Source organism: Capricornis sumatraensis, chromosome 3 (assembly GCF_032405125.1).
Source record: "Capricornis sumatraensis isolate serow.1 chromosome 3, serow.2, whole genome shotgun sequence".
NCBI lineage: Eukaryota > Metazoa > Chordata > Mammalia > Artiodactyla > Bovidae > Capricornis > Capricornis sumatraensis.
The window spans coordinates 34,557,656-34,700,315 of record NC_091071.1 but is presented as its reverse complement, the minus strand read 5'-3'; the positions used below and the strand labels follow the sequence as shown (position 1 = coordinate 34,700,315).

At 49.2% G+C, this 142,660-nt stretch overlaps 2 protein-coding genes and 1 non-coding gene across 3 annotated transcripts; 2 read left to right on the top strand and 1 right to left on the bottom strand.

Annotated features, from left to right (window-relative positions):
• The first annotated feature begins 14,508 nt into the window (after positions 1–14,508).
• On the top strand, positions 14,509–33,491 carry METTL22 (methyltransferase 22, Kin17 lysine). Its single transcript, XM_068968945.1, has 10 exons — positions 14,509–14,572; positions 18,873–19,039; positions 20,581–20,837; positions 24,588–24,732; positions 28,460–28,531; positions 29,933–29,986; positions 30,602–30,682; positions 30,867–30,969; positions 32,087–32,255; positions 33,414–33,491. The coding sequence occupies exons 2-10, from the start codon at positions 18,934–18,936 to the stop codon at positions 33,489–33,491; spliced, it is 1,065 nt and encodes a 354-aa protein (XP_068825046.1). The 5' UTR covers positions 14,509–14,572; positions 18,873–18,933.
• TRNAC-ACA (transfer RNA cysteine (anticodon ACA)) lies at positions 22,377–22,448 on the bottom strand. Its single transcript has one exon. It is a non-coding gene; the product is annotated as a tRNA-Cys (tRNA).
• Positions 33,492–50,329: 16,838 nt separating the features above from the next.
• On the top strand, positions 50,330–137,455 carry ABAT (4-aminobutyrate aminotransferase). The gene is made up of 16 exons (XM_068968918.1): positions 50,330–50,406; positions 96,278–96,392; positions 103,322–103,419; positions 105,640–105,669; positions 109,178–109,295; positions 112,262–112,311; positions 119,483–119,563; positions 120,167–120,259; positions 120,757–120,819; positions 121,804–121,867; positions 122,885–123,033; positions 125,566–125,703; positions 127,188–127,355; positions 128,811–128,957; positions 132,427–132,538; positions 134,351–137,455. Exons 2-16 carry the CDS (start codon positions 96,323–96,325, stop codon positions 134,470–134,472), a joined length of 1,503 nt encoding a protein of 500 aa, XP_068825019.1. The 5' UTR covers positions 50,330–50,406; positions 96,278–96,322; the 3' UTR covers positions 134,473–137,455.
• The last annotated feature ends 5,205 nt before the right edge of the window (positions 137,456–142,660 follow it).

Below are 142,660 nucleotides of genomic sequence, written 5' to 3'. Positions count from 1 at the left end.
ATGGGAACAAATGGACTCTGGAACTGAAGATTAACTGCACCTAAAACAACCAAGATGATGCCGGTCAGATCACCAATGACCAATCTGAAGATGACTGTCAGATTCCGCATGTAGTCCCCCAGCCCCGACCTCTGTCTATAAAGCTCATGCCCCGCTGGTTGCCAGGGGAGGGAAAGTCAGCCTCTGGACAGATGTCCACCACCCTCGGCACCCCCAACCAGTGGCCGGCATCTGAAATAAAGCCTTTCCAACAACCTGGCCTGTTTATTGGCTTTTGAATGGTAAGCAGCCAGACTCCACACACTTTTCGGTAATAAGACCCATCTGGGCCAGCCCCCTAGGAATTCAGTGACTGTGCATCTCTGAGCCTCAGTTTGCTGGTCTGCAAAATGGGGCCAGTCTTGGTGTCTCCCTCTTAAGGCAGCTTGGAGAATAGGAGATGACCCGTGTAAGCATGCAGTAAGCCTCCGAGCCAGGGTGCTGTGTTCTGCACTGCTTCGTGGGTCCAGGGTGGGTGCGGCCAGCCGAGTGTGAGTTCCCAGGTGAGGGTACCCCCATCAGAGGCAGGGCTTTTGAAGGAGGCCCTGGAAGACGTGGACCTTCCACGAGCCCTCTGCCACTCTGTATTGATTAGATCTGGTTCGCCAAATGTTTCTGAGATAAAAGGATCTGATGATGGTGAGCCATATGATCAAAGCAGCTCTGTGAGATCTAAAGGCTCACGGACTGTCATCAGCTGAAAAAGAAATTTCGAGTTGGAGAAAGGTGGAGTGGGGGGGAGATGACAAAGGCTGGGAACAGAATCAAAGGGGCCCATCTGCAACCTGACTCTCCAACAACTCTCCAATCCTGTTCTGGGGGCAGGGGTGCCTATGTGAGGGTGGCAGGGGGGAGCACTGCAGGGGAGAAGGCATTAAATCAGCCTGTTCTGGTCCACCCAGAAGGAAGCCAACGCTCCGGGTGGTCACCCGAAGTCTCACAGGTGGGGGCCAAAGTCTCATAGGTCTACTGGAGTCCAGAGCCCAGAATCTCAACCCCTGCCTCCCTTAAGCTGCCTGAGACCCCTCCTGACCCCAATTCTGTGTTTTTCCCCCTCCCCCAGCCTTTTCCCTATCTGCCAAGTCCAGCATTTCAAACCACAACATATTCTAGGAGGTCGTTACTCAATACAGCCACAACCCCCAGAGGACTCTCGGACAAGAGAGATTTCCCTGGTGGTCCAGTGAGTAAGACTTCGCCTTCCAATGCAGGAGGTGCTTGTTCAATACCAGGTTAGGAGTCTAAGAACTCACATGCCTCCAGGCCAAAAAACCAAAACGTAACACAAAAGTAATATTGCTACAAATTCAATAAAGACTTTTAAATGGTCCACATTTTTTAAAAAATCTTTAAAAAACAAACAAACAAAGAAGAGAGCCTCTCTATGAGAGGAGTCATGGGCATCCATCAAAGTCACCTGAATGTCGAGACCATGACTACCCACCTGTGCGTCAGATTTCAAGGCACTGGGAGAAAAAGGAGCTACAGCTCAGATGGAGAGGCCCCTGGGGCTACGGACTGGGGGTAGAGGGAGCAGTTTGCAGGGGACACATTGAAGCTAAATCTCCGTAACTTTCCATTCAATTTTGCTGTGAACTGCTCCCCAAAAAAATAACATTTATTAATATTCTTCATGTTTTAAGAAAAGAAGGATGGAAAGGAGGGGAAAATAAGGAAAGGAATGGATGCTAAGCCCATGACTTAACCCCTCTGACCTCCTTGTAATATGGGAACAATACTTCTCTCATAGAGTTGTGAGAATTAAAAGCGATTTAAAAAAAAAAAAAGTGAGATGCCTGGCACAGCCTCTGTTGGTTCAGGAATTACTAACCAGAACACGGCTTCGAGTTCCAGATTCGCTGCCCCTAACACAGCTAGCAAAGATCAATTCCTGCCCAAACTTGAAGGAAATAGATATATGTAAAATAAGATGAAATAGGTACCAGAGAGGAGACCCACCAAAAGAGGCTGTTGGGGCAGAGACAGTTGAAAAGCAGCTCTAGGGTCTCCCTGGTGGTCCAGTGGTTAATAATCCACCTGCCAATGCAGGGGACACACGTTTGATCCCTAGCCCGGCAAGATCCCACAAGCCGCACAGCAACTAAGCCTGTGTGCCATAACTGCTGAGCCTGAGCTTCAAGAGCCTGCTCTCTAAAACAAGAGAAGCTACTGCGAGGAGAAGCCCAATTACCAGAACAAGAAAGTAGCCCCCCGTGCGCTGCAGCTCGAGAAAGCCCACGTGCAGCAATGAAGACCCAGTGCAGATGAAAATAAGTAAATTAAATATTAAAATTATAAGAAAAAGAAACGCAGCTACAAGATAATTTTTTAAAGGGAGGAAGGAAAAAAGGAAAGAAAGAAGTTAATCCTTCCCTGGGTGGGGGGGATGGTACATTAGTTTCCCCCCGTCCCCCAATACTGCCCCCGCTTTTCAGAGGATGTACCCCACTAACTAGACCCCACTGATTCCACTGCTTTGCTACCTACAATAAGGGCCAAGATACAGCGAACAGATACCTTGTGAGGAGATGGCCATAATCAGAAGAGGGAGGGAGCCTTGCAGGGAAGAGAAGGTGCCATTCAGTGTCTTCCCCCAACATCCTGGGTCCTGGGGTAATCTGGGGAAAAAAGGAAACAGAGCAGGCGCGTGACACTTGGAAGTATTTATTACTCTTAAAAATATTCATTACTCTCCCGAAGCCAGACACGGGAAGAGAACAGGGTGACTTCTTAAGCTGATCTCAAAAAGAGAACATTTTGATCCACTCCGACCGGGATTTTCCTCTCCCTGCCACGCACAGAGTCACTGGGGTGTCAGAGAGCAGCTTCTCTGAAGCTATATCCTCCCCACGACACGTGGGTGCAACAGAGCCTCCAGAGGAGCTCCGAAGGTCTCCAGCCTCTCCTTCATCCTGCAAAGAGCCCCTTATTGCACCCCAGGTGCTCAGGATAAGAATGAGGCAGGCAGGCCTGGCCCTGCTGTCTCGCATCTTACATTCTAGTGCAAGAGACAGATGATAAACAAGAAGAAATTAAACAGCAGGTCATTCTGGAGTGCCACAGGCTTAGGAAGAAAATAAAACAGGTGTGCAACAGAGATACTTGAGTGGATGGTTGGTGGTGTTTAGCTGCTCAGTCGTGTCCAACTCTTTGCAACCCCACGGACTGTAGCCCGCCAGGGCTGTCAGAGGACCCCATGGCTGTCTTCTGTCCATGGGATTTCCCAGGCAAGAATACTGGAGTGGGTTGCCATTTCCTCCTCCAGAGGATCTTCCTGACCCAGCGATTGAGCCCACATCTCCTGAGTCTCCTGCATCGGCAGGTGGATTCCTTTCTACCGAGCCACCTGGGAATACAGAACTAAAGGTTAATTATACTTAAAACGATCAAGATGATGCTGGTCAGACCACCACAGAACCAATTTCAAGATGACTGTCAGAGCTCACTGTGCTGTTTCTACAAGTACCCCCTCCTCTGTCTATAAAAGCTCTTGTCCGCTGGTTGTTGGGGGTGTTGTGGCGGGGGCGGGGGGGGGAGTCAGCCTTTGGACAGGTGTCTGCCCTCCTCCCGGTTGCTGCTGCTGCTGCTAAGTCACTTCAGTCGTGTCCGACTCTGGGGGACCCCATAGACGGCAGCCCACCAGGCTCCCCCGTCCCTGGGATTCTCCAGGCAAGGGTACTGGAGTGGGGTGCCATTGCCTTCTCCCGGTTGCTAGTATCCAAAATAAAGCAAATTTTCCTTTCCACCAGCCTGGCCTCTTTATTAGCTGTTGAGTGGCGAGCCGCCAGCCCCCCACTTTTGGTTACAGGAGGGCACTGTTGGGCTCAGGGTTTGTTTGAGGGTGATGATCCTATTCTGGAATTAGACAGTGGTGCTGGTTGTGCAATGTGAACGTGAATACACAAAGTCCACCCATTTTTACACTTTAAAATAGTGACTTTGATGGTATATAAGTTATCTCTTGGGCTTCCCAGGTGACTCAGCGGTAAAGAATCTGCCTGCCAACCAAGCAGGAGACATGGGTTCAATCCCCAGGTCGGGAAGATTCCCTGGAGAAGGAGGTGGCGACCCACTCCAATACTCTTGCCTGGAGAATCAAAGGACAGAGGAGCCTGGTGGGCTACGGTCCATGGGGTCACAGAGCTGGACACGACTGAGCAACTGAGCAGCAGAAGCAGCAGGCTGTTATATCCTGGTTCATTCCAGCTGCGATCACAGCACACTTCAGCCTGGGCAGCTTATAAACAACAGGAATGTCCTCCTCACTGCTCTGGAGGCTGCAAGTCTGAGATCAACGTGCCAGTCTGGTCAGGTCAGTGTGGACTGTGTGTCTATCTTATCTCTCAACTGTCTTTTCCCCAAGAGAACATCCATTGATGGTTCTCCTCTGAATCAGTCATTATTAACGTGACTTTTAAGAGTGATTTTCTATTACTATTCATCCTTCCGTCCAGTTTCTCACTGAAGCTTTCCATCCATGCCTTCCCTCTTAAAAAGTCTTTGAGACAATCATATGGCTTTTATTTTTCAACTTGTTAATGTGGTGAATTACACTGATTGATTTGCGGATATTGAAGAATCCTTGCATCCCTAGGATAAAGCCCACTTGGTCATGGTGTATGATCTTTTTAATGTGTTGTTGGATTCTGATTGCTAGAATTTTGTTAAGGATTTTTGCATCTATGTTCATCAGTGATATTGGCCTGTAGTTTTCTTTTTTTGTGGCATCTTTGTCATGTTTTGGTATTAGGGTGATGGTGGCCTCATAGAATGAGTTTGGAAGTTTACCTTCCTCTGCAATTTTTTGGAAGAGTTTGAGTAGGATAGGTGTTAGCTCATCTCTTTAACAAGTGGTGCTGGGAAAACTGGTCAACCAGAATAAAACTAGAACACTTTCTAACACCGCACACAAAAATAAACTCAAAATGGATTAAAGATCTAAATGTAAGACCAGAAACTATAAAACTCCTAGAGGAGAACATAGGCAAAACACTCTCTGACATAAATCACAGCAGGATCCTCTATGACCCACCTCCCAGAATACTGGAAATAAAAGCAAAAATAAACAAATGGGATATAATTAAAATTAAAAGCTTCTGCACAACAAAGGAAACTATAAGCAAGGTGAAAAGACGGCATTCGGAATGGGAGAAAACAATAGCAAATGAAGCAACTGACAAACAACTAATCTCAAAAATATACAAGCAACTCATGCAGCTCAATTCCAGAAAAATAAACGACCCAATCAAAAAAATGGGCCAAAGAACTAAATAGACATTTCTCCAAAGAAGACACACAGATGGCTAACAAACACATGAAAAGATGCTCAACATCACTCATTATCAGAGAAATGCAAATCAAGACCACAATGAGGTACCACTTCACACCAGTCAGAATGGCTGCGATCCAAAAGTCTACAAGCTATAAATGCTGGAGACGGTGTGGAGAAAAGGGAACCCTCTTACACTGTTGGTGGGAATGCAAACTAGTACAGCCACTATGGAGAACAGTGTGGAGATTCCTTAAAAAACTGGAAACAGAACTGCCATATGACCCAGCAATCCCACTGCTGGGCATACACACCGAGGAAACCAGAATGTAAAGAGACATGTGTACCCCAATGTTCATCGCAGCACTGTTTATAATAGCCAGGACATGGAAGCAACCTAGATGTCCATCGGCAGACGAATGGATAAGTAAGCTGTGGTACATACACACAATGGAGTATTACTCAGCCATTAAAAAGAATACATTTGAATCAGTTCTAACGAGGTGGATGAAACTGGAGCCGATTATACAGAGTGAAGTAAGCCAGAAAGAAAAACACCAATACAGTATACTAATACATATGTATGGAATTTAGAAAGATGGTAACGATAACCTTGTATGCGAGACAGCAAAAGAGACATAGATGTATAGAACAGATTTTGGACCCTGTGGGAGAGGGAGAGGGTGGGATGATTTGGGAGAATGGCATTGAAACATGTATAATATCATGTAAGAAACAAATCGCCAGTCTAGGTTTGATGCAGGATACAGGATGCTTGGGGCTAGTGCACTGGGATGACCCAGAGAGATGGTATGGGGAGGGAGGTGGGAGGGGGGCTCAGGATTGGGAACACGTGTACACCCGTGGTGGATTCATGTTGATGTATGGCAAAACCAATGCAGTATTGTAAAGTAAAATAAAGTAAAATTTTTTAAAAAAAGAGAGAGAGAGAGAAAGGGAAAAAAAAGTCTTTGAGGACTTCCCTGGTGGCTCAGAGGGTAAAGCGACGGCTTCAATGTGGGAGACCTGGGTTCGATCCCTGGGTGAGGAAGATCTCCTGGAGAAGGAAATGGCAACCCACTCCAGTACTCTTGCCTGGAAAACCCCATGGATGGAGAAGCCTGGTGAGCTATGGTCCATGGAGTCATAAAGACTCGGACACGACTGAGCAACTTCACTTTAGCTATTTATTGTATAGTATCCAGGTTTTAAAAATAATAATAATAAATTTTTTAAATAAAATATCTTTTAGTTCCATTATGAATTCGTGGATTTTTAAAAATATTTATTTATTTTGGTTGTGCTTGGTCCTAATTGTGGCATGCAGGATCTTTAGTTGCAGCACAAGGGATCTTTTTTCTTTTTTTTTTCAGTTTCAGCATACAAACTCTTAGTTGTGACATATGAAAACTAGTTTCCTGATCAGGGATAAAACCTGGGCCCCCTGCATTGGGATCAAGGAGTCTTAGCCACTGGACCACTAGGGAAGTTCATTCATGGATTTTTTTTTTTTAACTAAAGTAAAACTCATATAAAATACATCATTCTAAAGTGTACAGTTTAGGGACTTATCTGAACCCTGGCCCAGTGATTTAAGAATCTGCTTTGCAATGCAGGGGACGAAAGCTCGATCCCTGGTCCGGGAACTGACATCCCACGTGCCTCGGAGCTACTACGCCGGAGAGCCACCACTACTGAGACCGCACGCTACAACTAGCGAGTCTGTGCCCCACAACAAAAGATCCCACATGCCGCAACTAAGACCTGAGGAGCCAAATAAATTTTAAAAAAATAAAGTGTACAGTTCAGTGTCATTTAGCACACCTACAATGTTGTACAGTCACTCTACCTGGTTTCAAGCCATTTTCATCACTCCCAAAGGAGTGACCCATCAAGCAGTCTCTCTCCACTTTTTCCCTCTCCCCTGTCCCTGGTGGCCACTAGTCTGCCTATTGTCTCTGTGGATTTGCCTTTTCTGGATGTTTCATTACACTGGAATCGTACAGTGTGTGTGCGGTCTTTTGTGTCTGCCACAGTTCACTGAGGGTCACTGTCCATCCACATCATAACACGTATCAACACTTCCATTTTAAGGCTGGATAATTCCCCACTATAAGGAGAGACCACATTTTATTTTTCCATTTTTCAGTCGATGGACACGTAGGTTGTTTCTTTTTGCTACTATGAATAGCGACTTACCAACACTTGTGTCCAAGCATTGGCCAGAATGTATCACGCCAGGAGGGCCTTCACCACAACCATGCTGGCACCCTGATCTCAGACTGCCAGCCTCCAGAGTGGCCATTGTTTATACACCACCCAGTGTATGGTATGCTGTTATGCTGTTTCAACAGACTGAGACACATTTGTTTGAGTACCTATTTACATGAATTGCTTTTATTCAGTGCGTCATATTTTTTTCTCACCAATATATATTCACAGAGGCTCCCGTGCTCGGTCGCTTAGTCGTGTCTGTTTCCACGTTCTATTTCACTCCTTCTCACAGCAGTGCTTCAAGGTAGGTGGTGTTATCATCAGTACTTAAGAACTTAGAAACTTAAGTTTCAAAGAAGTAACTTGCCCGAGTGCCTAGCATGTGAAAAGCTCTCCACCATCAGGCATCAGATGAGTGTCTATGATTACTCAGTGGCCCAGCTGGAATTTGAATCCAGCTCATTGCACACCAAGGTCAGCTAGGTGCCTCTCTACACAGAGCCAGGAACCAGAGAGGCATTCACTGTGCCTGTAATAGCAACTGCTGCCAGAAGCTGGTGGGAGGTGGTGGAGTGGGGTTGGGGACAGAATTATAATCACCTGTTCTCAGCAGATCCAGGGGAAGAGCTGTCTCTCCAGGAGGACAAAATCTAGGGCCAATGGGGAAAATGCATCAAGCGTTTGGTAAATGCATGACCTCTGCAAACGTGGTGACTCTGAATACCGAGGCTAATAATGATCACCTAATAGCGATTTCCTGCAAGCTGGTTTTTCCACATATCTGGCAGTCCGTCCGCTTTCCTCCATTGCATACATGATCTGTCATTAGCCAAGGCAGCGCGGGTGATGTGCACTCCAGGATATAGGAGTTAGCACAGTAACCCTTGCATCGCCAAGCCTAGGGGAGCCTCTCAAAGGAAAAGATGTGCCTGGGATGCCAGAAAGGGCTTTTCACTCTAAGGCTCCATCCAACAGACTCACAAGGGTTGTTTCGCAGACCTGAGTCTGCACCCCAGCTCTGCCATTCAGTGACCGGCACTTTGAGCAAGGCACCTCACCTGTCCGAGCTTCAGAGGTGTTTATTTGTGTAACTGAGACTCAGGTGCCTGGGGGGCCACCACTCCCTAAACTGCAAAGCTCTGCAAAGAAGGGCAGTGTTTCCTTCCCCTCTATTCTGAGCATCTATGGCTGTGTTACAAGTGAAAGGAAAAGTGTTAGTCATTCAGTGATGTCTGACTCTTTGCTATCGTATGAACTGTAGCCCACCAGGCTCCTCTGTCCATGGGATTTTCCAGGCAAGAATACTGGAGTGGGTTGTCGGTCTCTTCTCCAGTGGATCTTTCTGACCCAGGGACTGAACCCCAGTCTCCTGCATTACTGGCAGATTCTTTACTGTCTGAGCCAAGGGAAGTGTTATGTTGCAAACTACCCCCAAACATAGTGGCATGATGCCACCAGGGGTCCCCAACCTCTGGGATCTAATCCCTGACACTCTGAGATGGAGTTGATGTAATAATAATAGACATAAATTCATAATAAATATCATGTGCTTGAATCATCCCAAAACCATCCTCCCAGTCCATGGGAAAATTGTCTTCCATGAAACCAGTCCCTGGTGCCAAAAACGTTAAGGACCACACAGACCATAAGAACATTTCTGCTATGTTTACGGATTCTGTGGGTCAGGATTTGGACAGAGCAACATGGGGCTGGCTTTTCCCTGCCCCGTGATGTCTAGCAAGAGGATCCTGGTAGCTGAGGTGACTCACAGCTGGGAGCTGAAAAACAAGGTCTTCAAGCATCCTTTCTAAGACATTTCCCACTGGGAGTCAAATTATGTCCCCCCTGCTCAAAGATATGTTCAAGTCCTAGCCCCAAACCTGTGAATGTGATCATATTTGTTAATAGGGTCTTTGAAAGGTGAGCAAGTAATTATGAGGTCATACTGAATTTCGTTGTTGTTGTTTAGTTGCTCAGGCCTGTCGGACTCTTTGTGACCCCATGGGTGGTAGCCCGCCCGGCTCCTCTATCCAGGAGGAATACTGGAGTGGGTTGCCACTTCCTTCTCCAGGGGATCGTCCCAACCCAGAGACTGAACCCATGTCTCCTGCATTGATAGGCAGGTTCTTTGCCACTGAGCCACCAGGGAAGCCCCGTAATGAATTAGGAGGCCCTGATCCAACAACTGGTGTCCTCAGAGAAGAGATGTGGAACAGACACATGGGGAATATGGCCATGTGAAGATGAAAGAAACTGTGCCATCGAATCTACAAGTCAGGGGTCACCAGAGTCACCAGAAGCTGGGAGAGAGGCAAGAAAGGCATTAGGGACTGAATGGGTCCCCACAGATTCATATGTGAAGCCCTAACCCCCAGTGTGGCTGTATTTGGAGATGGGGCCTCTAAGGAGGTAATTAAGGTTAAATGAGGTCATAAGGATGGGGCCCTGATTTCATAGGATTAGTGTTCTTATAAGAAGAGACAGCAGGACTTCCCTGATGGTCCAGTGGTGAAGACGTCACCTTCCAAAGCAGGGGGTTGTGGGTTCAATCCTCAGTTGGGGAGCCTTGCAGCCAAAAACCCCAAACAAAACACAGATAAAAATGGCCCACATCAAAAAAACAAAACCTTAAGGAAAAAAACAGAATAAGAGAGACACCAGGGAGCATTCTTCCTTTCTCTCTCCTCACACACTCAAGAGAAGAAGTCACAAGAGGACACAGTGAACAGGTGGCCGTCTGCAGCCCGAGGGGAGATTCCGCACCAGAACCCAGCCATGCTGGCACCTTCATCCTGGACTTCCAGCCTCCAGAGCTGTTAGGAAACAGATTTCTGTCGTTTAAGCCACTCAGTCTACGGTATTTTGTTACGGCAGTTCAAGCTGATACAGGAGGATTCTTCCCGAAAGCCTTCAGGGAGAACTCAGCCCTACTGACACCTTGATTTTGGACTTCTGGCCCCCAGGACTGTGAGAAAATAAATGCATTTTGTTTTAAGCCATGAAATTGGTGAAAATTTGTTACAGCAGCCATAAATATTAATACATTTCCATTTGCAGGGCCTGGCCGGATGGTGAACAATCAATCAAGCTGAACCTATTCACCAACGGTCTCACCCGCCCCTCTAACAGGTCTGGTGTTAGGCAGAATGAACTACGTACATATAAGAACTAATATAGTAGACCTTCGAACAATGCAGGGGTTGGGGGGCACCGATTCTCTGCACAATCAAAAATTCAAATATAACTTTACAGTCTGCAGATTCAAACAACCATAGATTGTGTCATACCACAGTACTTATTTAGTGAAAAAAAAATGCTTCTATAAGTTGACATATGATGCACAGTTCAAACCCATGTTCCAGGATCAACTGTAATAGTCTAAAAGTACTGTGGCTATATCTTGAGTGCTCATAGCGTGCAAAGGACGATGTTAACTGTTTTACAAGCATCATCCAATTTTTCCCTTGCAGATATGGACAAATTTGGTATGAGTTGCTGATGAAAACTAGCAGCTGCTCCTGCCTCCAAGGCACTCACAACCTGGTAGAGGAGTCACAAGCACTCTGATGGGGAGAGTGGAGAGGACTGGGCAGGCCCACAGACCCACCAACATGAACTGGCAGAGGAGGAATCAGGGAAGGCTGCCAGAAAGAGGCGACCCACAAGCAGGGTTGCCACTCTGCCAAAACTTAGTGTAGGGAGGGCCCTCAGGGCAGATCTGTTTTGGGCTTCATGAATGAGGACGGGACAAAGTATCAGGGATCAAGGACTCCCCAGCTTCCTCCTTAAGAAAGGGTCCCAGAAACTGCTCTATAACACTCCCCTTACATTCCACTGCCTTAATCCCATTGGTTTAACCCCATGACTTCACTCTACTGCAAGGGAGGCTGGGAAATAGTTTTTAATTTAGAGGACTTTCCTGGTGGTGCTAGTGGTTAAGACTCCATGTTTCCACTGCAAGGGGCACAGGTTCAATCCCTGGTTGGGGGACTAAGGTCCCACATGCGGCCTGGTGTGGTCAAAAAAAAAAAGGATGAGAAGAAAAAAATATCACAAAACAAAACTGAGGGAGAGGCATGTGCCCAGCAAAATATTATACAACTATGGGAAAAGATGAGAATGGATACTGTCCATGCCTCAGGGCGCAAAGGTTAACGGGGTCCAGATAGGAAAGTTTGAACTTGACCCTGAGGATTGTTAGGAATCCTGCAATGACAGGAATTCCCTCAACGTCACAGTGAGGGACCCAGACCCCCACTGGGTCTCCAGCTCCCTAACACATCCCATCCCTCTCTCTTTCCCTCTTTCATTCGACAAATTGAACTTTCTGAGCAGTTCCAATGTACCAAGAGTGCCTGGGTGGGGAGAGATGATTATTTTAAATAGGATGGTCAGGGAAGATCTCGCTGAGAAGAGGATGCCTGATTACAAGCCCAAAGGAGGTGAGGGAATGGGGCAGGGCAGATGGGTGTCCTGGGGAGATGTACCCTCAGTTAGCAGAACAGTCAGTGCAAAACACATGAAGGGGAACACAACTGATCAGGGTGGCTGGAAGGGAGCAGAGTTGGGTGTGAGATGGGAATCGGATGCCTTCGAGAACCCTGGCTTTCCTTTCTGCCCAAGGTAGGGATTTGAACAGAGGACAGATGTGATCTGACTTTTGTTTTTAGAAGATGACTCTGCCTGCTTAAGGGGCTTCCTGGTGACAGGTGGTAAAGAATCTACCTGCAATGCAGGAGACCCGGGTTCAATCCCTCAGTCAGGAAGATCCCCTGAAGAAGGCAATAGCAACCCACTCCAGTTTTCTTGCCTGGAGAATCCCCATGGACAGAGGAGTCTGGTAGGCTACACAGTCCATGGGGTCACACAGAGTGGAACACGACTGAGTGGCTAACACTTCCACTTTCTGCCTGCTCTATTCTCACAAGTTTTTAAATAAAACAACTCCAGAGGTGTCTATGCCATCTTCCCCAGTGACCTTCCCTCTTTCATTCAGCAAACTGAACTTTTTGAGCAGCTCCGATGCGCCAGGAGTGCCTGAGTGCCTCCCACTCAGACATTGCCTGAGAACAACCCAACTAAGACTAGAATGAGGTCTCAAGATACACAGACAACTCTCCGTGTACTGTTCTGGGCAGTTCAGGAAACAATGTTTCCTTTGAGAATATTTATGTTGTTTGGTCACCTTATTAACGCCGTGCCAGTTTTATCCATAAAACTTACATTAATGCTCCGTAAGTGAAGTAAAACTGTTAGTCGCTCAGTTGTGTCTGACTCTTTGCAACTCCGTGGACGGTAGCCCACCAGACTCCTCTCTCCATGGGATTTCCCAAGCAAGAATGCTGGGGTGAGTTACCATGCCCTGTTTCAGGAGATCTTCCCCACCCAGGGATGGAACCCAGGTCTCCTGCATTGCAGGCAGATTCTTTACCGTCTGAGACATGGGGGAAGCCCAAGAATTACACATGCATGCACTCTTTATATCTGTGGTCCTATGTGCTTGGAAATTTACTCAATGTGCAACAGCTGTATCGGATTTCATTTCCTACTAGATGCCAATTAACACGGAGGTTCTTCATTCACCTGATGTTGGAGACTTGATGAGTGGATGAATGAATGAAGCAAGTACCAGCTATTATATTAATGAGTACTAAGAGCAAGATGACACCACACTTAGTGCACACAGCAAAGAAGAACTCAAGAGCCTCTTGATGAAAGTGAAAAAGGAGAGTGAAAAAGTTGGCTGAAAACTCAACATTCAGAAAACTAAGATCACGGCATCCAGTCCCATCACTTCATGGCAAATAGATGGGGAAACAGTGACAAGCAATTTTGGGGGGCTCCAAAATCACTGCAGATGGTGACTGCAGCCATGCAAGTAAAAGACACTAGCTCCTTGGAAGAAAAGTTATGACCAACCTAGACAGCATATTAAAAAGCAGAGACATTACTCTGCCAACAAAGGGCCGTCTAGTCAAAGCTATGGTTTTTCCAGTAGTCATGTATGGATGTGAAAGTTGGACTATAAAGAAAGCTGAGCGCCAAAGAATTGATGCTTTTGAACTGCGGTGTTGGAGAAGACTCTTGAGAGTCCCTTGGACTGCAAGGAGATCTAACTAGTCCATCCTAAAGGAGATCAGTCCTAAATATTCATTGGAAGGACTGATGCTGAAGCTGAAGGTCCAATACTTTGGCCACCTGATGCAAAGAACTGACTCATTGGAAAAGACCCTGATGCTGGCAAAGATCGAAGGCGGGAGGAGAAGGGGGTATGACAGAGGATGAGATGGTTGGATGGCATCACCGACTCAACAGACATGAGTTTGAGTAAACTCTGGGAGTTGGTGATGGATAGGGAGACCTGGGGTGCTGCAGTCCATGGGGTCGCAAAGAGTCGGGCACGACTGAGCGACTTCACTTTCACTTTTCACTTTAATGCATTGGAGAAGGAAATGGCAACCCACTCCAGTGTTCTTGCCTGGAGAATCCCAGGGACGGCGGAGCCTGGTGGGCTGCCGTCTATGGGGTCGCACAGAGTCGGACACGACTGACGTGACTTAGCAGCAGCAGCAGGGAGACCTGGGGTGCTGCAGTCCGTGGGGTCGCAAAGAGTCGGACACGACTGAGCGACTGAACTGAACTGAACAGCAAGGATAACAATAATTAACAAATACCTAGCACAGCGCAAGCTCTAGAGCCGTTTTAGCCGGTTCGAATCCCAGCCTCGCCACTTAGCTGGGTGACCTAGAGCGAGTTATGTAACGGCTCCCGCACTCGCAGGTCCATCCCACCCAGGAAAGCCACTCCCGCCAAACCTGGGCAGGTGACAGCAAACCTGCGCAGGTGAGAAACGAGCTTCTTCCGGGCTGCCCCTGACGGCAACGCTGGCGTGCACGCGCGATTCGGCAGGTGGGCGTGGCCACGAAGCGACGCAAGGAAGACGGGTGCGCGGGGGTGGGGCCGCGCCTGCGCAGGCCGGCCCACCGTGGCGGCCGCCTGAGCGCCGTGGTGAGAGGCTCGGGTGTGACTTCGGGCTGCGGCCGGCGGCGGGTAAGCCGTTTGGAGGAGCGGCGGCACGGGGAAGGATGCAGGGGACCTCTTGGCACCGAACCTGGCCTTGAAGCGCGGGCTTCCCCACGGACTTGAAGCCTGGGTCCCGGGTCAGCCTCAGTTTCCATAAGCGCGCATGTCGGGGGGCGGGGGGTGGAGCCCATGCCTGCCTGTGGGTTTCCGTCTGGGGTCCAAGCAGCCCCTGGGTTTTGGATTAGGAAGGGACGACGATGCTGGAGCTGTGACTCCTGATTGAGAGGGCATGCGTAGCCCGCCGGCTGGAGTCCTCGGAAGCGGCATGACAGAGGGAACGAAGAGTCTTAAGGACCGAGGACCCTGGAGCCCCCGACTCTGACCCGCGCCGTGGCCGGGGCCAAGTCTCAGGCCCCCAGCCCTGGGTCTCGGCTCCGGAATTGCGCCCAGTTCTCGGCGATTTCACTTTGACTTTTCACTTTCATGCATTGGAGAAGGAAATGGCAACCCACTCCAGTGTTCTTGCCTGGAGAATCCCAGGGACGGGGGAGCCTGGTGGGCTGCTGTCTCTGGGGTCGCACAGAGTCGGACACGACTGAAGCGACGCAGCAGCAGCCTGGTCATTGATAACCCTGTGACACCTGGCAGAGAGAGAGCCTGGGAGGCAGGCAGGTGGTTCAACCCCCTAGATCCCGGCAAACTGCTTTTAACGGGCAGCCCTGGCAGGGTTAGGATGACAGCGTCGGCGTCAGGCCCCCATAGCCTAGCAGAACAAAGACACTTGTCAGCAACTCCTGTGAGATGAATCTGCAGCACGAAGGAGGGGGCGGAGGTCCCATCTGCATTTGGGGTGTCCTTTCCCTCCTCCCCAGTCAGGAGAGGGGACTGAAGCCCATCCAGCCTCAGAATTCCCAGACCGACCGTGAGTCAGCTGTTCCTAAGTAGAGAAACTGATTATTGCCTTTTCCCATCTTCCAGCACATCCTTTAATAATTACTCTTATCAATGCTATAATGATGAAAGTGAAAGTGTGAGTCACTCAGTCGTGTCTGACTCTTTGCAACCCCGTGGACTGTAGCCCCACCAGGTTCCTCTGTCCATAGATTTCTCCAGGCAAGAATACTGGAGTGGGTAGCCATTCCCTTCTCCAGGGGATCTTCCCGACCCAGGGATCAAACCCTCTTCTCTTCTCTCTCCTGCACTGGCAGGCAAGTTCTTTACCAGCTGAGGCACAGGGGAAGTTGAGCACTATGTATTAAACCCTGAAAGTGATCATTGTCTCATTTAATGCTCACGTAGACCCTGAGACGGAATTCCCAGAAATCTGGTTCTAGGAAAAGCCCCTTAAAGGGAATCCCCTTTACCTAGTACTCCATTGTAGAGTGTTTCCTAGAAGGCTGGGGCACGTTGGATTTCAAAATAGAAATTTCATAGAGTCTAGATCATACCACCTGAACGCACCCGATCTCATCTGATCTCAGAAGCTAAGCAGAGTCGGGCCTGTTTGGCACTTGGACGGGAGAAATTTCAACTGCAGATTAAGAAGGGAGCCTATTTTTTTGTCTATATTTAAAAGTATTGGTGTATAACTGCAGTGTATACACCAATACATCTTTCAGTCCTCAGGGAGCCAAATATGCCTTTAAAACGCATGGTTGGCCTACACTGTGTTTAGACTGGATCCTCTTTGTGGAATCATCCTAATTTTTCAGGTCCTCATTGTTTGAGGTCTTTTGCCTGTGAGGCAGCAACCCTCCCCACCCACCCACCCCCCAGCATTTCTCCTCCATCACTTTCATTGACACCATGAAATCTTGCATCCGTTTATCAGATTCACCTCACAACCCACTTACTTTGTGCTGGCTTATCGCGTCAGATAGAAAGGCCAGCGTGAAGTGACTCTTATAGAAAACGTTTGTGTTGGTGCTTTTGCTTGCCCGTGGCAAGTGCTTAAATGTAGGAACTCCAGTTATGTGGACTCAGATTATAGACTGTGGCTTATGACGATCCCATTTTCCAATTGAAGGAATGGAGGCTCAAGAGGTTTCATGACATTTGTGGGGCACACCGCTAGTGCACACATCTACCCAGATACGTCGGGGAGGGTGGTCAGACGGGGGTCAGGGGTTGTGGCAAGTTTGTGTCACAAACACCTGAAACCAACCCCATGACAAGAAAATTGTGGGGTTTATTAACAGTTGCTGTGCACCAAGGACTCTGCTCAGTGCTTGACCCGCAGCCTCCACGTCCTGCTGCCCCCCAACCCTGCACGCTGAGAATATAGCTGAAGAAACTGATCCAGAGAGGTGAAATAATTTTCTCAGGGTCACCCATGAGGTTGGAGACCAGATTTAACACCCGCTCCGCCCAGCATCACAGCCCTAGGCTCTGTCCACATGCTGCTGCTGTTTGATGGTTTTTGATGAGGTGGAACATTTGGATGGAGGAAGAGCCTTCCTGTTTCTGTTTCTTTTTTTTCTTTTTTTTTTTTTTGGCCATGCCTAATGGAATGTGGGATCTTAGTTCCCTGACCAGGGATCAAACTCACCCCCTGCATTAGAAGTGCAGAGTCTTAACCCCTGGACTGCCAGGGAAGTCTCAAACCTTTCTGTTTTGTTTTGTTTTTCCCACGTTTTAGAAAAGTTTACTTTTGTGTGTGTATGTTGGTTTCTGCCAAACATCAGCATGAATAAGCCACAGGTATATTTATGTCCCCTCCCTCTTGAGGCTCCCTCCCCATCACACCCCTTTAGGTTGTTACAGAGCCCCAGTTTGAGTTCCCTGAGTCATACAGCAAATTCCACTGGCTATCTATTTTGCATATGGTAATATCACCCTTTCCTTCCTCCCCTACCCGCCCCACGCCCACCCCCTCCCTGCCACCGTGTCCATAAGTCTGTTCTCTATGTCTCCATTGCTGCCCTGCAAATAATTTCATCAGTACCATCTTTCAGTCGTGCCCAGACTCTCTGCGACCCCATGGACTGTAGCCTACCAGGCTCTTCCATCCATGGGATTTTCCAGGCAAGAATACTGGAGCGGGTTGCCATTTCCTTCTCCACCATATATATGCATTAGTCTATAATATTTTTTTTCTGACTTACTTTGTATAATAGGCTCTAGGTTCATCCACCTCATTAGAACTGACTCAAATGTGTTTACTTTTATGGCTGAGTAGTATTCCATTGGCTCTGTGTACCACAGCTTCTCTGTCCGTTTATCTGTCGCTAGCCATCTAGGTTGCTTCCCTGCTCTAGCTACTGTAAATAGTGCTGCAGTGAACGTTGGGGTGCATGTGTCCTTTTCAGTTTTGGTCTCCTCAGGGTGTATGCCTCGGGGTGGGATTGCTAGGTCATGTGGTGGTTTTATTCCTAGTTTTTTAAGGAATCTCCAAACTGTCTTCCATAGTCCAAGCCTTCCTGTTTTTAACCACTTTGCCTCCAGCATGAGTTTCCAAATTTTAGTTATTGCTGGGTCACCTTCATAATTTTTCAAAACCTATGAATCACCTGTACAGTGATTCCTTTAGTTGATTTTGCTTTAAATCCACTAACTATTTTTAAAGTTTAAAAAGAAAATTTTAAAACAAATGATATGTTGGCAGCTGGCATCAATTTCTAGGAAGAAAAAAGATTATAGGGAAAAACTACTAAATGTGATGTGTAAATTGTGATTAAATACTGCTTTAGGAAAAACTAGCTGCCAGAGACAGTTGACTAATGGAGAAAACTGACCGTGAACTGGGTTTTAAATGACATAAAGGAATTCTTAGTTATCTCAGGTCTGCTAATGGTCTTTTGGTTATGTAGGAGCATGTTCTTATGAGACAGACATGCTGAAGAATTATTTAGAATTAAAATGTCATGATGTCTGGAAGGTGCTCAGTTCAGGGGAGAAAAAAAAACCTAGGTAGATTGATTGATCACATATGACAGTGTGAATGGTCATTGAATCTAAGCAGTGGATATATGGCTGTTTATTACACTGTGCCCTCAACTTGGTAGTATTTGAAATTCTTCATAATGAAAAGATTGGAAAAAATAGAAAGGGTAGGAAAACTGTTTTCAGTAAAAATGGAAATGTGGATCCCTTGCCATAAATAAAAGATTACTATGAAAGTCAGCTCAGTGCAAAACAGAGTGACAGTTCTGTGTATTATCTTGCCAGGGCTCTGAGACTTTCTCCTGCAGGATTATGAGAGGACTCGAAAGGGAAGCCTTTCTTCCAGGGTGACCGGGAGCGCTCTGCCTCCGGGGTGGGTCGTTCACACCGCTCCCCGCCGCCGACCCCGGGAGCTGCTGTTTAAGGACTTGCTCTCGCCCCTCAGGTGCTGCTCTCCATGGTCACTGTGGAGCCCGGGCCCATGGTCACTGGCTCCCGCACCGGCCATGGACGAGATCACCTTCAGAAGCGACACCGTGCTGTCAGACGTCCACCTGTACACCCCGAACCAGAGGCACCTCATGGTGCGGCTGAACGGCATGGGGCAGCCTGGTAAGGAGCCCACTGTGTTTCCTGCGTCCTCACAGAAAGGACGGGGGGGACTGGCTTGTCTGACTTACCCTCGCACCACTTCTTAGGAGCCCCTGTCTCATGGAGCAAGCCCCTGAGCTTTCCCGAGCACCTGCCGTGTGCCAGGCCTGATGTGATGCTGGGAAAGTGGAAGGAATGGGCAGAACTCTGCCCTCCGGAGCCCACAGACCAGTCGGGGAGAGCTGGCCTCTACCAGGCTGGCGCTGCCCACCAGGGCTCTCTGGTTTTCTTCCCACACACCCTCCCCCACTCCTCTAGCCCAGGGGATCTTTTCTTCCTTTCTTTTTAATATTTACTTTTATTTAATTATTTGGCTGCGCCAGGTCTAAGTTGCAGCACACAGGTTCTTTGCTCTTCTTTGCCACATGTGGGATCTAGTTCCCTGACCAGGGATCGAACTGGGACCCTCTGCACTCAGAGTGCAGAGTCTTAGCCACTGGATCACCAAGGAAGTGCCCCAGGGGATCTTTTGAAAAATGCAGATCACACCACCGCCCAGATTTAGACCCTCCGGTGGCTTCCCGTGCGCTCAGAATGAAACCAGAGTCCTTACCTTGGCCTTTGAGGCCCGGCCCGGCCCCTGCCCGAGTGCCCACACCTCTCTCTCCCGCCATCAATGCCCAGCAGCCACTTCCAGGTCCTTCTGTCCCTCACAGCAGGCACACACCTTCCTCTCTGAGCACCTTTGCGCCTGCTCTTCCCTCTACCCAGAACATTCCCCCTCCCAGGACCTCCCTGGCCACCCTCCCCAGCTCCTGTCACCCTGTGTTTGCTTATTGCTCTGTCACAATTAGTCACTCTCCCTTTCCCTCGTGTCCCAGTTTGGATTCCAGGATTCAGGGAACTGGCTCGGGACAGATGAGCTACTTCCCCCAGGGGGTCAGACAGCAGAGGCGGGGAGGACTCTGGCCCAGGACTGCCCACTCAAGTCCTGACACCTCCTCCCACCAGCCTGGCACCGTACTCTTACCAAAACCTGTCCCAGTGACTCTGTGGGCCCCAGGTGGTGAGGGCGTGGCATCCATGTCCCAGCCTGCAGACCTCAAGGCAGGATGGTACAGCAAGGAGGGCAGTAGCCCAGGGGTCGGGGAGACTGGATTTGGATCCTGCCTCAGCCATACCCACAGCTGTGTGACCGTGGTCGGCTCACGTAACCACTGAGCCTCAGTTTCCTCGTCTGTAAGATGGAGCACCACTGTTGTGTTCACGGCCGCTGTGCGGCGTCAGTGAGAGCACGTGAGCTGAGTGCCTGCAGCGTAGGCAGAGCGCGGCTGCTCTGAAGGCCACAGCTTCACGGCTGAGTCACACGGGCCTTCTCTGCTGCCGTCACGACGTCCCCACCTGGCGTGAACAGAGTTCCCTCTGCTGTGCAGTAGGACCTTATTTGTCTCCTCCCCTCTCCCCCCGCTCAGCCTTTAAAACTCTTTCCAGATGGAAATTGAGGAAAGGAAATACAAAAGGAGACAGTGTAGAAATACTCTACTTGTGTGTTTCGCTTTCAGTCTTCCTGTCCCAGTTCAAGCTTCTGTGGGACCGAGACTCTCAGACTGACTCAGGGGCCAAGGGTGGTGACCACACAGAGGGGACCCCTCCCGCTGGCGCCGTCTGCAGCCGCATGGGGGCCTCCCTCCAGGCGGGGGCTGGCACCATCACCCCAGAGGGGTTGGAGGCTCAGCTGGACGAGGATGGGGACTTGGATGTCGTGAGAAGACCCCAGGCTGCCTCCGCCTCCGAGCCACGCGGGCCTCCGAGAGACAAGGTACATCCCACAGTTCTAACACAGGAGGAAGACGACGTCCTGGGAGACGAAGCCCCGGAGAGCAGCCCCTACAATGTCATCAAAATAGGTAAATAAAGGGCCGCTCACCTGCCGCCAGGGCAGCGCCACAGTGGGTCAGGGCACACAGCCCCCTGAGCGCAGGCCAGTCCAGCCATCGCAGGGCGGGCCAGGTCAGCGGAACCCGAGCGCGGACACTGGAGCCCGCCGGGGAGCGCGCCAGAAGGTGGTCTGATCCCCCTCCTCCTCCAGCCTCCTCAGTGGCTCCCATTGCCCTCAGGACACAGTCCGTGTGCTCAGCTTAGCTTTGCCCACCTCCCCAGCCTCAGTTCCCACCACCGCCCACCCTCTCACTTTCCTTGCGCTTCCTCACCTGCACGCCTCTGCTCAAGCGAACCGCCATCCCGGAGGGCCTGCCCCTGCCCTGCTTCCCTGGCTGACATGTTCCTGGTTGTCATAGTCCAAGTCCCAGCTAGGCAGTCAGTTGTTCCAGAAGCCTGCTGCCGCTGCTGCCACCTGCATCAACATTCTGAGCCCATGCAGCTGCCCGGCTGTGGGTCGGGGTTATCGGTGGATGACTGGGCCAGCAGGGGCGGGCAGCAGGGAGACCTGGCAGATTGCAGAGCCGGATCAAGGCAGAGGAAGACGAAGAGGGAAGTAGGTCCATAGTCAACCTGGAGGAGCGGGTGGGCTGATCAGATGGCCATGGGAGTGGGAGCTAGAAGCTGGGGGGACGGTGCAGACACAGCGGCAGGAGAGGTGGGGTGGAAGGGGGTCTCAGCAGGCCCTCAGGCAGGGCCCAGAGCGTCCATACCTGCCCGAGGTCAGGGCAGAGGGCGTTGGTGGAGCAGGGATTCTGATCTCTGGAAATGTCAAGAGTGGAAAGCGGCCAGGACAGGAAGTAAGCCGGTAGTGATGAGGCACCTGTTGTGTTTTGATGAATCACCTCACATGGTCTTCACAGCCCCTCTAGGGCGTGGTTCAGATGAGGAGGTAACAGGCTCGAGGCCCTGCAGTATGGGGCCAGTAAGGGAGGTTCTGAACCCATATGGACCGTCTCCACAGGCAGGGCTCCAGCCACCCCAGCCCTGCTCGTCTGCGAAGAGGAGCTCTGATTTGAATCTGTTCACCGAGATCCAGAGTCCAGGTGGTGCCTGGGGTCCCAGGTAAAGGCCTCCCTCGATACTGGCCCAGGTCGGGGGCTTGGGGTCCACTGAACTCTCTCAAAAACCCTAATAGAACAGCCACTCTGATGGCAGCCTGGTCAGCAGCCCAGCGGACAGTGACCGAGCGCTTGCAGGTCTCCGGCCAGCTGGGTCTGGATCCCTCGGTGGGGACCCTTCTTTGTCTTCTGTGGATTGTCTCTAGTCCCTGTGGCCTTCCCAGGGATGAAAGTGAAGTCGCTCAGTCGTGTCCGACTCTTTGCAACCCCATGGACTGCAGCCTACAACGCTCCTCCATCCATGAGATTTTCCAGGCAAGACTACAGGAGTGGGTTGCCATTTCCTTCTCCAGAGGATCTTCCCAACCCAGGGATCGAACCTGGGTCTCCCGCATTGTAGGCAGATGCTTTACCATCTGAGCCACCAGGGAAGTCCAAGGGATGAGTATTCCCATTTCACAGAGGAGGGAACTTGCCCAGGTCAAACAGCTAGTCAGCAGCAGAGCCTTCACTCACACCGGGTGTGTCCGACACCACCACCCATGTTCCCTACCCACGTCGTGTGATCAGAACATTGGAAAGTTCTGTTGTCAAAAATCTAACATTACTCGTGGACCAGCTAGGAATTCACAGACACAAGGTTCCAAGTAAATTATGAGCATTTCCCCCACTTTATAGATAAAGAACTGGAACCCAAAGAGAAAGCAGAAGAGGCAGGGCTGGAACTTGGGCTGTTGGATCTCAAGTCACTTGCCTTTTCCATTGGCCTGTGACTCAGGCAAGTACTTTAACATCAGAGTTCAGTTTCCTCTTCTGTGAAATGGGTATAATCTCCCCTGGTTGTAAGAAACAGAGGGAGCTGGCCCACATAGAGCTCTTAGCACAGTGCCTGGCGCATAGTAGGTGCTCAATAAACATGAGCTGCCATCAGGTTTCATTCCTGAGGATCAATCTGAGTGCGGAGGAGAGAGATAGCTGAGGAGGAGAGTCTGGGTTCCCACAGGTCTGGAGACTGTCCTGCCGGCCGGGCACCCCTCAGACACTGAGACTATTTGCCTTGCCCCCTTTGCTAACCCTGGGGTTTCTCATGGAGCTTCCCAGGTGGCTCAGTGGTAAAGAATCTGCCTGCCAATGCAGGAGACTCGGGTTTGATCCCTGGGTCAGGAAGATGCCCTGGAGGAGGAAATGGCAACCCATTTCACTATTCTTACCTGAAAAATCCTCTGGACAGAGGAGCTTGGCGGGCAGCAGTCCATGGGGTCACAAAGATTTGGACACAAATGAGCGACTGAGTACGCATGAAAAGTTCCTTGGGCTGGGCTTTTATGCTCTCATGAGGCCACTGGGATTGTTTAAGTATAAACTGGCTTTGCCATGAATCAGGAGCTCCCCACCCTTGACCCTGGTTAGGGAGGCCTTTGAGCCCACGAATTAGGTGATATTATTTCTGCATCTTGTGAAGGAGCAAACCATGGCTCTGGTCCTGAGAAGGTCAGTGACTCATGCCGCCAGCCAGGTCCCTGACTGAGCCTGGGTCACCCTCAGGTCTGTGAGCTCAGTCCACGTTCTCGCTCAAGGGAAGCCAAGCACCCCCTTCAATGCAGCCGGAGGCAAAACTTAAGTCCACGGGACCTCTGGGAGAAAAGACCAGGCTCAGACTACTGAGATCCCCATGGAAGGGTGCCCCTGGCTTGGCCAGGCAGACTGGAAGGAGGCAAAGAAAGATGGGATGAGGCCCCTCTGGGGGGACCCAAGTCACAGCAGGGACAGTGGGCCAGGGGCCGTGCAGGGGCCACAGAGACTGGGAGGAGGTGGGGTGGGGTCTTGGGACTGAAGGTCCAAGGCAACTGGAGAAGAGAGTCCCCCAGGAAGGCCCTTTCTCACACACACACTCACTCAGACACGCGCGCACCCCTTCAGCCTCGCTGTCTCTTCTCCCACGCTTGCTCCCTGCTCCTGGTTTGGTGGGGGTCGAGCTGCCCTGCTGTGCGTGTGTCCTGGCATTTGATTTGCTGGCCGTCACCATCTCGCTTCAAGACGCAAGGGCCGGCTCTCCTCTAACAGGAAGAATGTTCGCCGTCACTGTTTCTCCTTGATCTCGTAGTTCTGCGCTCCATCCCGACCCCAGCAACCAACACTAGGTTGTGTTCTGTGTTTGAGCATACTTCGAGTGGAGTGTGGGGTATGTGTTCGTGGTTAAGTCGGGCCAACTCCTCTTGTGACTGGTGTGTGCAGGCTTCAGTGATCTGAAGGAGAGGAATGCTCATCCCGCCCTGGAGGCTGGCAGAGGGCCGCGTGGCCTGTGTTTCTGCTGCTGTTTAGAACGCCCGCCTCCAGCCCCCGTCCCACCGTGTCGGCCACCTCCCCCACACCCCATCTGGGTTCTGTCTAACCCTGTTTTCATGGTGGCCCTTTCTCTCTTGGTTTCCGCCCCCTCCAGAGCACACCATGGCCACCCCCCTGGAGGATGTTGGCAAGCAGGTGGGTAGGTCCCGTCCACTCGCCGTGGCCCTGCAGGGTCTCTTGATTGCCTCCGGTCACCCGCCGTTCCTGCCCCTTCTCCCCTCCAGGTATGGCGGGGTGCCCTGCTCCTGGCAGACTACATCCTGTTCCAGCGAGACCTCTTCCAGGGTCGCACCGTGTTGGAGCTTGGGGCGGGCACCGGGCTGGCCAGCATCATCGCAGCCACCGTGGCGCAGACCGTGTACTGTACAGGTAATGCCCCGCCATCCCAGGCTGGGGAGAGCATTCTCTTCACAAAGGGTGTGCTGACTGGATAAAAAACGGAGGGAGGGAGACTGGGAATCTGACCTTGGCAGCTCTTGATTCAGCCCTCCTCCTTGGCTGGTTTTCTCCACCCTCCGCTGTTTTCCCAGCAATCCTAGGGTGCAGGACCAGCAGCTTGACTGGTACCTGTGCTCACACCCCCTCAAGAGAGTAAACATCTCAGGAAATCAGGAAGAATGTGCCTCTAATAAGGCTTAAAGATGGGTTTCCCAGATAGCACTAGTGGTAAAGAACCCACCTGCCAGCACAAGAGACATGAGAGACACAGGTTCAGTCCCTGGGTCGGGAAGATCCCCTGGAGGAGAGACTGGCAACCCACTCCAGTATTCTTGCCTAGAGAATCCCCATGGACAGAGGAACCTGGTGGGCTACAGTTGCAGAGTTGGACATGACTGAAGTGACTTAATATAAGGCTTCAGTTCAGTCGCTCAGTCGTGTCTGACTCTTTGAGACCCCATGAACCATAGCACACCAGGCCTCCCTGTCCATCACCAACTCCCGGAGTTCACTCAAACTCATGTCTATCGAGTCGGTGATGCCATCCAGCCATCTCATCCTCTGTCGTCCCCTTCTCCTCCTGCCCTCAATCTTTCCCAGCGTCAGGGTCTTTTCAAATGAGTCAGCTCTTTGCACCAGGTGGCCAAAGTATTGGAGTTTCAGCTTTAGCATCAGTCCTTCCAATGAACACTCAGGACTGATCTCCTTTAGGATGGACTGGTTGGATCTCCTTGCAGTCGAAGGGACTCTCAAGTCTCCTGCAACACCACAGGCTTAAAGACAGTTTATTATTTAATTTTTCCTGATTATGGAAATCTTGCCTACTCTCTGTGGAAAATTTGTAGAACAGCAAATAAATTTCATCATAATTTCACAGTCCCCAGATAGTGTCAACAGTGTGCAGGTCACTGCATGCCAGACATGGGAAACCTGGGGTGAATGAAGCAGATGAAGTCGCTGTACGCGGGAGGCTTCGGAGTCTATTTTTTAACTGTGTAAATTATTTGTTACAGTCTTTTCCTTTGTGTGTACATGTTCCCAAATAACTTAGATCAAACTATATATATTCAGTGCCTTATCCTGTCAAAAATGTCAGAAAATAGAAAGCACATTTTCCGTTGTCATTAAAAGTTACTTATAAATAACTTTTAATGGCTGATTCATGTCAGTATATGGCCAAAACCACTACAATATTGAAAAGAAATTAGCCTCCAATTAAAATAAATTAATTCTTAAGAATTAACTTTTAATAATCAAGCTGTATTTCATCCCTTTTCTTTTTTTTTTTTAACCATTCTCCTATTGCTAGACATTTGGTTGTTTTCATTTGGTATGGTTGTTGTTGGTTTTTTTTTTTTTGCTTTTCCTTTGTACTGCAACCAATACCTTTTTGCATCTTCGGTTGATAATCCTTAAAGCAGATTCCTGGGAGTGAGTGGGACCTTTCTTAAGCTTTGATGTAAGTGTGTTAGTCACTCAGTCATGTCTGACTCTGCCACCCCATGGACTGTAGCCTACCCGGTTTCTCTGTCCATGGAATTCTCTAGACAAGAATACTGGAGTGGGTTGCCGTGCCCTCTTCCAGGGGATCTTCCCAACCCAGGATCAAACCTAGGTCTCTTGCATTGCGAGCAGATTCTTTACCGTCTGAGCCACCAGGGAAGCCTGTACTTAATGTACTTAATGATTGCTTTTTAAAAGTTCTATTTTGAAATAATGTTAGATTCACACAGAAGTTGCTAGAACAGTACAGAAAGTGCCATGTACCCTCCGCCCAACTCCCACCATGATAACATCAGGGATCACACCCACAAACTGACCCAGGGCAGTACTACCAGCTACGCTCCAGACTTGGCCAGCATGCTTTCTCAGGGACAGTCTACCAGTTTATAAGAAAGTAGGATCTCAGCAGGCTATTATTATTAATGTTACTATTTTTTAAATCTTTAGTAGCCGCTAGACAGAAAGTAATGTCTGCTGACGTGCTTTGCATTTCATCAGATTTTTAGTTTATGTTTCTGTGGCGCCCATCTTTTGCATCTGAGCTGAGAAAGGGGAAGCCTGGGAGGCAGGCGGCCTGCTCAGATACCCTGCATCAGCCACTGGTCAGGAGTCTGCAGTGAGGCCCCTCTGTGGCTTCTTGGCAATTGGGTATAAATGGCCGGTGAACTTCACAGAGTCAAGCCACCAAGCAGCGCCCAAGGGCTGTGCTCACACCTGGAGCCTGACAGCGGCATCTCATCTCTTAGTGATTATCTTCCCCTTGAGAGGGTATGCATGCAGGCAGCATATTACAGTTAGTAAGGCCTTTTCGTGAGCACCAGCACCTGCAAGCTCACAGCGACCCCAGGCAGCCTGTCACCATCCCCTCTTTACAAGCGGGAGGTGCTGAGGTCAGGTGGCTGGCCCACAGTCACCCAGGGAGCCCCCTCGGGGCCGACCGAGGGGTGGAGGGGGGAGGGTGGAGGCAGCCCCAGGGCTCTGGGTCTCCCTCCCCCACTCAGCCAGCACTGCTCCTCTCGAATCTGCTTGGCGCGTTAGAATCCCACACGAGATGTTCTGACAGAAGTACCATAAAGGCGTAAAAAGTGCTGACCCAGTCCCGTGCTGCCAGGCACATCCCTCAGTGTTCTCTGCTCCTAGAGCCCCGGAAGCAGGGACAGGGCTTCCCACACCCCCAGGCCCCGCACGGTCCCTGGGGTGAGACAGTGGTCCAGGCCCAGGGAGGTCTGGGACGGGGGACAGCGAGGGGTGCTCTATGGCTGCAGGAAGCCCAGGAGAAACAGTCACAAGGCTTCCGGTGCCCTCCACATGCTCACTCTCCTGATTGAAGGTTAATTTCGGCAAAGCACTGCCCTGGCCCCCTTCCAGGGCTCACTGAGCTACAGCTCAGTTCTGCTCAAGTGGCGGGAAGCCCTGCCTGCTCAGAGCAGCAGGCGGGTGGGGAGATGCAATGGTGGCGACAGTGAGTTGGGCCCTGGGGCGTGGCCGTCAGCCCAGTGACTCTGCTGTGTCCCCACCAGTCACATCCAGACGCCCTCCTGGCTCATCCGTCTTCCGGGGCATGAAAGAGCGAGCCTTGATTTGGAGTCAGAGACGCTTGGGTTCCGGCTTTCCTGATGGTCTAAGGATCCGCTAAGGATCCTGCCAATGCAGGAGACACAGGTTCAATCCCTGGTCCGGGAAGATCCCACATGCCGCAGAGCAGGTTAAGCCCCGGGCACCACAGCTACTGAGCCCATCCTCTAGAGATACTTGGGTTCTACTCCCAGCCATGGCTCCACCCAACCACGACTCTGCCCCAGCCACTTCGTCTGTGATGAGGGATTGTGACACCAGCTCAGGGTCGTTAGATCAAGGGTAGACTTGGGGAGCGTGTGTGTGTTTCATGAGCTCTGAAGATGCTGGAAGCTCTCATTTCTCCTCTCTGGAGTACAGAGTCTGCCCCACAAGGACAATCTTCTCTAAGGAAGAGATCATAGGAAGGAGCCTTAAGGTGAACATACTTCATTCTGGCATAAAACACACAGGAGGAACGTTGGTTTCCGTTTTGCATGTCTCTGCCGCCGGGCTGTGGACAGGAGCTCTCTGCCGGCCAGAGCACGGAGGTGAAGGGCCGTCGCGGCCGGCGCTTCATGGCTGCCCCCTGTCTCCCCAGATGTCGGTGCAGACCTCTTGGCCATGTGCCAGCGAAACATCGCCCTCAACAGCCACCTGCTCGCCTCTGGAGGTGAGGCCTGGTGGGTCCCCGCCCGGGAGAGGGGCTCCTCTGTCTGGCAGGTGGGGCAGACACCCAGAACTGGGGCACCGGGAGGTGGGGTTCTGCCCACACCCGTGGACGCTCCAGACAGTGGAGGGAGTGGAGGTCCTGGCCTCGTGTCCCTGCAGGTGCGCCGTGGCTCTGTCCTTCCTCCTCTCTGCCCACGCCTCTGCTGCGGCCCGCCTCCGCCCTCTCCTCCCCGCAGGCCACGAGGCCCCCGCCGGGGCTCCCCAGCTCCTTGTCTGACCGCTTCCCTCCCCGCTGAGCATCTTCCAGGGGCAAAGTCTGAGCTCCTCCTCTGGCTCCAGACTCCCTGCTCTGGCCCAGCCGACTCCTGCCCCCTCTCCTGACAGCCGCACCATCCAGCCCTCCGCCCAGTGAGCCACAGACTCACCTCACATGCCCTTCCTTCTGCCTGGGGTACCCCCCTGCCCCATCGGCCTGACCACCCGAAAGAAGAAGCTGCTGATGGAGGCACACCTCTCCCTCACGTAGCCAGGGGGATTTCCCAGACTCGGACAGGGTCAGCCGGTCCTACAGGCTTCAGACCCTTCGGAGATTGCCCGTCGTTCTTGGAGCAGAGACGTGGCTCCTTTACTCGTCTGTGGGGTCTGGTCCCTGCCCACTGGCAGTCCCTACCCTACCTCCACTCCAGACATCCTGGCTGGAGACTTGGTGCCCTCGGGGCCTTTGTTTGGCTCTTTCCTCCTGTCTGTTTCCCTTCCCTCTGCCTCCTGTCAGTTCCTAATCGGGCTCAGGCCTCCAGCAAGGTCACAGTCCCCTCACAGACCCCTTTTCACCCTGAGCCATTGTGTTTGGACATCTGTCCGTGTGACTAGTTGATAGGGATCTGCCATTCCACTAGAGCTCCCGCCTCTGAGGGCAGGGCCCCATCTGTGGTGGACCCTGTGTGTCGTGTTTGCTGAGCACCCAGGACAGAGCAGGCCTGGAAGGGAGGAGCATGCATAAAACACCTCCTTCTGGAAGACCTCCCTGACACCCCATCCACACAAGAGCCCCTCTCCTCCCTTGCACCTGGTACGTCCTTTTCATATCAGCGTCTGCTGCCTGCCGGTCTCCTGGGACAGGGACGTGCCCCATGAGACTGCTCCCTGGGCCAGCACCAGGCCTGACGCTTAACGTGAAAAGGGTGGGGTGGGGGACTTCCCTGATGGTCCAGTGGTTACTACTCCACGCTTCCACTGTTGGGGCCCCAAGTTCAGTCCTCAGTCAGGAAACCAAAATCCCGCAAGCCACACAGCATAACCAAAGGAAAATAGTGGGACGGGTGGACCGTGAGGTGAGGTGTGAGGCTCATCTTCCCTAACTGTGCTCAGAGTTTGGGGGATTCCACTTGCGCTTGTTTTGCAGGCGGTGTGGTTAAGGTCAAGGAGCTGGACTGGCTGAGAGACGACCTCTGCACAGGTGCGTGGCCTCCTCGCTCGGGCCCCCGTTTGTGGCTCCTCGCGCCGCCTCGAGGCCATCTGCCATGTGGCCTTGACTGGCCAGCAGGGTCCTGTGTCCACTGGCTGATGAGCAGCAGCTGCCCACCTGGCTGCCGCATGCCAGGCACCCCACGCTCGTTCTGTCGTTCGGACTCACAGCATCACCGTCCCGTCTGTCCTGTAGTCCCTGGGTCACGGGTCAATACGGGTGCTCAGTGAGGTACAGTGCCTGCCCAGCATCACAGGCACCGGCCAGGCAGGGTGCAAACCCAAGTCTGTGACCTTGGGGTCTGAGACCATTTGCCTCCGGGAGTCGGGGTCACACAGCGAGTCCACGGGGCCAGGAGTGCCATGGATGGAGGGGCAGCCCCTGTTCTGTTCAGGCTGCCGGCCAAGGCAGCAGGTCAGGCCCCTCGTGGCTGAGGCAGGCCCGGCAGAACCTGCTGCTGGGATTCAGGGCTGCCCGGCAGTGCCCACTGCACCCAGCCTCACCCACTCCAGTTTCTTCTCCTAAAGCTTACTTCAGTCCATCTTGGTGAGAACTGGTGGCCCACAGAGCAAGAGCTGAGCCCACAGTGTCCTTCCATTTTCACAGACCCCGAGGTCCCCTTCAGCTGGTCCAAGGAGGATGTCTCCCACCTGTACGGCCACACCACCATCCTGCTGGCGGCCGAAGGTGAGGGCGCCTCTGCTTCACCGCACGTGGTCCTCAGGGGGTGGTCCTTGGGTGGTCCCACCACGCTCCTGCTGCTTCCCTTCTGAGCTGCGACTGTTCACATCCATACAGATTCCGTCCAGGGGTCCTTGGGATGCGCTTAGGGATCCTCCTCCCTGACGTTTGCCTGTTTTCTTCCCCTCAGTGTTTTACGATGACGACCTAACTGATGCTGTGTTTAAAACCCTTTCCCGACTGGCCCACAAGCTCAAGAATGCCTGCACCGCCATCCTCTCGGTGGAGAAGAGGTAAGCTCCGTGCGGGCCAGGCCACCCTCGCCTCCCAGATCCATCCATCCGTGTTGTCCTCATCCCTTTCTCATCCAGCGCCTGCTGTCCCTGACGTGCACAGCCTCGTGTGACCCCCCACTCAGCAGCATGTAGGGGCTCTGCCACCCCCATCACACAGCTACAGTGGGGGTGCCGAGATCTCAGGCTGGAGCTCGTGACCAGGCACTGGGCATCCGGGAGCCTGGATCCGTGGCCGCTGCGCTCGCCGAGAAGCTGCCCGTCTGTGCCCTGGGCCCCTGTCCACGCTGGCTGCACTCACAGCCCCTCCAAGGCGTTTCCCCCGGGACGTCCTGACACGCTAGGGCTCCCGTTGCGGGAGTGACCCTCATGGTGGATGCAGCATGGGGCCCGCTACACACATTTTCCTCTAATTCATAAGCTGCTGCTGCTGCTGCTGCTGCTAAGTCGCTTCAGTTGTGTCCGACTCTGTGCGACCCCGTAGACAGCAGCCCACCAGGCTCCCCCATCCCTGGGATTCTCCAGGCAAGAACACTGGAGTGGGTTGCCATTTCCTTCTCCAGTGCGAGAAAGTGAAGTTGCTCAGTTGTGTCCAACTCTTAGCGACCCCATGGACTGCAGCCCACCAAGCTCCTCTGTCCATGGGATTTTCCAGGCAAGAGTACTGGAGTGGGGTGCCATTGCCTTCTCCTAATTCATAAGCTAGCCCCCAGCTATCCTGAAGGCAGTTTAGAATCGATAGCAGAAGTCAAAACCAAGCAGACTGACTGACCCAGTAGTTCAGCTTCTAGAACTGGCCCTGTGGCAGCAGTCGCAGCCAGGTGCAGAGCCATCCAGTTGGGCACGGCTGCTCCAGCAGCTTTTACACAATGAGGCCCAGGACTCCCTCCTGCTTGGTCCCCATGACCTGTGGCACCTCGTGGTCCCGATCACTTGGTTTGAACGTGGACACCTGCCCCTCCCCTCTGAGCCCCGTCCTTCGTGGGTGAGTGGAGGTGGTCACTAACCCTTCTCCCTGGCTTCCTGCTCAGCACGCAGCCGCGCTCGCTTAAAGTCCAGTGGGACGGGAGGGACCAAAAGCACCGGGGGTAACGGCTCGCTCTCCGGTTGTGCACAGGCTGAACTTCACACTGAGGCACCTGGACGTCACGTGCGAGGCCTACGACCACTTCCGCGCGTGGCTGCAGCGTCTGGAGGGGCTGGCCGGCGGGCGCCTGCGCTTCGCGGTGGAGCCGGTGGACGCCACATTCCCGCAGCTCCTGGTGTACGAGCGCATCCAGCAGCTGGTAGGTGCGCATGCCAGTGCCGGGCCGCCGGCTCTGGGTGAGGCTGCGGGTTGTGGGCACGGGAGGCGATGAGCCAGCATCCGGATCAGGCCCGGCCCGAGCTCTCCTGGCTGATCGCTGCCATGGGCCCTCCTGGTCTGGCGAGGACCCACTGGGTGAATGGTCACCCGGCTTTAGGGCACATCCTTTCCCTGTGAGCTGTGCGGACTCCAGGGGAAGCCGGCAGGCAGGGTAGGGGGTGCTTGGCTGGGCTGAAGACGAGAGTTGACGGCCACTCTTCACTGTGAAAGTGTGTGGCCTTCTAACTGTGGCAGGCGGGGTCCTCTCAGGGGGCCTCTGAGCTGTCACCCTGATGACAGGGCCAGGTGCTGGCTGGCTCCCCGCCCGGGCAAGGTGAGTTCCCGTGGGAAATGGCAGCTGGGTGTCCTTGGTCCCTCAGTCGTGTCCGACTCTGTGTGACCCCATGGACTATAACCCACCAGGCTCCTCTGTCCTTGGGATTCTCCAGGCGAGAATATTGGAGTGGGCAGCCTCTCCCTTCTCCAGCAGATCTCCCTGACCCAGCGATTAAACCCAGGTCTCCCGCATGGCAGGCAGATTCTTTCCCAGGGAAGCCTGGATTAACCCTACAGACACGTTGCTTCCTATGACAGTTTTAAAATCAGCACTGGGGAAACATTTGGAAAGTGTAAAATCCCCGTAAAAATCCCTTTAAATGCCCAGGAGCTGAATTCGTAGAAGTCCCAAGGGCTTTCATTCCCTTGGCCCCTCGTCTGCAGCCGCCCTTTCTCTGGGCCTGTGAAGACCAGGCCTGGCTCCCAGGAGGAGGGGTCCTGCTCGGCTCCCCCTCGGCCTGTCCCCCCAGCAAGCAGAGCACTGGGCGCACTGCCCCCAGAAGCAGAAGCTGTGTGACTTGCTGCCGTCCTGGCCCCTTAGACCACGGGCAGCCTCAGCCTCTCAGATCCGTGTCAGGACTCAGCATGCAGCTCCTCCACGGAAGAGCCCAGAGCCGTCAGAGGGGGTGCCTGCTCTTCCAGTAGCTTCCACGCTGCCCAGTGTTCGCATCTTGTTGGGGCTTCTCTTTTGCCAATTTACAGCCCTTTGTGAAACTAAAGTCTCGTTTGCTCACCTGGGAATCCGTCCCTCCATTTGCTGCAGGAACTCTGGAAGATCTTTGTGGAACCAGTAACGGACCCCACCATGTCTGTAGACACAGCTTCTCAACCATTCTCATGACATTTCTAATAAAATTGAAAGCTCACAAAGTCATGTGCTTGAGAATTTTATCATTGATTTTTTATCATTTAAAAAATACGGTAAATGGATCTTCTATGACGCAATACAGTTTAAACTCTTCATAACCAAAATTGGAGCAGATGTAAAAGCCGCGCCTGGCTGCCCAGGGTCCGGGCCCCCACAGCCATATGCCTCGTGGGCATCTCCCTTCCTCAGCCTGGGCTGCCCCCCACCTTCTCTCCACTGTGTGTCACCTGCGCGGGTGCCTGTCTCTGTGGTCTCCCCTTCTCTCACTCTGTGTCACCTGCGCGGGTGCCTGTCTCTGTGGTCTCCCCTTCTCTCACTCTGTGTCACCTGCGCGGGTGCCTGTCTCTGTGGTCTCCCCTTCTCTCACTCTGTGTCACCTGCGCGGGTGCCTGTCTCTGTGGTCTCCCCTTCTCTCACTGTGTGTCACCTGTGCGGGTGCCTGTCTCTGTGGTCTCCCCTTCTCTCACTCTGTGTCACCTGCGCGGGTGCCTGTCTCTGTGGTCTCCCCTTCTCTCACTCTGTGTCACCTGCGCGGGTGCCTGTCTCTGTGGTCTCCCCTTCTCTCACTGTGTGTCACCTGCGCGGGTGCCTGTCTCTGTGGTCTCCCCTTCTCTCACTCTGTGTCACCTGCGCGGGTGCCTGTCTCTGTGGTCTCCCCTTCTCTCACTGTGTGTCACCTGCGCGGGTGCCTGTCTCTGTGGTCTCCCCTTCTCTCACTGTGTGTCACCTGCGCGGGTGCCTGTCTCTGTGGTCTCTTCTCTCCACTCTGTGTCACCTGCGTGGGTGCCTGTCTCTGTGGTCTCCCCTTCTCTCACTGTGTGTCACCTGCGCGGGTGCCTGTCTCTGTGGTCTCCCCTTCTCTCACTCTGTGTCACCTGCGCGGGTGCCTGTCTCTGTGGTCTCCCCTTCTCTCACTGTGTGTCACCTGCGCGGGTGCCTGTCTCTGTGGTCTCCCCTTCTCTCACTCTGTGTCACCTGCGCGGGTGCCTGTCTCTGTGGTCTCCCCTTCTCTCACTGTGTGTCACCTGCGCGGGTGCCTGTCTGTGGTCTCCCCTTCTCTCACTGTGTGTCACCTGCGCGGGTGCCTGTCTCTGTGGTCTCCCCTTCTCTCACTCTGTGTCACCTGCGCGGGTGCCTGTCTCTGTGGTCTTTAACCCGCTTCCCTGGGCCTCTGCTGCATCTCACCCCTCACCCTGTCATCCCCGCTCCTCCCACCCCCGCTCTCCCTCCTCTCTCCTGCTTTCCGGTTTGAGTCCCACCTTCCCTCCCCGCGGTCCTCTCCCCCATCCCCTCGACGCTCCTGCACACTGTCCACACCCCGCCCCGGGTGAGCACGGCCCCATCCCGATGCCCTTCCAGCTCCAGCCCAGCCGCCCCCGCCCATGTCACTGCCCCTCAAGCACAGGTCCCATTTCTGTCCTGACACAGTGGGCCAGGCTTCTCAGGTCTTGATTCCTTTCATTTTCCCAACCACTCTACTCTAGTAAGTCAGCAGCCTGGTTAGACCGACCCATTTAATGGTTAAGAAGACTAAGGCTGTTGAAGGGGAAAAGTCTCCGTGAAATCAGAGACCTGTTTGTCTTACACACCAATACATTGCTACTGTCTGACCCTGGCCCAAAGCAGGGGCTCAGTGCATTTTATGGAATTCATTGTTCAGAGAAATTGTTCCTTAGGATGGTGTTTTTCACTTGTGGGTGCTCTTGCTTCCAGGGGCACTTGGCTAAGTTTGGAAACATTTTGGGTTGTCACACCGTGGGGAGATGGGTGCCCCCGGCCAAGGAGGCTGCTAAACATCCCATACCACAGGACAGTCCCCGCAGCAAAGAACAGTCTAGCCCCAAAATGGTAGTGGTGCCAAGGCGGAGAAACCGTGGCCTGGAAGAAGAGCATCAGCTACTTTAGGAAAGAAAAATGGGCCTCGGTTGAAGCTGCCATGAAGGCGACGCAGAAGAATGCATCTCAGCCTTTCCCACAGGGAGTGGAAGGAAATGTACACGCACCGTCTTTAAGTCTTACCAAGAACTTGAGAGACAGAAGGATCCCTATTTTAAATGTGAGAAATCTGAAGTTCAGAGAGGTTAAGCAACTTGCCCACCACCACACTGCTACCATGTGGCAGAGTCAGGCTCCCAGCAGGCCCGTGCTCGCCCCTCATCCCTGGCAGTGCCATCTCCTGGGAGCCTGTTAGACATGTAGCAGCAAGCCCAGCCCAGACCCGAGTCAGACCTGCATTGACAAGACCCCGGGCGATTTGTGAACACAGAGGTTTGAGAAGCCTAGCCTTTGAGATTTTACCCTTTTCCAAGGTTCCTATACACAAAAAAACTTCCCTGATTGTTAATTGGCTATACCCCAATACAAAATGTTTTCAATATTAAAAAAATTAAATTTTTAAAAATAAATTTAAAATTGTGAAAAAAGAAAAAACTTCCCTGATTGACTTGCCATAATCAAGCAGAGTAGCAGATCAAGATAGGATTCATTTATATTTTGATATGGATTTCTGATATAATTCCACAGTGATAAGAGAACAGACTCTGTATAATTTCAGTACCTTTAGACCATGAAGTTTTTGTACCTTGTTTTATGTCCCTGGATATGTTCCAGTGTCTCCTGGTTTATAGTCTATGGGAACTTGAATTTGTGTCTTACTGTTGTGTGAAAATTGTATAAATCTTAATTCTGTGGAATTGGTTCATGGTGCTTTTCAGGTCTACTATATCCTTCTACTTTTCTGTCTATTCTAATACTTTTTGAGAGTTTGATATTGAAACTCCAACTGAAAATTTATCTACTTAAATAATTGTAATATATGATGGAACTATATGTAACTTGAAGAGGAAATAACCTCTTGATGAAAGTGAAAGAGGAGAATGAAAAGGCCAGCTTAAAACTCAATCTTTAAAAAACTAAGATCATGGCATCCAGTCCCATCAACTCATGGTGAATAGAAGGGGAAAAGGTGGAAGCAGTGACAGATTCTCTCTTCTTGGGCTCTAAAATCACTGCAGATGGTGACTGCAGCCATGAAATCAGAAGACAATTGCTTCTTGAAAGGAAAGCTATGGCAAACCTAAAAAGCAAAGACATCACTTTTCTGACAAAGGTCCATGGTCCTTTCCAGTTAGTCATGCATGGATGTGAGAGTTGGACCACAAAGAAGGCAGACCACTGAAGAATTGATGCTTTGAAATTGTCGTGCTGGAGAAGACTCCTGAGAGTCCCTTGGACTGCAAGGAGATCCAACCAGTCCATCCTAAAGGAAATCAACAATGACTATTCATTGGAAGGACTGATACTGAAGCTGAAACTCCAATCCGTCAGCCACCTGATGCGAAGAACTGACTTATTGGAAGACTTTGATGCTGGGAAAGATTGAGGGCAAAAGAGAGTGACAGAGGATGAGATGGTTGGATGGCATCACCAATTCAATGGATATAAACTTGGGCAAACTCTGGGAGATGGTGAGGGATAGGGAGGCCTGACATGCTGCCGTCCATGGGGTCACAAAGAGTTGGACACAAATTGGTGACGGAACAATGACTTTCATCATTTAAAAAAGAGAAAAGGGGAGAAAAAAAGACAGGATTTATTAGTAATAAGTGTTCAAAACAGAGCACCACCGGTGACTTTCCCAGCACTCCTGGGGACAAGCCTATCAAGGTAACTGACACCAAGTGATAGAGTTTTCATGCCTTTCACCTGGTGCATCCAGGGACATGCTTTTATATGCAAACCACTCGGCCTGAAAGCTTCCTCTAAGTGGAGCCTGGAATTAATCTTGATTCACTATAATTCAAAGCATCATCAGATTTTCACTCCTTGGAGTCTAAATGCACCCTTATCACCGTGTTTTACAGCTTTGCTTGAGCTTCTGGAAGTGCCTGTTTGGCAGTGATAGTTCAGAATCATCAGACCTTCAAGATGGTATATTAGGGTAGGGAATTAATCCAGGCCATTGGACTCAATTTTTTTTTTGGACATATTCTAACATTTTCAGAAGATATACAGCCCAGGGAGGGGACTTGATGGTTCAGGCCTGCCTGGGAAATATTTGGTAAAATCAACAAACAGGAATGATATGGGCCCAACACTTCTCATTCTATGCATGGAAATCACCCAGGGTTTTGACAGACAGTTTCTCAGTCCCAGGTGGGGCTCCATGCTGCAATTTAACAGGCTCCCAGGTAACACTGGTGCTTCTGGTCAAGGGACCACAGGTCATCCCTTCTTGAGAGCACAGACTCAGGGGTTGGGCAGATCTGGGTTCAGTCCTAGCTCTGCCATGGACCAGCCAGGTGACCTTGGACAAACGACCTAGTCTGTCTGAGCCTCAGCTTCCTCATCTGTTAAATGGTAAGACTCCCCGTCCTCGTGGAGCTACTGCAAAGATGATAGTAGATAAGCCGAGGAAGACGCACCAGAAGACTTCCCGGTGGTCCAGTGGCTGAGAATTCACCTTGCAGTGCAGGGGACACACGTTCCATCTCTGGTCAGGGAACTAAGATCCCACGTGTCCTGGAGTAGCTAAGCCCAGATGCCACAACTGCTGAGCCTGAGCACCACAACTAGAGTTGTTCCCATATGATTCAATTCCACATGCCACAGCTGAAACCTGACACAGTTGAATAATTAGTTAAATATATATATTTTTAATTTTTAAAAAAAGATAAACCGGGGAAGTTTAGATGACAGGTATTGGCCCAATGCAGGCTTGTTGGGGTGGGAGCATTTTCAGTTTGTACACTGTGGCCTGCATGGTTTGGTCTGATTATCCTCTTCTGCTGGATGGAATCACCGAGAGCCATCTCTTCCTATCTGTGTCAGTAAAAGGGGTCCTGGGAATTCCCAGGTAGCCCAGTGGTTAGGACTCCGTGCTTTCACTGCCATGACCCGGGTTCAGTCCCTGGTAGGAGAATGAAGATCCTGAAAACCGAGCTGTGCGACCAGAAAAAAATCCAGACACAATAGCTGGACAGAGAGCAAATCTGAAAAGTCACATTATACAGACCTGCCTAAAATCCCAGGCTCCACGTTACACACAAAAGTCACTTTGGAGGACTTGGGTGGCCTTTAGAGGAGGAACAGGCAAGTCACCCTCGACGCTGCTGGTAGGGGAACCTGCTTCCTGGGGAAATGATCTTGGGGTCCAGGTATCTCATACAGTAGCAGTGGCCCCCGAACTTTTGGCACCAGGGTCGGGTTTCATGGAACAAAGTTTTTCCACAGACTGAGGTAGTGGGCACGGGGTGGGGGCTTAGATGGTTTGGGGATGAATCAAGTACATGACATTTGTTGTGCACTTCATATTTCTATTAGGATTACATCAGCTCCCCCTGAGATCATCAGGCGTTAGTGCCCGGAGGTCGGGGACCCCCGTCACACAGGGTGGAGCTGAAGTGGGATGTCGTGTCTGCCCATCCGTGTTGAGACCCTCGTGTGTGGGGCTGACCGTGCACCGGCAGGCCGATCCTGGCCCTCTGTGACTGGCATAAAGCTCCTTACAGGAGCCCCAGCTCGCTGGTCTCTGTCAAGGTGACCCTTAGGCATCTGGGCGCTCAAATGCAGCAGCCGTCCAGGGCGCCCCGGCACTGATCTCCTGAGGAGATGACGGTGCTGTGCATGCTGGGTTCCCTGCCCCGCAGCCTTCTAGAAAGCCACACAAGAGTGGTATTAGATCTCAGGAGCGTGACTACAGGGTCAAACCCAACTCAGCCACTAGACCAGCACACGGGCTCAGGTGCTGAGCAGGCGGTCACCCCACAGATGAGGGAAGAAGGCAGCAGTTCACCCCTGGTCCCAGCAAGAACCTGGGAGAGGCCCCACATTCGGGGCCGTTTCCCATCTGGCATGGTGGTACAGTGCCCCAAAGCCGATATCTGTCAGGACTTGCAGATCTGACCCTGATGAGTGATTCTGCCCCAAAACACTGGATGGTTTTGAAGTCTGCGAACTTTCAAATGATGTTATGGTCTCCTTCTCTGTCTCTGTCTCTCTCTCTCTCTATGGCTTCCCCGGTGGCTCAGCAATAAAGAATCCACCTGCAATGCAGGAGACACAGCTTCAATTCCTGGCATGGGAAGATCACCTGGAGGAGGGCATAGCAACCTGTCGGGGTCTAGCCCCAGTAGGATCTAGGGAAACCTGAAGGAAAAACAGTGTTGGTGGATGATTTAGAGAGAGAAGGAAAGAGTATTGTAGATAAGAAAATAGAAGAGAGAAAGAGGCTGATATTCCTTGGTTAACACAGAAAGCTAATAAAGTCTTAGAAGCTCAGGCAGATAAGTGAATGCAGGGAGCCTCTATGCTCCAAGGGATCAGCCTGAAAAAGAGAGGGAAAGGAGAGAGAGAGAGGGAGAGAGAGAGAGAATGATTGACGCGGGGAGACCAAGCTGCTTCGGTGAGCGAGGCCCATTTGTTTTTTAATTTTTAAAAGGGTCTTTTATACCTTTACTTGTACATAGAGGGAAATGAAAGATGCAAAGTCATACAGAGTCAGCCCAAACATTACATCTGTTTGGTCTTTATCGAAACCAGGATTTTTTCTGCAAAACTTTCCCATAGACAATGTTGTGTACATTATCTTCTGGCCTTGGAGGCCTGTGGACATTTTATGACCCTCTTTTGATAAAGGCTGTTCAACCAGAAAACTTATTTTTCCTTGAAATGTTTTTTCTTTATATTTCTAATCTATGTCAGCCTCAGAAAGTATTAAACAAGTTACATTTCTCACGGAGCAAAGGTGCAGTGAATTACAAGAAAGAACCAATTAGCTCAAAAGTCTGATGTGGTTAATTTCAAGGCTGCATTTGTTTTTCTTACTTTCCAACTATGTTAACTAATGCACTCCCAGGTGCACAGTGGATAAGAGATATGGGAACTTAGCAACAAGCATTGGCCCAATAATGAAATCCTACACCAGCACTACTCGAATAACTTTTAACTCTTTAAAAGGCTCTATGTTTTAAGCTTTCCGTGCCTCTCACAGTTATGAGGCTGTAAATAATCATATGCGTAGCTGCAAGAGTCTGGATATACTTGCCAAGCAAGCTAGAATGCTAACAGAGGGGGTTTGATTTGAAATATTTTTCTCATGTCCAAGAGACTTAGTAGCTATAGCCCTAAGTTGAGTTTCTCCAGAGAAAGGTGGTCAGGGATAGCCCCCTGTTAATGTCAGAGGAGTTGGTGAAAGTCATTAAATGGTGAAACAGACAGATTCTGGTTTTGGGGTAGATGCTCCAGAAGGCCTAGGGAGCCCATTGGGTCCTGAAGTCTTGCTTAACAGTTCTCTTCCACTTGACCTTGCCATGGGTGGGATCTCCCGTGATGGCTCCCGACAGCAACCCACTCCAGACTTCTTGCCTGGAGAATCCCATGGACAGAGCAGCCTGGTGGGCTACATACAGTCCAGAGGGTTGCAAAGAGTCGGACACAACTGAACAACTAGGCATGCACACACGCAAGGTCTCTCTACCAGCAGACTGAGAAATCAGCCTGCTGGCTTTGTGCATTTTAACCCTGTGTTAAAACCACAGATTTCCCTGGTGGTCCAGTGGCTAAGACTTGGAACTCCCAATGCTGGGGTGGGGCGGGGTGGGGGGGGGGCAGGTTTGATCCCTGGTCAGCGAGCTAGATCCCACATGCCACAACTAAGGGCCTGCATGCCATAACTAAAGATTTAGCATGCTGCAACAAAGACCCAGCACAGCCAAATAAAATATTTCTAAAAAACATAAAACCGCAAAGGGCGAGGGCAGCCCTTCAGACCAAAAACAGACCTGTGGGCTTGGGTGATAGAAGCAGCCCTAAATGCTCAGTCCTCTGTCCCCTCACAGGCACTCTTCTCATCAAAACAATCTGGTACCCGGGGACTGTGATTTCTGTGCTGATCAGAAAATATTGATGGATGATTGGAAAGAGCATAGGAATCAGAGAAACAATCCCACCATTGATGATCTCACCCATAGGAATAAACCAGTGAAGTGCAGTGGACAAATGAATTAATGGAATAAATCAGTCTCTGTTGATTGATAGATGCCTGATCCAAATGGGTCTTGAGTTTGTTTCCCATAGGGAAAGCTTGCTGGTTTTAAGCAGCAGAGTTACAATGATTAAAATCTAACTTTATTCTTAAGCTGCCCTCTGTATTATGTGTGCGCATGTGTGTTAGTCACTCAGTCATGTCTGACTCTTCGAGACCCCCATGAACTGTAGCTCACCAGGCTCCTCCGTCCATGAAATTCTCCAGGCAAGAATACTGGAGTGGGTTGCCATTCCCTTCTCCAGGGTATCTTCCCAACCCAGAGATGGAACCCAGGTCTCCCACATGGCAGACAGATTCTTTACGATCTGAGCTACCAGGGAAGCCTGTCCCATGTTGTAAAACCTTAATTAATTAGAACTCAACCCACTAAACGTGCTTCCCCATCACTTCCAAGGCTCAAGCCACTGGGAGTTAAGCATAATATGGGGACTTGAAAAAAGTTCATAGCACAGAAGTCCCTAAACACCTGGGCAGTGAGGAACCACCTAAAAAGATGGTGACCTCAGAGCCTGAGAAAGCCTGAGACAGGACTTCCCTGGTGGACCAGTGGTGAAGACTCTCCCTTCCAGTGCAGGGGGCACAGGTTCAAGCCCTGGTAGGGGAATTAAGATCCCACATGCTGCAAGGTGCAGCCAAAATAAATAAAGAGAACTCTTTAAGTTAAAAAAAAAAAAAAAAAAGTAAAGGTTGTCTTTAAAAAAAACATGCTCTAGATAGATCGGGAGTTTAGGATTGACATGTACACGCTGCTATATTTATAATAGATGACAAGGACCTACTATATATAGCACAGAGAAAGCTGCTCAATATTCTGTAACAACCTAAATGGGAAAAAGAATTTGAAAAATAATAGATATACGTATATGTATAACTAAATCACTTTGCTCTACACCTGAAACTAACGCAACATTGTTTTTCTTAATAAATTTTGAAAAGTAATTAACACATACTGTTAAGAGGGTGAGATGCGACAGAGAATGGGATGGTTGGATGGCATCATCGATTCAACAGACTTGAGTTTGAGCAAACTCCATGAGACGGTGAAGGGGAAGCCTGGTGTGCTGCAGTTCACACGGTTGCAGAGAGTCAGATGCGACAGAGCAAGTGACCAACAACAACACATATTGTTAATAAGCTGTGCTCCAATATTAAAAAGAAAAAAGACCTGAGTAGACTGCTCCTCTGGGAGATTCAGATGAGTGAATGAACTGCCTGGGAACCAGGGCTCCCGGGCCTCCCTGCTTGGCCCCAACCCGAGGTGACAAAGGAGTTCTGAAAGCTCCTTTTCTCCTCCCGCCTCGCCTCTGAGCAGGCCCCTGAAGGCCTTTCGCCGCGGGGTGGCGCCCCAGCCTCATGAATCGACTGCGGTGAGGCCTCCAGGACACAGTTGTCTCTCCTCTTGGCCACTGGCAGCCTCTCCCAAGCGGACCCCAAGAGTCACGGGGGGACTCTCCACCCAACCCATGCTACATAATTCGATGGCACAGGAGTTCTGAGAGCAGCCAGAACCCAGCTAACCCCATACCCTAATTTAGATCAAGCCTGGCTTGCTGGTGGCTCAGATGGTAAAGAATCTGCTGACAATGTAGGAGACCCAGGTTTGATCCCTGGGTCAGGAAGATCCTCTCTGGAGAAAGAAATGGCTACCCCTCGTCTTCTTGCCTGCACAGAGGAGCCTGACAAGCTACAGTCTTTGGGGCCGCAAAGACTCAGACATGACTGAGCAACTAACACACCATGACTCTCATTTATCAGCCCACCAACCCTGAACCCATTCTAGAGGTCGGTAAGCTGAGGCTCAAGGAGCACACACAGGCTGAGGTCACACTACTCTGAAGTAATAGGAGTGGAATCTAAGGCCAGGTCTGCCTGGCTCTGTAGCCAGCATTCTTCCAATTACCCTCTTGCCCAAGGTGAGGACTGTTTTTCTGAAGGCAAGCAGGAATCCTGTGGATCGGAGACTATGTTATGATGTGTGCTGGGATAGAGCCAAGGGTCTGAAGGCCTGGACTGAGACGTGATTCTGCTTCAGGCCTTAAGAAACAGTGGACATGAGAGCCACACAGGACCATTCCTCTGGGGCCAAAGTGTCTGGACCAAGTAGTCAAGCTCAGAAATGGGTCCTGTGGGCAGATCAAGGCATTTCCAGCTTCCAACTTAACACAAAGAAAGCCTGAAGCTGATGGTTTGGGTGCAGGGGTCAGGGACAAAAGGAACTGAGCCTTCTTCCCCCTACCCTCCTCTGCTGGCGGCTCCTGAAAGGCAATAAAGATTGGTGGCTAGAGCATGGTGCCTGGCATCTGTACTAGGCTCAAGGCCTAACACTCGTTTCTCTGAGCCTTGATATTTGTGTCTCTTAAAGATGGTGCTTGATGCATGTAAAGCATGTGGCCCACCACCTGCTTCAAGAGAGGCACAAGAGCGGCGGCCATCATTTTCAGCTTCATCACCACTGCCACCACCAACACCAGCATCACTCTTATTAAGTGTCCACTGTCGCATCTCGATTAACCGCCTGTCTCAGTGGGGGTTGGAAACTCCCCAAGCAGCTAATGATGTAAAACCATTTTGCCTAAGTGTTGTTTGACTGACAGGATGGGTTATTTTGGGTAGGAAAAAAAAATCACTCGAGCTCTTGAGTGCACCATCCCTGAAAGGTTTCCACGACAACGCACCCCTGGATGTTCCAGGGGGAAGGCAGTCACGTGGGGGAAGAGCGAGAATGAAAATCAAGAGATGGGGAGGGGTCCCCCCTACTCCGCCTATTTTTCTGGCTGCATTTGTACAGCAGGATGCTTTACACAGGTTCTCTCTTTTACACCTCATCAGGACCTTCAGGGCTAAGCACTATTACATTTTCCAGATGAAGAAACTGCGATTCAAAGAGATTAAAACTTGCCCAGGGGGTGCTTTCCTGGCCATCTGGCGGTTAGGACTCTGAGATTCCACTGCAAGGGACACAGTTCGATCCCTGGTCTGGGAACTAAGATCCCACATGCTGCGCGGTGTGGCAAAAAATATATATATATATAGTGTTTCCCTGGTAGCTCAATGGGGAAGAATCCGCCTGCCAATGCGGGAGACTTAAGTTTATCCCTGATTCAGGAAGATCACATGCCACGGAAGAACTAAACCCATGCACCACAACCACTGAGCCTGTGCTCTAGAGCCCAGAAGCTGCAACGCCTGAAGCCCAAGTACCCAGAGCCTGTGTTCCTCCAGAGATGCCACTGCAGTGAGCAGCCCAGCCCTGTAACTAGAGAGCAGCCCCTGCTCACCACAACTAGAGAAATGCCCTTGCAGCAACGAAGACCCAGCAAAGTCAAAAAAAAAAAAAAACGCACACACAAGAGACTTGCCGTTTGGGGCCAGATAGCTCTTTGTTGCGGCCTGTCCGGTGCACTATGGATACTGAGCAGCATCTCAGGCCTCCTTGCACTAGCTTCCAGCAGCACCTCCCTCCTCCCCTGCTCATGACAACCCAAACCCGCTCCAGACAGAGCCAGGCATCCCAGTTGCTGACCCTGGGCTAGGTTAATAGTCTTTCCGTACACATGTAGGACACACTCCATCGGTAAAGCTCTGTCAGAGGACCTGCCTCCTGGGATCCCATGCAATCGTGTGACTTTGCAGTCTTTTAACGGCGAGGATCCTGGGAACTGGGGGTGAGCCCAGTGCCTGAGCCAGCAGACAGACACGGGAAATCAAGGGGAAACTCAACCATCTAACCTCCTTGCTGGGCAGACACATCTTGCTGGGCAGTACCACCTCTTCTTATGGGCAAGGAAACAGAAATCAGGGTTTCCCAGGTGTCTCTGCAGGAAGGAATCCACCTGCCAATGCCGGAGACGTGGGTTCGATCCCTGGGTTGGGAAGATCCACTGGAGAAGGAAATGGCAACCCACTCCAGTATTCTTGCCTGGAGAATTCCATGGACAGAGGAGCCTGGCAGGCTATACAGTCCATGGGGTCACAAAGAGTCAGACATGACTGAGCAGCTGAACAAAAAAACAACAGCAAAACTGAGAGTCAAGGAGGAGGAGCGGCCCCCAGGGGTCCCTGGGCCTGTGAGCAGCAGGGCTGGGTGGGCACCCAGTGAGTGGGCTCCACTGTAGCCTCTAAGGGCTCCAGACCTCAAAGATCACGTTGGTTCACATGGACCCACCCAGCTCCACTTGCTGTGTGGTATCACAGACTGGAGGGTGGGCCGAGGCAGGCGAGGGTCACAGGCATTCCGCTCAGAACCCAGCGTGATAGATGTCGGGCCCTTGGTGACACATAGGACCATGGCGTAGGGGGGAGGGCTGTCACCTGCCTGGCTACAGAGGAGAGTGGAGGATATTTCAACGTTACATGCTGCAACAAAGATGGAAGGTCCCTCCTGCCACAACCCAGAGACCTGGTGCAGCCGAATAAATATCTTGAAGAAAAAAAAAGATATTAAGGAGTTCCCATCCTGGGTCTCAAAAGACACTTGCTCCTTGGAAGAATAGCTATGACAACGTAGACAGTGTATTAAAAAGCAGTGTCATTACTTTGTTGACAAAGGTCTATATGGTCAGAGCCATGGTTTTTCCATTAGCCATGTACAGATGTGAGAGTTGGACTATAAAGTCTGAGCGCTGAAGAATTGATACTTTGAAACTGTGGTGTTGGAGAAGACTCTTGAGAGTCCCTTGGACTGCAAGGAGATCAAACTAGTCAATCCTAAAGGAAATCAACCCTGAATATTCACTGGAAGGACTGACGCCAAAGCTCCAATACTTTGGCCACCTGAAGGGAAGAGCTGACTCATTGGAAAAGATGCTGGGAAAGATTGAAGGCAGGCGAAGGGGGCGACAGAGGATGAGATGGTTGGATGGCATCACCGATTCAGTGGTGATGGAAGTTGGTGATGGACAGGGAAGCCTGGTGTGCTACAGTCCATAGGGTCGCAAAGAGTCAGACACGACTTGGAGACTGAACAACAAATCCTGGGTCTCAATCAGTCTCTGGAAGACACCTGGAGCCCCAGGCGGCCCCACAGGAAAATGGTGGGGTTGTGGGAAATGCAAACAAAGCTGAGGTGAGCAGGGCTTTCTCCACCTGCCAACAGTTTTCTTCACAAGAGTCACAATGAAGCTATTGGAGAACCAGCTTGCGAAGCACTTGGCTCTAAAAATCCTTCTCACAGGCTCCTCCAAGCAGAAACAAGGCAGTGCCTCCTGAATGTCCTATGCCAGGCCCTAACCCACAGTGACGCTCCATACGTAGACGAATGAATGAATGAACAGATGAATGGAGACGCCGCCACCCACTTTGTCTCCCCTGATTGCCTTAGACCAGGGCTTGGCAAACTTTTCCTGAAAACGCCAGATGGTAGATATTTTTGGCTTTGCAGGCTGTATGGTCTCTGTCGCAACTGCTCCTCGGCTCTGCCGGGGTAGCACAAAGACAGCCACAGACATCCAGAAGTGGGTGGTGCGGCTATGTTCCAGTAGAACCTCGTGCACAATGAAATGTGAATTTTATGCGATTTTCTTGCGATACAAAATATTCTTCTTTTCATTTTTTTCCCTACCATTTACAGTGTAAACCCCATTTTATAGCCCAGATTGCAGGTCATGTAAACGGATGGTGGGTTGCATTTGACTACACTTTTGCTTTTTGTTTTTCATGTTAACTATTTGTTCTTAGTACAAAAGCAATGTGTGTGTGTATATATATGTGTATATATATATATGACACAAGAAACATGCAGATAAGATAAAATTGTAGTCATCCACAACTTGAACATGCAGAGAGAACTACTTCTGCTCTACTAGTGGGCTTTTTTTTTTTTTTTCAGTTATCGATCTATGCATCATCTATATTGGTGATGTCCAGTGTGATAGACGGGAGCTTCCCTGGTGGCTCAGCGGTAAAAGAATCCACCTGCAACGAGGGAGACATGAACTCGATCCCTGGGTAGGGAAGATCCCCTGGAGGAGGAAATGGCAACCCACTCCAGTATTCTTGCCTGGGAAATTCCATGGACAGAGGAGCCGTATGGGCTGCGTCCATGGGGTCATGAGAGTTGGACACAATTTAAGGACTAAATCACCACCACCACCAATGTGTGACTATTTAACTTAAAACAAAAGTTAGATAATATTTTAAAATTCCATTTCACAATCAACTAATGACATGTTAAGTGTTCCATACCTACCTTGGCTGGTGGCTACCAGATTGAACAGCACATTTCCACCATCATGGAAGGTTCTATTAGACAGTATTGATTTATTGATATCCATTTATTTAGATTTACCAAAAATAGAACACCAAATAAGCTTTTTTTGGCAAATATCTCTTACCCACTTAATATTTTGAGTAAACCATTCAATATTCAATACCTATGTTTTATTTAATTCCATACCATTCAATATTCAACATCTATGCTGTATTGGAGGCATCTAATTTCATTCAACAGATGTCCTTTCTGAGTCCCTGTTGTACTCAACTTATAAGTACTTATAAGTTATTTCTAGATTTTTGCTACAAGAAATAAAATGACAGTAAACCACTTTATCACTAAACTTTAGCACCTTTCATTGTTTTAGGATAAATTCATAGAGGTTTAACTGCTAGATCAAAGGGTAAGCTTATTTTTCAGATTTTTTGAATAGGAATATTCAGTTTCTTCCCAGAAAGGCTTTGCACATTGATATTCCCTACAGCAATTTATGAAGTTGTCCACTTCCTTGAAACTTCCACAAATAATCCTAATTATAATAATAAAAACAAGGCCATTTTGGTAAATGAAATTTTCCATCTCTTTAACTTGCCTTTCTTTGGCAAACCTTCCTTCCTTCCATATTTACTGACCATTTTATTTCTTTGGACAGTAAAAGGGATTATCTGCATGGCTTGGGTTTTAGGGAAAAATTTATAACCCAGGCCTCATAAAGTTCTGCAAGGTGACAGCATTAACATACCACAGGGACTGGCAAAGCTCTTGGTTCTAGCAGAACGGTGGTTCGGTGGTGCGTTCTATCTATTCCTTTGCAGTATTCTTCGTTTGGGGCTGCACTGGGTCTTCGTTGCTGCACTCAGGTTTTCTCGAGCTGCAGTGAGCTGGGGCCACTCTCTAGTAGTGGTGCAGCAGCTTCTCACTGCAGTGTCTTCTGTAATTCTGGAGCACAGGCCCTAGAGCTCGCAGCCTTCAGTAGTTGTAGCCCACGGAGTTAGTCGCCTCTCGGCATGTGGGATCTTCCCAGAGCAGGGATTAAACCCCTGTCCCCTGCTTTGGCAGGCAGCTTCTTAACCACTGGACCACCAGGGAAGCCCTCCTTTGTACTATTCTCATTTATTGTTTCTTTTGGTCCCTGTAGTCACAGACCACACTAGACGGCAGGTGGTTTGTTCGGCAGTTTTTAAATGTATTCATTCGCTTTGGCGCGCTCAGTTGCTTTAGTCATGTCCGACTCTGTCACCCCAGGGACTGTAGCCCGCCAGGCTCTTTTGTCCATGGGATTATCCAGGCAAGAATACTGGAGTGGGTTGCCATGCCCTCTTCCAGAGGATCTCCCCAACCCAAGGATCGAACCTGAGTCTCCTGTGTCTCCTACATTACAGGTGAATTCTTTACCCACTGAGCCACCTGGGAAGCACCCTCTCCCAACTTTTTTTTTTTTCTTAATATTTATCTTAATTCCCAGGACTATAGTCCTGCTCGCCTAATCGGATATAGGGCAGCCTGGATTCATGGAAGGCAGGAAGGAAGGACCTCAGGGTTTTGCAAGATGCAAACAAAGGAAATAGTTACCTGATCAGGCTGAGTGGGGAAACCCAAGCTGTATTCTTTCTTGGCATTTTTAATTCTGTAACAGCTATTCATCATGAGCACTTGGTGAGCTCTTGTTGTTTTCTGATGGGTAGTTTCCTGTGTCTTTGATTTTACCATTGAACCAATGCATCCTCTTTCCAAATACCTTTAGAAAGCTACTGGGCTGGCAGTTATTCACACTTTAGTATTAGCTAGTCTTCATACAGCACTTTAATTTTTGTAAAGGCAGCTTCATCACATCTACCCTCTCACTTGTGCTCATGAAGGAGGTGTTAGTGCCCGAGGAACCATGGGCTCCTAGTCCAGTGATTTTTGCACTGCCCCAAGGATGCACTAGCTGGGAGGTGTTAAATGAATGGCAGCTCAGAGAGCTGAGAGCGAGAAGACCCTGAGCACTTGCCCGGAGGGAGGGTATGCGTGGGCAGGGTGGTGGTGGTGGGTGGAAGGGGACTCTATGCTCTTTCGCCCTCCCTTTCTTACGGAACCTTGTCTAACTCTGAATCTAGGCTTCCCGGAGCCCGAGATCTAAGGCTCATGGTGCAGAGGGGGCAGCTACACACGTCTGCAGCCCCCAGTATCCAGAAAAGGGGCAGGGGCAATTAAGGTCTAGGTTAAACCAGCCTATAGAGCCTCTCCCCCCCGCCCCCCATTTCAGAGACTGGCTCCCCACACCCCAGCTCGGCTGGGGCTCCTCGCCGCCGCGGTCACAATCCGGCTCCTCCATCCCTGCCCTCGCGGCCCCTCCTCCGGGCCCCCGGCTCCTCCGCCCCCGGGAGGCCGGACTCTGCCCCTGGCCCGCCTTTCCCCGCCCCCCCCGGGGGCGGTGGCCCGTGGAGGGCGCGCTCATTGGCGGTGTCGCGCGCGAGGGCCGGGACCCGCAGCGCTGATTGGCCAGCGCGGCTCGGCGGAGCCCAGGAGCCCGGCGAGTCGCTGGGGGAAGCGAGGCAGAGACCGGCCGCCGCCGGAGCGCAGGACGCCGATCGCTCAAGTCGCAGCCGGGCGGATCGGAGTCCGCACATTGGAGCAGAGGCCTGGAGGTAAGGACCTGGCGCCGGGTCGCTTGAGGCGAGCCCTTGCGCGCTAGCTGAGATGGAATCCTTCGGCCCTGCCCCCCAGGGAGCAAAAACGGGGCATCTTCTCTTAAGAGACCGAGCCCTCATCTTTCCGAGACCCGGGTCCCTCTGTCCCGAAAAGAGAGAGCCGTCCACCGTCCAGAGAGCAAAATAGTTTCCTTTTCCCTTCGGATATGGGCCCTTCCTTCCTGGCCCCCAGGCTCTAGAAATAAGATTGCTCTCCCCACATTCCCCCTTGGAATGGAACGTGCTTCCCTCCGCCCCCAAAGTGGGTTCCAGCCTCCCCGGGTTTCTAGGGCCCACCATTTCTTGGGAGACGCATGCCTCTACCCCGTCCCTAAAAAACTAAGTTTGGATTCTTCTCCCCACCCTCCCTTCTCAGCTCGGAGATAACGGGGTGCTTCCCCCAGGAGGGAAAATAAGCCCCTCCCTAAAAGAAGGATATCGCTGGCCAGAGACGCTGCATGTAACCCTCAAATGCAATCAGACCTCCGTGTAACCCCACCCCCCCAACTCAGAAACTGGACTCAATTCCCTATCTCCCCCCGCCCCAACCCCTCTTCATCCATCAGAGAGAGAAGATGGATTGCCTTGAGCACCTTTACATTTAAGGCATTTGGGAGATTACTCCTCTTTCTCAAGATGTAAGAGGAGGGGTTTTCACATTCAGAAACAGGGCAAGGGTCCGGTCACTCGTCTGGACCAAGCCACACACCTCACCCCACCCCTTTAACCCTTTTGCACAAATCGCATCCCATTAACCACCCCCCTAACCTGTCCCATCCCTCCCACCTCTCTACTCCACCTAATCCCATCTCTCCTTTCCTCTCCCAGAGATAAGAGCAGAGGTTGAGGTTTAGTAAGAAGGTTTAGAAGACTGAAACCCTTAGAACTGGGCTCCTCAGCCTAGAGATCATACTGGAGCCTCCAAACTGCCAGCAGAGATGGCCTCTGAGGCAGCAGGACCAGTGAGGACCCCCCCACCCCCACCCAACACACACACACACATACACAAAGGACTGTGTTCCAAACATCCTCCCCTGAGACGGACCAACGCCTCTCCTGGGGAAGAGGGTGTCCATGCAGAGAGGAGGGCCCCCATTTGCCTCCTGGGGCTCCCCCTTCCTAGCTCCTGTGGACATTGCCCTGTGGAATTCCCTAGGCCCTTAGCCAAGAGAGATGCTTGCAGGAGCCATCCATCGGACTGGCTTCAATGAAGCTGGACTGAGGGACAGGTTGATGGTGACATGATGGGGGCAGGGAACTGCTTTGATCCGGCGGGTCAGAGTAAGGGGTGGCAGCAGAGGAGAAAAAGCAAGGAGCTTTGCTTTGGAGCTGCAGCTGAGAGGTGGAGAAAGGAGAAGTGTGTGTCCCAGATGCCCAAAGAGGTCAGCCCCGAAAAGAGAGAAATGGCACTACCTGGAGACCTTAGACCTCCCAGGGACTTGAGACCAAAGATCTTGCTCCTTCATTTGGCAGTTGAACAAGCAAAGGCACCAAGACGGAAAGAGACTTGCTCAAGGTCACCCAGCCAGTGGGTGGCGAAGCTGGTCACAGCCTCTCTGGGACTTGTGGACCAGCAGGGTCTGGAATACTACCTCCCGTCCTCACATTTAGAACCAAGGTGGTTGGGCACCAGGCTCCCCACTTGTCAGAGGTGGTGCAGAGGCTCCGCCAATGTCACGCAGCTAGGAGGGGACACAGCTGGAACTTGGTGCCACCCCCCAGCAGGCCGCTGTGTAGAATCCATTCCCAGGCCCCTGCACTTCCCGGCTCAGCCCGTGGCATCTTTTTATTGAGCCAACTGCCAAATCTAGGGTTGCCAGAATCCGAATGGACTCAGGATGGCAAGTGAGATCAGTTCTATTAGTCTGGAGCTGCTGCTGCTGCTGGAGTATCTGTTGCAGGCGAGGCTTGCTCCAGGCTCTTTGGACAGCACCCCACCCCCACCCCCGCAATGGAAGTCACAGCCCCTCCCTCCAGGGCCCCCTCCCTATCCATCCCTGCCTTTTCCCTGTGACCCCAAGTTCTCTGCTGCCATGTCCCACCCTAGCTCAGAGCCTGCTTCTTTTCCTGAGGCATTGAACCCCCACAGAGCAGCAGTAACCAGGTCCCTACAGATGGGAGCGTCTTGAGGTGGGGACTCCCCCCTGCCTCCAGCTGAGGGCTTGGCAGTGCTCCAAGTTGGAGCAGGGATCCAAGTTCAAGGTGCCAAGGTGAAAGTTCACAGTATGAGGGAGAAGCTTAGTGCAGTGGGGGTCGAGGGATCCATCTCTGGCCCCTCTATTCAGGGTCAGAGCCCAGATTTGCTACTTAGTATGTATCTTGGTGGAATGATTAACCTCTCTGCAGCTAATTCCCTTAGTGTCCTTATTAGGGTTAAATGAGTTTGTCCTGGTAAAGTACATAGCATATGGCAAGTGAGGGGAAGCAGTGATTATGACAAGTCATAAAACCTCTAAACCTGGGTAGGGAGCTTATGCTTTTAGGTAAGACTTATGACTCCCAATGTAGATCATCTGTCAGGCAGCAAACAGTCAGCTCTTGCTTGGAGACTAGGATGGTGTCTTCCCAGAGGGATGGTACGGGATGTGGAATGCACCCCAGGCCCTAAAGTCAGATGGAGCTGGGGATCTACTGGTACTGCTGGCTGGGCAATGTTGGGCAGGTCATCACCTCTCTGAGCCTCAGTTTCCCCATCTTCAAATTGGGCTTGTTGGTGGGGGGAGAGGCTAGGCATCAGATAAAAGATAGGTCTGGAGCAGGGTTTTCTTTTTTTAAAATCATCAACAGTGTTGCCATTTGGGGCCGGATCATTCTGTGTTGCAAGGGGTGGGGAAGGGGGGCTGTCCCATGCATTGTAGGGTGTGGAGCCGCATCCTTACCCTCTACCCAATTAAAGCCAACTAGTTGCTACCATTTCTAGTGACGGCAACTAAAATCATCTCCAAGCATGTCCTCTGGGGGGCAAAATCCCCCTCCCCACATTGAGAACTGCTGGTCTAATGTAGATTCTCCACTCATAGTGGATGATTGACGTTAGGAGAGCATCCTTCTTACTCAGGCTCCTCGTTCCACTTTGTGCATCATAGAGGTCATGTGTCAACTGCTGAGCCTCCTAATGTTGAGGGCAAAATTAACCCCTCACATTTCAACAGGAAAATCCAGAGCACCTCCATGTGCGTTACTGTAAGCTTCCCATTTTACAGGTGAGGAAACTGAGGCCCATGGAGGTTAAAGGACTTTGCTAACAGCATTACCCCCATCCCTGCTAGAAGTCAAAGCAACTGTCCCTGCTGGAAGTCAAAGACAGTTTTAGAAATAACCTAGTTCTGGAGCCATCTCAGTTCCTTTAGCAGTCTCAGAATTTTAACTGCATGCTCTGGGGCCCAGCCATCCCATGGCTAAGAAAAAAATCTCCTGTAGAAATGCTAGGCCAAGAAAGAATCTCCTATAGAAATGCTGGCCAATGCCAGAATGTTCACCCAAGGGCTTGGCAATCCAAGATGGGAAGGGGTTACATTATGTGGAAAAATGAGCCGTCTTTTTAGGAGAATGGGGTGGAACTATGCTGCTGACCTGGAGAGATCTCTAAGACATCATTTAGTGAAAATGATAGTCACAGGATCGATATATAGGTATTTTAGTAAGTATATGTACATACATATAGGGAAGCGAGAAACATGAAAGAGGCCTCTGTGTGTGTGTGTGTGTGTGTGTGTGAATGTCTGTCCATGGGGGAGGAAGAGGAAACAGATTCCTTTAGCCAGCTTACCGTGCATTAAAGGTGAGCCAGACACAGCCCCCAGAGGTTGAGACTTGCTCGAAGTCCTTTAGCCACGAAGAAGGCAGGGGATGACTGCGTCCCAAGTTCTGCACACCAGGCTGGAGCTCTTTCAGCTGCCTGGCCCCCAGGAAAGAGAGGCAGGCAGGGTCTGAGGACTGGACATTGCTGCACACCCACTCCCTCTTTCCTGGAAAGTGGTCATGCCAGAAGCTGCCAGTGACCGGAACTCAGGCCTTTGAGCTTCCTAAGAGTTCTGGAGCCAGGAGACAGAGATCTGAGGCCTCATGTCCACAGGCTGAGCCTCCGCCCTGCCCACAGGGGGTTCTTGTCACCAGCATCCTGGTGGGGCCTGAGGTCACACTGACCAGAGCTGAACTGGGCTTCCACCAGCATGAGGGGGGCTTCCCTGGTGGCTCAGATGGTAAAGAATCCACCTGCAATGCGAGAGACCTGGGTTCAATCCCTGGGTGGGCAAGATCCCCGGAGAAGGGAATGGTTACCCACTCCAGTGTTCTTGCCTGGAGAATCCCATGGACAGAGGAGGCTGGCAGTGCTGCAGTCTGTGGGGTCATAGAGTCAGACCCGACTGAGCCACTAACACTTCCACTTCCCTGTTTTCCTCGCATCATGACAGCCTAGGCTGTGGCCATTCTGTCTGTTAGTGTTTTCCCACATTTAGAAGGTGAAAGAAAGGAAAGAAGGAAGGCATAAAGAAAGAAAAGAAAGAAAGGGAGAAAGGGGGGAAGGTAGACGGAGGTGCAATGGGAGAACGCAGCTCTGGGTTACTGTGAGGACTGGCTGAAACCCTTGTTCAAGCACCTGGTACCTACCCCCTCTTCAGTAGTGTGAGCCCTGCTCTCCCCATCTCTCTCTCTCCTTGTCTGCCCTCCTTGCCAGGAAGCCCGGGCCAAAGCATCGTGGGTGACAGCTGGGGGGCCTGAGGGCTTCCAGAACGCCCGGCTGGCTGAATCACCACCCGCTCCCCACTGCATCCCTGCAGAAGGCCCAGGAGGTGGTTCTGAGCTGTGTGTCCTCCTTTGTCTCCACCACGTCTGACTAGCCTCGCTTTCCTAGAGGCACCAGGCATTTTAAACTGTCTTACCCATCCCAGGAATGGCATCGCCTGATACAGCCTCTAATCACACACTCTCTCTGTCTTGAGGTCGACTTCCCAAGGGCAAATTGCACTCCTCCTTCAAAAGCTGCCTCCGTGACCCTTCCCGCCCCCAGCCTCCCCCCAGCGAGGATCCTTTTATCCTCAGAACTGAGCGCTTAAACATCCGAGGCTTCCTTGGGTCTGTGACTGTTGGCTGGGTTTCCTCCCCATCTGTATCCCTAGGGAGTAGACATACATTCGAGTCTCTTTCACTTCCATCCTGAATGCAGAGCACCGTTCCTGGCACACAGTAGACACTGGATGAGCGTTTACTGCGCAGTGTGTGCAAGAGAGTGCTTGTGTGCTCATTCGTGTCCGACTCTTTGCAACCCCATGCACTGTAGCCCACCAGGCTCCTCTGTCCATGGGATTCTCCAGGCAAGAATACTGGAGTGGGTTGCCATTTCCTTCTCCAGGGGGCCTTCCCGACCCAGGGTTTAAGCCAGCGCCTTGCATCTCCCCCATTGACAGGCGAATTCTTTATCACTGCACCACCTGGGAAGCCCCAGGTGATTCAAAAAATGTGTATGGAATCTTAGTTCCCTAACCAGGGATCAAACGCATCTCCCCTGCATTAGGGGTGGAGAATCTTAACCACTGAACTGCCGGGTAAATCCCTTAATAATTTATAAGGTACAATTCAGTGACATTAAGTACTTTCACAATGTCGTGCAACTATCACCTCTCTCTGGTTCCAGAACTCTTTCATCATACCAAAAGGAAACCTGGTCCCCATGAAGCAGTCACCCTCCCTTCCCCCAGCCCCTGCCAACCATTTGTCTGCTTTCTGATTCGATAGATTTGCCTGGTCTGACTACTTCATATAAATGGCATCATCCAACATGTGGCATATTGGTCTGACTTCTCTGTGGTAGCATATATCAATACTTTGCTCCTTTTCATGGCTAAATAATATTCTATTGCGTGGATTATAGGCCAGTTGGTTTATCCGTCTGTCAGTTGAGGGACATTTGGGCTTCCGACTTTTGACGGCTATGAATGATGCAGCTGTGGACATGTGTGGACAAATTTCAGCTTGAAGATCTGCTTTCCATTCTTTGGGGAGTGGAACTGCTGGGTCCCATGGTAGCTCTTTGCTTAACCTTTTGAGGAACCGCCATGCCAGACGCCACCATTTTACAAGCCCACCAGCAATGTGCAAGGGTTCCAATGTTTTCCACATTTTTGTCAACATTTGTTATTTTCCGATTACTAGTATTACAATGTATTACCTTATTCTAGTGCATATGAAGCAGATGTGATTGTTGGGGGGGGGTTTAATCTTTTTTTCTCACTTTTTCTCACTGTGGTTTTGATTTACGTTTCCCTAATGATTAGTGATGTTGAACATCTTTTCATGTGCTAATTGGCCTTTTATGTATCTTCTTTGGGGAAAGGTCCATGTAAGTCCTTGGCCCCTTTTTGAATTGGGATGTTTGTCTTTTTGTTGTTGTTGTTGTAAGAATTCTTTATATACGTAAGTACATCTTTGTCTTGCTATTTCCTCTAGCATTTAAATATTCACTTAGCTCCTGGGGGTCAGGCCCTGTCTCCTGACTTTGGGATGTCAAAGTGACTACAGTACAGTTCCTGCCCTCAAGGGGTTCCTAGTTTAGAGCGAAGTTTCTTTCTTTTCTCTTTTTTTTTTTTTTGCCTCACTTTGCAACTTTCAGAATCTTCATTCCCCAACCAGGAATTGAACCCAGACTCCAGCACTGAAAACACCAAGTCCTAACCACTCAACCACCAGGGAATTCCCAGAACAAAGTTCTTTTTACAACACTATTGCCACGGCTGGGGTGGGGTGGGCATGGAGGTGGGTGGGGTGTCCTGTGTACTAGGGGATGTTCAGCGGCATTTCTGGGTTTTATCCCACTCAATGCCAGTAGCACACTTACCTCCCAGTTGTGACAAGCAATAATGTCCCCAGACATGGCTAGATATCCCCTGGCTGAGCATCAGTGGTTTAGAAGCTTAGACAGGCATGTCTAGCTACAACTTCTTGTGCCTAACAAGATGCCTAGTGGGCATTCACAACTTATCTGTTGGATGTTGGACAGGTGGGTAGATGGATAGATAGGTGAAATAATGAATGCAATTTACAGGGTCTGGACATGTGCCTGAAAGTCGACTATGTGAAACAAAACATTGTTCTTCCAACTGGAATATTGTACCCCTTTCTGCCTAGCACAATAATTCTCAGACTTGCACATCAGAATTCCCTGAAGGATGTATTAAAACAGAGATCAACAGGTCCCACCACCAGAATTATCACTCTGTTGAGTCACTGGCCTGGCAGAATTCTCCCACCCTGGTTTCCATGCCTCTTGGGAACCCTGCACCCAACTACCCCATCTCACCAACCTGTCCATCCTTGGAGTCTCATAGTCTTAACTGTCAGCCTCTCCCACTTGGGCACTAACATTTATTACTTTGAACGATCAGCAACCAGGGCTTCCCCAGTGGCTCAGCAGTAAAGAATCTGCCTGCAATGCAGGAGATACAGGAGACGCGGGTTCAATCTCTGGGACAGGAAGATTCCCTGCAGGAGAGAATGGCAGCCCATGCCAGTAATCTTGCAGGGAAAATCCCATGGATAAAGGAGCCTGGCAGGGTACAGTCCGTGGAGTCACAAAGAGTCGGACACGACTGAAGCAACTGAACACACATCAGCCACCTATTGGTTATCTGTCTTTCAGCCACTGTTCGGAGAGTTCCTGCAAAGCTGGGACTCACTGTGTCCTGGCATCTTGCTGCTCAAAGTGTGGTCCAGCGCCCAGTGGCATGACATCGCTGGGGAGCTGGGGGGAAAATACGGGCGCTTGGGCCCCACCCAGCATCCTACAAAATGCAGTCTGCTGTTTAACACTATCCTGGTGGGACAAGGGGCTTCGTGTGCACCTTCAGGTCGTTTGGGAAGCTTGTCCTTGGCCATCTCTGTGACCTCACAACTCAGAGCTAACCCCTGTAGCTTCGCTGATGTGTTACCTTGACAGCAGCTGTTATACTGTAAATGGTGCCTGAGCCGGAACATCATTAGGGTGTTACTGGCCATCCGTATCTCCGCTTGATGTATTTTATCTCTTGGAATGCCTGAACTGACCTTGCTTCACCCATTGGAAAGCCAGAGGGGCGGTGTCTTGCTCAAGGTCAGGTGATGACCATAAAGCAGAACGGAGAGATGGCCATCCGTTCCCTAGAGGGGAGCAGTTGAAACGCCACAGTTACAACACATGAAAATACAGGGCGGAAGGGTAGCGTTCGGAGGCTGCTGGGGTGCTTTTCACACGTGGAGAGCTGGGAGATGATTTAAAAGTGGGCCAAAAACAGGAACTGAAATGGTATTTTTTAATTAATTAATCTGTTTTGGCTGTGCTGGGTCTTCGTTGCTGTACGGGTTCTCTCTAGTTGCGGTGTGCGGGCGTCACATTGCGGTGGCTTCTCTTGTTGCAGAGCAAAGGCTCCAGGGCGCATGTGGGCTCAGGACTTACGGCTCTGAGACTGGGCTCACAGGCTCAGGAGTTGTGGCTCACGGGCTTAGTTGCCCGGTGGCATGCAGAGTCTTCCTGGACCAGGGATCGAACTCGTGTCCCCTGCATTGGCAGACGGATTCTTAGCCACTGGACCACCAGGGAAGTCCTGAAATGGTTTTTTTTTTGTTTTTTTTTTTTGTTTTTTTCATTTATTCAGCCAGTGTTTGTTGAGTACTCTGTAGATGTCAGACATTGGCATCCCATGCATGGTACTAACAAGGGAAACAAGGTCTCCCCCTTAGTGGCTTCTGTCTAGGTGGGCAGTCGAGCAACCTGCATTCATTCATTCCTGAGTTAACATGCCCGCTTGTTGCACAACTCCCACTTGTCTTATACACTAATGGTAGGGTGTGTGTGCGCATGGTAACAAAAGACAAACACCCAGCTTCCACGCCAGAGGATCTTCTAGGCTAGCTGTCAGGATGTGCTGTGTGCGCTAAGTCACTTCAGTCATGTCCGACTCTTTGTGACGCTATGGACCATAGGCCACCAGGGCCCTCTGTCCATGGGATTCTCCAGGCAAGAATACTGGAGTGGGGTGCCATGCCCTTCTTCAGGGGAGCTTCCCAACCCAGGAATCGAACCAGAGTCTCTTATGTCTCCTGCATTGGCAGGCGGATTCTTTCCCACAAGTGCCACCTGGGAAGCCCAGCTATCAGGGAACAGGCCCATAAACAACCAGTCAGAGAGAAGAACACCAGGAAGGTGGGAGTAGCTAGAGAAGGAAGAGGTTCTCTGTCTCTGTACCTGGGCATGCTGGGAAAGAAATTTCTGGAGGAAAAGGCAGAAAAGACAGGAAAGATATTCTCAACAGATAGTACGCAAACAGGGGCTCACAGACTTCATCGAAAACTCTTAAAATCTTCAGGAAAAAGTAAAAAGGGGGGTAGTGATAAAACATTGACTTCCTTAGAGATACAAAGATAAATACTTAATGATTCTGTAAAGCTCATTCAATGAAAGAACCAAGCAGATGTTGGAAGAGGTTCAAAGGAAAAGTCAAATAAAGCACAGTTGTCTATGGAGTAAAGGAATGGTGAAATGCATTGCAAATAGAGGCAAAAAAAATGACTGGACAAGACAGAATTGGCTCCTCTGTGAGATTCCTGGGCTTCCCAGGTGACTCACTGGTAAAGAATCCGCCTGCCAATGCAAGAGACATGGGTTCGATCCCTGGGTTGGGAAGATTCCCCTGGAGGAGGAAATGGCAACCCATTCCAATATTCTTGCCTGGAAAATCCCGTGGACAGAGGAGGCTGGCAGGCTACAGTCCATAGGGTTGCAATGAGTTGGACCGACTAAGCAGCTGAGCATGCTCACACACATCAGATTCCTACAACTTAGAAAGAGTTGGGGAAAAAAAAAAAAAAAAGCTTGAAAATAATGTAATGAACAAGGCTAGAATCAGATATCTTAAAAGTTTGTGTGGTATGTAAACAATGCATGGTTTTCCGTTGAGATGGCTTTTTTTAATAAAAAAACAGTGTTCAGAGGATGGGGGAGGTGTTTGGCAGAGGCTCCCCAGGGTGGATGGCTAAGAAGAGGGGAGCTGTGAGAAGGCCAGATCATAAACAGCCTGGTGACCCTTGATGCTGAGTTTAGACTTGACCCAGAGACCCCTGGGGAACCTGGAAGGGTTTTAAGTAAGGAGGTGACCTGATTTGATTAGCACTTGAGAAATATTCTTCAGGAAGCTTCATGGAGAGTGGACTGACTGTAGAAGGAGCCTGTTTGTTAGAAGATGAGAAGGTGGGGGCTTCACATAGAGTCGGGCTCAGCAGATTTTGGTTTTTTAAGGGGCAGATAGTAAATATTTGAGGCTTTGTGGGCCATGCAGCTATAGTCACAACCACTCGACTGTACCGTGAAATGTAAATGATTGGATGTGTTTGTGTGCTAATAAAACTTTATTTACACAAACAGGCTGGGGGGGCCGGAGGTCTCCCACCTCCCAACCAGTTTGTCAATCCCTGACCTAGAGCAGCTAGAGCTGTCCATGGTTTTGACAGGCCTCCTGTATCCCTTTCTCTAGATGTTTAGAGTCTACCGGCAGCTATTGGTCAGGCTTCCCTGATGGCTCAGCCCCTGTTAGTGGGAGCAGGGACACCGGTCCCCTAACTTTGCGTGTGGGTTCCCTGAGGGAATCAGACAATCGTGGGGGCGGATCCCTGGCCTTTCAGCAAAAGCTTTCAGGACCTCAAAGCTCCTTCAGGGAGAGACTGGCTGAACAGCCTCTTAAAGCAGCCAAAAGAGCAAGCCACCACCACCACCTCAGCAGGGCCATTCCCATGTGAGATCAGAGCCTGCCTCCCTTCTCCTTGCCCAGAGCTGTAAATAGCTCTCTGCTGGCTTTGCAAGCCGAGCGCCGTTCTGGGGACAGGCTGGAAATGAGCACACCGAGGAGCATTTGTGCAAATTACTGCCTGCATGCAGATTTGCACGGCTGGCGTTCTGCCCCAGCCGTAAGTGCACAGTCCTCCCAGGGGCTGAAAACGGGACTCAAAGAAGAGCCACCACAGAAGAGCATGGATGCCACGACCTAGAGGCAGGGTCCCAGAGGCATCCAGGGCTGGGCTGCCAGGGTGATGATCAGCTTCAGGGACAAGAGGAAACATTCAGATGACCCTGGACAGACTTTCAACTTAGGCTCTGTCCATCCTATTGCAACAGCCCATAAACACTGGCAGCTCATATTTGCCGAGCATTCAGCGGGTGCTAGGGCTGTTCTGAGGGTGTATTTGCTTATCTCATTGCTCGTAACAACCTAAAGAGGAAAGACTGATCAGGTTTCAGAGGTGGGAAATGCAGGCTCAGAATAGATGATTGACTTCAGGCGCTCATAATAAAAACATCAAGTCTAGAGAGAAACCCAGGCATACAGACCATCTGCTAATACTAAGCCCCATGGATGCCGCTGTTCTCTCTGGCCTCAGTTTACTCATCCGTCCATGGGAATAATCTTGACTTATCCTTTGATGTTCACAACAGAGTTTGCGAAGACGAGCTGCGATGGCAAATGAGAAAGCAGTGTTCGAAAGTCCAAAATCCTGAATAAAGCTAGGGGTGAGTGGGTTCAAAGTTCAAAGCGCTTCCAGAGGCAGCCAACAACTTGGATCATTTGCAGTAATTGATCAGGTTCAAACCTGTGCAGCCCCTTGACATCCTGCTATGGGCTTAGGTTGGAGTCTGTTGCTTAGATGTTCCTTTGGTGTCAAGGAAGAAGTCCTATGTTTGGAAAGCAGCTGTGTAGCTGGCCTCCTGAGCTCCCTGGAGGTTGTGACTTCTGGGTCTCAGTTTCCTCATCTGTAAAATGGCAACAATACTGCCTTTTGAAATAGCATATTGGTGGTTATTAGGGCTTCCCTGGTGGCTCAGTGGTAAAGAATTTGCCTGCCAATGTAGGAAACTCGGGTTCAGTTCCTGGTCTGGGAAGATCCCTTGGAGAAGGAAATGGCAACCCACTCCAATATTCTTGCCTGGAAAATCCCATGGACAGAGGAGCCTGGCAGGCTACAGTTCATGGGATCGCAAAAGAGTCAGACACAACTGAGCTCACACACACACATACACACACACACAGATTAGATGGTAAGAGTGAGTGGTCGGATGCTTTCTACCTGCCAGGCACTGGGTTCTGTTTGGATTATCTCATTTAAAGCTTTCAATAATCCAGGTGGGAATGACCTTCTTTGTGGATGTGGAAACAGAATCAGAGAATTTTAAGTTTCTTGGCCAAGATCACAGACGAAAGAAGGGCCAGAAACTGGACACGTGAAACATAAGCCAGTCCATAGCAAGACTATTATGGCAACAAACTGGTTGCCCCATTTAGACTCCGCCAACTGTGTGTATGAGGAGTCCCCTTCCTCCATACCCTCTCCAGCTCCAGCACCTCAACTTGCTATTATATTTCAGCCATTCCAGGAGTTGTGTATTTTTTTCTAACATTTCTCTACTAACTGAATTCATCACCTTTTCTAGGCTATGTATGTTGACTACCTGGAATTCCTGTTGAAGAAGTGCCTATTAAGATCACGTGTCCATTTTTCTTTGCATTTGTCTATTTTTCTTTTTCTTCTAGATTTTTAAGAGTTTTCTTAATCTTTCTGGATAAAGAGCCCTCTGCCAGTTATGTGTTATGGATCTTCCTCTACTCTGTGGCATGCATTTACTTTTCAATGGTGACTTTGGGTTATTGGGACTTTAATTTTTAGATGAGCTCATACTCATCTTTTTTGTGTGGTTTTGTGTGCTAGTTCAGGAATTTAAAGTCATTCATGTTGCCCCTCTATTTTCTAGAAGCTTTCACATTTAGTTTTTCATATTTATCTCTAACATCTGCCTGGGGTTGATTATTAGGTATTGAATGAGGTAAGATCATGCTAAATTTTTCTTTCTGTATGAATAATCCCACTGAGCCAACATCACAGACTCTTTAATTAATTTATTTATTTTTGGCTGTGCTGGGTCTTTGCTGCTGTTCGCAGGTTTTCTCTAGTTGTGGCGAGCGGGGGCTACTCTTCATTTCGGTGGCTTCTCTTGTTGCAGAGCAGGAGCTCTAGAGTGCAGGCTCAGTAGTTGCAGTGCACGGGCTTAGTTGCTCCGAGGCACGTGGGATCTTCCTGGCCCAGGGACTGAACCCATGTCCCCTGCACTGGCAGGCGGATTCTTATCCCCTGGGCCACCAGGGAAGTCCTCGGATTGCTTCTGTGCTGGGGAATCTGCTACCTCTGTAGTAACACATGGGTCCTGTGGCCTCATCCCACAGTTCCTGGCTCTGAGCATCTTGGTTCTGCCGGCAGTGGAAGCAGCAATTTTTCCTCGCAGGCAGCCCAGGTTTCGCTGGCGATAGCATCTGCCAGGCTCGACATCAGGTCTGGAACCCTTCCGTCCCCGCCAGCGAGCATGTCCTGCCTGCTGGGCATTTGCAGGACGTGCCTGATGCAGGCCCTGCGCCATGGACTTGAGCCAGCGCTCTTCATTCATTGTCATCTCTGCTCATCACCCCACGGCTGAGCAAACAGCAGCCCAGAGCACTCAAGCCACTGGCCTAAGACCACACAGCTTCCAAGGGGCAAACGTGACGGTTTTCTTTCTTATTTAAAATGTTGTTTATTTCTTATTTTAGTTTTGGCTGTGCTGGGTCTTTGCTGCTTTGCACAGGATTTCTCTGGCTGTGGTGTGTAGGGGCTACTCTCTAGCTACGTCGTGCGGGCTTCTCACTGAGGTGGCTTCTCTTGCTGTGGAGCACAGTCTCTAGGCTTGCCGGCTTCAGTAGCTGCGGCTGTAGATACAGACTCCATAGCCGTGGTGCACGAGCTTAGCCGCTCTGTAGCGTGTGGGATCCTCCCGGACCAGGGATCAAACCCGAGTCCCCTGCATTGGAACGCGGATTCCTATCCACTATGCCTCCAGGGAAGTCCATGACAGGTTTCAGCTTGCTACGAATTTTATTTTCGAAACTTGAATAGTACTTTTTTTCCCCCTCATCCAAATGGTGGATCCTATTCTTCAGTAATTTCACCTGAAGAATTCCAATTTTGTTTAGAGTCTGGATTCTAAAATATTCCCAAATCTCTGCCTAAGACCCCTCATTCTGCCCTTGGCACTGCTTTTTCAATTTTGTGCCCAGCATGAGGTTTCATTTCTTTCTGCACCACGTAGAATAATTAAGATTTTAATGTGTCAAGATACATGTCTGCTGGTTTTTTACAGAACTGGAGGCGGAGGGAGAGAGCTCTGTCTATGCCAGCACTCAAAATCTCATTAAAAGGATCCATCTCTGTTTGGGGAGGGCTTCCCTGGTGGCGCTAGCAGTAAAGAGCAATGTAGGAGATGTAAGAGACTTGAGTTCAGTCCCTGGGTCGGGAAGATCCCCTGGAGGAGGAAATGGCAATCCACTCCAGTACTCCTGCTTGGAGAATCCCATAGACAGAGGAGCCTGGTGGGCTACAGTCCACCGGGTTGCAGAGAGTCAGACATGACTGAAGTGACTTAATACACACTGTTTGGGGATGGGAAATCCAGACAGAGCTGACAAGATTGATGATGTTTTCATGAAACTGGGCATCTGTTGTGTTCCTTGTGGGTTCTTATTGCAGGAATTTTCTGGCAAGAGGACAAAGAAGCAGAAACTTTAGAGTCTGGAGAGATGGTATAGTTTTGGAATAGGATCCGCTTCCCCTCCACAGTGGGATGCGTCGGGGGTGGAGATGACTACACTTCCGACTACAGATTTCCCTTAGTCCCTCCGTTTGCAAACTGCGCTTCCCATACTGGCTCCCACTTCTGTTTTCTGAGCACCTACTCTGCACGGCAGTGTGCTGGGTGCTCCAGTTACCCTCGCCTTATAGTCGTCGTTTAGTCGCTAAGTCATGTCCAACTCTTTGCGACCCCATGGACTGCAGCCCACCAGGCTCCTCTGTCCATGGGATTCTCCGGGCAAGGACACTGGAGTTCCCTTCTCCAGGGGATCTTCCTGACCCAGGGATCAAACCCACATCTCCCTCATTGCAGGCGGATTCTTTACCACTGAGCCACAAGGGAAGGTCACCTCAAAGAGAAATAAAGCAACTATACTCTAATAAAATTAATTAAGAAAGCAAGCTGGCCTTGGGCCACATCTGGGCTAGTGCTCACGGACAGAGAAGGAGAAAGAAACTCTGGAGGCCACCGCATCCTGACACCAGAGTTCCAACTGGGGACCCTCAGGGGGTGAGTTCACACAGCTCTGTGCCCCATTCTCCACCCATACAGCGCACATCCCCGACCTCCTCCCCATCCCCCACCTAAGACCATGCTCTCGGAGCCGCTGAGCTGGTACTGGGAATGCTGGCATCCACCTGTGTCTACCCCGAGTTCATATCCAGGAGAACTTTTTCCCCACCTCTCTTCAACTCTGTGGAATGAAAAGTCCCAGGTTTGCTTGGGGACATCCTTTGGAAAGAAGTGGCATGTCAGTGCCACATGGTGATCGGGGAAAGCTGCTGAGTCTACAGGGCTGGCGATGGGAGCGAGAACTCCTCGGAGACGTCTGTGTAAAGACAGGAATGAGAAGCAGATGGTTCCTAGTGGCTGTGATAAGAGGCCAGTGACTTGGTGTACTTCTCATTTTCTGCAGGAGCCAAATGATGGTAGAGATTATGTTTCTCCACGAGCATAGTATCACCCCATAGCACCGTGCTCGTGATTCTGCAGAAAAGCAGGCCCCATTGTCACTTATTCAGTAGAGCAGGGGCGGTGGGGGGGGGGTGGTGAGACTTGCTTGACCTTCTGTGGGTCTCAGTGTCCCCATCTGCAGAAAGCTCTGCCTTTGCCTCACAGGATGTTTACAAACATCATTGATCAGAGAGCAGAGAACACCAAGGGGCACTTCAGCTTTCTTGGCCTTGGCTTTCTCATCCACTGAATGGGAAGAAGTCTTCCTTGTGGAGCAATCCTGTTTCCTGTGCTGGGTCCTCTTTGCTGTGCACTCCTTTCTCTAGTTGTGGTGAGCGGGGGCTACTCTCGTTGCGGTGCACATGCCCCTCACTGCGGTGGCTTCTCTTGTCACAGAGCACAGGCTCTAGGGCTCAGCAGTTTCAACACTCGGGCTTAGTTGCCCTGAAACATGTGGGGTCTTCCCAGAACAGGGATGGACCCCGTGCACCCTGCATTGGCAGGCAGGTTCTTAACCACTGAGCCTGATGCCCCGGCCCCAGAGGTGTCCACATCCCAAGGACTGAGCAACGCTCAACACATAAATTATATTTTGCATCAACAATAAGAGAGAGGTAAAGGGGAACCTGCATCCTGGGCAGGGAGACAGATGTATCCATGAACAAATGGAGAACGGCGAAGGACCTCAATGAAAATCAAATTCTGTTACTTGAATTAATGGGAGTCAGCAAAGCCATGTAAGAGTCAGACCATAAAGAAGGCTGAGCTCCAAAGAATTGATTCTTTCAAACTGCTCTGCTAGAGAAGACACTTTAGAGTCCCTTGGACAATAGGAACTCAAACCAGTCAATCCTAAAGGAAATCAACCCTGAATACTCATTGGAAGGATTGATACTTCAATACTTTGGCCACCTGATGCGAAGAGCCAACTCATTGGAAAAGACCCTGATGCTGGGAAAGACTGAGCGCAAGAGAAGGGGGTAACAGAGGATGAGATGGCTGGATCACATCCCTGGCTCAATGGCCATGAGTTTGAGCAAACTCCAGTAGATACTGAAGGACAGGGAAGCCTGGCATCCTGCAGTCCATGGGTGGCAAAGAGTCAGACACGACTGAGCAACTGAAGAAAGAGAGGCCTCTCTGACTGGGTGGTTTCTGAGCTGTGAAAGATGCCAGTCGTTCAGAGACAGGGAAGCATGTTCCCAGGTTGGGGGCTAGGCTCTGCACAGCAGGTGCACGTGGGACCCAGTCCAAGGACTTTGAGGTTATAGTGAGAAGGTAGGGTTTTATCCTCTTTGCAGTCAGACACCATTGGTAGGTTATTAACCATGGAGTGACACGATCTGCTTCACTTTAAAGCAATCGCTCTGGGTTCAGCCCTTGCTACAAAAGGGTCCCTGATGCCAGAGAGGTTGGGGACCACTGCTCTACAGTGACCTACAGCATTTACAGCCAATAATACTGCTTTCCAGACACTAGAGTGATGTACAGGTTTTCACTTAAAATTTTTTTCTGGTCAAAAAGCAAGATGGGGGGCTTCCCTACAGTGACCTACAGCATTTACAGCCAATAATACCGCTTTCCAGACACTAGAGTGATGTACAGGTTTTCACTTAAAATTTTTTTCTGGTCAAAAAGCAAGATGGGGGGCTTCCCTGGTGGCTCAGTAGTAAGGAATCCACCTGCCAATGCAGGAGACATGGGTTCGATCGCTGGTCCAGGAAGATCCCACAAGCCACGGAGCAGCTAAGCCGGTGCGCCACAACTACTGAGCCTGTGCTCCAGAGCCCGTGAGCGACAGCTATGGAAGCCCGAGTGCCCTAGATCCCGGGCTCAGTAACAAGAGAAGCCACCGCAACAAGAGGCCCACTCACCACAGCTAGAGAGCAGCCCCACCTTGCCGCAACTAGAGAAAAAGCCTGCACAGCAACGAAGACCCAGCACAGCCAGAAATAAATAAACAACTTTTTTTAAAAAAGCAAGATAGGATGTCCCTGGCAGTCCATTGGTTAAGATGCCACACTTCCATTGCAGGGGACTCCGGTTAGATCCCTGATCAGGGAACCAAGATCCCACAGGCCACACGGAGCAGCCAAAAACTAGAGAAAGAAAAAAAGCAAGATCACGTCAAGGTGGGTGTGGGGGAGTCTTGTAAATGTTGGTAAAGACAGAAAAATGGGGCAGACAGCAAATGCTGGCTCCGGAGGAACACACACCTCCAGCGCTGCTGATGTGTTAGCAGGAAAAAGAGCCCGTGCGTGCTGCAGCGGGTGGCATAGCCAAACCTGCGCAGCGCGCTTTCTCTACAAACTGAACTCTGAACCTGGAGACGCGTGCGTCACCACTGAGTCCTAAGGAAGATAGGATCGATCTGTGGTTTCAAAGCTTGGAAAGCTTGCACCAGTATCGGCTAACTTTTTCTGGAAGGGCCAGATGGCCACTGTTTTCTGCAGTGTGGCTACGTGCTTTCTGTCGCAGGCACAGAAACGAATGAGCAGGGATGAGTCTTCATTTGCAAAAATCACGCAGCTGGCCACAGTGTGCAGACTCATAGCCTAGAATTTGAATCCCCAGGCTGCCAGGCTTCAGCACATGCTCTTGCCTGGCCTTCCAGGAACCCCAGGTTTCCTTTCCCAAGCTCCCCTTTCCTTCTGTGTCTTGGGATGAGTCTAGAAGTTTCGAGTTGTGGTGACAAGATGTGCCCTGCGCTCCCTAACCCTGCTGACCTACTTTCAACTTTCAAGTATTTTACACCTGGGATCAGAATCCAGTTTGACCTGGTTCAGTGCCAGAGAACAAATGTCCTCTTTGGAGTCTATCTGAGAGTTCATCTCTTCCCACACCTTCGGAAACCAAACTGAACACAGATCAATGTCCCAGTGCCTGTGAGGCTCTCTGTGAATGCCAATAATGTCAAGTTATCCAGTACTTATTTTCCTGCGATTAGCTGTCTAGACACATTGTGCTACCATCAACACAAGGCTGCCCGTGTTATAGTTTCTTTCTGTGTATTATTAGAGAAAGAGAGAGGCTGCTTTCAGGTCATTAGAGAGGATTCAGAAAATACCAAGAGGTGGAAAACAGTAGACTTCTCCATAGTTCCATATCCAAGGCAAAACAGTGTTGAACAGAAATTTCATTTCTTTCCAGCCTTCTTTTTTCATGTATTGGTTTATGGGCTTGTTTTTGCATCTGTATGAAATTCTAGCCAGACTGCATATAAAATTTTATGGTCTTTTCGCTCTCATTTATATCACTTCAAAAATCGTTCCCCTGCCATTTTACATGGTATTCAGTAAATAATTGTCATATCACAACTTATTTGAGCAGTCCTTTGCTGTTGCTTGTTTACATCGTCTTTAGTGGTCCACTCTTCTAAAATACACTGCTCTGAACAACAGAGCCTGGAACTATTACTTTATTTAAGATTGATTGCATTAGCTACGTTTCTGGGGGTGGAATTATTTGGGATTCAAATATTTAATATCTCTTGACTCTTTGGGGCTCCATTGTTTTCAAAAAGTGTTGAACCCAGATACCGTACATCACAATCTGTTTGGAGAGAGAGCGGGCGTGATGTTCTGACTCTCAGATCGGAAATGCAGATAACATAACTCCCAGGTGCTTGCTTGCTTGCTTGGTCCTACCTTCTGGGTCTCATTTCAAAGAGAGGGAGTGGCTCCATAGTTAACACACACCCTTAATTTCACAGGCGCTATTTCCTGAGTCTAACTCTTTGCTAGCAAATTGGCCACATTTCTAGAACTTCTATACTTGTTGGATTAGGACTTTGCCCACAAGAGGATGTCATTCATTTTTTTTCTTTTGCCTTTTAGTTAACTATAAGATGTTGAATATAGTTCCCTGTGCTATACATTAAGACCTTGTTGTTGTTTTTATATAAAGTAGTTTGTATCTGCTAATCGCAAACTCCTTGTTTATCCCTCCCTGCCTCCCTTTCCACTTTCGTAACCATACATTTGTCTCCTATGTCTGTGGGCCTCTTTCTGTTTTGTAAAGTTCATTAGTATCATTTTTTTTAGATCCATATGTAAGTGATATCATATGATGGATATCAATAATTTTGTAATATAGTTGTGTCATTTTGGAGAAGTTTATTTTCTTCCAAGTCCTGAGCTCTCTCATCTATAAAACGGGAATAGTAAGAATCCACTCAGGTCAGGAAGCAACAGTTAGAACTGGACATGGAACAACAGACTGGTTCCAAATAGGAAAAGGAGTACGTTAAGGCTGTATGTTGTCACCCTGCTTATTTAACTTACATACAGAGTACCTCATGAGAAACGCTGGGCTGGAAGAAGCATAAGCTGGAATCAAGATTGCCGGGAGAAATATCAATAACCTCAGATATGCAGATAACACCACGCTTATGGCAGAAAGTGAAGAGGAACTAAAAAGCCTCTTGATGAAAGTGAAAGAGGAGAGTAAAAAAGTTGGCTTAAAGCTCAACATTCAGAAAACGAAGATCATGGCATCTGGTCCCATCACTTCATGGGAAATAGATGGGGAAACAGTGGAAACAGTGGCAGACTTTATTTTGGGGGGCTCCAAAATCACTGCAGATGGTGATTGCAGCCATGAAATTAAAAGACGCTTACTCCTTGGAAGGAAAGTTATTACCAACCTAGATAGTATATTCAAAAGCAGAGACATTACTTTGCCAACAAAGGTCCATCTAGTCAAGGCTATGGTTTTTCCTGTGGTTATGTATGGATGTGAAAGTTGGACTGTGAAGAAAGCTGAGTGCCAAAGAATTGATGCTTTTGAATTGTGGTGTTGGAGAAGACTCCTGAGAGTCCCTTGGACTGCAAGGAGATCTAACCAGTCCATTCTAAAGGAGATCAGTCCTGGGTGTTCTTTGGGAGGACTGATGCTAAAGCTGAAACTCCAGTACTTTGGCCACCTCATGCGAAGAGTTGACTCATTGGAAAAGACTGATGCTGGGAGGGATTAGGGGCAGGAGGAGAAGGGGACGACAGAGGATGAGATGGCTGGATGGCATCACTGACTCAATGGACATGAGTTTGGGTGAACTCCTGGAGTTGGTGATGGACAGGGAGGCCTGGCGTGCTGCGATTCATGGGGTCACAAAGAGTCGGACACGACTGAGCAACTGAACCGAACTGAACTGAACTGAACTGACTCAATACATAGTGCTCGCATGCCGGGCACTGTGCTGGGGACCCACCCCTTCTCTGGGGAATGGGGAATGGCCGGGAAGACACAGATTAGGGAAATATGCAGGGCTTCCCCAGTGGTCCAGCAGTTAAGATTTCAGCTGCCAGTGCAGGGAACACTGGTTCAGTCCCTGGTCTGGGACGATTCCAAATGCCACAGGGCACTAAACCCATTCAGCACAATTGCTGAAGCCCACGCTCTCCAGAGCCCATGTTCCACAACAAGAGAGGCCACCACAGTGGGAAGCCCGTGCACAGCAGCAAAGATCCAGCACAGCCCCAAATAAATAAACAATAAAAATTGTTAAAAAGGAAGATATACAAATAAATGTAGATGTGCAATCTGTGATAAATGTGAAGGAATAATAACACAGGGAGCGGTGGGAAATTCCAGCAGGATAAGCATATTTCCATGAGGTTATAAAAAAAACAAGCTTCTCTAAGGAGATATCATGTGATATTGGAGACCTGTGTGTGTGTGTGTGTGTGTGTGAGCTCAGTTGTATCCAACTATTTTCAACCCCTTGGACTACAGCCCACCAGGCTCCTCTGTCCATAGGGTTATCCCAGGCAAGAATACTGGAGTGGGTTGCCATTTCCTTCTCCACAACTCCAGTATTCTGGCCTGGGATAACCCTATGGACCGAGGAGCCTGGTGGGCTGTAATCCACAGGGTTGCAAAAGAGTCAGACTCGACTTAGCAACTAAACAAAAACAACATTATATATAACCTTAAAAAAAATTGGAATTATTGTATCAGCTCTCTAAAGAAGATGATGCTGTCATCACACCACTTTTCATATATATCCTTCCATACTGAAATCCCCCCAAAACAACGAGATTTACCTCATTGTCATTAAAGAATAAGAAACAGAATACCAAAAAACAAGAAAACTGGAGTGGGTTGCCATTTCCTTCTCCAGAGGATCTTCCTGACCCAGGGATGGAAACTGTGTCCCCTGAATTGCAGGCAGATTGTTTACAGTCTCAGCCACCAGGGAAGCCCCAAATAGGACACACAACTAACTTTAAAATTTCATCTCTTTCCCTTTTTTGGTAACATATTCAGTGGGGGGGGGGGGCAGTTTTAACAGGGATGTTCAGTCATTTGAGAATGGCTCAGGTCTTTTTTTTTTTTAATTTATATTGGAGTACAGTTGATTTACAATAGCTAAGTGAATCAGTTATACATATATCAGCTCTGGTCTTTATCATGTCCTATTTTAGATGTTAGGTGATCTATGAATTTCCCAGTGATTTATATCTTTTTATTTAATTTTAAAATTTTATTAAATTATAGTTGATTTAATAGAAGATTTTAAATTACATACCTGACTCACATTTAGAATTGACCCTTGACCAACAGATTGAACTGCACAGATTGTTTTCAATAAATATAGAACCTAGAGACTTCCCTGGCAGTCCAGTGCTTAAAGACTTTGCCTTCCAGCGCAGGGGATGTGATTCAATCCCTTGTGGGGGAGTTAAGATCCCACATGCCTTACGGCCAAAAAATCAAAATATAAAACAGAAGCGATATTGTAACAAATTCAACAATGACTTTAAAATAATGATCCACATCAAAAATATCTTTTGAAAAGTACAGTACCTAAATTTTCACCTTACAGGTCTTTGAACTAACTAAGCGTGGTGGAGAGTTTGTGCAGGATTAGAGCTCACAGTATGTGGAATACAAAAAACTAGGATTTGCATCCTGATTCTGTCCTCATATGTCAGCTTCCCGCCCCTGGGTGAGTCGTTTATCAGTTCTTTTGTTTTTGAGGCAGAGAGAGCGCTACTCAGATTTTGGACTGTGGGGGTCGGTGCCCATGATCCCCATGTTGTTCGAGGGTCAGGTGTCTATTTTTAACTGCACTGATCTAAATGGGGCTCCCCAGGTGGCACAGTGGTAGAGAATCCACCTTCAATGCAGACGACACAAGAGATGCAGGTTTGATCCCTGGGTCGGAAAGATCCCCTGGAGAAGGAAATGACAACCTGCTCCAGTATTCTTGCCTGGAGAATCCCATGGACAGAAGAGCTTGGTGGGCTACAGTCCCTGGGGTAGCAAAGAGTCGGACACGACCAAGTGACTGAGCATGCACACACACAAAGTTCTGATTTAAGAAGTAGGAATGGTTAAGGAATGAGAAAATCGTGGACTCGGCAGCCAGAAAGATTTGGGGGTACCCGCGTAGCACCCTTCTGTATGTTATCGGGGAAGCTTATTAACCTCTCTGTGTCTCTTTCACATCTGCAAAATAGGAGGAAAAATCCCTAACAGAAAGGAGTTGTTTTGAGGCTTAAAAGAGATTATATAGGAAAAGTGCTTACCTCAGTCCTAGACACAAAATAGGTGCTCAGACAGAAGCGACAGGTACAGCTTTTGTTCCGGGTGCTTAGGGGTGTTTGGCATTCAAAAGTGCCTGAGCACGCTATAGAGAACAGTATGAAGGTTCCTTAAAAAACTCAGCATTCAGAAAACTAAGTTCATGGCATCCGGTCCCATCACTTCATGGCAAAAAGATGGGGAAACAATGGAAACAGTGAGAGACTTTGTTTGGGGGGGCTCCAAAATTACTGCAGATGGTGACTGCAGCCATGAAATTAAAAGATGCTTGCTTCTTGGAAGAAAAGCTGTGACCAACCTAGACAACATGTTACAAACCAGAGATATTACTTTGCCAACAAAGGTTCATCTAGTCAAAGCTATGGTTTTTCCAGTAGTCATGTATGGATGTGAGACTTGGACTATAAAGAAAGCTGAGCACCAAAGAACTGATGCTTTTGAACTGTGGTGTTGGAGAAGACTCTTGAGAGTCCCTTGGACTGCAAGGAGATCCAACCAGTCCATCCTAAAGGAAATCAGTCCTGAATATTCATTGAAAGGACTGAGGCTGAAGCTGAAGCTCCAATACTTTGGCCACCTGATGCGAAGAACTGTCTCATTGGGAAAGACCCTGATGCTGGGAAAGATTGAAGGCAGGAGGAGAAGGGGACAACAGAGGATGAGATGGTTGGATGGCATCACTGACTCAATGGACATGAGTCTGAGCAAGCTCTGGGAGTTGGTGAAGGATAGGGAAGCCTGGCGTGCTGCAGTCCATGGGGTCGCAAAGAGTCGGACACGACTGAGCAACTGAACAAAAAAAAACCCTAAAACTAGAGTTACCACGTGATCCAGCAATCCCACTCCTATGCATCCCAGTGTTCACAGCAGCACTGTTCACAATAGCCAAGACGGGGAAACAACCTAAAGGCCCATCAGCAGGTGAACGGATCAAGAAGATGTGGTCCATGGACACAATGGAACACTACTCAGCCACGAGGAAGAATGAAATCATGCCGTTTGTAACAACATGCATGGAGCTAGAGATTATCATGCTGAGCAAAGTCAGAAAGAGAAAGACAAATATTGTATAATACCCCTTATATGTAGAATCTAAAATGCAACACAAAGGAACATATTTGTGGTACAGAAACAGACTCAGACACATAGAGAAGAGACGTGCTTGCCAAAGAAGAGGGGCATGGGGAGGGGGGGAAGGATTGGGAGTTTAGGGTCAGCAGATGTAAACTATTATTTATAGGATGGATAAACAACAAGCTCCTACTGTATAGCATAGGGGACTATATTCAGTATCCTATGATAAACTATAATGGAAAAGAATATTTTAAAAGAATATACATATACACACGCATATAGGTGTGATTGAATCACTTTAGTGTTTGACAGAAATTAACACAATATTGTAAATCAACTATAATTTAAAAAGAAGTGGGCTGGGGCTTCCCTGGTGGCTCAGTGGTAAAGAACCCGCCTGTCAATGCAGGAGACGGGAATCCGATCCCTGGTCTGGGAAGATCCCACATGCTGTGAGGCAACTAAGACCCGGCAGCACAGTTACTGAGCCTGTGCTCTCGAGCCCAGAGCCACGACTACTGAAGCGCCCACACCCTAGAGCCCATACGCTCCGCAGAAGAGAAGGTACTGCAGTGAGAAGCCCACACACTGCAACTAGAGAGCAGCCCACACAGCAACAAAGACCCAACACAACCATAAATAAATAATTTTAGCAACTAAAAATAATACAAAGTGGGCTGAGCAGATCTGAAGGTAACTCCCTGGGCGTAGCAAGATGCCTTCGGGATACGCTTTTCACCTCTATCACCACCTTTGATCTTGAGAACCACCCTGCAAGGTTTAGTCAGCCCCTTGCAGAGCTGGGGAACTGAGGCACAGAGGCCCTGCAAGGTCCGAATGTGACCTCAGACCAGGTGTCCTGTCAACCCCGTCGTGCTCCCTTGAAATTTGCCACACCTCCGAAGTGTGTTCCAGTTTTTGCTTCACCCTCTGGTTATGTATGGCACTAGAGGGGGCAACCTGGTGGGCTGCCTTCTATGGGGTCACACAGAGTCGGACACGACTGAAGTGACTTAGCAGTAGCAGCAGTGGTGAAAGAACCCGCCTGTCAATGCAGGAGACTCGAGATAAGGAAATGGCAACTCACTCTAGTATTCTGGCCTGGAGAATCCCATGGACAGAGGAGCCTGGTGGGCTACAGGCCATGGGGTTGCAAAGGTTTGGGCACAACTGAGCAACTAACACACACTCTGCCGTCCTCCTGAAACAGGGAAGAAGAGCATCGTCTAGTACCGACCAGCCCCTGCAGGGCTGACCTTCCCTGAGGGTGCAGTGGGGGTGCTATGTGTTTTCTGGGGAGGCTCACAAAGCAAGGAGCCATTTCTCATGAAGAGCTAGTGTTGACACTTGTAACTGCTCATGAAGCCATGTTCCCCAGACCCACTGGTCCACTTAAGTCTCAAACCAATGTGATATCCAAGTCTAAGAGCTGCTGGGGACTCAGGGGACATTGTCCCATTCTGCTCCTTTGCAACTTCTTTGGCTTAGATTTTGATCAGTTGCTCTCCCAGGTATTTGTAGAAATGTGTGCCCCCACCGGCACGATCAGATAGTTCATGATGATCAATCAGTGTGGAGAAAGCAGAGGGAGAGTGAGATGGCAGTCAGGAGGCTGGGGCAGCCATCCACCTAAGCCACGATGGGGACCACAACTGGGACAGAAGAAAGAGGAGAGCGTGGAGGCTGGAGCTGGTGTGGAGGGGAAATGCCAGGGCACAGTACTGAGCGAAGCGGGGGAGGGAGGGATCAAGGCTGTGTCTCGGGTTTCGGGCTTGAATAACTGGGTAGACAGTGGTTCTACTTGCTGCTATGCTGAACACAGGGAATGGAATAGAAGCGGTGAAGGGGAAAAAATGATGGTGTTTAGCTGGAAATCTATCGAGCTTAATGTGCAGGACTCCGGTTGGAACAAGGAGGAAGATTCAGGGATGGGGAATCATGTGTGGAAACCATGAGCGCACATGAGCACTCCCAGGGATGCATGGATGGATGGATGGATGGGTGGGTGGGTGGACGAGGGGGAGACTGGGTGGGTGGATGGATGGAAGAAAAGATAGGTGGACGGATGGATGTTTAGGTAGATTAGTGGGAGACTGAGTGGGTGAATGAATGTAAGAAAAGACAGGTGGACAGATGGATGGGTGTATAGGTGGATTAGTGGGAGACTGGGTGGGTGGATGGATGGAAGAAAAGATAGATGGGTGAAGGCAACTGGAAGTATGTAGAAAATCTGATTTATGTAATGATCTTATATAATTTGAATATTTTTTTCAAAATCAATACTGTGATACTGGTTTTGAGTTGAGGCTCATATATATACTAAATATAAACATTTAGATATACTAAATCTGAACATTGTCTTTCTATTTCCTTTTCCTGTGAAACTTGTTGATTATGTATTATACAAATAGTTTTCTCCTAGATGGACCTCGAAGGTATGTTGCTAAGTGAATAAGTCAAACAGAGAAACGCAAATACTGTATGATCTCACTTATATGTGGAATCTAAAACAAAAATACCCACAAAACTCATAGGAAAAAAGGCCAGACTTGTGGTTGCCAGAGGTATGGGCTACAGGAAGGGAAAATTGAAAGAAGGCAGCTGAAAGTTATGAACTTCCAGTTATAAGAGAAATAAATACTAGGGATGAAATGTATAAGGATGACGATAGTTTACACTGCTGTATAATATACAGGAAAGTTGTTCAGATAGCAGACCCCAAGAGTTCTCATCCTAAGGAAAATTTTTATTGTATCTATGTGAGATGATAGATGATAACTACACTTACTATGGTGATTATTTTACAGTATATGTAAATCAAACCATCATGCTGTATACCTTAAACTTAGTGATGTATGTCAGTTATTTCTCAATAAAACTTTGAAACCTTTTAAAAAAAAAGATAGATGGGTGACTAGATGGATGGTTGAATGAGTGGGAGACTGGGTGGGTGGATGGATGGAAGAATAGATAGATGGGTGAATAGGTGTTTAGACAGATGGGTGAATAGATGGATGGATGGATGAGTGGATGAATGGATGGATGGATGGATAGAAGGATGAGTGGGAGACTGAGTGGGTGGATGGATGAATGGATGAGTGAGAGACTGGATGGATGGATGGATGGATGGATGGATGGATGGATGAATAGATAGATGGGTGAATAGATGGATGATGGGTGGGAGGATGGATGGATAAATGGATGGATGGATGAATAGAAGGATGAGTGGGAGACTGGGTGGATGGATGGAAGAAAAGACAGATAGGTGGATGGATGGATGGACAGCTAGATGACAGAAATCTAGATTTTATTCTATTTAGATTGAATCAGGTGGAATTGCTGTTTTGGTTGTTAAAAATGATCAAATATTTAATTTTTTGCAGGCTGAAGCGCTTGAGGGGGAAGGGTACTGATGTCTGCAATTTACTTTGAAATGCATCAACAAATCAGGAGGGTTACTGGATGGAGAGAGGGGTAGATGCTGTGATGAAGTGATTATGGTAAAAACGTTAACAGCACAAGCCAGGCTGTGGGTGGACAGGTATTCAGTGTCAAATTCATCTTTGCTGTATGTTGGGAATTTCCATAATAAATTCAGGGAAAATGTTTTCCAGTGGTCAAATGTTGACATTTTCGTGTCGTTTCACCGAGTGTTTATTCCTCATTTCGCCAAAAGATCCTTCCAGGTTTCCTTTCTGTGTCATCAACAGATCTGCCTTGCTGAGACTCCTCTGGCCTTATTCTTCCCAGAATTGGGGGCTGGGGGCGGGGGTTATTGTCCCCCACGCCACCCCCAAAGTTCAGGTTGAATTGCCCCAACGTGCTGATTACCGCCCCAAGTTCGCCGGTATCTGGCTTGTAATAATTATAGATTTCCTCTGCGATTTGATCGCATTGGTTGCCACGGCAACGGCGTAATAGCTCAACTGAAGCGCTGTCACGGTGATTTAGAACCAACCCGTCTCTCTTGCATCCTCCGGTCTGGGCGACCCCACCTCCTTGCCGTCGTCATGGCAACTGATGAGCAGCATGTGATGGAAAGCTCTGGGCTCTGCCCACTCAACCTCCCCATCTTGTGACCATTGCCACGCCCTCTTCTGGGCCCCGCTGTGGACAGGCACTGACCCCAGCTTGGGCTGTAATGGGGAGGCTAGAGTAATCCCTCAGACCCCCTCCCACAGAGGGGGGTCAGATGGACTGTAAGGACCAGGGCAGCCGCCCCTCCCCCTGGCCCTGGAGGTCTTGGAGATGACCTGGCACCCCTCAGAGCCCCTCAGGGCTGTGACACAGGCTGGTTCTGCCACCACCGTCCAGGGGAAGCCATTCAGTCTTTCGCAGCCTTGGGTCTATGCTTTGTAGGCTCAGGAATTCCTGAGCTGGCTAGAGAAAAATCAAGAGAGAGGCTCCTGGAAGGGGTCAAGGGGACAAAAACAGCCTATTTCAGAAAGTCCCAGAGCGGGTGGTTCCTGTGGATCTTTTCCTTTCTGCTTCTGTCCAGAAATCTTTCTCTCTGTCTCTCTGAATCCATCTTTCCACCTCACGCTCTCTCCCCCTTCCCTCCTCCTCACCTTCTCCCCATCTCTCCTCTAAGCACTTGCTAGGAGCCGGCTGAGTGCATCCTTTTCCAAAGCTGCTTTGCTTCGGAGGAGCCCTGTTCCCCCTCCAGTATCTGAGCCAATGTTCTGGGGACAGCCTGGGAGTCTAGAGCATCCTCCCAAGGGGGGAACTGGTACCCGGCGGCGCCTCTTAGGATGAACCAGCTGGCTGCGTCCCTGAAACTCTGCAGGATGGCATAGAGGAGACATTGTAAGCAGGCAAGAGCTGGGCTTGCTGCAGGACCCTGACGACCGGGCACTGTGAGTGCAGACGTGTGTGTGTGTGTGTGTGTGTGTGTGTGCATGTATTTGCACGTATTGCATGTATCTGCTGACATATGGAGGTGTGTCACTGTTATTTGTGGTAGCGGGTGTGTAAGTGTGTACCCCGTGGCACATGTGCAAGTGTCCCTGTGGGTGACTTTCTATCTGAAGGACACACAAACCTGCATGACAGATTTTTTAAGGATATTTTGCCAAGAGAACAGGGCAGGATGAGCCCTCCTATTTTAATTTTTTATTGAAGTTTAGTTGATTTTTTTTTTTTTGATGTATGAGCTCCTTTCAAATGATAACAAGATAAACAAAGATGGATGTTAAAATGCTAAGTAAGGAATTGAATTTGCATCAGTAGGTTGGCAGAACCTCTTCTGAATGCATCTGCCTTCTGGCCCTAGAAAATGAAGTGAGGGTCACCTTGAAAGGGCATTTTTGCTCAAGCCCCCAAAGAGATCCTTGCCTTTTGTCATAAGGGCTAAAACAGCACATAGGCACACATACACATACATACACGTACACACACGCACAACTTCCTCTTTGAAACTCGAAGGCTAAGGGGGTCCCTTCAGGGTACATTTCGCTTTCTTCCTCCACAAGACGAGGGATTTGCTTGACATATGGGGGGCTTATGACAAGGAGATGTAGGAAACTTTGGCTGGAACATGCTCACAGTGTTTATTTCTGTGGTCGATTAGAAGTTCCTTTTGTATTTTTTGACTGAAGCAGCCCAGGCCTCAAGAGGCAAGCAGGTTGAGAAAGGGAGATTTGATTTCCAGGGCAAGATGTGGGAACCCTGGCAACTTGCCATTTAAGATCGAGCAGTTGGTGCTTGAGGGCAGGAGGCCACGTCACTCCCTGGAAGGGAATTCTTTGTGCTTCTCCATTCCTAAATGTTTGGGAGGCTTGGCGGCTAGTATCTGCGGGTGAACGCTGCTGGTGGGCTGGGCAGTGCCCTTGGCATGTTGAAGGAAAGAACAGATCCAAAGACAAGGACCAGCCTCAGGAAGGTTCCAGTTCACGTAGGCGTGGACCCTGCTTATTCAGCACCTCGCCCTCGAGACCTTGCTGCTATTTGTGATTCTAAGTCGCTGCCCTCATTCCCCTACGCCACAGCCTCTGTCTGCAGAGGCCCTGCCACCCTGGCCCACCTGCCAAAGTTCTAATCACCTTTAAACATCCTCCGTCACTGCTTCCGGGAACCTCTTAGACCCAGGTAGACCGGATGCCCTACGTCTTCCTCTGCAGGCCCCCAAGTCCCCTGCATCTCTGGCATCAGGTACCCTGTAGACTGCTTTCTGCATTTACCCATGAGCTACAGTTAACTTTACAAGGAGTCAGAAAAATATGAACACACTCAAAGTGACCAGCCTGGACTCTTAAAATATCAGTGGCATGAAAGGCAAAATGGCTGAGAAATGGTCCCAGGTTAAAAAGAGATGAAAAGAAAGGAAAAAATGAGAGAGAGAGAGATGAAAGAGCCTTGCACATGAGTGTAGTGATGAGTGGTTCCCAGGGGGAGTCTGAAAAACAGAAAGAGCCACCAGACATGTTTTGGGGACAAATGGGGAAATTTGAATACAGAAAATATTTGATACTATTATGTGAAGAATCCGCCTGCCAGTTCAGGAGACACAGGTTCTATCCCTGGATTGGGAAGGTCCCCTGGAGAAGAAAATGACAACCTGCTCCAGTATTCTTGTCTGGGAAGTCCCATGGACAGAGGAGCCTGGCGGGCTGCAGTCCATGGGGTTGTGAAAGAGTTGGACACGACTTAGCGACTAAACAGCAACAAATTTAAGTCAATGGTGAATTTCCTGAAGGTGGCATATGTCATGTCTCAGATCATTTGTACTGAAGTTCTAGGAGACAAGGTCTCGTTTTCAGAATGCACAGGCTGGAGGATTCAGGGATGAAATATCACAGAGTCTGCAAGTACCTCTCAAAGAATTCAGAAGAGAGAGAGTCAGTACATTGATTGATAGGTGGGATAGGTGCATACGTGGCTCAGCACTAACGGCTGGTGATTCTGCGATTACAGTTGGTTGGTGAGCAACTTGCAACTTTTCTGTAAGTTTGAGGCGGTTTGAAGCCCCACCACGTGCTGGACATTCTGCCTAGCTCAGTCCGTGGACGGCCTTACGTAATGCTCAGAGAAGCCCCAGGTTGGGGGAGTTCAGTCATACCCATTTTCCAGTTGAGAAAACAGAGACAAAGCCAGATTCCGGCCCCAGCCCCAATCCGCACAGTGCCACTGCTCTACCGCCTCCCTTCTGGGGAAATTACGAAGGGAAGTCTTGCCCGCTTCCAGTCTGAATCTGAGTGAGTTCACATCTTCACTCTGGTGTAGAGGTTAAGAGCACTGGATCAAGAGCCAGCCTGGGCTTGTAGCCTGGCTCATCTACTTAGTGGTTCTGTGTTTTGGGGCAAGTCACTTAACCTCTCTGTGCTCCCATTTCTTTTTTGGTAAGAGAGGATGATCATTGTAACTGCTACAGAGAGCCATTCTAAAAATTAAAAGCCCTAGTATATGTAACGGAGAAGGCGATGGCACCCCACTCCAGTACTCTTGCCTGGAAAACCCCATGGATGGAGGAGCCTGGAAGCCTGCAGTCCATGGGGTCGCTGAGGGTCGGACACGACTGAGCAACTTCACTTTCACTTTTCACTTTCATGCATTGGAGAAGGAAGTGGCAACCTACTCCAGTGTTCTTGCCTGGAGAATCCCAGGGACGGGGGAGCCTGGTGGGCTGCCGTCTATGGGGTTGCACAGAGTCAGACACAACTGAAGTGACTTAGCAGTAGCAGTATATGTAAAAGCTTGAAACAGGGTTTGACCCAAAGCAAGTGATCCCTGTTGGCTCAGATGGTAAAGAATCTGCCTGCAGTGCAGGAGACCTGGTTTTGATCCCTGGGTCGAGAAGATCCCCTGGAGATCAGAATAGCAACCCACTCCAGTATTCTTGCCTGGAGAGTCCCATGGACAGAGGAGCCTGACCGGTTACTGTCCATGGGGTCACAAAGAGTCAGACAGGACTGAGCAACTAACACATACACACACACACACACACACACACACACACACACACAAGTGATCTCTAAATATTGTTCTTGCTATTCCTATTACTCTTGTAAACCTGGCATCCTTGCCTCAGCCAGTAATGGATAATCCTAGAGGGGTCTTTCTCTTCCACACCCAGGCCTGGCTTGCTTTCTAGACCCTGACAGTCTCTACAGAGATATCAGGCTGGGGTTAGGGGGTGTGGTAAGAGGCCATCTTATCCCACCTCTTCCAAACAGAGCTGCCCTCCACAACTCACCTGCGAACCAGTTTCTCAGGTATGCTGTAAAGACCTCCAGGGAAATACACACCAGTTTAGTCAGAGCTCGTAAGCCCATGAGCTCCCCGGAGCCTTAAAAGTCCGTCCCCAAGGCTGGAAGCAGGCGCCTGTGTTTCGTCTGTTGGGTGTCGCTCTCACCGCTTGACGTTTTAGGGGCAGCTCCGCAGGGTGATCAAGAAAGAATCTCGACGGGGAGTGTTCATCCATTCCCTCGTGGCCTTTCAGTTTTGTGAACTGGATGCTCGAACACCTGAAAAGTCATCCCAGGAGTGTACTGTGGGGGCCGGGGGTGGGTCGGGGGTCGTGTCACAGTCCTGAGCAGCTTGGGGTGGTCCTCGGTCACCCTGGTCCCCCTCCACCTCCCCCTTTCGAGGGGTGGGAGAGGAAAGGACTGTCACCATGGTGATCACAGAACCCAGGCTGCCTCAGTGGGACCCTGTGCTCGGAGCATCCAGCGTGTGAGGTGCTGCTCGGTGCTGGAGGTGATGGGTTGAATGAACAGGCCACTCTCTGTCAAGGGATGCCAATGACTCTCATCACAATGGGAAATTATCTTCTTTGTTTATTTATTTATTGTCTGTCTCTTCGGCCGGAACAGAGGGCAAGGACTCTGCTGTCTGGTCCCACCACCCCCGCCTAGGTTGTCGGGATTTACTGTTGTGTCTTTAGGTGACAGGCGGTCAGGAAATAGCAGAGCCTGATGGCAGACCTGTGAATGAATGAATGAGTGAATACATGCATTTCACAGGCTAAAGGCAGAGACAGGGATTGTGAACAGATTGTCACAGTACAGGTGAACATGTGTAAGAATATGTGTATAAATCTGTGGCTAATCTAATCATGACAAATATCGACAGTTGGAACAAGGTGATAGGTAGAGCTAAGTTCATCTTGTGTGTTTGCTTTTTTTTTTTTTTTTCTTTTTTGCACGGGGTTGGAGGCCACACCATTTAGCTTGCAGAATCTTTGTTCCCCAACCAGGGATCGAACTTAGGTCCCCTCCAGTGGAAGCTCAGAGTCCTAACCACTAGACCTCCAGGGAATTCCCCTGAACTTTTTTATTAAAAAAAAACAAAAGAATGATTGCTGAGATTTCCCTGGTGCTCCAGTGGGAAGCAGGGGGCGTGCGTTCCATCACCAGCTGGGGAACAAAATTCCACATGCTGCAAGGTGTAGCCAAAAAAAAAAAAGGAATGATTACTGGAGAAATACAGATGAGTGGTGTATAACACTGAACTGAGTGCCAGGAAGGCTTCTTGGAGTTGGTGGCCAGAAGTGGCCACTCTGAAAAAGCACCCAAGATTCAGGGAATACCCACAGGAGGAGGGGGCAGAGAGGACAATCCAGCAGACAGGATCTCGTGAGAGATGACCTGGAGGCAGCAAAGAGCAGAGTGTATGTGAGTCAGCACCCAGGGGACAGGGGGAGAGGCAGGACATACAGGTTTCAGGCGGGGGTGGGGGTGGGGGGTACCCAGATAGGCAGCTGGGCTTTATCCTGAGGGTAGCAGGGAGCCAGGGAATGTTGGGGCACCCGTGTAAACTAAGATGATTTCAATATAAAGCTTTTAATTCCTTCCTACAACCCTTACCTTTTTGCCTGGAGGATGGCTGGGGGTTTTGTACCTGTCTCAAGGAGTATCCTTCCCTGGTGGTTCAGTGGTAAAGAACCTGCCTGCCAATTCAGAAGATGCAAGAGACTTGGGTTCGATCCCTGGGTTGAGAAGATCCCCTGGAGGAAGAGGAAATGGCACCCACTCCAATATTCTTGCTTAAAAGAGAATCCCATGGACAGAGGAGCCTGGCAGGCTATCCATGGGATGGCAAAAGAGTGGGACACGACCGAGTGACTGAACAGAAGCAAGGAGTATCATTTTAGAGATGTGCTTTTTTTTACTTAGCAAGTCTGTTTTCCTAAAATTGTCTAAACGCATAAAATGGAGGCATTTTTCTCAACGGGAGGTGAGGTAGAAGTAAGGTAGAGAATGACTGCTGATGACAGAAACCAAGGGAGGTTTGGACACCCTGGGTGGGTTTCTCCTCCAGGGAGCATGCCAACCAGGATAAATTCCATCCCAGGTTTTGTTGTTGTTGTTGTTGTTGGCGGCGGGGGGAGGTGGGGGAGCTGTGCCACAAGGTATACAAGGCTCCCTCAGTGGCTCAGCAGTAAAGAATCCACCTGCAATGCAGGAGTTGTAGGAGACTCAGGTTCAATCCCTGCGTCAGGAAGGTCCCCTAGAGGAGGGCATGGCAACCCACTCCAGTATTTTTGCTTAGAGAATCGCATGGACAGAGGAGCCTGGTGGGCTACAGTCCATGGGGTCGCAGAGTCAGACACGACTGAGCGACTGAGCACGGACGCATGCAGCATCCGGAATCTTGCTTCCCCAGCCAGGATAGAGCCCAGGCCCCCTGCAGTGGACGCCCACAGTCTTAACCACCGGACCAGCAAGCAAGTCCCCACCCCAGTTTTATTTACTCTGAATATCTGGCTCTATGTGGACAAAAGACAGGAGAGGCGATTGATGTTTTGCACTTCCTTGACACTCTACTTTGCACACTGATAATCACCAGCAGCTGGGACCAGCCTTCCTCCTCAGGTTCAGGTCCCAGCCCTTTCTTTGGCGCTCTATTGTGTCCTCGGGGCCCCACTCCTTTCAATAAAAAAGCTAAACAAGGCATTGCAAGCGGTAGGGTCAAGAGCTTCAGCCACCTGCCCTCTGGTACCTTGGGAAGCCTCCCTAAATAGACAGGCTACATTTGATGTCTCAGATGCTGCCAGACTGCAGGGGGGATGGGGGGAGGTGGATAAGACTGGCATGAGGATCTTGGAAATCAACACACATGTGTCATCCAGAAGGCCCCAGGTTTTGGCCAGGGTCACGTGATTGACGGCCATTGTGCCAGTCAACAGCTTGATTGGTTCAGAAGACGATGCATCAGGGGCTTTTTCATGACCCTGTCCTTGGATCTCCCCTCCTCTTCACTGTCTCTCCTGCACCAAAATTTTAAAAGCATAGGCTAGAAGAATTAGGAAGCAAGAAAAGGTAGGCAAACTTGGTCATATATTGATTTTTTTTTTTAATTTTATCTTTTGGCCATTCCACATGGCATGCAGGATCTTAAGTCTCCAGACCAAGGATTGAACCCATGCCCCCTGCATTGGCAGCGTGAAGTCTTAACCACTGGAGCACCAGGGAAATCCCTCATACACTGATGTTTGAAATGTGCAGGCAGCACTCTCTGTTACCTGGAGCGGTCCTGAGTGCTGTAGAGTTACAGAGATGTTGCTTCTTGCACACCAAGGACCTTACGTGCCTTAGGGTAGGATAGAGTGCCTCGTGGAATTCAGACCTCTGCATCCTGAAAGGGAAGGTGGGATAAGAACTGGGATGTAGGGAAAGTGCCAAGTGTGGGCTGAGGCTGGAAATGAGTGCGAGGCCAAAAGATGAAGACTTTCTTGGGACTTCCCTGGCAGTCCAGTGGTTAAGACTCCATGCTTCCAATGCCAGGGGTGTGGGTTCGATCCCTGGTCAGGGAACTAAGTGTCCTCATGCTGCAACCAAAAAAAAAAAAAAAGCACAAACAAAAAAAGATGAAGATCTTTAGGAAGACTGCAAACAGTGACAGCTGTTAAGTATTTTTGTCCCAGTAAAGGAACTGTTTGTTGGTCTCCGTTGATTGATGAGGTTTCTGGGTAAGGACCACAACCACCAATCTGGTAATATTCCCCGATCTTGGTCTTCAAGCCCAGAGGGCCCTGGTTCCAACCCAGCTCCACGATCTCTGGCTGTGTGTCCTTGTGCAACTGTCTGAACCTCTCTGAGCCTGTCCCCTCACCTGAAAAATGGGAAGAGTAGAATTTGCATTTGGGGAGTAGATGAGATGGTGTGGGTCACGTTTGGCACAGCAGGCATTTGTTCGCTGAATCATAGCAGACCCTCCATCAGATCCTTTGAATTTCTGAAGCTAAGGCATTTCCAGAGAATTGTAGGAATACTGTCAGGCATAGGTGGTAACTCGTATCACCAAAAGAGTGTTTCCAAGTTGCCCTCGGTGCAGACTGGGGAGAAAATAAATGGCTCGTTTGTAACACGCTGTGGTATTTGCACCCTCAGCAGTTCCTGGAGTCCTTAAAACGATCTGGTTTCTCTGAACAGGAAACGTGTCTCTTCTCATCACGCGGGCCTTATCTGCTGGTTTTTCCTGTTCCCCCCCAACCCCCCCACCTCTCGCAGGAACGCTGGGTCCCCAGGGCAGAGCAGAGCCTGTGTTCACTGGATCGACACCTGGTAAACATTCATGAAACTGAGCAAACAGACTCCAGTCCGCTGGCCCAGGTCAGCTTGTTTGGCGTTGGCACAGCATCTTTCCCAACCCAGATTCTGTTCTCTCACTCCCGCTCCCTTGTGGGGTCAGAAATCCGGAACTCACCCAGCACTTCCAGGACGTGTCTTTCCGCTTATGTCCTGCCTCCAGAACGAAGCCTCTGCCTCTCCCATTCAGGGCTTGGATTTGAAGCCTTGTCTGTTCTTTTCTCCTGTATTCTAGAGACGCCATGTCCATGCTGCCTGCATGAGAGATTTAAGTTCACCTTATTCTTCCTGACGGGGCTTCCCAGGAGGCTCCATGGTGAAGAATCCACCTGCCAGTGCAGGAGACACAGGTTCGATCCCTGGATCGGGAAGATCCCCTGGAGGAGGGCATGGCAACCCACTCCAGTATGCTTACCCGGAAAATTCCATGGACAGAGGAGCCTAGCAGGCTATAGTCCATGTGGTCGCAAAGAGCTGGACAGGACTTTGTGACTGAGCACGCACACACACATTCTTCCTGATAGAGCCTAGGGGGCTGGGGCAGTGTGCGCAGGTGAACTGGGAGACAGAAACCTAAGGATGGAGAGTTTGAGGTAGACAAGCTTCTGTCTCTTGGAAGCTAGATCTTCAGGCTCGAGCAGAGCCACAGATTTGCACGTGCAAATGGTCCCTCCCAGGACGTTAGACTGTAGAAGAAATGCCTTCCCTACAAGGTGGAGGTTTCTTTGGAAACTGAGAACGTGGCCTGCGAGGAGCAGTCTCTTCTACATCCTGTGTGCAGGCTTCAGTTGGCCAAATTCTGTGCCTCGTGACCGTGTGGGTAGGTTTAATTCTTACCATTTCATAGATGAGGAAACTGAGGCCCTGGTGAGCTGAGCAACCTTTTTTTTTTTTTTTTTTGGCCATGCTATACAGCTTGTGGAATCTTAGTTCCCCAACAAGGGACTGAATCTGGGCCCTTACCTGGGCCCTTGGCAGGGAGAGTGCGGACCTCTAAGGAATTACTGAACTGAGCAACTTGCCCGGTCATCGAGCTACTAGGTGACACATTTGAGCCCAGTTTCTGGCTGATGTTACTTTCTCAACTGCACCCTCGGTCTGTCTTAGGAGTCAATACTTGCCCGTTTCTAAGAACAGTATTCCTCTCCCCTTATACAAGTCAGTGATGATTGTATGGTGTTCCACCAGCAGGTTATAGGAAATCATGAATTCATGAAAGCAGGGAGGAAGGGCCAGGGTCTGTTTTGCAGAGAAAGCTGGGGTGGGGAGGGGGGCTGGAGGAGGGAAGCCAGGTCCGAGATAAAACCTTCTCTCCCAAGGCCATCATCATAGGCCCTTGAATGGGGCCCTGTTAGCCATCTGCAAAGGCCAGGCCTCTGGCTTTATTGGTTGCCATGGCGACCCCTGGCCTTGACAATGGAGGCCCACTTAGCTTGAGCCCGTCATTGTGTCCCACTGAGTCTGCAGAAAAGCCGACAGTTGGGGCTGCAGACAGGGAAAAGAATGTCCCCAGCCTCTGCCAGCGTTTCTGTCTCCGTTCCAAGAGCAGATAGAAGAATGAGAGAGAGTATCTGGGGGGGCCTCAGAGAAGTCCAGAGGTTCCATCTCCAGCCAGTGACACATGCAAATGGTAGAGAGATGAGTCTGTCTTCATCGGATGGTTTTGGAGCGTTTAGTATGTATTCAATGATTGTTTGCAGCGCGGCACTGGGGCTGGGGATAGCTGTTCACTCGCAGCTAGGCCATGAGTCAGGTGCAATTGGGGTTGTCCCCATTTTACAGAGGAGGAAGCTGAAACCCAGAGAGGTTACTTAAGATGCTCAAGGTCACACAGCAGGCGAAAGAGGCTGGTTTCACATCAGGTACTCCAGCTCCCCAAAGGGCCACCTTGGTCTTCATTTTTTTCTCTTCTTTTTCATCTTTGGAATGTTTAACTTTCAAAGCCATTTCCAAGGACCTGGGGACAGTGCAGACCGGGGTCAAGTGCAGGGCCCACCGTCTACCCCTTAGGAAGGTGGTTGTAACCCTGCCTCGGGAGCATCACCAATCCCAGGTCACACTCATGGGTGTCCCCGGAGGGAGGGGGTGTCATAGATGGAGGGCTCCCCTGATTCTCACCAGCAGCAAGGGTAAGAATCACTGGCTTTTGAGCCCCAAGACCGTGGAGGGTCATTCACCTCTGAGCCTATCACCCGAGGCAGACACAAGATGTCACACAGAAGGTACAAGGCACACAATAGGTGAGCCATAAGCGGCAAGAAACACTGTGATTGATTGTTGTCGTTCAGTCGCTAAGTCGAACTCTTTGCAGCCCCATGCAGCATGCCTGTCTTCCCTGTCCTTCACTGTCTCCCAGAGTTGCCTCAAACTCATGTCTGTTGACTCAATGATGCCATCCACACATCTCATCCTCTGTCCTCCTCCCCACCAGCTTCTCCTCCTCCCCTCAATCTTTCCCAGCATCTGTGTCTGTCTTTTTATTCTCTATGACTTTTTATTCATAGAAAAAAATCAGAAGCTTTTTTTTTTTTTTTTTTGCCCTTTCACCTGAATTCCTCTCGCCCTATTGATTTAAACATTGCTCCTGCCCAGCCCACCCTCCAAATGCACCAGGAAGATAAGAGGCAGCAGAGAGAACTAATTAGCATTTTAATTAAAGGAACCGGGATAGGGAGCGGTGGGTGGAAACCCAAGGACTCCTGTATCTGGTGAGACCAGGGTTTCAACTTGTTTTGACTGAAACCGCACACTGAGAAACAGATTCTTTGTAGGGGCTCCACGTGTCTGAAACAAAGGTCACCCCCCACCTACCGTGTGCTCTGATGGTTCCTATTCTCTTTAGTTTATTGATTGATTGAAATTTCTCTTTTGGTTCTCATCATGGCAAGGAGAAAAGTTCCTGTCTGATGCTAGCCTGCTTTTAACACCTGTCTGAGAGCTGCTCGTCTCCATCTTAGCAAGAAGATGGGACCCTCTGCAGAAGATGGGGCCCAGCAGAGGCTGGAAACCTTGGGCAGTCAACCGCATCCAGCTTTTAATTTCACAACCTGCCTTGATTTTATTACGTTCTTTCCCCGATCACTTTTATTTGCAGCAAATGAAAGTTTGAGAGAAGGATGCTGGGCAGTGATTAGTAGGGGCTGTTGTTGATCAGTCATTCAGTTCTGTCCGACTCTTTGTGACCCCATGGACTGCAGCTTGCCAGGCTTCCCGGTCCTTCATTATCTCCCGGAGTTGGCTCAGACTCATGTCTACTGAGTCAGTGATACCATCCAACCATCCCATCCTCTGTCACCCCCTTCTCCTGCCCTTTATCTTTCCCGGCATCAGGGTCTTTTGCAATGAGTCGGCTCTTGGCATCAGATGGCCAAAGTATTGGAGTTTCAGCATCAGTCCTCCCAATGAATATTCATGGTTGATTTCCTTTAGGATTGAATGTTTGATCTCCTTGCAGTCCAAGGGACTCTCAAGAGTCTTCTCCACCACCAGCTATAGGAAAGTAATTTTAAATAGGAAAGTTTAAAAAGCAAGTTGATCTCAAGAAGTACATTAAGTGGGGACTTCCCTGGCGGCCCAGAGGTTAAGACTCTGTGTTTCCGCTTCACAGGGCATGGGTTCAATCCCTGGTCAGGGAGCTGAGATCCCACATGCCGCGTGGTGGGGCCAAAAAGACAAGGATTTCAGGGGCCAGGGGTGCCTGGCAAGCAGCCTGTTTTCCATTCAGAGTCGGGATTTCTCCAGCCCTGCCTTGATCCCAAGCCTCAGGGTGGGCTGGTGCTCAGAAAGCTCCCCCTCCAGCCCTGGATTCCTCGGGCCACCCCATCCCTTTTCCAGATGTGCAGCAGATTGCAGACGGGGGGTGTGGCGGGGCCCGGTGGAGGGGAGGCTAGTGCCACTGCTGGGGCAGGAGTGGGGGCCAGGAGCAGCGCTGCAAGGAAGTCTCCATAAACTGCGCCCCAGATGCTTCTCAGGGTCAGAAGAGGCCTTAGAAACGACATGATCCTACACCCACGTTTTACACACAAGGAAACGGAGGCCGGAAGTGGGGTGTGTCTTCGATTCCAGAGCCAAACAAGGGCTGTGATGGACAGGCAGAGACTCAGTGACTTCAGAGTTAGGGGAGGGGAGTACTATTATTAAATTGCCCTTTTAACACGAATTTCAGACCTGCTCACTAATTTTATTTTTTTTATTATTATTTTTGTTTTTAGCTGAGCAGGGTCTTCATTGCTTTGCACCAGCTTTTTCTCTAGTCACTGAGTGTGGGGACTGCTCCCTAGTTGCTGGGTAGAGGCTTCTCATTTCAGCGACTTCTCTTGTTGTGGAGCATGGCTTCAATAGTTGTGGCTCAAGGGCTTAGTTGTTCCTCAGTTGTTCTGTAGGATCTTCCCAGACTGGGGATCGAACTCATGTCCCCGGCATTGGCAGGCAGGTTCTTAACTACTGGACCACCAGGGACATCCCTGGATTTACATATCCTCGAAGTTTCAGACATAAACAGAATCTTACAATAGGAGACCCTTTATGTCTGGATTCTTGCACTTACGATGTCTTTAAGGTTCACGCATGCTGTATCAGTGTCTCTTTCTTTCCTTTTCATGGTGAATAATAATCCATGGCATAGACAGACCACATGGTGCTCATCTGCTCATCCATCGGTGCCCGCTGGGTTGTTTCCACCTTTTGGTGATTGTGAATGGTGCTACTGTGAACATGTGTGTTCATGTTTTTCTTCAAGTTGCTATTTTCAGTTCTTTTGGGTGTATATTTAGAAGTGGAATTGCTGGACCATATGGTAATTCTGTGTTTAACATTTTGAGGGACCCATAATTCTCAAACCACCCACTCTAAGGCTGGGGGTTTAGGAGCTGGTCCCTGGCTTCTTCCTTGCCGTCAGCTCCCACCCCACTTGATGTTCTCCACTCAGCTCATCCCAGCAAGTCCCTCCCCCCAACTCATCAGTGACCCCAGCATCTCATTAACATCCCGAGTACCTATTCCCTCCTTGCCCTCTGGGACTTGGCTGAAGAGGTTCCTTCTGGATAAGACAAGAGCAACTGGCACCTTCCTTCCTTCGGAGGGTCTCTAGTGGGTTCCATCTGGCAATTAGAAGATTTTTTTTTAAATATTTGTTTACTTGGCTGGGTCTGTTGTAGCATGCGGAATCTTTAATCTCTATTGAAGCATGTGGGATGGTATAGTTGCCGCTTCCGGGGCTAGTTCCCTGACCAGCGATAGAACCTGGGCCCCCTGCATTGTGAGCATGGAGTCTTAGCCACTGGACCACTGGGGAAGTCCCGTGACCTAATTCTGTGCATCTTCCATTTCACTGCTCTGAGATATCATGCTTGAGTCCATGGGCATTCCACATCCTTTCATGCCTTTGAGCATTAGCTCAGCTTCCCAGGTGGCCCTAGTGGTAAAGAACTCGCCTGCCAATGCAGGAGACATAAGCGATGTGGGTTCGACCCCTGGGTCAAGAAGATCCCCTGGAGGAGGGCATGGCAACCCACTCCAGTATTCTTGCCTGAAGAATCCCATGGACAGAGGAGCCTGGCACAATATGGTTCATAGAGTCGCAAAGAGCTGGACACGACTGAAGCAACTTAGCATTCATTTCTTCATTGATTACCTCCCCTTTCTTTCTATGGCTTCTGGAACCTTGCTGCTTTTCAAGGGGCAGCACCGCCACACACATACACTTAGAATTAATTCCTCTGTTCCCCTGGCAGCTTGTTTATACCAGCAAAGGTAAAGATTCCATTCTGTCTTATGCAGAATTAGCTGTTGACAGTGAACTGGGCATTTCTTTATCTACATATCCTGCCAGGTTATTTTAAGGATTTATTGACATGATGGGTAAAGCAGTTACTACATTAAATTCTCCTGTTTTCTCCCCCTCATTCCTCTGACACTAAATTATGAGCTTTAGAAAGAGAGCAGCATTTTATTCATCTTCGCTTTCTCCTGTGTCTAGATAATGCACTGCCTTTCGTGAAACAGGTACCTGATTAATTTTGTTGATTGGATTAGGGGGCCAGAGAAAGTGAATGAATGACATCAACTCTTCTGATTGTTGGAAATATATTGTGCTGAGAAGTAACCTCTGATAGAGATCAGGTTTCGTTATAAGGTCAGTTTCAACTGCGGGCCACTGAAATGTCACCGAGATATATTTCCCAATGTGACATTTTGTAATTGAAAGTGTACGGGTGTGACTCACTTTTGCAGAGCTCTCAAATGTTAATATTCGAGTTCTCCGAGATTCTCGCATTTTCAAACACATATCTAATGGAAATTGAATAGTGTGGAGTCCTTAGTGCTCCCATTTGAGACGAATAGTCTTCAAAGAGAGATAGCAATCGCTCTTTCTGCCTAGTTGTGTTGTTGCCCTTAGTCGCTCAGTTGTGTCTGACTCTCTGCAACCCCATGGACTGCAGCCCGCCAGGCTCCATGGGATTTCCCAGGCAAGAATACCGGAGTGGGTTGCCATTCCCTTCTCCAGGGAATCTTGCCAACTCAAGGACTGAACCTGAGTCTCTTGCATCTCCTGCATTGGCAGGCAGGCCTTCACCACTAGCACTACCTAGTTACAAGGCTGCTAAATTAACAGGGTTGCATTGAGTTGGCTGTTCTGGAATAGATCAAAAAATCCATTGAGTTATCACAGAAAGAGTCTGGTTTCTCAGTTAATTTATGGTCACACTTTCCAAGACCATGCTTTCCTCAATAACATTTTCTCAGGTGAAAAGCAGCAAGATTTCCTCTCTTAACAGGAACATTTGTATTCATCAAGCCCCTTGCTTCTATAGTTAGGTGTTTTGCTAGTCACTGAATTAATCCATGTAGTCATGAGCAAGGGTTTGGGGTTAGGCAGCCCCAAGCAATCCTATCATCAGGCCAAATACCATGACCTCTCTGAACTTCTATCTCCTCATATCAGAAATGGGGAGGTACCCTACTCCCTGGATGGTTGAGCAAATTGAGGGGGATCAAATACCCTTCAAAACAGTCACTTCTTGGAGGAGGAAATGGCAACCCACTCCACTATTCTTGCCTGGAGAATCCCATGGACAGAAGAGCCTCGCAGGCTACAGTCCATGGGAGTCACAAAGAGTCAGATGTGACTGAGCATGCTCACATATTAATTAAACACATCAATATGTTTTTAGAGAGGGATATGATCAATTAGTTTGAGAAGCACTGCCCTGGGGGTCCTCTGGTCTCATTTCTTTCCCACACCTAGAGTTGCTAATATTTCCCACCCTATCTCTTTTGACTTTTTTTTTTGGTGGCAAAGGGAAATAATAACATTTCAGCAAAAGATGGAAAATTTCAAAATCACTGCTATTCTAAGCTTCCAGATAATAGTGGTTTCCACTGTGTGTCTATGTGTTCCCTTCTAATCTTTGTCCAAATGCAAGATATATTTTTTCATACAAGCCTTCTGTTACAACATTTAAAAAAAAAAAGCAGTCACTTCCATCCTGGAGGATTCTGGTGGCTCAGATGGTAAAGAATCCATCTGCCGCGCAGGAAACCCAGGTTCAATCCCTGGGTCAGGAAGATCCCCTGGAGAAGGGAATGGCTACCCTCTCCAGTATTCTTGTCTAGAAAATCCCATGGACAGAGGAGCCTGGTGGGCTACAGTCCACGGGGTCACAAAGAGTCAGACACGACTAATCACATACATGCCACACCACAGCAGAAACCAATGCAGCATTGTAAAACAACTATACTCCAATAAAAATGAATGAATGAATCCATATACAATGAGAATCAGAAAAATAATGAAATAAATGAAGGCATCCCATATTCATGTGATTGCCATTTTTGTGAATAAAAATTCTATTAAAAAAAAAAAAAGCAGAACCTGAAAATTTCACATCCTGGAACCCTCTTGGTCCAGAACACGCTCGGGATGGTTGGTTGTGCTGGAGAAGTCCACCCCTCCAAATGGGCTCCAGGGACTGCTCTGGATTTGCAGGGTTCCCAGCAACCCAGCCACCAACATTCTGGGTGTGGACAGGGCGGGGGGCCTCCTGGCCTCCCCCACTGAGTGGTCACCAGGACACCTGCTCTAGAGTTTTCTCCATCTGAGTTTTTCCATCATGTAGGACGCAGGCTGCTTTGCTTATCCAGGTGGATGAGGCCCTCTCACCAGCTTGCCCACAGAGGGTCCTCCAGCCAACTCTGTCCTCTCTCTTTGTTTTTCCATCTGGAATGTGGGTGTAATAATCCTACCTAGATACAAGGTCAAGAAAAACACAATGTGGGGAACTTCCCTTCCAATGGCTGAGACTCCAGCTCCCAATGCAGGGACCTCAGGTTCGATCCCTGGTCGGGGAACTAGATCCCACATGTCACAGCTAAGAGTTCACACGCTGCAACTAAAGATCCCACATGCTGCAACTAAGACTCAGCACAGCAAAATAAACTAAGAAAAAAAAAAAAAAACCCACAAGGTGAACAGGCTTTGATTTAAAGTGTATATACTCTGGAGACCTCCCTGGCAATCCAATGGTTAGAATTCTGTGCATTCACTGCCGTGGCCTGGGTTCAATCCCTGGTTGGGGAACTAAGCTTGTGCAAACCAGGCAGTCAAAAATTTTTTAAAAAATAAAGTGTAGGACTTCCCTGATGGTCCAGTGGTTAAGAATCTGCCTGCCAATGCAGGGGATACTGGTTCAATCCCTGGTCTGGGAAGATCCCACGTGCCAGGGAGCGACTGGGCCCAAGTGCCACAGCTCCTCAAGCCTGTACTCCTCAACAAGGGAAGCCACTGCAGTGAGAAGCCTGCCCACCGCAACTGAAGAATAACCCCCGATGGCCTCCACTAGAGAAAGCCCTGGAAGACCCAGCAAAGCTAAAAAAATAAATTATAATTTTTTTTTGAATCATAATAAATAGAGTGTACCTTCTGCATGAAAGCAAAGGCTCTGATATTAGCAGAACCTTCTTTACCATGTGGGGAAATGGTGGGGAGTGGGATGCTTGGCCAGCAAGGGCGTGGCCTCTGTTGGCCTGACTCTGAGTTTCTGGTTTCTTTCAGGGCCAGAGCGTGTGACGGGGGTCTCTGTTCCCAGCGGAGGGGACCATGGCCTCCATGTTGCTCACCCAGCGGCTGGTCTGCAGCTTCCAGCACAATTACCGCCTGTTGGTGCCGGGTAAGCCCTGGGGGATCTTGGCAAGGACTGGTCCTAATGGAAGATACAATCCAGCCCAGAGACTTAGGGGTCCAGAAGAGTTCTTGGGGACAAAGGGAACTGCTGTCCCACCCACCCCCAAGAAACTGTCCCCTTGGCCGCCCCTCCCATCTCCAGCATGTGCTCCTGTGCCCGGGAGGACAGCTCAGCCATGGGCAGGGAGCTGATCTGCCCTGGAGCCTCTCTGCTTGCCAGAAGGGCCCAAACCATCCCCACGGGGACCGTTGGGGGAAATACAGAGCTAGGTTTGCTGCCAAGAAACAAGGAAACTACAAAAACCCTTGTCATTCACCTAAAAGCTTCAAGGACGCTAGAGAGTGGGCCCTATCCAAGGAATGGCCACCCTGCCCCTCCCTCTCCCTTACCTCCACTCACCCTGCACCCAAATGGCCAGCAGCTCATGCAGTCACCGCAGCCCCTCTCAGTTCAGTTCAGTCGCTCAGTCATCTCCAACTCTTTACAACCCCATGGACTGCAGCACACCAGGCTTCCCTGTCCATCACCAACTCCGGGACTTTACTCAAACTCATGTCCATAGAGTCGGTGATGCCATCCAACCATCTCATCCTCTGTTGTCCCCTTCTCCACCTACCTTCAATCTTTCCCAGCCATGAGGGTCTTTTCCAATGAATCAGTTCTTGCATTTGGTGGCCAAAGTATTGGAATTTCAGCATCAGTCCTTCCAATGAGTATTCAGGACTAATTTCATTTAGGACTGACTGGTTTGATCTCCTTGTAGTCCAAGGGACTCTCAAGAGCCTTCTCCAACACCACAGTTCAAAAGCATCAGTTCTTCGGTGCTCACCTTTCTTTATGGTCCAACTCTCACAGGCATACCTGACTACTGGAAAAACCATAGCCTTGACTAGACAGACCTTTGTCAGTACAGTAATGTCTCTGCCTTTATATGCAGTCCCTCTCAGATGCTTCCATTTTTCTCTGCCTCACTGAGTTCAGGCAGCATAGCCCAGTGAGCACCCTGCCTGTATGATCTCAGGAGACCTCCTTCCATAGTTCCCACAAGGAAGGAAAGGGTGAACCCCAGTTTACAGATGAGAAAACTGAGGCTCAGAGAAGCCAAGTCACGCAGCCCCTTGAATGCAACTCAGATGTGGGAAATAGAGCCCACCGACCCAAACCCAAGGAATGGACTTGGAGACACCAGGTGCAGTGAGAAGCAAGGCTTTAATGATGATGTTGCAAGATCAGGCGTCTGGTGGGCAAGTTACAGTGGGGTTTTTATCCTCTCGGCACCCAAGTCCCTCCCCCAGTCCCTCCTTGGTTGTGTACTACGGGGTTAACAATCTTCCTGGGAAAGTCACCTGGGTTTATTACTCCCCCTTTGTCTGGATTTTCCCACGCAAGTATCCTAACAGCTATTACATCAGCAAGCTGTCCCTCTAGGCTAGTTGTCTTTGAAAATGGACCGCTTTAAGTTTTTCTTACGTCAGTCCAGCTCCAAACACTGGATTATTATCCAACCCCTCAATGTGCCTCCTGGGCTCTCTGGGGGCTCTGTGGTAAAGAACCTGCCTGCCGATGCAGGAGACGTGGGTTTGATCCCTGGATGGGAAAGATCCCCTGGAGAAGGAAGCGGCAACCCACTCCAGTATTCTTGCCTGGGAAATCCCACGGAGCCTGGCGGGCTGCAGTCCATGGGGTTGCAGAGAGTCGGGCATGACTTAGCGACCGAGCATGCATGCAGCTTGCCTCCCAGCAGCTCTGGGAGGAGGAAGCTTGTGGTAGCCTGCTTCAGATGCCTGCCTCTCCACGTTGCCCCCAGTTCTCAGAGCTCCATGGTTGCCACCACGATGTCCCCTTCTTATTGTGTGTCCCGTCTGCCTTCTGAAGACAAATTGTCAGTGGAGTCCTTGGTCTCCTTGTTGAATGCGGCAGGCGTTTCTATCTTGAGTGTGATAAAAAGCAGGAGTGTTCTCTCCTCTCCCACAGGCTTTATTTTTAAATATTTTAGATGTGCAGAGAAATTGCAAAGACAAAGAGATCCCACATGCTGTTCACCCAGTTTTCCCCAGTCTTATCATCTTACATCACCAGGATGCATTTGTCATTGCTGAGGAACTGACCTTAGTACTTTGATCTGAACCAAACTCTAGACTTGCGTGTGAATTTCGGCAACGTTTTCTCGGGGACTCCTTCTGCTCCAGGGTCCAATCCAGTTTCATTGTCTCCTCTGTTCTATGAGTTTTCTCCGTTTTTCCTCTTTTTTTTTTTAAACCCTGATAGCCTTGAGAAGTTATTAGTGGGTTTTGAGGGTTTGTTTTATTTAATTAGAAGATAAGTATATTAATGCTTACCCCTAATCATGTAACAAATAAACTCCAATGATGCAGGTCTGTTGTGTTCCAAGTAGAAGGGAGAGTCATTAGCACGGAAGATTCATCAGGTCTTAGCTGCGGCTCATGACTACCTACCTAGCACAGGCTTAGTTGCTCCATGGCTTGTGGGATCTTAGTTCCCCTGACCAGGGATTGAACCTGCATTCCCCACATTGAAAGGCAGATTCTTAACCACCGGACCAGCAGAGGAGTCCCAGGTGTTTTTGTTTTAAACAAAAGCAGAGCAAATAACTCCAGTTGAACTTAATCTTGATTTTGGCTAGGCTCACATAGAGAACCCTTGCTGTTTGAGAAAATGGCACTTATTTATTGCTCTCAGAAGAAGATCTAGAGGACATTAAAAACATCGGATGGCAGCTTTTACAGTTTGGAGTTAAAAACTGACTCTGTGGATTGCACAGTCATGGAGGGTAGTGAGCATCATTATCAGACCCAGAGGATCGGGTTGAATTCACCCACCCTGCCTGGTCTTGCCTGTCAGGGCACGCCCCTGCCCTCTGGGTGTGCTATTTTATTCATGAATGAAAATGTTGGATCATTCAGTGTTGATTCAAACTTCTTCCTCCTTTTGGTAGTAATTTGCCTTTGGGAGAAGTGAATTGTTTTACTGCGAATGTTTCATTTCAAAAATCCACACTAGATGAGATGCACTATAAATCCATGATGCTCACAGCATCTGGGAAAGGAGAGGTCCAGTGGACAGACTGCCAGCTTTACCACTTTCCATCTGTGTGACTCTGGGCAAATTTATTGACCTTTCTGAGCGTAGTGTCTCCTTTAACATTAGACTCTTAATAACATTTACCTCCGATGGGGTTGTAAGGATTACGTGAGGTAATCCATGGAAATAACTAGGAATAATGTCCAGTATGTTCACTGTGAGTGCTCAATAAACGGACATCTGCTCACACAGCTGGATAGAAGGGGTCCTGGAAAAGGCTTTCTTGGTCATTCAAATTGTGTTCTTTTTTCTTGTGGTTTATGGCACTACATGTCATCACATGAAGTGTTGTGTTGGTATTTGGTTATTTTCCTCTATAAAAAGTCACAACTGAGATATAGTAAGAAAAGCACAAGTTTTCTGGACTCAAGTTCTGGCCTTGCAAACTCACTAGCTATGTGACCTCAGGAAACTTGCTTAACCTCTCTGACCCTCATCTGTGAAATGGGGACAGTATCTTCTCACAAGAAGGTTGTGGATTAATCAAAACAATAGGTGAGGGGCTTCCCTGGCGTTCCAGCGGTTATGACATCACCTTCCCGCGCAGGGGGTTCAGGTTCGATCCTTGGTCTGCGATCTGAGACCCCACAGGCCTAGGGGCCAGAAACACCAAAACATAAAACAGAAGCAATATTGTAACAAACTCAATAAAAACTTTAAAAGTGGTCCACATCAAAAAAAAAAGTCTTTAAAAAAGAATAAAATAATAGGTGAGCGTTTTCCTGAATATATGTGAGCTTCTCCATCTTCCTTTTTCCAATAGCACATTTGCAAAAAAAAAAAAAAAATCACCAGACTCCGATTTTCAGAATTTCTGCCCAGCATTTTTGCCCTGTCCCATCCACACCCAGAAAGACTTGGAACACGGTAGGAACCAGTGCGGTTCCTGACCCAGGTGCATCTGCCTCGCACCTGGCCTCGGCATCCCTGCCTCATGCCCCATCCATCTCCGCTGTGTCTCCCAGGTCCTACCCTGACCCCGCTTCCCAGCCCTGTTTACTCTTGGTCCCGGCATCCTGGTAACCACAGCTCCGCGGGACCTCACACGCTCCGCCTCGAGGTCCTTTCAGCTGCAGGCCCCACTGCCAACTGCCTCCACCCCTGGTATTCCTGCTTTCAAACTCCCAAGAAATTGCTACAATGTAACGTCAAGACATTTTCTGGAGAAAGGAAGAGAGGACTTGTATGTCCTCATGAGAGAGTGACTTAGAGAATGACTTACTGCTTATAGATTTCTCACTTTCCGCCCTTCTCTGGAAACAAAGGAAGATCAGCAGGTTAAGAGCCCTATTTATCCAAATAGACCTGTTGAATGCAGGTCTGGTTGGAATCAGTCTTGACCAGTAATGCTGAGTTCAGGCCAAGGAAGCGAGAACCAGTTGAGTGTGTATGCGTTGTTTTTTTTTTTTAAGTCATCAGTATGGTCCATGATTTTTAACTCTCTGCTGTTGGAGTAAGATCTTTAGAAATTCCTTTTTCATTGTAAGATCAAACAAAAGGTAATAAAAGCTGGTATCTTCATGCCTGAAAATAAGGGTGGTACTGGATTTTAACTGGATTTTATGTTCAAAGGGCTCCACTTTATTGCATAATTAATTCAGAAACCTTCTTTGATATTCCAAGCAATTATGAAACATTAAGAATTTATGTTTTCTAATATCATGGCTTTTTATAGATTGGCAGGTCATGTGTGTGTGTGCGTGCATGTGTGTGTATGACAGACACTAGCATGTTTTAGTATTTGTTTCCCCTCCTGTATAATGCAATAAATAGCAACTATCCCTCAGGGTTGTGTAAAGATGAAATAAGATCACATACATGATTTGTTTTTCTTTTTTAAAAAAAATTATTTATTTTATTTGGAGGCTAATTATGTTACAATACTGTGGTGGTTTTTGCCATACATCAACATGAATCAGCCACGGTGTACATATGTCTGTCCATCCTGAACCGCCCCCCAGACCTCCCTCCCCACCCCATCCCTCTGGGTTGTCCCAGAGCACCAGCTTTGAGTGCCCTGCTTCATGCATTGAACTTGCACTGCTCGTCTGTTTTACATATGGTGATATACACGTTTCAATGCTATTCTCTCCAGTCATCCCACCCTCGCCTTCTCTCATGTAGTTCAAAAGTCTGTTCTTTACATCTGTGTCTCTTTTGCTGTCTTGCATACAGGGTCGTTGTTACCATCTTTCTAAATTCCTTGTATATGCGTTAGTATACTGTATTGGTGTTTTTCTTTCTGGCTTACTTCACTCTGTATAAGAGGCTCCAGTTTCATCCACCTCATTAGAACTGATTCAAATGCATTCTTCTTAATAGCTGAGTAATACTCCATTGTGTATATGTACCACAGCTTTCTTATCCATTCATCTGCTGATGGACATCTAGGTTGCTTCCATGTCCTGGCTATTATAAACAGTGCTGCGATGAACACTGGGGTACACGTGTCTCTTTCCATTCTGGTTTCCTCAGTGTGTATGCCCAGCAGTGGGATTGCTGGGCAATATGGCAGTTCTATTTCCAGTTTTGTAAGGAATCTCCTCACTGTTCTCCATAGTGGCTGTACTAGTTTGCATTCCCACCAACAGTGTAAGAGGGTTCCCATTTCTCCACACCGTCTCCAGCATTCATTGCTTGTAGACTTTTGGATCACAGCCATTCTGACAGGTGAAGATCACATACACGATTTATGTGAAACGTCTTATTGTTTAGTCACTAAGTCATGTCTGACTCTTTCTGACCCTATGGACTGTAGCTCCCTCTGTCCATGGGATTCTCCAGGCAAGAACAATGGAGTGGGCATGCCACACCACTTTCAGGATCTTAGTTCCCCAGCCAGGGATTGAACCCTGGCCAGGACCGGGAAAGCATCAAAGTCCTAACCACTGGACTGCCAGGGAATTCCCATCTCCTGGATGATTTTTAATTGACACAACTTGGAGCACAACTCGAGGAGATGCCTCTGACCTCTAGTGGCTGGAGGCCAGGGGTGCAGCTAAACATCCTATAGCACCCAGGGCAACCTCCCCACAGCAAAGAACCATCCAGCCCACAATGCCAGCAGTTCCAGGGCTGACAAATTTGAGTCTATATATACACATATGAAGGAGACACAGGTTTGATCCCTGGGTTGGGAAGATCCCCTGGAAAAGGAAACGGCAACCCACTCCAATATTCTTGCCTGGAAAATTTCATGGACAGAGGAGCCTGGCAGGCTACAGTCCATGGTGTCACAAAAGAGTCAGACATGACTGAGTGTGCACACACAATACAAATGGATATAGATTAATTTTTTTTTACAAAATTTGGATAATTTTTATTATGGATACATAATATTCCCAATATTCTACTGTCCATGAAAATGATGGGACATGGCACATTCTATTTACTGACCCTTCTTTGTTGGATGTTTAGGCTGTTTCCTCTCTGTTGTTGTTAGAAATAATGCTATGGTGAATATTTTTAATCTACATCTTTTTGCACTGGTCCAGTTATTTTCCGGATGGATCCTGAAAACTGAGATTGCTCAGTCAAAAAGACTAGGAAGTCGGCATCACCTTAGCCTCACGACTGGGATGTGAGCATGCCTGCTTGCCTACAGCATCACTGGCAGCAGGCTTTCCCACTTCTTGAAATCCTCAGGGTGCTTGTGGTACCCGTGTCTGAGCACACTCAGAGTTCTGGGATCGTCAGGCTGGCGTGGGTCTTCGGCCCTGGCACTGCCTCTGTTGAGCACTCCCAGCGTTGTAAGGGCAGGATTCTCGTATCCTCTGTGCTCAGGGGTTTCTCACCACCTCTGTTTACGGCAGGTTCCAGACACATCAGTCAGGCTGCAGCCAAAGTCGACGTTGAATTTGACTATGATGGACCTTTGATGAAGACGGAAGTCCCAGGGCCTAGATCTCGGGTGAGTTGAGCACACTTGAGTGGTGTGTTTCAGAAAAGAGCAAAAAGGGCCCATGGGGCAAAAACACAGCCATGCTGAGGGCCCTGTATCGTTAGCTGCTTTCAGAGAGTTCACCATTAGAGATCCAGAACTTTAAACCAGGCCATCCTTCCATAAGAAGTCAAAGAAGTCTTTCTAGAGGATATGTTCAGTTCAGTCGCTCAGTCGTGTCCAACTCTTTGCGACCCCATGAATCACAGCACACCAGGCCTCCCTGTCCATCACCAACTCCCGGAGTTCACTCAGACTCACATCCATCGAGTCAGTAATGCCATCCAGCCATCTCATCTTCTGTCGTCCCCTTCTCCTCCTGCCCCCAATCCCTCCCAGCATCATAGTCTTTTCCAGTGAGTCAACTCTTTGCATGAGGTGGCCAAAGTAAGTTATCAATTGCTGTAATAGTGCTGCATAAAGAACAGTCCCAAAACCTCATGTTTTGCCATACATCAACATGAATCAGCCATGGTGTACATGTGTCTGTCCATCCTGAACCCCCCCTCCCACCTCCTTCCCCGCTCCATCCCTCTGGGTTGTCCCAGAGCACCGGCTTTGAGTGCCCTGCTTCATGCATTAAACTTGCACTGCTCATCTGTTTTACATATGGTGATATACACGTTTCAGTGCTATTCTCTCCAGTCATCCCACCCTCGCCAAGTTGCTCATGCATCCATGGTTAACTGGCAGTTGGGTAGGCAGCTGTGTTGGGTTCATCTATGTGCCTGAGGGATGACTGGCCACCAGTTGATCTAGGTTAGGCTAGTCTTGGGTCGCTGTGGTAATGTGGCTCCGCTTCATGGGTCTCTCATATTCCAGCCAGCCAGCCTGGGCTTGTTCTCACGGTGATGGAAAGGAGTACTTGCCCTATGTCTCTTGAGCCAGGCTCCCCACTAACCTACCATTACCTCCACCTCATTCTGTTGGCCAAAGCAAGTTACATGGCCTGTTTCTGAGCCCAGTGTCAGGGGCTGGGGCAGAGCAACCCACCAACAGTGAAAGAACCTGACTGTGTGATGTAGCACAGGGCGTGTATGGCAGATGCCTCCCTGAGCTTGATCTTGAAGGGCCACAAGGAGCAACTGGCAGGAGTGTGTTCTGTTCTGGGTGAGGGGAATGGTGACAAGCCTGCAGGGGGACAGTGCATGGTGTGTGAGAGACTTTGGGCAGCTCAGAATCCCTGGAATCGATGTTAGAGACACAGACAAATGTGGCGAGGGGTGTTGCGGCTTCTCCCCAAAGAAGCTACAAAATCTGCATACACCACACTTTGCAGGTCTGGTTAGCCTTGATTCTGGGTTGTGAGTCCAATACTGTTTCTAATGTTTGCATCTAAAACATAACAGTGTAAACCTTTGTGATACAAATTTATTTTTTCTCTGCATATTTTGCAGGTTTTATCCATACACAGTGTCTTTGTTTTTTAAAAGTCAAAAGATGTTTCTTTTGACATTGAAACTATTTAATAAACTAGAAGTCTTTGTGCTCATGTAAATGATTGTAGCTATTTTGCATGGTCTTTTGCTAACAAAAGAAGACTTTTTTCATGCATATTTCTATTGATGAGGGGTGAATTTTAATTTAATATTAGTAAAATAGCTGGAATAAATTTCATATTCTTATCATGAATATTATTCTGTATTTTTACATGGAAATATATGATTTTATGACACTAATTGCTAAAGTTTACTTTCTGTGACTTCTTTTCAGAAATGAAATCCTTGTAGTAGTAAAACCCCTAGTTTATAATTCCCAGCTGCTATGTACAGTTGTACAAGTGATTTATGGAATGTTCAGATTATAATTATAAATGGTGCAGATTTCTATTTCCCTAATGGTGTGTTAGAGCTTTTTTTTCCCTAAGTAAAAAAAGAACCCATGCTTTTCTGGACATTAGATAAATATCTTTAGCTCCATTTTTTTGTGGTTAAATATTTTAGTTTACTTGATTGTTATCTTTGAAGTGTCTGACCCTCCAACCTGTCTGTTGTACTGGTAATTGAACTGGCAAGAATCATTTCCCACCAACTATTTCTCTTAAGGATTTTAAAAAATATGTATAATACTGTTGACTAACTATTAAGTTACTGACATGAAGAGGGAAAAGCCCCAAGACTTGGGAAAAGATGAAAGATTTTAAGCAAGTGTATGTCCTTGCTATGATGCTTTTTTTCTTCTCTCCTGCAGGAGCTAATGAAACAGTTGAATATAATTCAGGTGAGTGGGGATGAAATAGCCATCCTACCTTTGCTTCTTGGTTACAACTTAATCTGTGCTGATTCTTTTTATAAAACATGCTTTTGTTCTAAACGTTCTTTTTCCCTAATTTCATCTGTTATTTCTTCTTTGACTCGTTTGGTTTTTTTTTTTTTTTTAATATTTAATTTTTTATTTGGCTAAGCTGGGTCTTAGTTTCAGTACGCAGGATCTTAGATCTTTGCAGCGTGGGGGATCTTTAGTTGTGGCATGTGGGATATAGTTCCCTGACCAGGGATTGAATCTGACCCCCCTGCCTTGGGAACATGGCATCAGCCACTGGACCACCAATGAGTGGTGTCCCCCATTGGTTATTTATATAGTGTAATTCCCACATTTTGGTGAACTTGCCAAACTTCTGAGATTTCTAATCTCCTTCAACTGGGGTTAGAAAACTTATTTTGAATGATTTCAATCCTTGGAAATTTATTGACCCTTTTTTATGGCCTGGCATGTGGTCTATTCCAGAAAACGTTCTGTATGTGAACTTGAGAGGGACATATACCCTGCTGTTGTTGGGTGGGGTGTTCCACACGTGTTTGTGACATCTGCTGATTTTGAGTGTTGTTCACATCTCTTTCCTCGTTAATCCTCTGCCTGGTTGTCCTATCCGTTATTGAAAGCCAGGGACTGAAGTGTCTAGTCTTATAGAATTATCATTTCCCTTCAGTTCTGGCAGGTTTCGCTTCATGTATTTGGGGCTGTATATCAGGTTTCCCAAGTGGCTTAGCGGTAAAGAATCTGCCTGCAATGCTTGAGACATGGGTTCGATCCCTGGGTCAGGAAGACTCCTGGAGGAGGGCATGGCTACCCACTCCAGTATTTTTGTCTGGAGAATCCCATGGGTGGAGGAGCCTGGCGAGCTGCAGTCCATGGGGTCGCAAAGAGCCAGACGTGGCTGAGCAACTAAACAACATCAGCTGCTTACATGTTTGTGAGCTTCTTTGTGGATGGACCCTTCTGTCATCATAAAACGCCTGTCTTTACCTCTAAGAACGTTTTGTTTGTTTAACCATTTCATCTGATATTAGTATAAAACATCCAGCTTCCTTATGATTACTATGAGAATCATGTATCTTTTCCTACCTTCTTACTGTCAACCTAATTTGTATTCTAGAATCTAAAATATATCTCATGTAGATGACATATCACTGAATCTTTTAATCCAGTCAGACAGTTTCTGATTTTTTTTTTTTTTTGACTTGCCTAATCCATGCACAGTTAATGTTACTATTGATATAGTTGTATTTACAGGTTCGGTTTTATTTTCTGGTTTTTTAAATGTATAACATTTGTTTATTTGGCTGCACTGGGGCAGTGGCATGAGGGATCTAGTTCCCTGACCAGGGATTGAGCCCAGGCCCCTTGCAGAGGGAGCAAGGAGTCAGCCACTGAACCACCAGGGAAGTCCCCGGTTTTATTTTTTGTTCTCTTTCTCTTGTCTTTTTCTTGTTCCTCACCTTATTTGCTACTATTTTTTTGGTACATAATGTGAAAATCTTCTAGTGTACCATTTGCATTTCTTTCACTATATAATATATATATTATATTATCAATATATAATCACTATCATTTTTTTAGTTTTCTTAGGCCCTAAGACTTACCATATACATCTTAACTTTCCAGAATTTTCTTCAGATTTATTTTTCAATCTTTTCTGTTGGGATAAATAAAACACATACAGAAAAAAAAAAATCATCAAATACAAATCCACAGCATCATAAACGATTATAAAGCAAATCACCTATGTATTGATAATTTCCTGCAGGGCAAAAAATCCTACACTGTCAACAACCACAGACACCATCTGCCGGGGTCCAGCCCCGGTGGATCCAGGGAATTCGAAGCGTGGATGGCGTCAGCGAGGAAAAAACTTATTTATTTATTAATATAAGATTAGAATTAGGAAGAAATAGTGTAGTAGGAAAATTAAGTGGACTTGGCTTACCGGGAAGGCCAATAAAGTTCCAGACAAGGAGCTTGCACCATCTACATTGGGCCACCGGCGCCCACTTGAATATCTAAGGGTGCCCCTCCTTAGGCTCCATTTCGCGCGGGTCTTAAAAGCCAGGGCAAGTAAGTAGACTTAGTGAGCCGCCCCGCTCCAGATGGGAATTCAGCCTGAAATTGGAGTACAGAGGAGACACGGGGGAAACCAGTCCAGCGACTGGCTCCGTCCTCTGTTGTTCAGAAGGCCTTTTATACTTTTGATAAAACATGGAGATCAATGGGTAACACAAAGTGATGCAGCGTTAGCAGCCCAGACTCTTATCAAAAACCAGGCTTTTCTCTCTGCATACCTAATTGTATACACAAGTCGTAGGTGATTTACATCATCTTCTGGCCAAAAAGGCCAATTAACATTTTACAGCCTTTTTTCTCATAAGGGTTTGTCAACCAGAAGACTTATTTGTGTTGATCTTCCCAAAGTCTGGTGCCACTCTCAGAAAGCACTAAATATAGTTACATTCTTACATAGCAAGGACACAAGAGGAGTGCAGTGATATATAACTAAGAGAAAAGTAATTAACTCAAAAGTCTAGTGTTGCTAACATCAAAACTACTATATATCTTTTTCCATATCCCATTTACACTGATTAACATCCTCCCAGGTGCCTAAAAGATAAAGAATATGGAGGCCTGGCAGCAGTCATTAAGTCAACAGTGAAAACCCTCTACCAATATAATTTTTAACTCTTTAGAAAAGGTTCTGTATCTTTAAGATACAAAAAGCTTTTAAGCTTTTTTGTGCCTCTCGCAGTTGTGGGGCTGTAAGCAATTCACAAGCTGTAAGAGGTTCGGGGGAACCTGTTAGGCAAGCTAGAGAGTTATCAGAGGGGGTTTAACTGAAACATCCCTTTCAAATGCAGAAGACTAAAGCCCTGATTTGACTTTTTCCAGAGAATATTAGAAGCGTGGAAAAGCAGGCAGATTCTCATTTTTGGGGGGTGGATGCTCAGGAAATTCCAGGGGGACCCCTGAAGTCTGATCACGTCCTTGCGTATGTCAGCTTCCTTCCTCATGACCTTGTCACGGGCGGGATTCTTATGCTGGCTCCCGGCAACCATCCATGTGTCTTTAAATGGTCAGAACATGGTTTGAACCCAGGTCTCCTGCACTGCGGGGGCTTCCCAGGTGGCGCTAGTGGTAAAGAACCCACCTGCCAGTGAGGGAGACGTAAGAGACACGGGTTTGATCAGGAAGATCTCCTGGAGGAGGGCGTGATAACACACTCCATTATTCTTGCCTGGAGAATCCCATGGACAGAGGAGCCTGGTGGGCTACAGTCCACGGGGTCACAAAGAGTCGGACACAACTGAAGTGTCTTAGCACACATACTCCTGCATTGCAGGCAGATTCTTTACTGTCTGAGCCATCAGGGAGGCCCTTTACTTCAGCAGTTCAAGCTTAGTCCTGAAAGACTGAGGGTCTAGGGAATTTCAGTGATCCAGTCTCTTCTTTCCCCAAGAATGCAGAGGCTGTGCACTTTTTCTGCAATTATGAAGAAAGTCGAGGCAATTACCTGGTGGATGTGGACGGCAACCGGATGTTGGATCTTTATTCCCAGATCTCCTCTGTCCCTATAGGTAAGAGCTGGAAAATAAATCCTTGGATGGAGCTTCTCTCTCCATGCTTATCTGGACTTCAGTCACTCCTTCCAAGAGACACATCCTTGTGTGTGTGGCCAGACACTTCCCTCAAGGGCAGAGAAAAAGAACAAGTCATTTGCAGAGGGTACATTACAAAAAGAACTTTACATGTCTTTTCTCATATACTCCTCCCCCAAAACCCGACAAGTATGGGTCTGGGTGAATATGCCTGTTTTGTAGGTAGATAAGCAGAGCTTGGAGAGGAAGCACAGATAGGCTGTGATGTCCAACGTCAGCAGTCTTAGGACTCCTGGAAGAAGGTCGGAGGTGGGGATTCAGTGACAGTGGTTAATTAAGGGTGAGCTTGGTGGGGGGGCGGAGAGGGGGGAAAGGGGAGGGAGAGAAACAGCAGAGGGCAGAGGGCAGGTGAAGAAGGATGAGGTCTCAGCCAGAGACCAGCCACAGCCTGATTCCATGGGGCAGAGGGGGTGGGGGCTCTGGAATGTGAATTGCACCCCAAAGTCAATCCCAGACCAATGCGAAGAGGCTGATCTGTTGGTCCCCCTGGGCCAGTCGGGTCATTGCGCATCAGCTGCCAGAGGGAAGGATGTGTCATCTTTCAGGCAAGGTGGCTTCCATTCATCAGGGGCAGTTTGCCAGAGGAGGTGTCTGGAGCCACTGTCAGTGTCCCCCTCCCCCCAGTATACAGGCATATGGAGCAGCTGGGAGAGGGGTGGCTGGCCCAAGAGAGTGTCTCTCTCGGCAGGCTCGCCTCCTGGCCATCCAGAGCAAGGCTGTCCTACTGCAGGAGGGAGAGGCAGGGCTGATGGGCACATGCTGTTTGTGGCTTGGCTGGTCCGTGTTTCTTTGGCCGATGGAGTCCTCACGGCATCCGCCGGTCTGTAGGCTGAGTATCTGTGAAGCCTGTCCCTTCGTGGATAATCCTGGAGCATTCACAGCTCCCCACCCCCCTCCAGCCCCCTCCACTCACCCACTTAGGGTCTTTCCACAGAGATCCACCCCTCCATTAGGTTTCCACGCCTCCTCTGCTTTTGCCAAGTTGGGTCCCTCAAACCTATTTATTTCCCTTGAAGATGAGATCCAACAGCAGGCAGATAGATGACTCATTGTTTCTGCTAAGTTCATCATTCAGAGATGCCTTGGCCTCTGACGGCGACTTGGAGTCTGAGATTTACGAATCTGTTTCTCCACGTCCTACCAGCGTGAAAGGGGTAAAATCTCGCATTATCCTGAAACCATGGGCCCGTCTCTTCCTGGCTAACCCCTACATCCTCCCCACCACCACTCAGGGCTCCTCCAGGTCAAGTCCCCAGCAGCCAGCTTCTCTGTGGGGCTAGTTGAATCGGGCTGATCAGACTGGCAGCAGTTGTTAAAAGACCAGAAGTTCTAGGAGTTCTAGAAGTCCCCGGGGGCTCAGTGGTAAAATATCCACCTGCCAGTACAGGAGACACAGGTTCGATCTCTGACCCAGGAAGATCCCACATGCCCTGGAGCAACTAAGCCCATGTGCCCCAGCTTGTGAACCTGAGCTCTGGAGCCTGTGCCCCGCAACGAGGGAAGCCACCACAAGGAGAAGCCCGCGCGTCACAACTGGAGAGTAGCCCCAGCGCTCCCAAACTAGAGAAAAGCCCACACAGCCACGGAAACCCAGAGCAACCCAAAATAAATACATAAATAGGATTATTTTTTATAAAGACCAGAGGTTCTGAAAGTTCTCTCTCTGGCCACCTTTATTCCTACATCTGTAATTATTGAAATAATTTTTTTAACTAATAATTATTGAAAATTTCCTGTCTGGCATAGTGTCTTCCAAGGGCTTCCCAGGTGGCCCTAGTGGCAAAGAACCTGCCTGCCTGTGCAGGAGCTGTAGGAGACTCGGGTTGGATCCCTGGGTCAAGAATATCCCCTGGAGAGGGGAATGGCAACCCACTCCAGTGTTCGTGCCTGGAGAATCCCATGGACAGAGGAGCCTGGCAGGCTACAGTCCATGGGGTTGCAAAGAGTCTGCTGAAGCAACCTAGCCCGCATGCATGTCTTCCGTGTTTTCTCATTTAATCCCTACAACCATCCTATAATGTCAGATCTCTTAATATCACCTCAGGCCCATCAATAGGGAGTCAGGGTTCAAGGGGTTTCAGGGTTCCCCCGGCCGTTTCCAAGGAGGCTGAAGGTTTGCACCAATGACTCTGCCTCCTAAGCTTACTTCTATAATAGCAGCCTCCAGACAGCTGCCCCTGCCCTGCAGTGTGGGCAGGGGAGGGGGGGGCCCATGACATCAAAGACTTGGGTGTGCAGGGACTTCCCTGAGGGTCCAGTGGCTAAGACTCTGCACTTCCACCACAGAGGGCACAGGTTCAGTCCCTGGTCCGGAACTAAGATTCCACCTGCTGCTCGGTGTGGTAAAAAAAAAAAAAAATCCAGGCATAGGATTTCCTGATCAGAGGTGCTAGCTCTGCTTTCATCTTTCTTTCTGAAGCCAGTACGAAAAGTTGCATCTGTGGCTTAATGTGATTCCCTGACACTGCCTTTATCTACTGAGGCAGAAAAGTCATCAACATCCAGGCAGCATGGTAAGAGTCAGAGCCGAAAGACCTCTGGCCACAGGTCAGTTGGAAAACCCCCCAGAGTGTTCCTTCCTTGGGAAACAAGCAATTCCCAACCTTGGTCCCGGCACCCCTGGGCATGGGGTGGGTGGTGGAGAGACTGAGGAAGAGTGTTAATCTCTCTCTCCCCTGGTCCTCACACCACTGCCCCAATCTACACCCTCTACCTTCCACAGAGTGAAGTTACAGGGCTTTTCCCAGGCAGGGCCCCAGGAATGGGCCTTGGTATGTGAAAAGGGTTGCAGGGTTGGAAGGGAAGGGAGGGAGCAGGCGATGGAGTGAGGGGCAGGGGACCCCCGGATACGATGCTGGTCTCTAACTGTATCTTCCTCTCCCCAGGTTACAACCATCCTGCTCTCATGAAACTTGTCCAACAGCCTCAAAATATGGTGAGTGCCCAGGGTTGTGTTCATGGAGCTTCAGAGGGTGACTAGGGCAGCCTTTGGAAATGGTCCATCCATTCAGTCCTCCCTGAAATATTTGTTGAGTCCATACTGTGTGCTAAGCCCTTGGAGCGCCTTGGCAACACGGCGCCCTGCTCCCACAGAGGCACAGTTAACCACGCACATAAGCAGAGAATCACAGCCATACAAAGCGCTCCCAAGCGATGCAATCAGTGCTGTGTGGGCACAAGACAATGACCATGATACTAATGAGCAATAATTAAGAGCATAAAATGTATAAATACTGTGGCCAGCACAGATCGAATATTGCCAGGTCTCTGAGGTGGCTACTGTTGTTATCCCTGTTTTACAGATGAGGGAGCTGAGCACAGAGAGGTTACGTATTTGTCCAGAGTCACACAGCCAGAAGAGATGCTGGAGATAAAGAACCCAAGGGAGCTGGGCTTTTTAGGGAGGGACGGGCTGGGGGTTGGGGAAGAGTGGTCCCTGTAGGGAGTGGAGGGTGGGAGGGAGAGGTGCGAGGAGCTTCAAGAACAAAAGAGCCAGGCAGGGTCCAAGACTGATGGGGTCCAAGGCAGGGGCCGCGGGCAGCTTCTCATCCTGGGCATTGCTGCCGTCTGGAGCTGGATTCTGCTCGGTGGCGGGGGCCTTTGACTGATGACGCTGGCAGTAACACACACGGAGATGTGCACACACACTAACCGCACTGTGTGTGTGTGTTTAGTCACTCAGTCGTGTCTGACTCTTTGCGACCCCATGGACCATAGCCACCAGGCTCCTTTGTCCACGGGGTTCTCCAGGCAAGAATATTGGCGTGGGTTGCCATGCCCTCCTCCAGGGGATCTTCCTGACCCAGGGATAGAACTGAAGTCTCCTGCATCGCGGGCAGGTTCTTTACCATCTGAACCACCGCGGAAGCGTACTACTGAATGAATTTTCCCCTGTAACCCAGTGTTTCTCAACTTTTTGTTCCTATTATCACTTGCTTAAGGGGCCTTTTTTCCCCTTTTTTGGCTGCACCATTCTGCATGTGGGATCTTAGTTCCCCAACCAGGAATTGAACCCACAGCCCCTGTAGTAGAAGCATAGAGTCTTAATCACTGGAACACCAGGGAAGTCTCTCCAGAGGCTTTTTAGACATTATTTTCCTAATTGTCCTCCCCAACCATGAAACTTTAATACCACCCTGTTTTAATTTCCTGTTGCTGGCATCACAAACTACCACCAGCCTTAGGGATTTAAGACAACAGCCGTTTGGGGTCTCACAGATCTTGTGGGTCTAGAATCCAGTGAGCAAAGCTGAATGCTCTGCCTAGCAGCTCACAAAGCTGAGGTCAGCTCTTAGCTGGAGGCTCCAGGGGAGGATCTGCTTTGGGGCTCATTCAGGTCGTTGGCAGAGTTCGTTTCACGTGGTCCCTCCACCATCAAGCCAGCAGTGGATGATCCAGCTCTCTTTGTATCCCTTCTCCGCCTCTGCCCGAGGTCGCAAAGGACTTGTGTGGTTGCAGTGAGCCCACCCAGAAAATCTAGGATTGTCTCCTTTCCGAGCTGAATAGGAAGCTTAATAACATCTGCAAAGCCCTCTGCGCTGTGTAACATATTCACAGTTGTGGGGATGGGATAAGAGTAGGGTATCTTGTTGGAAGCCGTAATGTTGCCCACAACGCATCTATGATACATGGTGTGTATATACGTATGAAGAAGTGTGAAGCGTTAGTCACTCAGTCATGTCCGACTCTTTGCGACCCCACGGACTGTAGCCCGGCAGGCTCCTCTGTCCATGGAATTCTCCAGGCAAGAATACTGGAGTGGGTTGCCATTTCCCTCTCCAGGGGATCTTCGTGACCCCGGGATCGAGCCTGCATCTGCTGCATTGCAGGCAGATTCTTTACCGCTGAGCCACCATGGAAGCCCCCCCTTACTTCTAACAGCACATGGACAGAATCGTACTGCGTGTGCCCGTTATCACGTCTGGCTTATTTCACTCAAAAGCCATCTGGAGATGTGTCCTTGGTAGCCAAAGGGCATCCATCCTCCCGGCTTTAATCGTTCCACTGTGTGAACGCACTGTAATTAGCATCCTACCTACCTCGGATGAGCATCTGAGTCACCTCCCACAAAGGCCACTGCTCTGGACCTTCCAGTGTGTCTGTTGGTGACACAGTCATGCGTCCCACGATACAAGGTGTAGATAAAGGCAGTCCATCTCTGCAGAAGTGTGCACACACAGTCAGCCTCCGCAGATCCCCAGATTCCCGGACAGTTTTCCCTCTGGCCACTCCCCAACCCACCCCCCACCCCGGGCGCCACGTGTCATTAGAGCTTCCATTTTTCTCAGAGTGTGACATCATGTCCACACATAAGGGGTGTCATTCCCAAAAAGAAATCAAAGAAAGACAGGACTGAAAGCCTGACCGTGGCAGGAACCAACTCCTATTGGTTTATAGTGTTTGTATACTTGACTGTCTCGGGTCTCAGCTGCAGCCCGTGGATCTTTGTGCGTCATGCAGGATCTTTGGTTGCAGTGCACGGACTTCCTGGGCTTCCCCCCGCCCACCCATGGTTCGGTGGGTAAAGAATCTGCCTGCCAGTGCAGGAGCTGCAGGTTTGATCCCTGGGTTGGGAAGATCCCCTGGAGGAGGGCGTGGCAACCCACTGCAGCATTCTTGCCTGGAGAATCCCGTGGACAGAGGAGCCTAGTGGACTACAGTCCACGGGGTCGCAAAGAGCTGGACACGACTGAGCACGCACACACTCTAGTTCAGCGCGCAGGCTCTTCAGCACAGGCTCAGTAGTTGGGGCAAAGCTCCACATCATGTGGGGTCTTAGTTATCCAGCGAGGAATCGAACCCATGTCCCTGCACTGTAAGGAGGACTCTTAACCACTGGACCAGCAGGGAAGTCCCCTCTCCAGCCATAAAGAAGCAGCAGAAGATAACAGGAAAGAACTCAGCTCCTCTTTACCTGTGGGCCGGTGTACCTGCCTGGGAGGGACCTGGGGATGGTTCTCACCTTCGATGGGTTGACAAGTTCCGGGGCTGCTCTGGCAGAAGCCTCGTCCCCCCCACCCCCCAAACCCAGGGTGTCTGGCGAGGCCTGTTGGTGTCTCCAAGTGTGTGTTTACATTCAGAGCCCGGCTTTGTTTCGAAACGTTCTGCGGATCCCAGATGCCTCAGCAGTTGGTGCTAAAAAACTCTGTCAACAAACATGCCAGACACATTTGCCGTGTCAGCTGCCTCCGGAGGCAGAGTGGCCCCAACAGCATGTGATTTCCAGGCCCAGGGATTCTGATTTGCGGGGGCAGGGGGGTGGGGAATGCCCTGTGTCCACCTATCCCTGCCAAGAACCTGAACACTACACCTCATCCTCCCTTCCCCCACCCAGGCGGGGACCAGTCCTAGCTCCCCCTCTTCCAGTTGGAGTTTCCCATCAGCGCCTCTCCATCACTCCCTCCCACCTCCATGTCCATTCTCACCTCCTCCAAACCATCCTCCAAACTGCTCTGTGCCTGGAACCCTCTCCTGGTACCCACTGCCTTCAGGATGCCTCCCAGCTCTTCCTCTTCACATCAAAGCCCTTTGTGATCTGGCTCCTGCTTCTTCAGCCTCATTTCTTTCTTTTTTTAAAATTAATTATGTCGTTCTTGCAGAGGACTGGGTGTGGGGCAGGGAGACTGGCACAGCCTTAGAGAAGTGACCGTTGACCGCCACAAGCTCAGCAGAGTACATCTGAGGCATCAGACGGGACAACCTTGATTGACATCTTCCAGACTCTTAGCAAGAGATGTGCTCAGGTGGTGGTCATGGTGTTTTACCTGTCCTGGGCAGGCTATTGCCAAGTCATTGAAGTCCTGAGATGGTGCTTATCAACCCTTTCATACCCCAATCACATCATCTATAATCCATGTGCCGGGTCACCTGGATCTAACCAGTTGCAGTGAGAACTTCTTATTTCCCCAGGGCGGCCTCATCACACTGCTCATGGGCTGTACAATAATCACTGGTCATTGCCTGTGCCTGGTCACTGCAATGAATGATGAATGCTGACTGGCATCCGTGGTACTTTGGCTGGGCTGGCCGTAGGGCAGCTGACCTTGTCAGCTAAGGCATCAGTGTGATCGCCAGGCCTTTCCACCTGAGTGATTCTGTCCTAATTTAGGACTAGCTCCTGCCTCATTCGTAGGCTGTGTCCTCTCACTGGCTCCTGACGAGCACCCAGGAGGGCATCCTCATTTTCTCAGATAAGGACCAGAGAGGTTAAGTGACTTGCCCCAGGTTGCACAGCCACGTAAACCAAAGCCCATTCTCCTCCTTCTGCACTTTACAGCTGCTGAGTCTGATGGCAAGGATTCTGGAAACCTGTCCTCATTGATTCTGCTACCCAGAGTCCCAGATACCTTCTGTTCTTAATGAATGTCACGCTTTGCCGAACAAGAACACCGCCCCCACATCTTGCCTGGGCCCAGAGAGGCAGTCAGCCTGGCCATCTCCCCTGCGAGCCTCTTCCCCCACTCCCTGTGCTGGAAATTCACCTCCTCCCTGAGCTCATGATGTGTTTCATTTCCTCAGAGGCACATTGACTGTGTGTGTGTGTGCTTAGCTGCTCAATCGTGTCTGACTCTTTGTGACCCTATGGACTGTAGCCAGCCAGGCTCCTCTGTGCATAGGATCCTCCAGGCAAGAATACTGGAGTGGGTTGCCATTTCCTTCTCCAGGGGACACAATGAATGTCCTGAAGCCAAAACAAAAGGCCACTCAGCGGCTCCCACAGGCCACCCAAGGTCTCCGGTCTCTGCCAAGCCTACTTACCAAGAGCATCTATAGTTTCAGGTGGAGGCTGCCTGCAATACCAGCAGAGGCTGGGATCGGAAGTCAGCCAACCTGGGTTTGACTCACAGTTCTGCCTTTCTGTCTGTGTGACTTGAGGCAGGTTGCTTGACCTCTCTGGTCCTCCATTTCCCCGGCTCTGCAATGAAAAGGGTTAACTCCCCCCATTGCTTATTAGACCTAGCCAGCTAGTCACAAAGAAGAAAAATCAACAGAGACACGAGGCTACCACAAAGTCTAGCGGGCCACGCCGAATCGCAGTGCCACAGAAGGATGGGTACTGGGGCCCACCTGTCCTTGAGTTTCCTCCTGTTTGGATTTGCGCTGAGTTTATTTACACAGCTGAGTCTGAGAGAGAGGGGTGCCTGAGAATTTCCAGGCTCAGTCAATCCTTCCTTACTTTTTAACTTGACTCCCAGGATCTTAGTTCCTGGACCAGGCATTGAACCTGGGCCCCTTGCGCTGAAGGGCTTCCCTGGTGGCTCAGATGGCAGAGAATCTGCTTGCAATGCGGGAGATGTGAGTTCGATCCCTGGGTCAGGAAGATCCCCTAGAGGAGGGAATGGCAACCCTCTCCAGTATTCTTGCCTGCAGAATCCCATGGGGTTGCAAACAGTCAGACATGACTGAGCAGTTAACACTTTCACTTGCTTTGAAACCGGAGTCTTAACCACTGGACCGTCAGGGAAAATCCCCCAGTCCACTTCTTGATGACCTCTTTGCTTATCTGCTGTGCAGACCCCACTCAGACTCTTACTTCCTTCAGGGGGCACCGGCTGCACCTGGAAAGACAGATCAGCTCTGTCCTTATCCCCATTTGCATTTACATTTGCATCTTTCCCATAAGGGTGGACACATGTTGATACATTTATTAACACCCACAGAAGGTACACCACTCAGTGAACCCTAACATACAACTGTGACCTTTGCACATGCCATTTTACCAGCAATACGACATTATCATCAGTGAATGCACCTGCGTTTGCTTAACCTAATTTTGGCGTTTAGTGTGGTTCTCCTTTTTGTTGAGTGACGCTTCCTCATTTCCAGAGTTTCAGAAGCGAGTGTCTAGCGTCTGGTGTGCACTGCTGATTTCCTTACAGAGGGACTCCTTCGCTAGACCTACATCTATCAAAAAAAGAGTTTTCTAACACTACTTCTCTTCATCGGCAGCGCTTTCATTAGCCAGCTTCTTCATCAGATTGCTCTCCTACGCCTCACTCTCTTTAAAATTTAGAGTTACTGAGACCTCTTCCCCCGTGGGTTTTTTAATTAAAATATAATTCACATGAGGTGAGATCCATCCTTTGCCATATACAATTCTATGGGTTTCAACAAACACATAAACTGGGAATTCCCTGGTGGTCCAGCATGGTTCCACGATAGGGAGCATGGGTTCCCTGGTCAGGGAACTAAGATCCTACAAGCCACCTAGTGGGGCCAAAAAATAAATACAACTTAAAATGTTTTTTTTCAAATTTATTTGAAAATTTTTCAATAATTTTATTTATCATCTATTTATTTTTTGACTGTGCTGGGTCTTCATTGCTCTGCAGGCTTTTCTCTAGTTGCAGGGAGCAGGGGCAACTCTGTAGCTGCAGTGGACGGGCTTCTCATTGTGGCAGCTTCTTCTGGTGCAGAGCACAGGCTCCGAGGTGTGCTGGGAATCTTTGGAAAAGCAGGCGGGCAGTTTGTCAATGTGAGGCTGCCGTCAAGGCGTCCTTCTTAAATAAAACGTTTTGGTGCTGTTCATTCGCCAAGTCATGTCCTACTCTTAGCGACCCCATGGACTAGTATGCCAGGCTTCCCTGTCCTTCACTACTCCCAGAGTTTGCTCAAATTCATGCCCTTTGAGTCAGTGATGCTATCTAACCATCTCATCCTCTGCTGCCCCCTTCTCCTCCCTCCTTCAATCTTTCCCAGCATCAGGGTCTTTTCCAGTGAGTCGGCTCTTTGCATCAGGTGGCCAAAGTACTGAAGCTTCAGCTTCAGCATCAGTCCTTCCAGTGAATATTCAGGGTTGATTTTGTTTAGGATTGACTGGTTTGATTTCTTTGCTGTCCATGGGACTCTTAAGAGTCTTCTCTAGTGCCACAGTTCAAAAATGTCAATCCTTCAGCACCAATTCTTTCTTTATAGTGATAGTGCCATAGCCCAGCCAACAAACTGACACTGTTTTTAACCGAGAGCCATCCTAGTGGATTTCTCTAAAAGTGCAGGAAAATCTTCATTCCTGGAAGTGTGAAACACATCCACTCTGAAAAGCATTGCCGGTGGGCGGGACCTGGGTCAGGCAAGAAGTCACTGCCGGCATCCTGGCTTTTTTGCAGAGCACTTTCATCAACAGACCTGCCCTCGGAATCCTTCCTCCGGAGAACTTTGTGGAGAAGCTCCGGGAGTCCCTGCTCTCGGTGAGTGACTCCATGGGGACAGACTGCAACACGAGGACCCACCTCCGCCCTCCCCACCCTGGCCCTTGGCTCCAGGAAGCCAGAGTAGCTGGGAAGGAAAGGGTTGGCATCCATAGCAGTTAAGGATGGGCTGTTTGTGCATTAGTCTCACTCTTCCTGCTCTTTCTTTCAGGATGAGTCTTTTTAAATTTTTCCTTGCAAGAAAAGCTGGGATCCTTTGCATGCTGAGGGGTGGGGTAGGGGGAAAGGAAACCCAGGGGAACTTAAATTAGCATGGATCCCACAACTGGAGCTTTGCCTGTGTCCTTCAGTCCTCCCTGACTTTGGGTTTCAGTGGCCACGACGATCAGCATCCTTTGGAATCCTGACTTCCCACCTGTAAAATGTACAGGCAAAGGCGGGCAGGGCCATCAGGAGGGACCTATGGGCTTCATTCACCATTTTCCCTCTCTGGCCTCCAGCCCCCAGGCCTTTCTGGGCTTCTTGCTCACCTTCCCAGTCTGGCTGCATCCAGGACTCCATACCTGGTTCCCTGCCCGCATGTATCGGCCCAGCTGAAGGGAGGGGGGAGTGGGGAGCCCACGACTGTTTCCCTCCTGACAGGTGGCTCCCAAAGGGATGTCCCAGCTCATCACGATGGCCTGCGGCTCCTGCTCCAATGAGAACGCCTTCAAGACCATCTTCATGTGGTACAGGGTGAGGTTTGGGGCATGCATACGTGCGCGCAGGCGCACACACACACACACACACACACACACACACACACACAGGCTCCTCAGCCCCCAGCCGCACAATCAGCCCTTGTCCAATTATCCACCCCAGTTGGCCAGAATATTGGACATCAGTGACCATGTCCAAAATCCAGGGAGGGCCACTGGCTAGTCAAGCCTTTCGAAATATCCCTGCAGAGAATGGTACAAAACCTCCCCAGTGTGCTAGGCTAGTTTACCTGGAATAAAGTACCATCTCACAGATCTTCACTGTTGCCAATAGAACAGGGATGAACCTTATCCGTCCATCTGTTTCATTTCGAGCACTGTGAACAATCTCGTGCCTCCGTCCGTACATGTAACATTGACATGTGTGAGCAGTTCTTGAGAAAGCACTCCCTCGTGGCCTAGATGTGGGTGCAAAGCGGCAGCTCTCCCTGCCCCAGAGCATCTCTGAAAATCTTTTCTGTTCCATTTTGTCAGAGCAAGGAAAGGGGCCAGTCGAGTTTCTCCAGAGAGGAGCTGGAGACGTGCATGGTCAACCAGGTGAGCCCAGCACCCCCTCTGCCCAGGTCCTGGGGCCTGGGGTGCGTGGGGTCCTGTCCTCCTCAAGTTGGAGTGTGTCTCAGTTTGTACAAAAAAAAAAAAGAAACACAACATCTGTGAAGTGCGATAAAACAAGCTGCATCTCATATCACATTTGGAGATGAACAAAGGAAAATGACCAGAGGGTATTCTGGAGTTTGTGGGAGAAGGTCCTGGAGTTTTTCCTGGGAGTCTTGGGGTCCCAATGGAGTTGAGCCAGGTCAACCTCCCAGAGACTCAGGAGCCCCCAGGGTGGCCTCTGCAATGTCCCCAGCGGCTCTTCCTGAGTCGCCTGGAGGCAGGTCTGATTTCCTTGCTGAGTGGAGGGTCAGAAGGCAGTGCTGCTGTGCCGTTCGCTTAGGGCCAGGAGAGGCCTGGGCATTCGTGAATTCCTCCTGCTCCCAGGGGCAGCCCTGGAGGGCCAGGGAAAGCTGGTGTTCCTCCCCTCCTGCTGGTCCAAAGCCTGGGCGTGTCCTGTGAGGGGCCCAGCTCAGCATCGGGTCATGGGCGGCAGGTACCACCCCCACACCTGGCCCACCTTGGGCTGTGGGAGTCAGAGCCACCAAAGCAGGGAAAGGAGAGGGGCTGGGAGGAACTCGAAGAGCCCGTCGACAGCCGGGGTGGTGATGGCAAGGAGAAAGGGGGTGGTGGGGGCCCTGGGGCAGCACGCCCACCCACCTTCAGGCTCGACAGGAAAGATGGGCGCCCGTGATGCAGAACTTGTGAGAAGACAGAGGCTCAGAAATGTACCTCATGGAACCTCTTGATTTAAAAAAGAGAAAAAAATCCATGGGCTGGATTTTGACCTCTGGTGTCCAGTTTGTAACTTCTACCTGCGAGGGGACCCCTGGGTCCTCTGAGATTTCATGCTCCTCGAGGTTCATGGGAGCAGCCACTTAGGTCCCTAGTTCACAATCCTGACCGATGGTTGTTTCCTGGTTCCAGGCCCCTGGGTGCCCTGACTACAGCATCCTCTCCTTCATGGGTGCTTTCCACGGGAGGACCATGGGTAAGGAGGGCCGTGGGATCCGGAGGTGGCAGGTAGAGTGATAATAACAATAGCAATAGCTGCCTCTGATCGGGCATGGCGGCTTCTACTTAGTGTCTCCTTGATTGCACACCATTCCATGAAGACTAGGGGTGGCTGTTCCCACTTTGCAGATGTGGAAACTGAGGGTCAGCAAGGGAAGGAACATTCAAGGCCATTCAGTGGCAGAGCTAGGATTTAAACCCTTGCTGCTCTGCCTTCAAAGAGTTAGTCTGTGATAAATCAGAAAGCAACAACACATAGACACACACACAAAGACACAGGCATGCCCTTCAGCTTTAGGATGTTCCCAGAACTGGGGTTCTGCAGGCACCGGGTCTCCCCAGGCTGCCCCATATCATTCTCAAAAACAGTCTGGCAGAAACCAACACAATATTGTAAAGCAATTTTACTCCACTAAAAAGTAAATTTAAAAATAAATAAAAAGCATTTGCTGTGGTCCTGCTTTATTGAAGGTACCATTCATTGAAGACACAGTAGTTCTGAAATGAGAAAAGTACAATCTTTGCCTTAAAAAAATCTAATAATTAGATAAAGACTTTGGGAATTAAGAGTGTATCTTGACCTGCCCTAAAGTTTTTATAACTACTGTGATTAAAACCAGGCATTCGTGAAGGTTTAGAAAGACCATGTAATGGATTTGTTGTTGTTGTTGTTCAGTCGCTAAGTGGTATCTGACTCTTTGCAACCCCATGGACTTCAGCACACCAGGCTTCACTACCTCCCAGAGTTTGCTCAAATTCATGTCCATTGAGTCGGTCTCATAATGATGTAATGAGTTGGTGATGTAATGATGTAATGGATAGAGGGGTTAATTCTGTTTATGAGAAGTCCAATCTTCATTTTCTGTAATCCAAAACATAAAATTTAATAAATTCACAAACTTTGAAATTCTTAAAAAAAAAACAAAAAAACAAAAAAAACGGTCCACCCTCCTTCCCCGAGCCAACCTCTGCTCTTCTGTTCTGCTGGGCTTAGGTTGCTTAGCAACCACACACTCCAAAGCCATTCACAAGATCGACATCCCCTCCTTCGACTGGCCCATCGCACCGTTCCCACGGCTGAAATATCCTCTGGAAGAGTTTGTGAAAGAGAACCAACAAGAGGAGGCCCGCTGTCTAGAAGAGGTAACACCCGGACCCTCCCAGTCCTCTCCTCAACACCCCGTCCTGACCCTCAGCACCCCAAGAATTAGCCCAGATAAGAGGAATACACTCAGAGTGTCTGGGGATCCATGTGGCACTCCCTGGGTGGGACAGAGGGACAGGGAGCCACGTGTCCCGATGCTCCATGTTAGGAAAGGTAATGAGACACTGATTTTGCCACCCAGCCTCCATCACTCGGCTTCTGGTACCAACTTCTGTATCATTTAAGTTTCTTTGGGGACAAGCTTCACTGACTCCAGAATAAGAGAAAATGAACTGATGGAAAGAATATGGTACAGCTTATATGAAAACTGATTCCAAGGGATCCTCTAGTCCCCTGTGTGTCAGTCTTCGCCAGAATCCTGGGGCTTTTGAGGGAGCCCTGGAGGTTGCAGGGGTGGGGGAGGGGCTGAGGATGGGCAACCCTGGTCACCACGCCTTCACTTCAACCAACAGCCCCTCTTGATCTCTCCCAGATATTAGGGTTCCATGTAAGACGTTGAAAGGATTCTGTTGTTTGAGGGGGCACGTGGGGAGTGGCTGTCACTCTTCAGATTTGGATTTGAGCTCAAATAAGGCTGGTTTGCCTCTTACCCACCTCTTTTTTTTTGAATTAATAGGTTTCAAGCTGAGTGCTAAGTATTTTGTTGTTGCCGTGGTTTAGTCACTAAGTCGTATCCGACTCTTTTGCAACCCCTATGGACTGTAGCCTGCCTGGCTCCTCTGTCCATGAGATTTTCCAGACAAAAATATTGGAGTGCGATGTCATTTCCTGATTCAGGGGATCTTCCCAATTCAGGGATCGAACCCACATCTCCTGCATTGCAGGCAAATTCTTTCCCGCTGAGCCACCTGGCTATTTAGTGGTAAATAAAGGAAGCAAGATGATGGAGTCCAAGCAAAATAAGGCCAGCCACATGTCCCCACAGCCTTTCTAGTCATATTTTTTAAAAGTAAAAAGACCTGGGAGAATAATTTTAATAACATTTTATTGAACCCAGTGTATCTCAAAATATTACTATGTCAACATGTTATTAATATTTTTAAATTATTGATGAGATATTTTTATATATTTTTTTTTGTTAAACCTTTGAACTGCTGGGTGTATTTTAGACGTAAAGCACATTTCAGTTTGGACCAGCTGCATTCCAAATGCTGGATAGACGTGTCTCTTCTGCATCCTATCAGAAAGTGCAGACTAGAGAGAAACACAGCGCTGGACAAATAAATGGGAAAATAGCCATGCAATGACAAATTGCAAATGACACTCAAAGCAAAAAAAAAGCGTCTGACAGCTTCCTTGGAGCCATTGGCGAGGCAGAGACCAAAATTACGTCATTCACACAGATGATTTTTCTTTAATTCTACGTAACAGAGAAAGATTGCAGTTGTTATTCTATCTGAGTATGTGGTTTGAGTTTTTTGAATTAAGCATAATTATTAAATTATTAATAAAGTATCACAATTACTATTCCTTAATTATTTATAAGATGATGCCTGTTTTAGAACAAGACTCCAAGAAATATAACCACCTGGGGAGAATCAGATGCTTTTCTTACTACTCCATCACTGTTAACAGTTAAAAACTTTTTTTTCTTGTAATGACCTATAGGGAATGAGAATCTGAAAAAGAATATGTGTGTGTATGTAACTTAGTTTGGTTTATACCAGCAACTAACACAACACTGTAAATTAACTATACTTCAATGTGTTTTTTAATGATTTTAATGTAGAAAGGTGCCCATTTCTCCACATCCTCTCCAGCATTTATTATTTGTACACTTTTGATGGTGGCTATTCTGACTGGTGTGAGGTTGTAACTTACTGTACTTTTGATTTGCATTTCTCTAATAATTAGTGATGTTGAGCATCTTTTTATGTGCCTGTTGGCCATCTGTATGCCTTCTTTGGAGAAATGTCTATTTAGGCCTCCTGACCATTTTTTGATTGGGTCATTCGGTTTTTGTGTTACTGAGTTATATGAGCTGTTTGTATATTTTAGAAATTGAGCCCTCGTCTGTCCCATCACTTGCAAGCACTTCCTCCCAGTTCATTGGCTGTCTTTTTGTTTTGCTTATGGTTCTTTCACTATACAAAAGCTTATACATTTGATTAGGTCTCGTTTCTTTATTTTTGCTTTTATTTCTATTGCCTGGGAAACTGACCTAAGAAAATGTTGCTAAAATTTATGTCAGGGAATGTTTCGCCTATGTTCTGTCCTAGGAGTTTTGTGGTATCGTGTCTATATGTAAGTCTTTAAGCCATTCTGAGTTTGCTTTGTGTATGGCATGAGGGTGTGTTCTGACTTCACTGACTGCCATGCAGCTGTCCAGGTTTCCCAGCACCACTTGCTAAAGAGAAACTGTCTTTTCTCCACTGTATATTCTAATGATAAGACACCATGACATCGTCAGCATAACTTCCAGGGGTCCACAGCACCCCCCAAGCCCATCCTCCTTGGGGGCTGCCCAAGAGCCCCCACAAGCCCTTGTCCCGTCCCCCTTTGGAATCCAGGTGGAGGACCTGATCGTGAAATACCGGAAGAAGAAGAGGACGGTGGCCGGCATCATTGTGGAACCCATCCAGTCTGAGGGTGGAGACAACCACGCGTCGGATGACTTCTTCCGGAAGCTGAGAGACATCTCCAGGAAGGTCAGTGCACGGGGCCAGTTAGTTGGTTTTCCAGAGCAAAGGGTGAGCCTGGACTCCTTGTAAACTTCCAGAAGTTCAGAGGCCACCTGTGGGCCTTGTGGGTAGAAAACTTGGGGCTGACAGCAGGACAGGGAATTCTTCCCTAAAATCTTCTTCCAAAGTCAGCCTCCAACCTGCCATCTTAGGTGGTGGTGGTGTTGGTTTAGTCGCTAAGTCCGACTCTTTGCAGCCCCATGGATGGTAGCCCTCCAGGCTCCTCTGTCCATGGGATTCTCCAGGCAAGGATACTGGAGTGGGTTGCCATTTCCTTCTCCAGGGGATCTTCCCAACCCAGAGACCAAACCCGGGTCTCCCGCTTTGCAGGCAGTTTCCATCTTAGGGACATTCCCAAACAAGAGAACATCCCAGGGAAAGCCTCAGCCCCCTCGTCCCTTTTCTTTCTAGGGATCCCATGTCATCTTTCAGCCCATTATGGTTCACTCTCCACAGAAACCAAATGAACAAACTTAAATATCGTATCTATTTTGGGATTCCCAGATGACCCTGTGGGCTTCCTTTGTGGCTCAGCTGGTAAAGAACCCACCTGCAATGCGGGAGACCTCAGTTTGATCCCTGGGTTGGGAAGATCCTAAGCGACTTTCACTTTTAGATGACGCTAGTGGTAAAGAATCTGCCTGCCAATGCAGGAGACATAAGAGATGTTGGTTTGATCCCTGGGTTGGGAAGATCCCCTGGAGAAGGGAATGACAATCCTCAGTATTCTTGCCTGGAGAATCCCGTGGACAGAGGATTCTGGCGGGCTACAGTCCACAGGGTTGCAAAGAGTCAGACACAACTGAAGCATTTAGCATGCCCGCATATCTATTTTAATGTGTCTTGCATGTATAGCAAGCAGTCAGTTTACGGATAAAGGTGATAAAAATTGACTTAAACACAGATGCTAAGTAGATAATAGTTCAGGTGGACTTCCCTTGTGGTCTACTGGTTAGGACTCTGCGATTCCACTGAAGGGCCAGGGGTTCAATCCCTGCTCTGGGAACTAAGATCCTGCCTATAGCATGGTGTGGCCAAAATTAAAAAAGGAAAAAAATTAAGACCAATAATAACAATAGTCTGGGTGCTGAGCAAAGCTGGCAGACATGGCACCTGAAGTTTGGGAAACGGGGCTGCCTTAGGATCGGGACACGCCTCCTTCTGAGCACGTTGATCGGCTCAGGGACCAAAGCAAGTGGTTCAGGGAGCCTTTGATGTTTCGATTTTGTTCCAGTTGGGCAGTGGGAGGCCACGCGCAGACACAGCCCTGCAGGAACAGCCCTCCTAAGCCTTTGTTTGGTTTTGCACAACCTGAGAACATGGGCTGGGTGTGAGGTTCAGAAAGCAGTGGCTCTTGGGCTGGATTCAGGGATCCGAGGTCCAAGGTGGGCGGGTCCGAGGTGGGTGAGGTACACACGGTCTTCATCTCTGCCTCACCCCGCCTGCGCCAGCACGGCTGTGCCTTCTTGGTGGACGAGGTCCAGACTGGAGGAGGCTGCACCGGCAAGTTCTGGGCCCACGAGCACTGGGGCTTGGATGACCCGGCGGACGTGATGACCTTCAGCAAGAAGATGATGACCGGGGGCTTCTTCCACAAGGAGGAGTTGCGGCCCAACGCTGTGAGTGGGGACCCCGTCTGCCTGCCCCCCGACCTCTGCTTTCCAGGGCAGGGGGCGTTGCTTTCTCTTAACTGCTTCTTTCTCATCAACAAGGCACTCAGTAAATACCTAAATGTCTCACAGAAGTTTCTGAAGCCTTATTTCTTATCAACCTAATTTAAAGGCAATGGTTACAATCACCCCAGCTCTCTCTGCAGGGTTGACTTTATAGCAGTCTATCTTTGGGCTTCTAATTTTTCTCTCTGTGCACAAGCAAAAATATTGTCAATAGCTGCTGCCGTGAACAGCGCCTTTGTCTCTGACCCAATTCCAGATACTCTGCTTGTACTTTTAATCCTTAAACCTCTAACCAAGTAAATGTTATTTTTCTCTCCCATTTTGCTAATGAGGAATCAGGCACAAAGACGTTAAGTAAGTTGTTTAAGGTCACACAGCCGGTTAAGTGACAAAGTCAAGATATAAACCCAGAGCTCATGCTCTTAACCACTTTACTGGAATGCCACATGTACACACAGATTCTCTCTCTCTCTCTCACACACAGAGTCATCAAGGGCCCAGGGTTGCTACTTCCATCATTCCTTCATATAGCTCCTACCCTCAAGGTCACCTCATGATCCAAAACGACTGCTTGGGCTCCAGCCCTCAAATTTCAATTCGAGGCAGTAGGAAGGAAAAAGGAGGCAAGGACAAAGTGGCCCACTTCTCGTCCTTAAGCAGCCTTCCCAGAAATCCCACAACGTTTCTGTTTCTCCCGCTTTTGCCTAAGATCTGCTCATGTTGATCGCAAGAGAGGCTGGGCAGTGTGTTTCAGCTGGGCTGCACTGATGCCTGAGAGAGGAGTGAAGTGAGTGGCCTTTAAGGGCCAGGCTGCCATCAGTCCACTCCTGACTCCACCAAAGTGCTGTATGTTCACAGACAAATCACTTCACCTCTCAGAACCCCCACTCATCCTTTATAAAAATAAGAATTGTGGTGATGAGGAGCCAACTGTCTCAGTTTCCCCAGGACTAAGGGATTTTCCAGGGCCTGGATGAGTTGGTGTCCCTAACAGTAGTAACTAGAAGACCCACAGGGCTTCCCCAGCGGCTCAGCTATAAAGAATCCGCCTGCAATACAGGAGACGCAGTCTCAATCCCTGGGTCGGGAAGATCCCCTGGAGGAGGGCATGGCAACCCACTCCAGCTTTCTAGCCTGGAGAATCCCGTGGACAGAGGCGCCTGAAAGGCTACAGTCTGTAGAGTCACAAAGAGTTGAACACACCTGAAGCGACTTTAGCACACATGCGTAAGACCTACAAGGTTGCTGTGATGTAGAGAATTTGGTGAGACCGTGTGTTATCCTCCCAGCCCTTAGCAACTGCTTGCTGATTAATCTCTCTCTTAAACGAGGAGAAGTGTGTCTGAGGCTATGTCTGGAACCTTTCTGATACCCCGTGATATCTGATTCCGATTCCAGCCTTACCGGATCTTCAACACGTGGCTGGGAGACCCGTCCAAAAATCTGCTGCTGGCCGAGGTCATCAACGTCATCAAGCGAGAGGACCTGCTGAACAACGCAGCCCATGCTGGGAAGGTCCTGCTCACGGGACTGCTCGACCTCCAGGTACTCTGCCACCCCGGCCCCATCCCAACCCTCCAAGACCCCCACCCATGGCTCCCCACGGCCCCTGGGGCAACAGCTGAACCTTTCAGGGTGGCATCGCACCCACTGCCCCAGCGATTCTGAATGGGCTGCACCATTTCTGTAGGGAGCACCTTCCTACCCCTCATTTCCAACCTTGTTCCCGGTTCCTGAGCTCCTAGTTTTCTGCTAACATCCTCCTCTGAGTTCAGACATCCCTCCTTTGAAAAATCTCCCCAACACTCCTCTCTCCTTCCCACCCGTGTGTCGCCCGTTCCCTCCCCTGGACCATCTTCTACACCCTGATCACTCTGTAGCAGTGCTCTCCAGGGGGACAGATTACAAGCTCTTGTCGTTGTTCAGTCGTGTCCGACTCTTTGCGACCCCATGGACTGCAGCACGCCAGGTTTCCCTGTCCTTCACTATCTCCTGGAGTTTGCTCAAACTCAAGTCCATTGAGTTGGTGATGCCATCCAACCATCTTATTCTCTGTTGCCCCCTTCTCCTCCTGCCCTCAGTCACTTAGGGTACACTCCAATTTGAACTCACATTTCAACAGCCACATGTGGCCTCCTCATTGGACAGTAGAGCTCTCTATTTTAATTATTCTGTTATAATTATTTGCCTTTGTTGTGTCTATTCCCTGCATGACACACTCTCCTAGATTTGGGGGTGGGGGATGTTGCTGGGAGGAACCACAGTGTCTCCAGGACTGGCCAGTCCAGCCCAGGAGTTAGGAGGAGAGCTGACCCTCCCCAGATGGCTGGACAGAAAGAGCCCTTCCTTCCTCCGGGAGCTTGAAGCATCCAGTCCCTGGTGAGCTCAGCTGAACCGCCGATGATGATGGTGACGCTGACAATGCTATTGACGTTGAAGGGAGGAAGGACGGTAGTGAGAACAGCGTCCACTGATTGAGAGGCTGCTCCCACCGAGTCCTCTAACAAGGAGCCTTGTGCATTCCTGTTTAAGTCCAACAGTGATGCCAGTGATGGAGATACCACTATTGTCCCCATTTTACAGATGAGGAAATGGAGGGGTAGAGAGTTATTAACTTGTCCAAAGTTACACAGCTGCTACTGTGCTTCTTTTTCTTTCTTTCTTTTTAAAATGTACTTATTTCTTTGGCTGCTCCGACTCTCAACTGCAGCACACAGGATCTTTAGTTGCAGCATGTGGGATCTCGTTCCTCGACCAGGGGTGAAACCCAGGCCCCCAGCACTGGCAGTATGGAGTCTTGGCCTCTGGACCACCAAGGAGGACTTCCCCTGGGGTTTGAACCTGATTTTGGTGGCCTTCAAAATCCGTGTTCTTTGCCAGTGTTCACCCCTCTGACATGATCAAAGACATCATCCTTTTTAAAATTATTTTTCCATCAATTGAAAATTTGCTCTGTGCCAAGCATTGTGTTAAGTGCATTATCTCATTTAATCCTCAGAATAGGATTACTGCATTTCAAGGGAAAATAAAGGCAGGATCCCCCAGTTACATTTAAATTTCACAAGTCCAAAGCCTAGGGGAGAAAGGCAGGTACTAGACTTGGTTCCCATCACAGGGAAGAGGCAGGAGCTTCAGGGACCAACTTCTTCCTCCCCGGATAGGGATGTGAGTTAGCAAATTACAAGACTTTAGTTAAATTTAAAAGATGAGAATTATTATTTTTTTTTTTAGCACAAATATATCCCATGCAACGTTTGGGACATACTTACACTGAAAAATTAGAAGTCGCTTGCTTGGAGCTTCCTTGGTGGGTCAGTGGTAAAGAATCTGCCAGCCAGTTAAGGAGACTCGGGTCCCATCCCTGATCTGAGAAGATCCCACATGTCGGAGCAGCTAAGCCCATGTGCCACAGCTATTGAGCCTGTGCTCTAGAGTCCTGGAGCCACAACTGCTGAAGCCTCCCTGCCTACAGCCCATGTTCCAGAACAGGAGTTAGTTCAGTCGCTCAGTCATGTCCGACTCTTTGGGACCCCATGGACTGCAGCACACCAGACTTCCCTGCCCATCACCAACTCCCAGAGTTTGCTCAAACTCATGTCCATCAAGTCAGTGATGCCATCCAACCATCTCATCCTCTGTCGTCCCCTTTCATCCTGCCTTCAATCTTTCCCAGCATCAGGGTCTTTTCAAATGAGTCAGTTCTTTGCATCAGGTGGCCAAAGTATTGGGGTTTCAGCTTCAGCATCAGTCTTTCCAATGAAGGAAATGGCAACCCACTCTAGTACCCTTGCCTGGAAAATCCCATGGACAGAGGAGCCTGGTAGGCTACAGTCCATGGGGTCGCAAAGAGTCAGACACAGCTGAGCGACTTCACTTTCCTTTTTCCTTTCCTGGTACGTGCTCTAGAGATATCTGTTCTTTACAATCTCAGATCGGGGATAAAGATATACAATGCACAGTCCTCAGTGTCAAACCTTCAGGCCTTGCTTGACTCTGTTTAGCGCTTCAGCTAGTGAGGCCCTTTCTCAGCAACTCCCTCAAGGCTCTGGGAACAGTCACTAATGGTTTTCCATCAGTCACATCAGTACTTCAACATCTTGTTTTCAAGATGTTTTTCCACGATGTACTTTTTACTGCTCCCAGCCCTTCTCCTGGGGGTGATGAGATAGTCATTCTTATTTTTCAAAGAAGCTCTGTTAATTATAGTACAGACCTGTGCAAAGCATATTCCCTACAGTACTCCTCATTATCTGGATGGGAATGGGGAGCTTTAAACCCAGGTCTGCCTGATTGCAGACTCTGAAGGGGTTAAGTGTGGCTGCTGAGACAGCTGAGCCCCTCCAACTGTGCAGCATGTAGCTCGAAGGGGGATTTCTTTTTTCTTTTCTTGGACTGGATTTGCATTTAGACTGAGGCTGGGCTGGAGCAGGTGCTAGAAAAAGCCTCTGGGAAGGATGGAAGCAGAAGGACCTTCCCTCCTGCTGCCCGTTCCCTCCCCCTTTGCCAGGGTGGCAGGGGAAATGTCGGACACTTCTGTGTCCCCTGGAGGGGCAGCTGGGCCCCAGTTGCAGTTGTCGGTGCCGGAGTGTGGACGTGCCGGGGCCGGCCAGGCTCTGCAAGGATCCTGTTGTTCCGAGGCTGTCCCTACCCTGAGCCGAGTGGCCATGAGGTCCACGTGGACTGATGGCTGCCTTGGCTCTTTTCCCTTTTACTGCACTGGGTCTTCGTTGCTGCGTGGGCTTTCCCTAGTTGCAGTGAGCAAGGGCTAACCTCTAGTTGCAGCGTGCAGGCTTCTTGTTGCAGTGGCTTCTCTTGCTGCCGAGCACCGGCTCTAGGATGTGGGCCTCAGTCATTGTGGTGCACGGGGTCTAGCTGCCCCGCAGGACATGGGATCTTCCCAGACCAGGGATGGAGCCCACGTCCCCTGCATTGGCAGGCGGATTCTTAACCCCTGGACCACCAGAGAAGTCTTGCCTTCCTTTGCACTGATGCCGGCCTTGTCTCCCAACTGCAGGCCCGGTTCCCCCAGCTCATCAGCAGAGTCAGAGGGCGAGGCACCTTCTGCTCCTTCGACACTCCAGATGAATCCGTGCGGAATAAACTCATTTCAATAGCCAGGAACAAAGGTAAAACACCTTGGCCAGGAGGGGAAGTGACCACAGTTCCAGGTCGGGGGCCCAGTTGGGGCACAGAAGGTGAACCTTCAAGGGACTAAAAATAGGCTGAATCTCCTTTCTTAAGAGAAAGTTACCAGGGAGATTTCTTTATATGTTGATTCATGCGGCAGTATTCCCTGAATAGGTGAGTGGTGCCCACGCTGGAGAGGATCAGGAAACCTTCCTTCAAGGAGCTTTCAGTCTAGCAGGAAGGGGTGACATCAAAGAGAATATTTCAGAAACAATCTATTACAGTTTTAAGTCCTAGGATGGAAGGAAAGGAGCTAGAGAGAAAATAGCTGGGGAAAATGTCCAGGAAATCAGGGAAGGCTTCCTGGAGGAAGCAGCATTTTGCTGGATGAATAGTGGTTGGCCAGGTGAAGAAGGTGAGAAGGAGCATTTTGGACAGAGGGAGGGAGGTGTTCCTTTAGCTGGGTGAGACGGGGCTTAGAGTGTGACAAGGGACAGAGGCAGCGGTGGGTGAATCAGGTTCAGGTGGATGATGCTCAAGATTCCAGACTTTCTCCTGAGAGCTATGGGAGCCCTAGAAGTTTTAAGTGGGGGAGATCAGAGTGCCTGCTGGGTGTCTAAGCCGGTGTCTTTCACGTGGACCATCTTAGAGGATCCCAGCCGCAACCCTGAAGGGCAGGGTAATTCATCTCCTCTTGAGAATGGAAAAAAAAAAGTCTCAGAGACACTGTGCAACCCAGGCAAGGACCCCAATCTAGTCAAAGGTGAAGTTGCCCTTTAAAATAAGTACATTCTAGGTGGTCCCTGATGGTCCAGTGGTTAAGACTCTGCGCTTCCCCTGCAGGGGGCACGGGTTCTGTCCCTGGTCCAGGACACTAAGATTCCCGCAGGCCATAAATAAATAGATTTTTTTAAATAAAATAAGCAGATTCCAGGAATTCATTGGTCGTCCAGTGGTTAAGACTCTGCACTTTCACTGCGTGGGGCACGAGTTCAAACCCTGGTCCGGGAAACTAAGATTCCCACAGGCCATAAATAGATTTAAAAAATAAATTCCAGGAACTCCCTAGCATCCAATGGTTAAGACTCGGCACTTTTTCTGCTGGGACCACAGGTTCCCTCCCTGGTTGGGGAACTAAGATCCCATATGCTAAAAAATAATAGTAATAAGCAGATTCCGTCTCTTGGACATGCTGCTGACCTGCCCACACTTTTGTAATTTACTTCTTTTTTTTCATAATTGTATTTATGCAGTTACTTTTGGCTGCACTCAGGCTTTCTCTAGTTGCAGGGAGCAGGGGTGTGGCGTGCGGGCTTCTCATTGTGGCGGCTTCTCTTGTGGCAGAGCATGGGCTCTAGAGCACGTGTGGCACACGGGCTTAGCTGCTCCTTGGCATGTGGGATCTTCCTGGACCAGGGATCGAACCCGTGTCCCCTGCACTGGCAGGCTGATTCTTAACCACTGGACCACCAAGAGGTGCTGTAATTTAGTTCTTTACTTATTTTCTCTCCCTGCCGCACCATGAGTTCCTGGAAGGCAGGGACTTGGACTCAGGGTTTCTCCATCAGCAGGGCTAGTTTGGGGCAACAGAGCTGGCATTTGCAGTTGGAAGGGAGGGAGGGAAGAGAGAAGGGTGGGTGAGCCGGGCAATGGGAGAGAACGAGAAGGGAGGCTGGATGGGTGGCTAGGAGAAGGATGAAACAGTCCAGATGGATGGTAGCACCCCTGTGTGACCGCCCCCCCGGCAGACCCCCAGCAGGTGACCCTGAGCCCGAGCCCCTAACCCACCCACCCCTTGCTTCTCCTTCCAGGCCTGATGCTGGGGGGCTGCGGCGACAGGTCCATCCGCTTCCGTCCCACTCTGGTCTTCCGAGATCACCACGCACACCTGTTCCTCAACATCTTTAGTGACATCCTAGCTGACTTCAAGTAAAGAAGCCCTCTCCTCCATGCTCTGAGGACAGCCCAACCTCAACCGTTGTCCAATTGATTAGTTTGCCTAATTCATGTTTTCACTCAAAGTTTCAGAGGTGAAGGCATAAACTGGAGGGTTACTCGTGAAGAGGAGGGGATGTCTGTGGTGGCTTGGGGGCAGGGAGGGGCTGGTTGGGGTCTCCGTCTCCAAGGAGCCGGTGGCACACATTGGTTTTCAGCTCAGAGATTCTGCTTGAGCCCTGGACTGTCTGTCTTAGGATGGTCCCCGGGGGTCCTGGCCACGTAACTGCCCTCCGGGGATGCCCCAATACCTTTGGAAGCCAGTCAAGGGAATGACACCTGCTGCTGGGCCTGGTGGCTGGGACTCCTGGGTTCCATTCCACTCGAGGGACACATTCAAAGAGGGGAGGATCCTGGTTCTCCCTCCCCCGTCCTATGCAAACAGACTTGCGTCCCCCTCATCCCCCCTGAGCATGTCCCATGGGCAGTGCAGTGATGGGCAGGACACAGCATGGGAAGGCAGGATGGCAGGGACACAGGACTGAGCTTCGGGCTGTGAGAAGGGGGGAGCTGTGGGAAGGGGGTCTTGTAGCCACTCCCCCAATGCATCTGGGGATTCCTCTCCAAACTGTGAATTCTCTCCTTGAGGGGGCTTTGTCCTGGGAGAATCTCTGGGCGGCATCACCAACAGGTCTTAGTCCCCACTCTCATTCCCCAAGTCCCCTCCCTCCTGTTAGGCGTCAGCCCGGACCTCCCTCCTGGGAAGGAAAGCTGTAGCCCATCACCCTGGGACACACTCCCGGGAGTGTCAGCCCAAGCTGGGGACAGCAGAGACCCCTCCCCCTTCCTGTCCCCCCCAGCTTCTAGGGTCTGGCTTTGGACCCCTGGTCTGGGGAGATCTCTTTCTCTAGCTTCTGCTCACCCACCTCTGCTCCACATGTGAGCAGCACCCCAGGAACGGCTTTTCTACTCCGTCAGAGGGAATTGGTTACAGGACCAGGTTTCTTCTTGAGGGAGGCGTCATGCATTAAACGCACAGAGCTCCAGGCAGGAAAATGCAGCCTGTCAGGGCGCGGCGATTCCCTTGTCGTTATTGCTCTGAGTCAGAGATTTTCCCCCCACGCATGAGTGTGAGAGGACCATGCTTAGAGGCTTCACTAGAGGATGGCTGAGGTTCAGGGGGTCTCTCCTGGAGGTGAGACAATTTTGCAACTGATTAATTTGACTTCATATGCTTCTGAAACAGAGCAGCAGATCATCCTAGAGCAATGAGGTGTGGTTTAGCGGGTAGATGAAGGAAGTCTGTCCAAAAGGAAGCCCCTGGGGTCTCCCCATGCCTTGGTTGACTGTTTTGAGGAGCCGGACAGATCAAGAATCTCAATTCAGCACTTTTCTCTTTTAATAACTAATCATCCAAAGATCTCAAAGTGCTTTGGCTTTTTCTTCCCGCTTCCACTGTTCAGCAGATTTGGTCATCAACCTATCTTTGCCGAGAGTCAAAGGCAAACTCACATGTTTAACAAGAACATGGACAGATCCATGAATCCTGGTTCACCCCACATCCTGCACTCAGTGCCAATCTGTTGCTTTTAAGGAGCTCTGCTGTGTCCAAGGGCATGTGCACTGCCAGCTAAATGGAGTTCCCTCTCTGTACAACTTTCACTCACTTGTAGATTCATTTATTTATCCAGTCATTCATTCATGAAACTTGCATTAAATATCTGCTCTGTCCCAGGCCCAGTGCTAAGCACTAGAAATCCAAAGGCGAAATGAAACCTAGTCCCTGTTCTCAAGGGACTCACCCTCCCATTGGGAACAACAGACTCTTAAACCAACAATCAATGCAGAATGGCAAGTGCCGTTAACAGCAGTATGTGTGGGAACATCAGGAAATCAGAGGGAGTGACCTGATCCATCTAAGGGTCAGAGGAGGGTCCAAGGAGAAAGTGACATTTAAGCAGGGTTTTGCAGGATGCGTAAGAGTTCACCTAGCAGACAAGGCAAGGAAGTGTTGCAGAAAGGGAACAGCGTATGCAAAGACACACCCATTCACAGCCTCACACCTTTCACAGGGGATCCAGATTCCACAGGCAATATCCCAAGATTCAAGGCCTTATTTAACAAATAAGCAAAAGGCAAACCAAACCATACTTCACATATGCTTTCTCTGGAGAAACTTAGCATTGGATCCAAACATACAGTGAGGTTCCTGGAGTCCAAAAGGTTTTTAAGCCAGTGCACAACCAGAAACATGGCTCTCTTTGGTGGAAAGAGTGGCTCCAATATTTTGTTCTCTCCCCGTAGGGCATGGACAGATAAATGAAATCTTTTTTTTTTTTTTTTTTTAATCTGGAGAGTCAGGACCAGACTTATTCAGTCCTTACCAAGGGAAGTTACTTCTTAGAAAACTTTTTACGCTATTTATCTCATTGACTCAGGGCTGAGTGAGTTCCTGAGACATCCTCTTTTGGGGGTGGGGGGAAAGGTAAAGATTCTCAGCAGTGTTCAAGAAACTGTCAGAGGTTAGTGGAACACAAGGAGAGCAGAAGACAGGTGCAGAAGAGTTTTTGTGACCTACGGCCTGGAAATGAATCCATCCCACATTAGTGCCATGGAGTTTAGTACGTGTCGCTAGGAAATCTCATCCCTTTTACAGAAAAACGAGGTCCAGTAATAGCAAATCTTAGCACATCCTCACTTTTACTATAAATGGGTGTTTGTTTTTTTTTTATAATTTTTACTGACACTCAGTAACCATGCAGAGTTGTGCACAACATTCATCTGTCTATGTATCTATACATGTCTATATCTATATATATCAACTCATGGTAGAAACCCATAGCTAGGGAACCTCGCCGACTTACCCGCATACAAAGTGGTCTTGTTTACAGTATTCTGTTGACAGTGCCAATAAATGATAAAGAAATTAACACGTCACAATGTAACGGATGACCCTATGCCCAATTCCATGAATTCAATCTGTTTCCTGTGTCCATCAGTATTCTTAAATTAAAAACAAAATGTTTATAATGGAAACATCTGCGTATAAGTGGTCTTTTTGGTTAGAAATGGTTTTGGTAAGGACTCATTTGACAGGTTCTCGTTAAGCACGCATAAGTGCTTAATCGTAACTCTTCAGGATGTCTTGGGGGAATTCTGTGCCTGTGTTAATTCTGCCTCGGGAAGCCTGCTGAGGCCATTCAGTTCATCAGAGTTCATCCAAGGTATACCACGTGTCAGGGGTGGACAAGGTGTGGCCCTCGGCTCACCTGCCATGGGCCCGCATAAGGGCCAGGATACAGGAGGACGCTGTTTGTGAAAAAAGGACAGGCCCAAGGCAGGGTGGAAGTCAGGCCCCTGAATTTCAACCTCACAGTTGAGTGAGAACTGCTCCAATGACTCAGAGGAGGGGTAGAAGGCGTTCCAGACCAAGAGAACAGCTAGCTGAAGGCTGGGTGAGGAAGGCAGGTCTGTGGTGTTCAGCATGACTATATCACAAAGACGGGGAGATGGGAAGAGCCTGGAGACCAGGCCAAAGAAAAAGGAGGGCACAGATCCAGAGGGTCTTCTGAGCCAGGCTGGGCCTGCCACACAGTGATGGAGCCACCAAAGGTCTGGGCTAAGGGGGTAATCCACGTGCATTCTCGAAAGAATATTCTGAGTGCCCACTGTGAACAACAGAGCGCCTGGACCACCAGGTGGGAATCTGTGGCCTCGAGATGACTGGGTGGCCCGACCAGGACAACAGGAATGGGCTGGATGGGGAGAGGATGAACACAGAACCCACAGAGCCCAGGACACTGACAGTCCTCACTAGGTACCTTGTGTTGCTTCATTTTTTAATTTTTTTTAATTTATTTGGCTGCACCAGGTCTCCGTTGCAGCACGGGAGATCATTTTTTTTTTTTAAGTTGTGCCATGTGGGATCTAGTTCCCTGACCAGGGATCGAACTCAGGCCCCCTGCCTTGGCAGTGTGGAGTCTTAGCCATTGGGAAATCCCAACACTGGACGCACTTTGTAGTCACCCTAAAGAGCTTTGTAAAACTCTTGTGCCCTACCCCAAACCAATTCAACTGCATTATTTTTGCCACCACTTGAGGTGGTTAAGTTGAGGACCAGCTGGAATCAGCCTGCAGGCAGGTGCAGCATGGGAAAGCGGGGAAGAGATGCTGAGTCAGCACCTGCGGGGGTTGTGGGGGCGGGAAAACAGTCTGCCTCTTCGGTCCTCCTGGTGTCCTGACCTGGAACCACGCAGGGGTCGTGTGCTGCTGACTCGCTTCTGCGCCCAGCTGTCTCCGTACCCCTACACAGCCCTTATTTTTCTCACATGGAAAATGTATGGTTTGGATCACAAGATTTCCAATGTTCCTTCTGGCTGGGACACCCAACACATCTATGAAATAATTGCACTTAGAAAGTAATCAGTTCAGTTCAGTTCAGTTCAGTCGCTCAGTTGTGTCTGACTCTTTGTGACCCTGTGAATCACAGCACGCCAGGCCTCCCTGTTCATCACCATCTCCCGGAGTTCACTCAGACTCACGTCCATCGAGTCCGTGATGCCATCCAGCCATCTCATCCTCTGTCGTCTCCTTCTCCTCCTGCCCTCAATCCCTCCCAGCATCAGAGTTTTTTCCAATGAGTCAACTCTTCTCATGAGGTGGCCAAAGTACTGGAGTTTCAGCTTTAGCATCATTCCTTCCAAAGAAATCCCAGGGTTGATCTCCTTGCAGTCCAAGGGACTCTCAAGAGTCTTCTCCAACACCACAGTTCAAAAGCATCAATTCTTTGGCGCTCAGCCTTCTTCACAGTCCAACTCTCACATCCATACATGACCACAGGAAAAACCATAGCCTTGACTAGACAGACCTTAGTCGGCAAAGTAATGTCTCTGCTTTTGAATATGCTATCTAGGTTGGTCATAAGTTTTCTTCCAAGGAGTAAGCGTCTTTTAATTTCATGGCTACAGTCACCATCTGCAGTGATTCTGGAGCCCAAAAAATAAAGTCTGACACTGTTTCCACTTTTTCCCCATCTATTTCCCATGAAGTGATGGGACTGGATGCCATGATCTTCGTTTTCTGAATGTTGAGCTTTAGGCCAACTTTTTCACTCTCCTCTTTCACTTTCATCAAGAGGCTTTTTAGTTCCTCTTCACTTTCTGCCATAAGGGTGGTGTCATCTGCATATTTGAGGTTATTGAGATTTCTCCCGGCAATCTTGATTCCAGCTTGTGTCCAGCATTTCTCATGATGCACTCTGCATAGAAGTTAAATAAGCAGGGTGACAATGTACAGCCTTGACGTACTCCTTTTCCTATTTGGAACCAGTCTGTTGTTCCATGTTCAGTTCTAACTGTTGCTTCCTGACCTGCATACAGATTTCTCAAGAGGCAGGTCAGGTGGTCTGGTATTCCCATCTCTTTCAGAATTTTCCACAGTTTATTGTGATCCACACAGTCAAAGGCTTTGGCATAGTCAATAAAGCAGAAACAGATGTTTTTCTGGAACTCTCTTGCTTTTTCCATGATCCAGGAGATGTTGGCAATTTGATCTCTGGTTCCTCTGCCTTTTCTAAAACCAGCTTGAACGCCAGGGAGTTCACGGTTCACGTATTGCTGAAGCCTGGCTTGGAGAATTTTGAGCGTTAATTTACTAGCATGTGAGATGAGTGCAATTGTGCGGTAGTTTGAGCATTCTTTGGCATTGCCTTTCTTTGGAATTGGAATGAAAACTGACCTTTTCCAGTCCTGTGGCCACTGCTGAGTTTTACAAATTTGCTGGCATATTGAGTGCAGCACTTTCACAGCATCATCTTTCAGGATTTGATACAGCTGAATTGGAATTCCATCACCTCCACTAGCTTTGTTCATAGTGATGCTAAGGCCCACTTGACTTCACATTCCAAGATGTCTGGTTCTAGATTAGTGATCACATTATCATGACTATCTGGGTCGTGAAGATCTTTTTTGTACAGTTCTTCTGTGTATTCTTGCCACCTCTTCTTAATATCTTCTGCTTCTGTTAGGTCCATACCATTTCTGTCCTTTGTCGAGCCCATCTTTGCATGAAATGTTCCCTTGGTATCTAATTTTCTTGAAGAGATCTCTAGTCTTTCCCAATCTGTTGTTTTCCTCTGTTTCTTTGCATTGATTGCTGAAGAAGGCTTTCTTATCTCTTCTTGCTAGTCTTTGGAACTCTGCATTTAGATGCCTATATCTTTCCTTTTCTCCTTTGCTTTTCACCTCTCTTCTTTTCACAGCTATTTGTAAGGCCTCCCCAGACTGCCATTTTCCTTTTTTGCATTTCTTTTCCATGGGGATGGTCTTGATCCCTGTCTCCTGCACAATGTCACGAACTTCATTCCATAGTTCATCAGGCACTCTATCTATCAGATCTAGGCCCTTAAATCTATTTCTCACTTCCACTGTATAATCCTAAGGGATTTGATTTAGGTCATACCTGAATGGTCTAGCGGTTTTCCCTACTTTCTTCAATTTGAGTCTGAATTTGGTAATAAGGAGTTCATGATCTGAGCCACAGTCAGCTCCCAGTCTTGTTTTTGTTGACTGTATAGAGCTTCTCCATCTTTGGCTGCATGGAATATAATCAATCTGATTTCAGTGTTGACCATCTGGTGATGTTCATGTGTAGAGTCTTCTCTTGTGTTGTTGGAAGAGGGTGTTTGCTATGACCAGTGCATTTTCTTGGCAAAACTCTATTAGTCTTTGCCCTGCTTCATTCCACATTCCAAGGCCAAATTTGCCTGTTACTCCAGGTGTTTCTTGACTTCCTACTTTTGCATTCCAGTCCCCTATAATGAAAAGGACATCTTTTTTGGGTGTTAGTTCTAAAAGGTCTTGTAGGTCTTCATAAAACCATTCAACTTCAGCTTCTTCAGCATTACTGGTTGGGGCATAGACCTGGATAACTGTGATATTGAATGGTTTGCCTTGGAGATGAACAGAGATCATTCTGTCATTTTTGAGACTGCATCCAAGTACTGCATTTCGGACTCTTTAGTTGACCATGATGGCTACTCCGTTTCTTCTGAGGGATTCCTGCCCACAGTAGTAGACATAATGGTCATCTGAGTTAAATTCACCCATTCCAGTCCATTTTAGTTCGCTGATTCCTAGAATGTCGACGTTCACCCTTGCCATCTCGTTTGACCACTTCCAATTTACCTTGATTCATGGACCTGACATTCCAGGCTTTGTAATTGTCACAGCACGCCTAGGCATGTGGCACCTGTTTGTAAAATGAGAAGCCTGATGCTGAGAGAGGCTGGAGACCCTGCCCAGCATCATACAGCCTGAAGGCAGGGCTTTGAGACACGGTGGGGTGTGCGTGCGCATACTCCGTCAGCATGGGGTTGCTTGAGGAGCGACCACTCAGGACACTTCTCTCTGCCATTCTTGCCACTGGCCAAAGAAAGCGGACTTGAACGGGCCAGCATTAGTGTAAGCTCCTTAATGTATGTCCCTAAGGCAGGTAGGTGGAAGGTGCCAGGACTTCTGTTAAAAACAGTTACTGTTTCCATTTTTCTGTCCTTCTTCCCGCATGCCCCCAGGAGCAGGCAGGACAAGGCAGGAGAATGATCAGCTGCTTTCTAGCTGGGCGAACTTGAGCAAGTCCTTTCACTTCCCTGAGCATCACCCGCAGAGTAAGACTGATCATGGTAATGCTGCTGACACTTATTGAGGGCTTTCCTGGACCAAGCGCTATTTTAAGTGCTTTTCGTGTAGGAAGTCAGTCCCTTCAACCACCTTCGGTGGGTGCTTTTAGTGTCATCAATTCACAAAGGAAGAAACCAAGGCACAGGGAGCAATTATATGACTGGCCCAAACTCACAGCCCAGGAGTGACAGGGCTGGGGTTCCAACCAGCTAGAAGTCTTGCTTCCAAACATGGTGCTTTCCATACTCGTGCAACTTCTGGCTCTCCAACTCCAGCCATTGCGGGTGGGGGGAGGGGTGGATTCAAGAAAAGCACATAATCATCGCCTGACACGTAACAGGTGCTGAATACATGCTGGTTCCTTCGGCCACTTGATCTTCAAGCATGGCGTTCACACATAGCTCTAAATACAAAATCTACTTCCCAACAAGGACACAAGTCCCACCAGATCCCAGGGTAGATTACAACAGTTAACCAGTAACATGGATGCTTTGTCTCTAGGGTTGGTAC

What these genes read in the sequence shown, in the direction of transcription:
- METTL22 (XM_068968945.1), top strand. Translation starts at nt 18,934, where the DNA reads ATGGACGAGATCACCTTCAGAAGCGACACCGTGCTGTCAGACGTCCAC. An exon ending in GCGGGCCTCCGAGAGACAAG is followed by an intron (nt 20,838 to 24,587) that starts GTACATCCCACA and finishes TCTCCCCTCCAG; the next exon opens with GTATGGCGGGGTGCCCTGCT. An exon ending in GCAGACCGTGTACTGTACAG is followed by an intron (nt 24,733 to 28,459) that starts GTAATGCCCCGC and finishes CTGTCTCCCCAG; the next exon opens with ATGTCGGTGCAGACCTCTTG.
- ABAT (XM_068968918.1), top strand. Translation starts at nt 96,323, where the DNA reads ATGGCCTCCATGTTGCTCACCCAGCGGCTGGTCTGCAGCTTCCAGCAC. An exon ending in TTACCGCCTGTTGGTGCCGG is followed by an intron (nt 96,393 to 103,321) that starts GTAAGCCCTGGG and finishes TGTTTACGGCAG; the next exon opens with GTTCCAGACACATCAGTCAG. An exon ending in TCCCAGGGCCTAGATCTCGG is followed by an intron (nt 103,420 to 105,639) that starts GTGAGTTGAGCA and finishes TCTCTCCTGCAG; the next exon opens with GAGCTAATGAAACAGTTGAA.